The 117,484-nt window shown below is 40.4% G+C and overlaps 7 protein-coding genes across 9 annotated transcripts; 4 read left to right on the top strand and 3 right to left on the bottom strand.

Annotated features, from left to right (window-relative positions):
- The first annotated feature begins 8,532 nt into the window (after positions 1-8,532).
- On the top strand, positions 8,533-16,743 carry grtp1a (growth hormone regulated TBC protein 1a). Its single transcript, XM_063474106.1, has 8 exons — positions 8,533-9,068; positions 10,856-11,007; positions 11,092-11,250; positions 13,108-13,232; positions 13,834-13,930; positions 14,530-14,702; positions 16,005-16,190; positions 16,311-16,743. Exons 1-8 carry the CDS (start codon positions 8,998-9,000, stop codon positions 16,401-16,403), a joined length of 1,056 nt encoding a protein of 351 aa, XP_063330176.1. The 5' UTR covers positions 8,533-8,997; the 3' UTR covers positions 16,404-16,743.
- Positions 16,744-17,030: 287 nt separating this feature from the next.
- lamp1a (lysosomal associated membrane protein 1a) lies at positions 17,031-25,566 on the bottom strand. The gene is made up of 9 exons (XM_063474094.1): positions 25,219-25,566; positions 20,871-20,977; positions 20,565-20,784; positions 19,597-19,758; positions 19,314-19,507; positions 19,070-19,195; positions 18,928-18,991; positions 18,669-18,836; positions 17,031-18,026 (listed from the first exon to the last, which is right to left on the bottom strand). Exons 1-9 carry the CDS (start codon positions 25,268-25,270, stop codon positions 17,887-17,889), a joined length of 1,233 nt encoding a protein of 410 aa, XP_063330164.1. The 5' UTR covers positions 25,271-25,566; the 3' UTR covers positions 17,031-17,886.
- A 1,901-nt stretch (positions 25,567-27,467) lies between these two features.
- cul4a (cullin 4A) lies at positions 27,468-36,485 on the bottom strand. The gene is made up of 20 exons (XM_063474082.1): positions 35,853-36,485; positions 34,782-34,897; positions 34,217-34,320; positions 33,468-33,537; positions 33,303-33,376; positions 33,064-33,226; positions 32,895-32,984; positions 32,732-32,814; positions 31,571-31,638; positions 31,208-31,326; positions 30,898-31,090; positions 30,625-30,729; positions 30,402-30,512; positions 29,665-29,750; positions 29,355-29,462; positions 29,119-29,232; positions 28,908-29,013; positions 28,649-28,821; positions 28,396-28,548; positions 27,468-28,290 (listed from the first exon to the last, which is right to left on the bottom strand). The coding sequence occupies exons 1-20, from the start codon at positions 35,989-35,991 to the stop codon at positions 28,195-28,197; spliced, it is 2,271 nt and encodes a 756-aa protein (XP_063330152.1). The 5' UTR covers positions 35,992-36,485; the 3' UTR covers positions 27,468-28,194.
- An 807-nt stretch (positions 36,486-37,292) lies between these two features.
- tgfbrap1 (transforming growth factor, beta receptor associated protein 1) lies at positions 37,293-50,142 on the top strand. Its single transcript, XM_063474071.1, has 13 exons — positions 37,293-37,528; positions 38,902-39,612; positions 41,293-41,487; positions 42,131-42,285; positions 42,466-42,548; positions 43,117-43,297; positions 43,384-43,544; positions 44,068-44,125; positions 44,232-44,375; positions 44,629-44,772; positions 45,665-45,824; positions 46,021-46,472; positions 46,664-50,142. Exons 2-13 carry the CDS (start codon positions 38,916-38,918, stop codon positions 46,850-46,852), a joined length of 2,619 nt encoding a protein of 872 aa, XP_063330141.1. The 5' UTR covers positions 37,293-37,528; positions 38,902-38,915; the 3' UTR covers positions 46,853-50,142.
- A 2,950-nt stretch (positions 50,143-53,092) lies between these two features.
- Positions 53,093-63,477, top strand: LOC134627709 (F-box/LRR-repeat protein 3-like). Of its 2 annotated transcripts, none has more exons than XM_063474054.1 (6): positions 53,093-53,383; positions 56,786-56,990; positions 58,965-59,129; positions 59,239-59,361; positions 59,944-60,115; positions 60,333-63,477. In XM_063474054.1, the coding sequence occupies exons 2-6, from the start codon at positions 56,787-56,789 to the stop codon at positions 60,971-60,973; spliced, it is 1,305 nt and encodes a 434-aa protein (XP_063330124.1). In that variant the 5' UTR covers positions 53,093-53,383; position 56,786; the 3' UTR covers positions 60,974-63,477. The 2 variants fall into 2 exon arrangements, with proteins under 2 accessions (XP_063330124.1, XP_063330130.1); XM_063474060.1 differs by having other exon boundaries at positions 53,093-53,419.
- A 2,289-nt stretch (positions 63,478-65,766) lies between these two features.
- On the top strand, positions 65,767-73,463 carry LOC134627698 (LIM and senescent cell antigen-like-containing domain protein 1). 2 transcript variants are annotated; one of them, XM_063474034.1, is made up of 11 exons: positions 65,767-65,926; positions 67,002-67,158; positions 67,306-67,372; positions 68,841-68,961; positions 69,155-69,304; positions 69,458-69,608; positions 71,015-71,107; positions 71,304-71,352; positions 71,492-71,567; positions 71,765-71,940; positions 72,287-72,397. In XM_063474034.1, exons 1-10 carry the CDS (start codon positions 65,898-65,900, stop codon positions 71,901-71,903), a joined length of 1,032 nt encoding a protein of 343 aa, XP_063330104.1. In that variant the 5' UTR covers positions 65,767-65,897; the 3' UTR covers positions 71,904-71,940; positions 72,287-72,397. The 2 variants fall into 2 exon arrangements, with proteins under 2 accessions (XP_063330104.1, XP_063330113.1); XM_063474043.1 differs by lacking the exon at positions 71,765-71,940 and having other exon boundaries at positions 72,287-73,463.
- A 3,920-nt stretch (positions 73,464-77,383) lies between these two features.
- Positions 77,384-87,601, bottom strand: nkpd1 (NTPase, KAP family P-loop domain containing 1). Its single transcript, XM_065471554.1, has 5 exons — positions 87,556-87,601; positions 85,496-85,612; positions 81,848-82,176; positions 78,639-80,096; positions 77,384-77,671 (listed from the first exon to the last, which is right to left on the bottom strand). The coding sequence occupies exons 1-5, from the start codon at positions 87,599-87,601 to the stop codon at positions 77,384-77,386; spliced, it is 2,238 nt and encodes a 745-aa protein (XP_065327626.1).
- Between the last annotated feature and the right edge of the window lie 29,883 nt (positions 87,602-117,484).

The following is a 117,484-nucleotide window of genomic DNA, read 5'->3' as shown; positions in this document are numbered from 1 at the left end:
CGTCTTGTTGAGATGCAACTGGATAAGGGACACTTAACAAAATATTAGTGGGGGTGTATTTATATATATTTGACCCTGTGTAGATTGAATTTATTTTGGTTTTTGTCCAAACTTGTGCACCCAGTTTTGTTTTTTGTTTTTTTAAGTTAGCAAACATGCTGTACAATCATTTGACCTTGGACAAAGAACAGTTCAAAGAAATCCTTAAAAGCCTCAAAGTACCATGACATTCATACCCATGATGAGCTTATGTACGTAAACTTCTGACCACAGTGGTTGATACAGTACAGAAACGTGTATCTGGATACATGTCTCCATGTTCAGGGTCTGGGTTCGGTGCAGCTTCCAAGGCCATGTGTGTGGGTATGAGATACTGGCAACCAGAGAGATTAGATAGCTTGGTGGAGGTCAGCATTGAAGCTGGAAGAATGACTCACAACCACCCTACAGGTGACGATGTTAACAGCTTCTAACCCTAAGAAATCTGTCACAGGCAGATAATTAAGCTGCTGTTTGACTGTGTAGTATTTCTATTTTAGCAGCAAGAACACAAATTTATTATGGATGTAACTGGTGAGTCTGAGCTATCAGCAGACTGATCAGGCGAAGTGTCTTGTGATCTCATTTGTGGCTTCAGGCTTTCTAGGTTCCCTGACAACGGCACTGTTTGCATCCTATGCCATCCAGGGGAAGCCTCTTGTGACATGGGGCTGTGAGCTCTTGAAGGTCATCCCACGAGCTGCGGAGTACTGCAGGAAAACCATACGGCACATGGCAGGTTAGGCCGGGCCTGTCTGTGGTATGAAAGAAAAAGCATTTAATATGTGCACAAATGTCTGTGAAAGTTGATGTGTGAATGTGTATTCTTATGCAGAGTATCAGGAAAACTGGTTCTACTTTGAGGCCAAGTGGCAGTTTTACCTTGAAGAGCGAGAGATTGATAAGGAGGGACAGAACAAAGCTTTGTTCCCTGATCGCTATGATGCTGAGGAAACAGACAAAGTAAGGCTTTTCTTTCAGAATTTCATGCCAACAGATGATAGTTCCTAACAGGCATGTTGCATGCCCGTTAACTCTGTTTTTCTGTCACTACAGATGTACAAGCGTTGGAGTTCAGAGGGCCGCGCAGGCCGGAGAGGTCACGATGCCCCCATGATTGCCTACGACGCTCTTCTGGCCGCAGGAAGTGACTGGGCTGAGCTGTGCAAACGAGCCATGTTCCACGGAGGTGTGAGCTACACCTCTGAGGTCCTTCACAGTGCTTTGAAAGTGATATTTAGTGTAACTCATACTCTTTGTAACTTAATTATAGGTGAGAGCGAAGCCACGGGCCTGATTGCGGGATGTCTTTATGGCCTCCTGCACGGCCCGAGCCAGGTTCCCCCAGGTCTGCACCAGAATGTGGACAAAAGAGAACGCCTGGAGGAGCTGGGAGAGGCACTGTTCAAGGCATCATCTGCAGAGAAATGCATAGACAAGTAATCCTGATCTTCACTGGCCTGAACTCTGCTGGCTAGCAGCGACTCTGCACATCACTCTAGTAGTTTTAAGTTGTGGCCTGCTTCCTCCTTACTACTTTTGTCGTGCTATCCTTGGTTTTCCCTGGATCAGCATGTACAGATCTAGTTACAGATCTGTCATGAATAACCTTTTATTATGGGTCACACTATCCAGCGTACAAAGCTGAGAGGAATGCTCTGTGTGGGATTGTCTGTTATCTGTTAGTCTAATATTCAGTTGATGGTAATGCAACACCTTAAGTGCCATGGAAAGTATTTGACGCTTCCCCTGTGTGAAAAGTAATTGGGCCCCTTGTTGAATCGTAATTAACCACAGGCATGATTACTGGCAGACCTGTTAAAGAATGACTTAAATGGAACCTGTCTGAGAAAGTGAAGTAGGCTAAAAGATCTCAGAAAGCAATACTAAAGAAACAGCTGAGAGACTTCTATCAGTCTGAAAAGGGTTACAAAGCCTAAAGCTTTAGGATTTTGAGCCATTATCCACAAATGGACAAAACTTGGAACAGTGGTGAACCTTCCCAGAAATGGCCGGCCTACCAAAATTACTCCAAGAGCGCATCAACGAGTCATCCAGGAGGTCACAAGGGAGCAAATATTCTTTTCACAGCACTCTAGGACCTGACATACTAACGACTAATGACATGCCTCAATTATACTGAAATGACAGAGCAGTGGGGAAAAAAAAGTTTATTTTATAACCTGCTTTAACCTCCTAAGACCCGAACTCTTCCACGGCATGCATTTTTAATTTCTCTTTGATATTTGGACATATTGGGGCCTGATGAATGTAAAAACAAAGAACTGCCAGAATTTTTTTTTTTACCTTATTTTTGTTTTTAAGAAAAATAAGAGCCACATATGAGGATATTCGTTTAAAATTTTGATAGAACAGTAGCAGTATAATGTCCTTGTAAGTGGATATCAGGCCCTTGTAGAGCAAAATTGAGTATTTTGGTCTGAATAACCCAAAATGTGATGTCCACATATGTGGACGCCAGGTCCTAGGAGGTTAACATAAACTATGTACTTTTTAGTCCAGATTAAATGTATTTTTAGCGCATGTGAGATGTGGTTGGGATGATTTTAACGTTTTTAAGTCGTAGAATATTAATTTTGTGTTCTAATACCGTGATTATTATTGATGCTCTTGTCAGCAGCACATTGTCAAAGCACCTCCACACAGTTAATATTAAAATGACGTGACAATTAAAGTGTAGTTATATCACACATAAAGTGCCCAGCTCTCCTTGTCGCCTTAATTTGATGCACAGCTTCATAAGTTACACAAATCGCCCTCACAATTTCCTGAACTAATTATCTAATTCATGCTGCTTTGCTACCAGCCTGGACATTTTGCTACGGGGTTAAAATGACTGCTGGAATTCCCATTTACAGCAAAAGTATTGGGTTTTTTTGTTGTTCTTTTTGCTTGCTGGTGAAATAAAACGTGAAATCAAAGACATGCAGTTCTAAAGCACTTATTCTGACGATTACTCCCTTAAAGCTAACTCTAATGTCCCCCCGTCTCTGCTGTAACGACTGCGCTTAAGCAATAGTGGTGGTTTTACATGTCCTCTATTCTCTGTAGACAAAACTCTCAGAAAACCGCTAACATCACAGATGCCAGTATGTTGAAGAAGTTGATTAGAGATCCAAAATGTCGTCCGGTGCTCCGTGGGATTCTCGAGAGTCTCCTGCAATACCTGACACAGGATCTGCCCAAGTGGATCACCAGAAACAGAAACTCAGAAAAGCCAGATGTAGATAATATATCACAAAGAAATGCAAGAAACAAACATCGTTCTGATCCAAGAAATGAGTCTTCAGTGAAAATGGCTCAACTTCAGAGAAACTGTGAAATGGTTCACCTGCCTGAAGCGAAAAAAATAACCAGAGGGAAAACTGCTGAGACAAGTTCAAACCTCTCGGAAAAGCGCTGGGTGGAGACGCAAAGAAACAAAGGAAATCATACAGCAGGAGACTTAATACCCCGACGCCTTACCACATTCCAGCTGCTCCAATCCAAATTCATAAGATCCACACCCAAACCTCCCATCACCCATCAGAGGGAGGTGGGAACTCTGCCCTGCGGTAGAGGATTGCTGGGTAACATGAACCGAGACAGCGAGAATGGCATGCAGAAGAGGGAACGAGCCAAAAGACAACGGAAGAAAGAAGGCGGCGTGAAGGATATGGTGGCCAAGTTTGCCATGGCTGAGCAAAAAGAGCAGAAAGTGCTGAATAAACAGCCGGTCAAACCAAGGCTCATTGGAAGAGGGATCCTCTTATCTTCCATTATGGAGAAGTTCGAGACCATGGCCACTGTGTGTCAGGGTAGTGATGTAAAGTTTTCTCATGAAAGGAGTTCTCAAGGAGTCAAAGTGACAGTTAATGTAAAAGAGACTGTAACTTCTCTTGAAAGACAACAGGAGCGCGTCCAAAGTGTCCACAAACCAAACACAGAGAATCAAATTCTTCTCGGGCAGGAGCCGAAAGGAGATCAAATTAGAAATGTGCAGGATGACAGGAAAGATTGGGCACACTCTCACTCAGGTGACAGAAATGATTTGACGGCAGAGCAAATGGGAGAGAAGAACTTAGATAATGAGGTTTGCTGCTCATTAAAACATGTAAAGGCTCAAGCTTGTGATTTCAGCGTCCAACGGCAAGAATCTGGTGAAAATCAGGCAGCAGTTGATGAAGAACATTGTAGCAACAACAGACTAAAATATGCACATGTAGAGCTGCTCTGTTCAGCTCCTTTGACAGAGTGGTTGTTCCCAGAACCTTACAGGCTCTTGCCTCAGGTAGAGTTTCCACTCAAGTGGCATGTAGTGACAATCAGGACCTGCTCTCCTGTGTGGTCCATGTGTGTAGATTCCTCTTTCGAGCAGTTAGAGCAGGAAATCAGTCCAAATAGTTCAGAATGCCCAAAACAGGACAAGACAGCGAGGATAACAACAGATAGTCCTGGTGGAGATGTGCCACAGTTTCTCAGTGAATCAGCTGCAGGTGAATCCTCCACTGCTATAACCAAAGGCAATGCAAAACCCAGTATGAAGGAATTTTCTACACATGCGCACATCGACACCACTGACAACCGAGAATCAAATCCCCGAAGACCTATGGCAGTTCAAAGCAGGTTGCCCAGGTATGTCATCCCACGTGTTTACAGTTTTGGTTATCAACAAGGTCCCGATCAGAATAATCCCTCCTCTCAATTAGCCCTGCCCCCACAAATCATAAATCCTATCGATCCACTTCCACCAACGCAATCTGATACATCTTTGGCTGCTCTTAGCACTGGGCTAAAGACGCTGGAGAATTTTCAAGACACTAACCCATGCCTGCATAATGGCATCAGCCTCCCTACACACAGAAGAGGAACAGCAGCAGAGCGTGAACCACAAGAAAGAGACGGGGAGGCCGAAGAGGAAACAAAAGCAGCAAAACCAGTGGACAGTAAAGGCACAAGTACGATGCAGAGTGTTCGACTTTCAGAAGATGCTGCCTGTAAGGAAACGTTTGAAGACAGTCAGGTCTCTGCTGTAACTTTACCTGCGATTCAACACAAGAGAGAGGATGCAAAGCAGAGACCGAAGTACACGACAATCAACTACGGGGATCCATCAGTCAAGCAAACATATAAACCCAAAGTCATACGATTTACTGACACCTTCACTTTCTAGACTGATAAATTCATATTTTCAGTTTGCCCTGACAATACTGACTTGCAAATGAACCAACAGGTAACTAGTATTATTCAATTAATATTATAAACAGCAAATTAGCTGCAATCCACAGGCTCATACAAACTAGGAAAAAGTCAAAGTTTAGTGCCGTTGGATATCTTCTGTCATATTTATGGTATATTACAACATACAATATCACTCCCAAGATTACTAACATTTTTACTGATAGACCAAATGTGTGTCATGGTTGAGTTGTTGCCATTTAAATCTGTGCACAGACAAACAACACTGATGTTAGACTCATTTGACTGCATTTCTTTCTGAAGCTGTGGTCTGACTGAATTTACTGTAAATGTGCTCAATGAAGTATTCAGGAACTGTACAGTACACACTGCTGTTCAAGTTTAACTGTATCCTGTCTACATATTTTACATGCAATACCCCTTTAATGCAATATCCCTTCTATTTGTCCATGAATAAAATGAAACAACACAGTATTATATGTTAGTGAATCTAGGTTGTTCATTTCTTTTTTCTACATAAATGCAAAACAGGACAGGAGCAGAACTCTAAATGCTGCATCTTCCATATAAATATATCGGCACCCAGAAGCACCCACTTCCACTCCTACTTGTCAATGTTATAGATGATATGTTGGGTGTGTGTGTTGGTGTATGTGAATGTATGAGGTGAAAAGACTGTGTATGATTGTTTGAAAACTACAGAGCTATTCAAACTGAGGAAACAGATGTGGCATGAGCACTCAACTGCTGGTCAATATTGCTCTACAGCCACATCTTTTCCCTTATGACCTACACCCAACTGCATGGCAGGTAAAAGCGGATCCAGAGCCCACAATGACAAGAACATGGGGCACCACTTAACCCAAAGTCGGCACCCATCCTTCCCACTACAAAGAGTAGTCTAGAGTGGGCAGATGGACACAAAGTCTGGGGGTCCTGAATGACTGAGAAGAAAAAGAATAAATAAATTACAATGCCCCAGTCAAAGTTCAGACCTCAAGCTAAGAGAGCTATGCATAAATGAATTCCCACAAACCTGAATGAACTGATGCGATGCTTTAAAAAAGAGTGGGCCAACATTCCTACACGGCAGTGTGAGAAATTTCTGCCAAAGGTGCGTCTACAAGCTGCTGAATCATGGGGTGATTCAACAGTTCCAGTACACATGCGAAAATGGAAAAAGTAGATTTTCCATTTTCATATGTGTGTCATTCAGGTCACTGACAGTCCACATCTGTTAGCCAAGTAGGTGACGTGTTTGCAAAGTTTTGTATTTATATTATTTTAGAAAAATGGGCAAAGTGTTCTTTAAATACAATTTCAAAATTATTAAAAACTGAAATGTTAAAAATGTCAAAAAGTACTTTCTTTCGTGCATTTTAGCTAAGCGGTAAAAATCATGTGCTCCATCACTGAAGGACATGTGCAAACTCAAATTGTTCTTTATTGTTATTTTTAAGCTGTGTGGTCGTCAAAGGCCCTTTGACATAGACTAATATGGTTTACCTATTTAATTTACCAAGGGCACAAACACATGCCCTCATATGAACGTTTCAAGGTCTGTTCTGAAAATGTGGTGGTTTAATCTTGTTCAGTTCATTCTTCCTGTTCCCATGTGAAGACGCTGTTACAAGAACTGAACTGCTGAAAATGCACTCTATATGGCTAACCATAGAGTAGCCTGTATTTTTATTTAGGTCTACCTTTAAAAAGTATTTGCTTTTGGTTGTTCAGAAAAGAAAGAAAAAACCAAAGTGTGGTAACTTTGAAGCACTAAGAGTAAGTAGTATATACAGAGATGTGAACAGTCAAACAGGGCCTGGTAGGTCTGGATAGCTTTTTTCACCTTAATAAATGAAATCATCATTTAAAAGCTACATTTTATATTTACTCGGGTTGTCTTTTTCTAATATTAAAAATGTGCTTGATTGGAAACATTTAAATTTGACAAATACACAAATAATAAAAATAATAATAAAAATAATGGGGGCAAATACTTTATCACAGCACTAGACAGGTTGTTGTAGAAAAGATAGAGGCTTACCTGTCCCATTTCCTGTACATCTCAAGGCTTACCCTCAGAGTTACTGGTGATAAAGAGCGTAGCTTCATTGTTAATGTGTTGAGAATAGTTAAAACTACAAATTTGGTGTGTTTTTTAATGTAGATCCATTAAATGTCTAATATTAAGACTCAGTCATGCAACACAAACACATACTGATACTTCTGGCTGCTGTTTTGGTTATGAATTTCTGTCATCATCAGCCTGGGTCAAATTATTATGACTGCTGCTTGTTTGTCGTTGCATTTGCTGTCCACAGATACAAAAATAGTCATGACTCAGCGCCTGTTCCTGTGACATGACATAACAAAAATCCAGGTAGAAGAGCTATATTAAACTGGCACAACAACATTATTGTTGTTTTGAAAGGCCTTCCTGGAAATCAATTTTTATCAAGGTTACCACAGCCATAGGAAGGAAGAGTGGTTTGATGACATCACAGAGATATATGTGGCACTAGCTTGATGTTTATGCTGTTTTTATTTTTCAAGAGATTTCAAACTAGTGAATGTGAATGTTATTTTAACCACTCATAGTACTTTTTGAACATGAATCTAAAACTCTCTAAAACTCAGGTAAACCGATTAATTTGATATACTTTGACACATATTTACTTTGAGCTTGGCCTTTAATGTTTATTTATAGTTATTTTCGTAGTCCCGAGTCACCAAAACAGCATATATTAATTTAATTTCAGGCATATTTTGTACGACAGAGCGGCCCAACACGTGGCTACGTTCACCTGTGTGACGTGGCCTTGCAGGGAGAGCTACTTACAATTCATGATGCTTTTACTTGCAGTAGGACACATTGGTACTTTTAAGACACACTTGTTCCAGTGCAAGAGTTCAAACAGTGGTTGGCTTATTATTTTTTTATAAGTAAGTTTTAATTTGCTTATACGTTTTTTATAAGCAAAAATGTAGGGCGTATAGTGGAAAAATAGTAGCATTTTTAACTTTACAGAAGAAAGAGTGTTTTACTTTTAAAGCAGTTATTATTGTGTGTTTCTATACCTGATGAGCAAAGCCTAACCTGATTTATTTCAAACCTTAGAACAATGCTTACATCTTCTCCTTTTCTTTTTCTACTTCTCTACAGCTCTGCATCTTATTCCCCCAAAGCCTCCTGAATGCAACATAGCTGATAGTTCGTCCCGTGAGAGCTTTGAAACGGGATGTTACGGAATCCCTCGAAAGCAGCATTACGGATTGATTGAAGCGCGTGTCCCGGGACATACGTCACATGTACGAGATCCTCCATGACAACGGGAGTGGAAGTTACCGAGCACCCGAGTGGCTTTTAGAGCGGGGATAGAAAAAAGGGAAACCGCAGTGTTTGCTTGTTAGCTACACTCTATCGCGCCTGGGACCCGCAGCAACAGGTGCATGTGGATGGCGATAAAACTCGAGAAAAACTCTACTTTTTTACCAAACACGGTCTGACGGATGGGACGAGGCAAAACAACTTGTTAGTTACCGCGGAAAACAAGAATGAGTCTCTCCCCAATTCCGGGGAAAAGCAGCTGTGTCTCAGCAGGTTTCCCACCGCTCGCACACATGGGGAAAAAAAGTCAGGCTTGGGGCTAACTTACCCTAACTTTGATTTTCTTGTTTACTGTGAGCTTTTTTTCTTTGGAGCAAACAACACGGCGGATACATACAAGGGATATCACCGGAGCAGGACAAGAGGCGGTAATGGAGAAGATCAAGCCGAGCAACGGGAGCCGCTCCGCCGCCGACCGTGGAGCTAAAGACAGGGTGGACAGGTAACGTTGAAAAATGGTTAATAATCACAGAAAGCTTAAAACAAACAAACAAATAAATAAATAAATACGACATGTTATTATTTTTCTGCTCTCAAAGTTAGTTGAGTTTCGTAAATCACGAAGCAGATATCACTTTATTGTTTATTTGAGCTGTTAAGTATTTCTGACCGTTACTGTAATAGTAGCTTAAACCTGACTAAAGCTAACGTCTATAAACAGGAGTCAGGTTATTAGTCAGTGTTAGCATCACAAAGATTTTGTTTTCAGGCCGCTAATCCTGATGTTGACTGTATTTAGTATTTTTATTTAGTATTTTCCCCACCATGTTCACATATATAAAAAAGTGTCTACTGTGAGTACTGTAGTATTACAGAGTATTGTACGTGTGTAAAAAGCTTTGGATTCAATTACAATTACTTGATGTTTACTCCACTGAATAACTGCCACTTTACTGAATTCACCCAAACTAATGCAGACCTATAATAAATGCCACCTTCATAATGTTAATGCTTTGTTAACACTCTTCTACAGGGCTTTGTTAGCTTTGACTTAACTGTAGTGGTCATTTGGAGGCTGTAATTTGTGATTTTACTTCATTCTGTATTACTCAAAAGCTACATATCGTACTGATTAATGGCTCCACGTTTTTATATTTGGACTCTACAAGAGTAGTTCTGAATAATTTACAGTAAAAAATAACCCTTACTTATCTTTTGCGCTGCCCTGGTGTCTGATTGGCTACTCCTTACAAACAGATGGTTTGAATAGCGGCTGGGTGGGGTTTCTTTGCTCATAACCAGAGCAAGGTGCCTTATGTGACCATATAAGTGATATGCACTCTTACTGTCATCATAAAGACCCAAGAGTAGAAAAAAAATGTCTTAAACTGAGGCTCTGAGCTTTCACAGACTCACTCCATGTTTACTATGAGCATGCACCATTGTAAGCATATATGTTTATGACAAAATAAGAAGCAGCATAAAGAGTTTACTCTCTAATGGAGAGTAAATTTCGAGCCATCACACTGATCATGAATCAACACCTTTTTACAAAATGTTGCTAACTCCCTATGAGAGGGATTTTTGTCAGAGCTGTTATTTACAGTGAATAAGCTTCGTTTCGATGTACAGGTGGTGGTACTGATTGGAAACGCTCTTGAATTTACCAATGTTTATATCTATACTCCATACTGCACATACAGTTGTTTACTGTATGCAAACTGAAGCTGTGAACACAAACCAGCACGACAAATCAGGTGACACATTGGTAACATCAACACTGATACATCCAGTGTCTGTGCTTGCTATTGCTTTGGCAATAAGGACACTCTCAGAGGAGAAACTTAACCTTTGCATAAAGATAATTTTAAAGTTTGTGTGTTTATTTTTCACTGTAAAGTACTTTCTGCAAATCCAGACTCTTGTGTGACGGTGGAGTAGGGGCATTTCTTCTTCAAGGGACGACTTTGCTCTTGGGTTAATCAGATTATTGTGTTACCTAATTCGTAAGGTTGAGCCACCTACAGCCACAACTTCTTCACGTACTGTAGGACCAGATTACAAATGGTATTTCTAAAACACAACATTAATAAAACAAAGCAATTTTTTGATATCTACTCAGCTTGTCTTGGCTCACGCTCAAAGAATCACAACACAAAGGTACACTTCCTGTTTAAATAAATCTTTTCCAGTTTGTCTGTTTTTTAAGCTTTGATGATGACGAGCCTGAAAACTGTTTCAATAGCTTGTTTCTTTGAAGTAGTTTGTAACTTTGTCCACTTTTCTCAGAGTGGATCCGTATGGCTTTGAGCGGTCAGAGGACTTTGATTATGAGTCATATGAGGAGCTCATGTCTGAGTATCTAGTTGTGCTCACCCGACGAGCCATCAAGTGGTCCAAACTACTGAAGGGCAAAAGCAAGGTGCAGAAGAATATGAAATGTGAGTATGAAAACAAAACACACTCACACAGTTCACATAGTCCATAAATGTGAACTCAACATAAATACTCCCCTCTGATTCCAGTAAAGCGTTACGTACGCAAAGGAATTCCCAATGAGCACCGGGCTCTGATCTGGATGGCAGCCAGTGGGGCTCAAGATCAGTTGGAGAGGAACCCAGGGCACTACCAGTCCCTGCTGGGAGCCGAGCACGACCCCAAACTTGTGGAGACCATCAAGACAGGTCAGCCTGTTCAGTTTCTCACTCAGAATATTTCACATCTTCAGCAATAAGCTGTACCCTTATCACCATTTAAATTATGATTGGCCAAAATTAATATTAGATTAACTTTTTGACACACAAACTTTAAGTATTTGCAATTAAAAGCTCTGTAAAATTTAGCTTTGTTGTGTCTTTGTCATCATTTTTATATCTTTATTTATTTGTGAAATAAAAAACGTATACGAAATAAACCTCTACAGGCTTTGCACACCTGGATTTCAGTGTTTTGGTTCTTTATTCCTTCAGGTTCTCCTAAACTCACAAAGCAACTCCTTAACGCTCTATTTCACTAGTACCTACTCAGCTCGACTCTACTCTGTAGGGCTGGGCGATATGACCCAAAATTCATATCTCGATATTTTTTAGCTGGATGGCGATATACGATATATATCTCGATATTTTTTTTTAAAGCCATAAGGTAAGAACAAAAAGAGAGTTCTTAGTCAAAGCTGTGTCCCAGATGTCACACAGGCACTTTTATTAACATACAGCGTAGATGTACATGAAGAAATTACTCAAAAATAAATTATCAGCATTTATTAAATAATAATGCTCCATAAATAAAAGAAAACAATGTTGTTTTTGTGCATAACAAAAAGCTCACAATTGTGCAGTCAAAATGTAAACTAAAAGACGATAACAGGTGCCATTTATGGCCCTTATACACACACAATACGGTAATATTATGTTAAAGCACAGTACGTATCACTCCGCGAGGCTCCGGACTACGGTAGCCGTAATGCTCCGACAATCCATCAAGCGGTGCAGCTCCGTAGCTTACCAAAGTCGTACTAAAACATCTTTTGACAGATTGCTGAGCGCCGTGTACCACATAAAATCGGTTCGCGGTCAGTAAGCACAACCAGAATTCATACATAAGGCGCACTGTCGATTTTTGAGAAAATGAAAGGATTTTAGGTCATGCAGCCCACAGGGGCTGCATGTCGTTAGCGCGGTTAGCTAACACGTTGACGCTGTCCAGCCCCACGCACGGGGCGATCCGCGGTAACTCGTTAATAGAGATTTGCCGTGTTCATCTTGTCGTTGCCTGCAGGTGAAGCTATGGGGGAGGGGGAGTTGTGTTCAGTGAAGGAGAGGCGAGGCCGAGTAACGTTGCGTAGAGACAAAAGTGGACGAAAGAGAGGCAAACTTGCGGCTCCACAAGTATGATTATAATGTAACATTACTATATCGATATAAACGATATTGTCACATCTTATATCTCGTATGAAAATATATCGATATTTTTTAAAAAAAACAACTCGATATATTGCCTAGCCCTACTACTCTGTTTCAGTGGTTTTTCATTACAATTGAGTACCACCACCTCAAAGTGCCTGGGGTTGTTATAGCAACGGGTGTGAAAGTCACTCAAATAATTTGCATGCAACACAGACTCAACACAATGGACCACATTGAGCGACTGTGGCTCAGGTGGTAGAGTGAATCGTCTACCAGTCGGTGAATCAATCCCCGACTTTGAGTTCTCAGTTGAGAGGCGCTGTAAGAGTGCCGCTCCATTTACTATAATAATACCACCTCCATGTTTCACCTTAGGGGTGTTTGTAGCCAAGTGGTGAGCAGTGCCTGGAAGAAATGCTTGGATTTCTGGTCATCAGAATGGAGAAATTTTTCCATGTTTTCCGAGCCCCTTTGAGAGTAAAAGACACAAAGTCCAAATATTCAAGTTAATGTTTAGACTGACACAGTCTCACTGCAAAAGCATGGTTTCAGTTTCCTGCTCCTTATCTGTTACAGCGTGTATACAAAGACTCCGCACACAGTGTGATCGGTGTCCTTGTGGTCTCTCGTTTTCAGACTTGAACAGAACATTCCCAGAAAACATCTACTTCCGCAAGACGTCAAACCCATGTATGCAGAAAGCTCTATACAATGTGCTGCTGGCCTATGGACACCACAATCCAGCTGTGGGCTACTGTCAGGTACGGCTCAGCGCCACAGAGTCTACCCTGATGTGGATTTTGAATAATATTTAAGGAATAATAATGTAATGAGGTAAAGCAAAAAATCTAGTAGTATTATTCTGTGATATTAGTTTGGATTTCAGCAAAGCCACTTTGCGTTGGTCCGTCATTTAAGAGTTGTGCTGCGGGGTTAAAATGTACAGTAATGTAAACTGTAAATAAAAACATCAGTTTTTATCCTTAATGAAGTTACTTTATCATCAACACTTACCAGTAATTTGCCTCTGTGTCCAGAAAGAGGCTTTATGTGTCTATGCCAACTGTCTGTGGTTATTATTAGCATTTGAAAGCCAAATTCCATTCACCAGATCATATGCAACTTGGTTTGCAATTTAAACAAGGGTGTGTTGATGTTACATCTGTTGCATAAATAGAATCCATTTATCTTTAATTATACTCAGTGGTTGTTGTTTTTTTTTTCTTAATTCCCATTCAGTCAGTGTACACTTACTGCTCTGTGCCCTAGATGCTTTATTAAAGAGCTCTTCTGTCTGATACAGTGTGCTCAGGCAGGATTACAGGACTCATGTGAAACCTAACTGTGTGTCTTTGGCTTCAGGGGATGAACTTCATCGCTGGGTATCTACTCATCGTCACAAAAGATGAAGAGAAATCCTTCTGGCTGATGGAGGCACTGCTCGGCAGAATTTTACCAGGTGAGTGTTTCTGTGCGTTCACTTACTGTCACTCTGAGCCCTGTGCTATGAAGCGAGTTCAACATAACCAGTGTGTCTCAATTTAGTATCTAGTACTACATGTGTGCCCTTTAAGAGCTTTAGTCAGTAAGACTGTAAAATATGTGCTGTAAAAACGTTTTTTACAGCACATATTTTTAAGCCTGTAAAGAAAGCTGAAGCAATAAAATTGCACCTATGAAACTATATTTACTGATGCTCATCAGGGAAACAGTATAAGTTACCTTGGCAGCATAGCATAGTATAAAGTGAACCAGCTTCAAAGTACAGAAAACCCAGGGTTAACCCGGAAGTTATGCGGATAAGTTGAAATCCTGCTTTGTAGTACAGACCTGATCTTGTGACAGGTGTGTATGCGTGCAGGTCCTTTGTGTACCAGTGCTGTAGGCTAAGAATAATCCTATCACGTGGCCTCTGTGTGTGGCTTCAGAGTTGCACTCTTTTCATTTGGATCTTGTAGTCAAACAAGAAAGGTTTATTAAATTTACATTTAAGCTCTTCATTCAGGTGTTGTATTGCTTTGTTCATATCAACAATGTGTGTCTGCGTTGTGGTTACAGACTACTACAGTCCAGCCATGCTGGGTCTGAAGACAGATCAGGAGGTGTTAGGGGAGCTGGTGAAGGTAAAAATCCCGCCAGTATGGCAGATCATGGTGGACCATAACGTCATGTGGACCCTAGTGGTCTCCCGGTGGTTCATCTGTCTCTACATAGACATCTTGCCTGTAGAGGTGAGTGTGTCTGCGATCAGCGTTTCATACTCATGATCCAACTCCTATCAGTACTGCCACAAACCTTTTTTTATTGACATGTAGTTGTAATATCTCAAAAATATTCAGATTATTAACTAAATACTCGTGCTTCATCACAGCCCAGTTTTTAGTGGGTTTTAATAAAAACGACAACAACTTTTGTTTTATTCCTTGTGTTTAATCCAGTGCAGCTAACTCACTTTATACAGCGGTCTTTATTGTTTCTGTCTCCCTCTGTTGACCTTCAGGAGGGTGTGAGCTGCTATGTTTGTTCCCCAGATACAACTGCTGTAGGAGGGTGTAACGCTTGCAGAGGCAGTGGAAAATAACAAGTTGGATGTGAAAAATGAAAGGAAAAAAAAAAATTCTCCCCACTATTTTGCACCTCTCTACATTAAAAAAAGACACTAGAAATACAGAAAATAGTCAAATTTGTATTTGCATTTTTAGCAGCAGTGCTGAGGAAACTACAAAATTATTACAAGTAACTGCTTGTTTTTGTAAATACATAAATATGTAAAAGCACCACAATTTATGGCAAAGTTACTGTGAGCTTTGTCCAGGTGGGTCAAATCTGCATGCACCAACTTCTCTGAACAAACAGCAGTGGTGAGATGGCCGCTGTGTGAGCACTGCCGCTGTACACGTGCTCTGAGCACATGTGTGTGGAGGTGACCTCACAACACATTACAGAGCAGGGAAGAAATGGTAAAGGTAAAATAGTTTGAAAAAAAAAATAAATAAAAGACGTCCTTTTTAAGCCAATGCTGTTTGTAGTTTCTGTAGTTAATTATACACAAATGGCAAAAGAAGTAATTAAACAGCTTTTGAACCACTATGCAAGTCTGAATGTAGCTGAACTGCCAGCAGAGTCAAACACACCTCCTTTTCTCTAGTGTCAGAAATGATACCAGGATAACAGGAAGAGTTTGGGGGTGATGTGAAGTTTTCCTTCATCCAATGTTACAAACATCTATGAAAAATACTTAAAAATAAAAGTTAAGAAAAGAGCTTAAAAACACTGGAAAAATATTTTAAGGTAAATTGAAAAGGAGGTGAAAATTGTACTTGCCTTCATTACATCTACTAAACTTAATAAAGACAGCTGATTCTAATTGAGCAGGAGGCCTGTTTGACCCTGCAAACTACTGCAAAAATGCTGTTAAACTACATTAATACTTCCCAAGCTCTGTTCAGTAGAACCTTTTACATGTGGTTTACTCTTCATGTTGTGCACTACTTTGTTGTTGGGATTCAGTGCTTTGCTGCTGCTTTTCCCAGACTGTTCTGCGGATCTGGGATTGCTTGTTCTACGAGGGCTCGAAAATCCTGTTCCGCGTAGCTCTGACTCTGATCCATCACAACCAGGATCTGATTCAACAGTCCCAGTCACTGCCGGACGTCTGCCAGAGCTTCAAGCAGATCACACACGGACCATTTGTAGAGGAGTGCCACACATTCATGCAGGTAAAAACCCCTACAACTCTGAAAAATCATCACGAGTCATTTTACGGGATGAAAGATTAGAGTTATTATTACTTTTCCTTTTAGTAATCCTTTAATCCCCGTTTCTCTTGCCTTTCCTAGAAAATCTTCACTGAACCAGGAAGTCTCTCCATGGCAACCTTGACTAAGCTCCGGGCGACCTGTCGCTCTCGAATCACTGCTGAAGAATCCTGACCTCTCCCTGTTAAATTCAGCACTCATTCCAGCAGAAGTTTGCACCTTTTTTTTTTTTAAACTGAGTCACTGTGACTGCTGTACATACTGTGAGTGTGAAACAAACACACAGCAGTGTAAATATGTGATTAATATTCTTAGGTCTGTGCTGTATGAAATGATTGTGTAGTTTGGTAAATATTCCCTTTTGTTTAAACATGGAATTCTGCACTTTAGTCTAGAAAATGAGTCACGGCGAAGAAAATGCTTAGCAGTAAATGTTCAGGTGTGATGAGTTGTACACTACGCATAGCTGGAAGAACCTGTCTACTGTATTTCACATTAAAATCCATCAAGATTATATACAGTGATTGTTTGATTAAATAGAAAGTTAAAGGGCTGGATTTTTCCCCCCTTCTTACAATTATGTGTTCAGGGGTCTCTTTAACACAGTTAAACAGTTTTTAGTTCTAGGTTGACTGATTAGAGTTGGTTCAATATGTTCTCTGAGTAAAATTATGTGGATAATGAAAAGAATCATCAGCATCATAATGAACCAGTCTGTAATACAGCAAAAATCTCTCAGCTGAATATTTAACATACACCTGAGTTTAAAAAAAAAAATGTAAAAAGGGCAGCACATCACTCCACAGTAGGAATCGAATTTATTATCCAATACAAAAGATCAAAACCAGTACTCCATTAAAAAGAAGAAATTAAATTTTTACATTTCTTTTGGGGAGGGGGGTGAAAAGCAAGAATGGAAATCAGCCATGCAGCTGTTAACAAGTCTATTAAATACATTCTGATTTTGTTGACCAAGTCTATGTACGGCTTCAGGGGGCACATCATTTACATTAAAGTAGGAATCCACACTTTATTGCCACAACTATCAGACTGCATTTGATTAGCTGCATTAAGTGTGCAGTGCACTGATGGGATAGGCTTAGTTTCATCTGAGGAGGAATATTACTATAGGTGGCGGGGGAGAAAAGAGGGGGAAAAAAACAAAACAACACACGCAAGCACACAGAGCCTTCTCCTAAGAGTTGCCAGGATTATCTTATGCTCAGGAAGGAGAAAATACACCTGTGAGCATGTTTAGGTAGTTGATGTGATTCCCTCTGCCTCTTCAACTGGAAGATTCTTTATAAATAATTACACAGCTAAAAAGACAAACAGTTCAAGCAAATACAATCAAGCTCCTAGAACACGAAACAAGAGCAGACCATTAATGGTTAACATGCTGCAGCAAATTCAAACTCTCTCAAACTTTGAGTCACCTCAGGTTTCGTCAAGATGCATCTAAAGTTAGCAGTTTAATCATAATCCACAGAAAAAGTGAAAAATATTCCGCAGATATGCACGCACGCACGCGCGCGCGCACACATGCGCTTCCATTCACTCAGGTTCATGCCCACAGAGTCATCCATCACCGAGTAACACCCTTTGGTTCATCCCTTCACCAATCAGCCTGTATGGTTCAAGTCTAATGAAGGGTTGCTCAGATGGCCTGGTAACCAGCATGGCTCCTCCTCTTGCCTATTAGATAGGCAACAAGGGTGATCAGCACCAGACCAGCCAGAGCTGCTCCAACAATGATGGGGATAATCATCTGGTTTTGGTCCATCTGACACTCCTCAGCTATAGACACACAAGAGGTAGAGCAGAAGGTTAAGCTGTGCAAAAAGAATGACAGTTTTTCCTTTAACACCACTGGGCTAATATGGATGTAGCGCGTGAATGTTCCAGCTGGTCTGGTAAACTGCATTTCAGACTTATCATTTTAGTACAGGGTAAGGCTTCATTTCATCTCATCTTCATCTCTTATTATTCATTCTGAAACAAGTTATGGATATGTTCAACTGTCACCAGCAGCATCAGATTTTTCTTTTTGAATGCAAACCAATTCAAAAACTTTTTGCATGTAAAGAATATGGCAAAGTTCACCTTTTTGAATCAAGTTACAAAAACAAACTTGTCTCAAGGGGGGTTTTTTTGTATTTTTTTTTTTTTTTTTTAAATTTGCAGGGTTGTTCATGGTCATAATAAACAGTTGCTGACCACTATCAGGCTACACAAATGCTCCAGCTGCTGGAAACAAAGGCTTCAGATATCCAATCTCAAAATGTTTGATCCAACTATTAAGTGTGCATCTACTCTCCACACATCTTCAGCCAGTGTGGAGAATCTCGTTCAGCACAATTTTCACAATCAAAATGGGTAAAAACTTGGAGGAATGACGTGTAATGTCAGAGACGAACAACATGTTTAATTCATTCATACCTGTAGCAAACCGGCCACTCTTGACACCAAAGGGCTGGACTTGGAGATTGAATGTGTTGAGAGAAAAGCTCGGTGTCACAAACAGAGTCTGCTCTGCACTGCACATGTAGGAGTAGCCCAGCGTACTGCGCAGGTAGTTCAGACTGTTGTTACTCACGGAAAAGTTAGCTGAGTAGAGAAAGTTAATTTTATTCAGCTTCAAAACGTCAAGGGAAAAACAGCAAAAACTAAATGCATGTTGTTCATAAGAGGTACTTACCACTGTCAGACCAATTTGCAAGCAGTGTTACCCCACTCAGATGGTACTTGTTGGTTGTGGAGTTCTGTGGACCAAAGGAAGAGCTGAGCAGTTTTGTAAAAAATAACTAATGTAACATTAACAAAAATAGGGTTAAATTTACCAGAGTGAAGTTGAAGGTGAGAATAGTAGATTGCGTCTGTGTCAAAACCAGTGTAGCACTGCTGGCTCCACATAATCCCGTTGAGTTTGTCACATTAGGATTGAGGTTTAATACATCCTGGACAGTCTGGCCAAAAAAACCCCCCAAGATACACTTTGTTTCAAGTTTCTTTTATTTCTATTGACAACTGGTTAAATATTTGCTGTTTCTGGGGAGAATGGCTGCTCTTGAAGCTGTAGTTTACCTTATTCTGAGATGTGTAGGAAACACTGAGCTGCAGTCCCATTTTAGCCAGGAGACATATGGTGTCATTGGTGTCCTTCACAGTGTAATTGCCCTGCTGAGGTGCTCCTGGAGGGGTTGAAGTTGGAACTGCTGTTGTACTGACAGTGGTAGGTGAAGGTGTTGTGCTGGTTTGATCTGCAAAACATAGGGTCTCTGCGAACAGAGAAATAACACTGTGAACATGAAAGAAACAGTTCAAACTTAAAACCACTCAAAAGTAAAAACCTTTAACATCCACCTACCGTTTTGACTCAGCTCATTCCCTGGCATGTATGCCTCCAGCCTCATGTCAGTGAAATTAACATTTGCAGTGGCGACTGCAATAACTGTAGGGCTCGCACATTTGTAGGTGGTGTTGACTTTTGCTTCAATCCCAACAGAGGCAGACACCAGAGTGACCACACCTACAACAGAGTAGGTAGAAATCACCACAACAGTACCTTGAATACCATCCTGTTGTTTACACTGACATTTCAGTCCAAGTCCTCCTTCAGATTTCCAAACAATCTCGAGGCACTGCTAAAAGTTACAAAGCGCTCAAATTTAAAATAATCAGTGTGGCCGTCCTCACAACTGTTATAAAAAAGCTCATCCAGGCACTCATAAGAGAAGAGCTACAAGTTAGCTAGCTGACATCTAAAGACAATCCCTCTAAACCCTGACTTTGCAGTGAAGATCACACATTCAAACACGTTTTTAGTAGATGCACTTAGTGTCATTTTGAAGCACCTATGTCACTTCGTTCTCACATTCAAACTTTGCAGTCCAAGTTGCCCACCTACCTGGGTCACGCATCAGCCTTTTATTGCTGATTAGGAATAAAAATTAGATACCTCAGACCTGTACACTATGAAGAAGGACCTAACCAAGTGTCAGTCATCCAGGACATTGTCATTTTAAGAACTTGAAAATAAGCATAATTTTTAAGATTTCCCACCTTGCAAACTTCTTGAAATGTCCCCCCCCCTCCAAAAAAGAAAAAAAAACCAAAAAACCACAACAACAAAAAACCTCCAGATTTTTCATTCATCATCAGCAACCAAATAAATTCCTAAATGAAATTCATGTGTAACACTGAAATGTCTAGTTATACATGTAGCATCCCGTCTTTACGCTACACTATTCAGAACAGAATTCTGACAATTTTTTAAAAACCACAAAATAATATATTCAGATCTATCACATGATTCAGGACAATGCATGGTCTCACCGGAGGTGGTCGCATTGGGGAAGACTGAAGTGTCGCTTAGGTTGTACTGCAGAGTCAGGCTAGAAACCTGATACAGGGTTCCATTGGTTGAGAAGTTCAGCCCAAGAGTGTAGCCAGATCCAAATACTGCCACCAGCCTGGGGGAGCTGCCATCTTTGCCACATGTGCTGTTTGCTGTATCCACTGTGGTAGAGTTGGGCAGAAAGACCTGCACTGTTCTCTGAGGACACAACAAGTGATACAACAAATAAATAACCGGACACACAGAAATGAAGCGGTAGTAGGTGAGCAAACATCTGTACATACGTTGGCATGGGTAGTGTTGTATATAATGGAGAATGACGCAGACAGATCAGCTTTAATGCAGGTGGTGTTGCTCTCCTTCACCTCAAGAGTAACTGCATCGATACAACCTGGATATGATAGACAATAAGAAAAACTAAGTAATAAACTGTAATAAAAAGTAATAAAAATAATTAAATAATAATGGTTATTTTAATAATGGTTGAATAATAAAAATCATTCAACCATTTAAAACTGCATCTTTAGGCAGAAAAAGGGAGAAAGAAAAAAGTGGCAACAGGTCTCATCGAGTGATAAATCCAAGTCTGAAATGTTTCGGTTTCAGAGACTTTCAGGGGTGTTACAGTCAGTGTCTACATGTTTGCAGGCTTCAATAAGATCCCAGAACCCCATTTTAAAGAAAGGCGTGGCTTTAGATATTTACATAGTAATTAGATTACATGCTGAATTGTGCATTGTCGTTTACAACACACAAAACCCACAGTCAAACTGTAAGCACTGATATACTCATTAGCTCAGAATATGATTCCAGATATGATCCAGTTTAGAGTCTGACCCCTAGGTTTGCTATGATACCAAAATAAACGGATGTATTTAAAACCCACACTTACACCATGTGCATATTCTTTATCTCAGTCTTTAACTTGACCTTGTTAGATAAAGGGTAATTAACAGTGATAATCGTACAGCGCAGCCTCTGTTACAAGACGGCATGGCCTACATTTACCTTGTTAAACAAAAAAACAAAACAAAAAAACAAACAAAAAAGTTAACAGAAACCACCACTAGAGGTCTGCAGACTGCTAAAGCCAAGCGCCCATGACCACAAACCCAGAAGCATTTCAAGAGACAGCACTCAGTGAATACCGTGCAGAAGGCTTTTTGTGACCGAGGTCCACTTAACAATAATCCTAAAGGCTGGTAATAAACTTTAATAACTAGCACAAAATCAAATCACATAAAGTGTAAATCTACTGTAGATTAATCATTAGAACAGCAACTGGTCAACATCTATTCCTTTTGGAGCAGCACCTCGATAAACTGATTTTATGACAGCCGTATAATGATCAGAGTCCACCTATGGGATTAACAGCCTGTTGAAAATTCAAAACATCTGTGGGTAATGATATAAAAAGGGAAGACACACAACATTTATATGACCTGTGTCACTTGTCAGCCATGTTGACCTTAGTGACCGTTGTCTGGTGCGTTGCTATGAACTGTTGGGCTAAATTATCTCCTTTGCCTTCATAACAGATGGTCCCATGTAGCCTTTGCTAAAGTAATGAAGCACGCACTATCTGTAGGTTCTCAGTAATCCAGGTTGCTGTAGTTTTCCGTGTTTGTGTTGAAGGCAAGCAGACTCCTTTCAGTTGCTTTAAGACCTCTAGAGGGTAAACACCTAGAACTCATCAGCTTTTATAATTGATGCTTTCAGATTAGAGGTGAAATCTCTTCAGAACCTAAAAAAAAAAAAAAGAAAAAAAAAGAAAAAAAAAAAAAGAAAAGGAAAAGGTCTGCAGCTACCTTCAACATTAACATTAAGAGAATTCAAACAACTTATTATGCCTGTCAGACACACCCAGGTCACTTAGTTAGCAACCTTCCCAAACAAAATCTGACTCATGCACTTGTCAATGTTAACTACTAAAATTAACAGTTCAACTAAATGCCCAAATAGTTGCCAAAAGATGTTTGAGGTGGCTACAGAGACCTGATTTTTGAAACAATTAACTCAGCATTAACTCAGACAAAACCCATCTGACCTAATGTTGCCAATCCAGTTATACAGAAAACTCAGCCTACTTTCACACTGGCAAAACACACGTGGGCTATTAATACCTTCATCCTCTGGAACCTTCTACCCCACTGCTACATGTTTCACTGTGTGTCAGATGGTGGCTATAAATCTCAAACACATTGTTATCTACAGTAAACACTTGTATTCAATCCAACAAATCATATCCTTTAAAAATAATGCAATACCAGGGTTCTCCCACTTGCGTCACACTTCCCTTTAAGTCAACAGAGAAGCTGATGTGCTCTGGGTTGAGTTTGACTGCTTTATATATATTCAAAGAGGAACAGTTGGACTTTATCAAGTTCTGTCTGGCATTCTCAGAATATGTGGGAACAATAAAATGGGAAATGCCATCAACAGAATAAACATGCTGGTGAGTTAGCAGAAAAAGGTAAAAAAAAAAAAAAAAAAAAAAAAAGATCGTGCCACACTGAAAAGGTTCTGTGCATTTCAGGAATTTATTTGCTAGGGGGCAGATTTATCCTATCTTTGGCCTCATCCCATTGCAAATTTCATCATTCATCATTTCATCAGTGCACTGACTGCTCTTCCTTCCTCCATTTGATCTGAACATAAAGACCACTGTGCGTCAGCCCTGTTGGTGGTCTCCGTCAATCACACCCACTCCTTTCTTGCTGAAACTTAACCCCATGTCACCCCTTTGTTGACCCTGCAAACACACTGCAGACCATTTACACAACACTGCAATCCAGTGAGCTGCAGACACTGTGTGCACAGACAGGATGAAGCATATCAAAAAAAGTATAAAACACTGACCCTGTTTTGTAATACAGATTCAAAACTGAACCCCCAGTGAGGTTTTACTCTAAAGCAATGTCAGTAATGTCGTTTTATATTACAGAGTGAGGATGGCAACAACTCGAGCTATAACTGTGCTGGCCTGTTTCCCTGTGTCAGCAGCAGCCAGGTGCCTGTGTATGCAACACAAAGCAAGCATGGCAGTCATGTGAAGCTCTCAAATGACACAACAATGAGGCCGATCTGCAGCTCATCAACATTTATTTAAAAAAAAAAAAAAAAAAAAAAAAAAGGGATCATTACTAAATCTACAGACTTTTCAGGCAACTGTGGTTTGGTTTCACAAATGACTCAGTGTGAAACTTTGAAGTGCTGTGGCTCCAACAGTACTGAAGCACTGATCCTTGTTTTTTTACTCACAATCATAAAAGCCCTTTAAATACATTTAGTAAATCATTTCTGCATCCTAATGAGTTCCTTCAAATTTCCTTCTTAACCCAAACATATATACATATTCATACAAATAGAGAACTTTGCAGAAAAACTATCAATTACCAAAAAAAATTGGTATTGCTCATGGCTGGATTAACCTTCTGTGGGGAACTGGAACTTAAAAAAAAATGCTGTTGGGTACCTACTAACCCAATTTTACACTAATAAAAAGAATTAATCAGAAAGCTGTAATCGCACTGAATTATAGAGACATTCTACCTTTATGTTACAAAAGACTTCAGGCAGTTATTGGAAACGAAGGCCATTTTGTACTTAAAACTCAAAGTTAGATTTTTTGGTTTCAGTCTTGTCTTTTTTGTGGGGGGGGGGGGGGAGAGGAGACAGACAAACTAACAAACACCACACCAAGACTGATCTGCGTGCATCAAGACTTGATAGTCACCAATTAACTGACAATAGGAAAAATCCATAAGTCTTTGTTAAATGAAAGAAAAGGTAATATTTTTGCCACATTAAGCATAAAAATTGTGCTCCCGTTTGCAGTCACGCCCATAAAAGCCTGTTTTTTGTTGTTTTTTTTAAGCCAGGAAAAACCTTGGTATGCACTATTCCATTTACATTATGTAAATGTAGCCCGGATAAAAGAGAAGTAGAAGGCTCTGCTGCACAACTGAGCAAGAGGACAAGTCTCTAGCTTGATAAGCTGGCAAATAACACCCATAAAACACCATCCTCAGCCACCCAGCTGGAGGTGTAGTGACTAAAATTTACTCGCTTTGTTTAAATGCTTGACAGTCTTAAAGTTTTGTTTTTCCCTTTTAAAACCACCTGAGGTCAAAGAAACAAGTAAAGGCTGATGTTCTAGAAACTCAGTAATCCATACTTACAGCTTCTTTAATCACTACAGTAACTAACAGCTGTCCCATCACCCACAGGAGGCTGTTTTTATAATTTTCAGCCTTTTAACAAAGCAGGTGTGCACACAGGAACACCATGCCATGAGGAAAACTGTTTAAAAAATAGTCGTATGTAAATTATCCTCCCTGAATTGTTAATAATTTAATAAAGTTATGAGTTTGACATTTATGGACAATAAATACAATGCAATTTATAGTCCACACGAAGGCAACGGCAAGCACTAACGAGCTGAACGAGGGGGGGGGGGGAGAGACCTTAAACCTTTTTGGCTAGTTTTAGCTAAAATGGTTAAACGGCCCGGGCCGGTAACGCACCGACAGTTTTTGCACCTGACAACTAAACCTACCTACCGCAGGTTGCTCGCGCTTACACCGTTTGGTCCAACAGTAGCTTCTCAAGAGGGGGGAAAAACGAACTCACCTAGGACCACAAACCAGATGACGAGTCCGGCCGTAGCGTGAGACACTTTCATTTTCAAGCAGAGCAAGAAGCACTTTTTCACCCTTGCGGAAAGCACGAACAAGCCCGGGGAGAGAAGTGGTGCTGAGCCGCGGCGGCTGCTGCTGTTAGCGCAGGTGGGTCTACACGGCCACACTTGACTCCACAGTTGCTCCCGTTTACGTATGTCTGCTGTGTGAAGGAGGGTAGTCGAAGCTTTTTGTTGTCCCTAAACTGCGTCTAGCTGGTGCTAAAGGACCAGTAAACAGAGTCGAGCGTCTGTCACAGGCGTACAGTCTGATTGCGCCTCATCTCATCATGTGAACTGGTAGCCTTTAGAACCCGAGTCACGTGAGACCGCCCCTCCCGCTTCCTCTGTGAACTCGGCTCGGCCATCTCCGCCAAACAACCAAGGCTGCACATTTGCGCTGCTATCCAAGTGACAACAGCATTTCATTCTGTATACCTGCATGACAAAATATGATTGTTCTAGCCCCACATTTACTGCCAGGTAGGATATGTCAGCAGGATGTTAATAGACGCCTAATGAGAAAACTAGGGCGCAATAAAAATGACTTCTCACAGCACTGTCATACGCAGGGCTCATTAATTAAAATGCTACTGGCCGGGCAATAAAATGCTGGGATATTTTGACTTCCGGGTTCTCCTTTTCTGTTCCAATCCATTAAAGAACATTTTAAACCACTTATGGAATTTTAGATTTTCGTTATACCATGTGTGCGAACTACAGCACAGTGAACTCTGTATATTTTTTTTATATGAGGGTGTAGCACGTGAAAGGCGCCTCCACTCTATGCCGTACACTCTGCTAAGTGCGTGTTGTGGGCAGTCAGCTGACACCTTCAATTCACGAGGGCATGCCAAACCCTAGAAGGAACTCAGAGGGCCCTGCTACATTTTAGTGTACAGTTCAGCCTTTTTAACAAGGGACCCACCTTTTTTTTTTTTTGCCTTAAATGAGATTATAGTATCAGTCAGCCAGCCATTAACCCCTATATTTCTTTGAAAAAAAAAACAATATCAAGGGAATGGTGAAAGGGCAACGTTTTTAGTACAACCTACAAATCGTCTTTAGTTACCCACACTGTCCCCATTTCACAGTCACTTGTTTGTTTGATGTTTTACACTGTTTTTTTAAACATCGATCTATAAAATCAGAGTGCAGACATTTTTAGTATCGATCTGATACCAGTGCCGATATTTTGAACTTTGGCATCATGATTAATGACATAAATAATCATCAGTTTGCCCTAATGACCACTAGAACGCTGATTTTCACTTTCCAGAATAATTCATTAGCACAATAAGACACCTTTCAGCTATCTTGTACTTTGAAGCTGGGTTTTTTTTTTTGGAGAACCAGAATGTATATTTGGCTCTTTTTAACGCACTTCAGGTCAAATTCTGTTGTTTAAATGTGCTATATAAATTAAATAGACATTACTTTTCCCACAATATGTGCTACCTGTTTATTCTTTGCCTCTCTGAAAGAACTGTGACAGTGGGCTCTCTCTCTGTGCTGAGGGTTTACATCATACTGTCAGTTTCATGTCTCTGTCACTCTCCACTGGCTTTCGGTTTGGTGTAGATACTGGTTTAAAATCTGGTTTCTTACTTTTATGGCCTTATGAGGTGAGCCCCCCACTTATATCGCAAATCTACTCCCTGTTCTCCAAACTGGATCCTTAGGTCCACAGACAGAGGTCTTCCGGTGATTCCACATACCCATCTGAAAACTAAGGAAGGCTGTGCATTCTAAACCTTAGCGCCAAAACTGTGGAACCACTTACCTCTCTCTCTTTCCACCCATGACTCTACAGCATCCTTTAAAAAAAGAGAAAACAAAAAAGAAAAATAATGGTTTTGTGTTGTTTCACTTGATTTAGCTATGTTCACTTTGTCCTTGTTTTTAATGCCTCTCTAAAGCATTTTGTGACTGTTTTTTGCCTTAAAAAGTGCTGTGTAAATAATCTTTACTTACTATGTCTCAAACGATGTGGAAATCTGAAGTGTACGGTAAAAGGAGTTTCCAGTTTCGCTGAAGTTAGGACGTAGAATTCCCACAGAAGTCTAAACCAAGCTTCAACAGGAGTATTGATCCTATCTTGCTAGCTTCAGTTCAATACCAGCACCAGCGTTGGTATCTTTACTATCGATATTTGGATCCGCCCACCCCTACACATCACCACATGCACACATCACCAACTGAATCATTAAATACCCATTTATTCAGCTTCACTTTCCGCACTCCTACACAGAATACAATCTGGTCTACGAAAACATCAGCACATGACAGTGAACATTTGGACATTTTGGTCAAAACAAATAACAAAGATGCCAAACGTAATACCCGAGCAGCTTGCCTGCATATGTTTTAGCATCTGTGCTCTTTACTCGTCTCATCCTCAACAGCTGTGTCAAGTAACCAGCCAGTCAGGCTTATACTCAGCAGTTTATGCAGCCGTTCATAAGGAAAATATCTAAAACAACAACCAAAAAAAACAGAACTCTTAGAACTCAAGACAAACCACCTATAGTAGAAAATAAGTGACATTAGAATGACATGGAGAAAAATAATCCAATCTGAGGGGAAAACAAAACTAAACAAAAACAGAGGAAAGTGCTAGTTATTTTCTGTTGTGTGTTGCATTAGCAGATTTGCAAGTCACATAAATCAACCATCAACAACAACCTGGGCCACTCCTCCAGCCCAATCTTAGAGTCCCACTAAGGATATTGCAGAATGGGAGCAGCACAGCCAAGTGTCTCTCGTCTCTCTGAAGCTCTGTGTCATCTGGACCTTGTGTCCAGGAGAGTGGACGGAGGGAAAGATGGGCACCAGAGGAGAGTCGGGTGGCTGAGGGGCTGTAGTCCTGTGCTACGGGGCCAGCTGCACGCTTGCTGTGAAAAAAGCATGACGGTGACAGCGGTACCCCTTCAGGCAACATAGTGGTACTGGTTAGGAGTCTCCTTGTCACGTTCCATGTAGTCTCTATCTATGAGCGACTCGATCCGCTTCTTCAGATCACCCGGCTGTGGAGAGTAAGGAGAGTCAGATGAGCTTTAGGTGCATGGGGAAATAAAATTAATTAATTAATTAATTTTAAAAAGCCCCAAAACAGGCTTAATCTCAATCACCTTGACAGGGAACTTCAGCTGGTTGTAGAGCTCCGATACCAGCAAGTTGTGACTGAGGGTCTTCCTCATCTTCATGATGCGCACCACTGCTGCATCGATCTGATACTGTCTGTCCTGAAACACGCGCTCTGTGGTGCTCACCTGCTCCTCTACCTGTAGGGAAAACAAATAAGTGTGATGAGCAAAAACAGAACAAAAAAAACAACAACTAGTGAACGAAAAAAACAACCAAAGACCAAGACGTTATTTTTACCGTTTCCTTCATTTGGATCTGGTTGATCTTGATGCGGAACAGTTTATGTTTAAAATCATTGTTGAAGTTGAAACGGTCTCCGTCCTCCACGTCTTTCCCTCGAGGGTTCTTGTTGAGGACGCGTGCCTTTCCGCAGGCCAGAGACTGCAGCGTGCGCCTGAGCTCTCCCTCCTCTGTGAGGGATAAGAGAGCAGCCATGTGATACAGCAGGTACCCCTCCCCAAACAGAACAGTTAAACTGTATAAAGACACACGTTACCTATGCCAGTGGCAGCCCGAATCTCCTCCATGCTGAACTCTTCTCCCTCATTAAACATGAGCAGTACCAGCGTCTGGAACAAGGAGACCTGCAGTTCCTTCTTACCCTGCAGTACAAAGTAGTCATTTTAAATCCAGGTGCAGTCCAGATGTTTTCTTAGCCCAGTGTATCCACCTTCTCCATGCTTCATTATCTCTTACAAGGCTCTTACCTCTTTAAACTCTGCCTTCAGTACAGCATGGCCCAGTGTGGGCTGCCACTGCAGCTTCCTCCCACTGTGCTTACCCAGATAGAACAGCTTGAACACCTCCTGGAGTTTTACCATCTACCAGAACATAAAAATATTATTTGTATCAACACTGTCTTGGATCGGATCAGCTGATTTGTTTTGTTTCATGCAGTGGTCAAGTGTATTGGTGTGCCAGACCTAAATGCAGAGCTGCTTACCTCTGTGGGAAGGTGCACCTCCATGGGTGTGTATGAAGGCCAGTAGCCCATAGTGAGGATGTTCACAGTAAGTTCTATGTTGCTTGGCTCACTCTGGTTCTGCATATACTGAGTTAAAAAAGAACAATTGTTTTACAATGATGCATTAAAAAAAAAGCATTTAGAGACACAAATAAAGTAGAGTGTGTCTACAAAGCTCAACAATATCTATTTTTCAGGAGCTTGGGGGAAAAAAAAGTGACTGGACTTCTCATACGAGAAGCTTCTTCATATATCTAGTTTTGTTTATGTGCATGAAAACTTCAGGTACCTGTTTGAACTGGATCATGATGTCTTTGGACAGCTCCATGTCTTTAAACATCCCCTCAAGTTTACTGGTAAACGCCGCACCGCATTCTGCAGGAAGTCAAGACCATGAATATTACAGATGGCTGCTTCTCACACTACCACATTACCACAGACACCCATGAGAGTCTATATTAGGATTAATAACTTCATATTAGAACTTCATTTAGAGCTGCTGCTGCTATATTACTGCAACATAAAGATCCTCTCTGCGGTTAAAGCAGCACCAATCAAATTTCAGAATATACTACATGCACAGGATAAGGTCAACCAAAAGGCCAGTTTCCTCATCTAACTGCTCTAAAACATCAAGCATATATCTATAAGTGAGGCATGCATGTTGATTAACAGCAACATGCTGACTGTGAGGTGTGAAACATTTCCCATCTGCCTTAAAAAACAGCTACTCTGCTGACTCAGCATACAAGAGCAACAGACAATTGTTCAGGGTTTCCAGTATAAACAGGATATCTGGATCACGGAAATCCAGTTCAAGATTTCCTTTTCTGTAGGACAGTCATTGTTTTTAAAATCTAATCAAAAGTTAAACTGTCATCAGACAATCACTGATGTTGTCATTTTTATTTTTTTTAACTGCATTCTGCTAAAGCCTGCTGGAGTCTGACTGGTTAACAGAACTTGGACTACAAGTGGACTCTCATCTGTTTATAGACTATATAAGATATCGGACTAGAGACTTACCGTGTTTGAGCTTGGACAGCATGGACTTCTCAGCATCAACAGAGGCACTCTTGCCAACCAGCAGGCGTTTGGCCAAGTCCTTCTTATAAAAAGCTTCAAACACATCTTTTCCTGGATGTACAAAACAGATCAAGAGGCGTCAGACGGAAACAAACTTCCTATTCACTAGTAAGACTAACTGGGTGAAAAGCAAACAGTGACATATTCATTAAATATAACTAACCGTGTATGAAGCGGAAGATTATCATTATCTTATCCAGTATTCTCTCCAGCTCCTCCTCCGTAGCCTCCTTGTTCCCAGCTCTTAACTTAGAATCCACATATTTAGCTGCATGGAAAGCACAAAAGCGGTTATCACATGCTGGAACTAATGAAAACCGCATTAAAATGAGCTGTGTAAATTCATTTAAGTGCACAAAGGTAGTGTTTTATACTTCTAAAACTCTTAAAAATCTAAATTACTGAAACAAATTGATCATTACATGACCTGGCCTACCGATAAGCTCTGCAGGCTTGTTGGGCCTCTTGTTGATGAAAGTTTCAAAAGCCTCCTTCATGGCATTGATGAAGCTCTCATTGCGTGCAAAGCAGCTCTGTGCCACGTTGTCCATCTTGTCTTTGAAGTCCAGCAGGTCTTGTACCATGTCTTTGTCTTTCTCTGGAGTGCATACAATCTCTCCTCCAAAGGACTGAAACCAAATACAGTGTACATACACACGTCTTAGACACAAAAAGACCAGGACACATTTATTTTGACAGTAATGATTTGTGTTGATGTTTACAAATGTGTTGGGTCTTGTGTGTACCTTGATGTAATCCCTCCAGAACTGCAGCAGTGTGGGAAGTCCTCCCTTCACTTTGCTGAAGAGCTGGTAGAGGAGGGTGAGTTCAGTCACACGATTCTCATCCAGCAGAGTGCTTAGACCTGGCACAAACATGCTACACATGAGTGCATTTTACATACTGAAAATGTTTAATTACGTGCATAAAAACAGGATACAGCTCTACAAGCAGTACAGCTCAAATAAAAAAGAAAAAGCACTAAAAAAGTTGCTAAAGGAAAAAAAAAGAAAAAAAGAAAAGAATACTCATGTGTACCAGTTTAACAGAAACCCAACACTACGTCTGTTTGTTTGTGGTTGTTTGCAAAACCTTTCACACTGACATACCCTTTTGCAGTATTGCAGTCATATGTTCTCCTAACAGCTGTTTCTCAACACAGCTAATGAGAGGTTTCCTGTGAAACAAAGAAAACAATATAAGACAAACAAATTGTACACAAAGTTCTGTGGTTGCAAAGCAAAGTTGCTGTTCTTCAGAACATCTGTTACCACACCTATAACAAGCAAAAACTATATAATAAATAAATATTTTGCCAATTATTCCTTCAGGATCGTCTCCTTGTGAATCCATTCACCACTTCCAGCATGACTGCTGTTTTTTTAAATGGCTCTGTGGGAATCCAGTTCGGTCCATATGCAGATGCACTTTTGTGATGCACACTGGATTCCCTCCCCCATAGCGTCAAAAGATCCTTCAGCTTAAATTGCAATTTGAAGAGGAGGATGAAGTCAAAAGGAAACAAATTTAGCTGGTGCTCAGTAGTGGTGTGTTCGTGGGGCTAAAAAAATTCAAGTTATGTGCACCAAATATAATCAGTAAGTCCTGCACAACCCTGTGGACAATGGAAAAATAAGGAGCAAGCACCTCATACGGGCTTGCAGACTGTGGACTGTTTTACTGAAACATGCTGTTTGATGTCTGAGTTGTGGTCAGAGTTCTCATCCACAGTGATGATCCTTTACATCAATTTGCATTTTGTGCAAGTTAGAGCTGCACAGTTAAACTGCAAATGCATAGCTGCACGTGGTCAGAAGGGAACTTCCAGGGTGCAATTGAGACGATCATAAAAAAGTAAACCAACCAAAACATGTAGATTTTTTTTATTTAAATAGAATCAAAAGAAGAACTTTCTGATTGCATGGGTAGTTGTGGAAGAAAAAATAGTGTAGTAGTGTCAAAGTTTGTGATGGCAATCTTCTATAACAGTGCTTGTTGACACTTTAAGGCACCACTGGCCTTCTGACTCAAAACTAAACCCCCATTTAGCAGTTTCTATATCACTATATGGTAATGAATCGTTTTTAAATGTTCTTTCTGAATGTTGCATGAGAGCTGTTTTAAATGGTGAGTAGGCAATTTTACCTTCCTTAAGCTCCAGCAACCCTTGAAAATGATAAGCTGGTATAGCTGATGGTTGGATGTCTCAGTGATATGCCATAATATAATAAAAATCCAAATAAATAAATAAGTAAATAAATAAACATTACTGAGTGCTCTGATCGAGGTAGCTCATGATTCGATCATTTTCCTCCTCCAACCGACGAGCCACGTGGTGCAGGTACTCAGGTACCTGAACACACACAAACACACACACTCAGCACTACTGATGACAATCACATGACACACACACCCACTGGTGGTCTCACTCACGTCTCTCTCCTGCATCAGACGCTGTCCCTCTGCTGCATACAGACGATTGGTCTCAGTCAAAAATCTCTCCTCAAAGGAGTCTTTGTAAACCTAACAAGAGTTGAGAGTCATGATGGAGAAATACTGGCATGCACTCTAAGCACCCACGTGACAAGGGGCGATTGTGTACCTGCAGGTCTGACAGCATGCCAAGAAGACTCCTAAGCAGACTCCGGTCCACGGTCTCTCCATTCCGCTCCAGTTCAATCTGCTCCAAAATGCCTTCCACTGCTCGCTTTTGAACAGCACTGTCGCTCACGATGTGGGTGCGAAACAGCTCCAAACCGGTGTCCCTGCAGCGAATACATAACATCAGCTTTCTGGGAACACCTTTACAGACACAGTGACTTGAATTAACTATAATTTTACCAGATGGAAGGGAGTAGAGAGTTCTGCAGCACATAGGTACGATCCAGGAAGAGAAAGATGCTCCGGATCATTATCTACAGAGAATCATTAGATTAGCATTCTTACAGTCCACTAAGGTTTGAGCAGAGCAGATTAAAATGCATATCTATCAAACATCACACTCACAGTTTGCCTACAGTGGTCCTGCCAGCAGCGATTCATTCGCTTCAGGAAGGAAAGGTTGTCCAAAGACTCTGTGAGGTCCAAGTTAAAGAAAATCTTTTACTGAGGCATCAAACCCCAGCTCTGAATTATATTACAGTACCTCTAATGAGATAGATAAACATGCTTTGTCATTATAACTTCCTCTTAATACTTAAAAGAACAAACTTCAAAAAGCTGCCCAACCGTTGTTAATAAATGTGATTATTAAATTCAATCAAATCTGTAAATGCAAAGACCTACAGTGTAGGTGCCAAACCACACATTTACATATTTAGCATCGCTTGACGTCTGCCAGCAGACTCCAGATATCATTGAAAGAGTAAAGCTACCAATAAATTCCAAGCAAAATCCACCTTGAGGTCCCAACTGCAGATTTATAAACAAGGTGGAGCACTGCTTATCTTATCTGTGTGCAGCAGATCTCAAACAAATTGCTACTCACTATATAAGCAATACCCAACTCTTGTCTGCACGCAGATGAACAACATCTGGAAACTAGTGTCCAGTTACAGATTTTCCCCTCATCGAACTGAATTAATTTAGATGTTTATCTCTTATAGTGGATATAACATATACTGACAGGATTTCACTCCACAGTTAGCTGAGAATTATTTTGGTTTCTAGTAAAGAAGATATCAGACAGATCCTACCTGCTTCAATATTTCAGCACATAGCTTGCCTGACATGCCTGTGCACATAAAAAAGGATATTCTCTAAACTGGTGGATCTGGGCCTGCACGTGATCTTCACAGACTTGCCGAAGCTGCTTGTACAGAGTCGGTGAGACTTTATACGAGCACAGGTTCTCCACCGCCTTCAAGTGCAGCAGAAACAAAGAAAACACAGGAGACAATCGTTTTTATGTGACAGGACAGACAGGTGATTTGGAGAATAATAACAGTGACTTTAACACTATTAGTGAAACACAAACATGGATTTATGTGAAAATGTGGTGAAAGCCTTTGAGATGCATAACAGTTTAAAAGCAAACAAACACATCAGCAGACGTCCTGTACGTGATGCAACATGCACAAAACAAATGACAAGTCTTCACAAGTTTATTTTAATCCTCGGCTGTTTTTCAACTTCAGACTCATTTAATATTCCGTGGCTTTATGGTGTTAGAAATGTCGAGACTGCAAAGCATTTGAGCTTGACATGCTCAGTTGTTCTGTACCAACATGTTTTTAAGGCACGGCAGTGCAACACATTACTCAGGGTGTGAAGAAAATAAGTCTAACTCTAGTTTGGTAATTAAAAAGACAAACAGCAAACCTGATAGAGCTCCTCCAGGTTATACTTGATGGAGGTGCTGTTCTGGATTGCACCCACCGCATCTCGCAGCTTCAGCCACGTGTCCTCGGTGTAGTTCTCTGCTAGTTTTGGCCTATCTGTTTACAAAAACACAACAAGACTCACTTATAGGACTAAAATATGACCATATTAGGATGTGGGCAGCACATCCTAGTATCATTTCCACTTGTAGAGCATTTGTTTATTACAAATGCTCTACAAGTGGAAATGATAAAACCTGATGAATAAATCTTCAATGACATTTTCAAAGTTTTCTGTCATATGTTGAAGGTAAGGAAAGCAAGTTTTGATACAGCTCCACAATAGCTTTACTGTATTTACGAAGCCATCAACACTGGGATGACTGACAATAACCTACAGAGGGAGTACCTCCACACACTTTGGACTCTCAGCTATGTTGGCAAATAAACATTCATCCAGCTGGAAATCAAACAAAGCCAATTTACTGGTCTCTCTGACTCAATCGTTTATTGACATTTATTTATTTGCCGATCTTTTTCCACACACGAAAAATTTTTCATTTCTAAAAAGTCCAAAGTAAATGGTTAATTGTAAAGTGAAGTGTTGTAACTTCTCAATATTAACATCAACCTTGATTTAAAACAAGTAAACCTCTTATTTAAGTTTTTTTCCCCCCTTTGTGGTGTGAATTAATGGACTGACAGAACAGCAGTATCTTTCAGACGATCAGTTCGTTCAATGATTAGTTATGTCAGATATAAAACCTCGTGCTTTTACTTTATACAACAGGTGCTGGGATTTAGGAGTGGCCCAAAACTCCATGGCTGGTGGATTTGGCACAAACAGATATGCAGCATAATGGAAAATGCATATCAGTCTATCAGGAGCAAGCCCTGGGTAAAGGTGACATGTGAGTGCTTGAGCAGGGAAGGAAGGGCAGCAACTTTTTTTGTTTGTTTATCTTTTTACAGGCATTATCTGAAAGCAACATCCTCTGTTGTGCTAGGGTATCTCTGTGTAACTGCTGCTGTTAGGTTAGGTAACGCATTAGAAGAGGCTCAGTGACAGTACCTTTGAAATTTTTGATCACTAGTTTCTTTGACGTGCCGGTTTTGCCTGAGGCCACAGCGGAGGTCCTGGCCATCCCGTTGGCACTGTGCTCCGTTATAGAGAAGCTGGCCCTCTTGTCCTGTCGGGTGTCCTCTGCCATTATCAGATTAGCGCTTTGGCTTATCGCTGTATGGTTCAAGTGTTTTGCTAACTTACTGACGGGCTGTTTACTCGCTGTCAGCGGGGCAGCCTCTATATTAAGCTACTTGTCTTTGGTTGACAGCACAGGCACTCGCAGCCTATTTAAAACACATTCACGGGAAAAAAATGACTTAACGCGAGGTTAACTAATCCGAAAACATAACTACCTCCTGCTAAGTAAACACACTGCTAGCTAACAGTATGTTATCTGAACCTGCAGCACACTTTAGCAAACACTTTTCGTCTTCTCCTCAGCGCTGTAGCTTCACAAGCTAGTCCATATCCCCATCGGCTACTTACAAGCCTCCACGAGTTTAACTGTTGTATTTTGCGACAGTACACTAACACATAAACGCGACATCGTTAGCGCTGACATAAAAATCCCAAATTACTGCTGGCTTTCTTTAACATGAAGCTAGCTAGCACAACAAAATGGCTTTTCTCAGACGGTTCAGTTGGACAGGTGCATCTTGGGTGAAAACCGGTCGGGTTGCGTTCAGGAACATATGGTGCATTTTAATGTCAGAATAAATTGGTCAAATATTTTGGTCTGAGATACTGTGTAGTTAACTTAAAAATCAGTAACAATAAATCAGTTTGCCATCAAAAGGAAAACAACTTTTTTTTTTGCATTAGTCATTAAATTAAGAAGCTTTAGTCATAATAAGAACTCTACGGAGGTAAAATTGAGGCGTTCTCTGGAGAGAAGAGGAATGAAAGTCAGTGGAAGCATGACAGAATGAATGAGAAGGAGATAGGTGTAACAGTGAGGAGCAGACGTAGTGAATCTGGATGAGTTTAAATGCAACAGCAGCTCTTACTAATGCTACTGAGTACACGTTTACTGTTATGGCATGCATTTTCTTGCACACATGCTGCTAGGACCAGTTTAGAGACACTTAATCACCTCTGATATTTGTTTGGCTCTTGTCATTGTAACGCACTTGTCAGCTATGAGCATCACCAGAGATAAAGATCAATATTACTTGTTAATTACTGAAATATACTGAAATATTTGTGTTTAGTTTAAATGTCTGTGAAGGTTCTCAGTCACCCAGGTCATAGTAGTCTAAGGAGCTTGGAAGTCCAGACGCTTTTCTTTCCAAGCTCCTTAGACTGTTTAGTTTAAATATTTTATATGTAAAGAGGTAAACAATGAATAGTGCTGATGCACCTGCCTCACAATAACGCTGCTCCAGGTGGTTTCTTAGCAGTGGCTACTGTTGAAAAACTCGTAACAACGGTGAACGCACCACTATATCACCTGCAGCCAGCAGGGGTTCAATGCAAATGGGCGGCGTTTCATATTGGGTAAGCAGGAACTCTCTGGCTGCCATTCAGCTTGTATTATCCGGCTGTCGGTGCGGCAACGACCCCCAGCAGCATGGCATTGTTGACGTTTAGGTGTGAGTTCATGTCCTGGTTTTCGGAGTACTGAGGCTTTTCTGCTTGTAGTGACTCCGGCCTGCCGTCCCGAGCGCCGCCTGCATTGATAGGTAGGTCTGCTGGCTACGCCAACTGCTCCGGGAGGAACTGGGCAGGGTGTGGGCGCACAGAGCATCATGTCAGTGAAGGGGAGATTGACTGAAAAATAGGTTGATTTTCCTTGGGCGGACACTCCGTGAGGGTTGTAGCCTTGCAGCTTTAACCACACTGGAAATGTAGCCTAGCTTTAAATTAGCTTGATAGCGTTAGCATAGCAAGAGAACAGTGTGTAGAAGCTAACTTTAGCCGAAAGAGCTCAGCTACGTGGTACTGAAACAACCTATCCGATTTAAAACTGGCCACGACTTCCTGACATGACTCATATCCTAATGATGAATCTCTCACCTTCACACAGTCACTGTCAACAGTGATTTTTTTTTTCGCTGCTGCCTCTGGGTTTGGGAAGCTAGCTAGTGCTAACACCATTAGCTCCTACTGTTTGAGCGTGAGGGTGTGAGGAAAGCAATCTCTAATGGGTCAAATATAAATGGGTAAACTATACGATAAAGTGTTACTATAGTAGTGTAACAGGACACTCAATAAAACTGAGCTGTTGATATAAAGACGCATATCTGCTTTGTTAATCTTTTTGTGTCAGAGCACATAACCTTTCATGCAACCCAAGTCCTAAGTCTCATGCCTTTAAATGTAAACACCAGCAATCCTCAGCTGTACTGTCAAGGAGAGATTTTCAAGAAATGTCAATCTCCTTATCTTAAAGAGAAAACGTCTTAAACAGTATCTTACTTCTGCTCTTTATCAGGCTCTCGGTTGTAGGAACAACAGGTAGGCATAGAAGCCCAAACCTTCCTTTTCTTTACCTCCTTCAGCTCACCTGGCAGGGAGGCATTAAAGTGTTGAGATGTAAACCCTCCAGTGTATCCTGGGTCTGCCCTGGGGTCTCCTCCTTGTAGGACATGCCTACAAAGCCTCATCTAGAAGATTTTTAGGAGGCATCCTAATTAGATGTCCAGCACATTAACTGACTTCTTTCTATAAGGAGGAGTGGCTCTACTTCCAGCATTCCTCCTAAACGACCAAGCTCCTCACCCTCTAAGGGAAAGCGCAACCACCCATCAAAGGAAGCTTGTTTCTACCACTTGTATCCAATATCGTTCTTTTAATCACTACCCAGAGCTTATGGATGTGGGAGGGCGTGGGAATCGACCTTTCAAATCGACAGCTTTAAAGTGCCTTACACTCACAGCCTCACACATGTAAAACTTCACATACATGTATAGTTTTATGAATAAATGATATGCTGAGTATATCCAGAGACTTAATGATTCATCACAGGGAAATGTTGTACAGTCTGCTTTCCACATTGATTATTTGAATTTGTCTGCAGCTTTGCTGATGCAAACTTATTTTGTACCTCCTGTAGATGCCTTGGCCAAGATGAGCGTGAAGGCTTTTGAGCTAGTCCCCGCTGTGGAGCGAGATCTCCTCATGGGCGACAAAGCTCGCATCAACATTGAGTGCATTGAATGCTGTGGAAAGCACTTGTACGTGGGCACCAATGACTGCTTCATCCACCACTTTCTGCTGGCTGAGGTCGCCTCCTCTAAAGGGAAGCCCGGTTACTTGGCTCAGAAGTTGCTGCACAAATACCTTGGCCTCAAGAAACCTGTTGCTGAGCTGCGGGCTGCTTCTGCTCTGGAGCGTCTCATAGTGCTCTGTGAAGGGATAGTGTTCCTCATTGACATGGTGACGCTGGAAACGGTGCCCTTGGCAGGTGGAGGTGGAGCCAAGATCAGGGGTGTGGCATCATTTTGTGTTAATGAGAACCCGGTGAACGCCGATCCGTTCTGTGTCGAAATGGGCGTGCTATCCTCCAAACGGCGGTTGGTCCAGATTTACATGGTGTACGAGGACAGAGTGCAGCTGGTGAAAGAGTTGACCACGCCCGAGCAGCCCTGTGCTGTCAGTCTCGACGGTTACTTCTTGTGCCTGGCTCTTACCACACAGTATATGATCCTGAACTACAACACGGGAGCCTCCCAAGACCTCTTCCCTTACAACAGCGAGGAGAGGACACCCATTGTGAAGAGAATTGGCAGGGAGGAGTTTCTCTTAGCAGCACCTGGTGGTCTGGGTAAGTCAGAACAAAAACAGAGTCCCTGCAGTGAATACTTGGAATTTTAAGATGATATCTCAATGGGTGACAAATTAAAAGAAATTCCAACACAAGGGGCCTTAGTAAGACCAGATCAGCTGTTCGAGTGTGTTTTTTCTGAGAAGAAATACATTGTGCAGGATGTATTGTATTAAATGTTTAAATAAAGTCTGTTTGAAGCTGCAAAAGTTGTGACTCTGTAGTTTAACAGACTTATTATTTCACATCCAGATGCAAATTTAGTCTTCATGCAAATTTGATATGAGGTCAAAAAGCACAAATAGTTGCTGTGTTTTGGATTAATGATTGTAAAACAGAATTTTTCTGAATCAAGATTACGGATCCTTTTTTGGATGAAAGAAAGACTAAAGCTTAAAAAAGCATAAGCATAATCTACTCTAGAGCAGATTTGTCCTGCAGCACAAGTTTCCATAGTAATCTGTTTCTTTTAATTGAACCTTCTTGAATTAAAGGTGAATTTACCAGGATAAATCCAAATCCTGCTTTGTAGTACAGAGGATTGTACATTAAACATTCTCATCTTCATGAAATAGTTTGAGAAGGACAGTGAGAGGCATTGTCATGTTTGAGGGGTCCACTCCCATTGGCATAGAAATGTTTCATCACAGGACGAAGTTCATCAGCTTTGTGTTGCTTTTAATTTCTCTCTCTAAACCATGTAAAGCACTTTGCTCCCCACAGCGTAACGCAGCCACCAGCTCCCTTCACTGCAGAGCTCCGGGTTCAGCCTTTCTTTTATTTGTCACACATCTGTGTAAAAATACATTTCAGGCATTTTTTTGCAGGCTAACATCTCAAAATAAAGAGCTTATTGTTTTGCTCACTATCTCTTAAATGTTGTGATTCTCCAAACTTATTTTTGGGGCTGTTTAAGGGAACATATGCATTTCCTTTTTAAAATTAAAGTACTGTTTTAATTGGTGGTGTCTGAAGGATCAAATTGTGTTCTGTAACTTTGACAGCATGTGTGCATCTGCTTGTTTATTAATAAGAATCACCTTGGGTTTTTTATTATTGGTCAGCTCTAAAAAGCTGAGGGGGAATGGTTGTCACCCTGCTGGGAAGGCAGGCAGGCAACTTGGACACTTAAGTTTGCGAATGTGATAACTCGAGAATGAAGCGATGTAGGAGTTTAAAACATAGGTGTCTACTAGGAGGCTTAAAGGGGTATACTGTAAAGATTGGTATCGATCTAATACCAAGTAAACACAGCACCATTGTTGCCCATAACGATATGTTTAATCAATACAGGGGAGAGCAATATGTTATGATTTGTGAGATGAATCACTGTTCATTTCAAATTCTGAAAAAAATTTCATGACTACTAAATCACTGCGAGTTACTTTACATAATTAGTTAATAGAACAAAACGCACACACTTCAGCTTTTTGTGTATTTTAAAAACTGTTTTTTTTTTTTTTTTTTATGGAGACCTGGAATGTAAAGGTGCCACTCTAAAAGCACTTTGGGTCACTTTCTGTTTGTTAAATGTGCTACAGACAAAATTAAATTCTATTGCATTAATATTGATCCAATACCGATACCAATGCTCGTATCGATATCTGGATCGGCTCACCCACGTATACTTCACATGTCCATGTTGATCATTAAAACTGCTTTTCCACATCCCATCTCCAGGAATGTTTGCCAATGCAGAGGGGGTATCTCAGCGAGCTCCAGTCAGGTGGTCAGAGAGCGTGATTGGTGCCGCTGTGTGTTTTCCATACGTGGTGGCGTTGGACGAGAGCTTCATCACCATCCACAGCATGTTGGACCAACAACTTAAACAGACCCTTTCATTCAGGGATGGCCATATTTTGCAAAATTTTGAAGGTATGTTCGCATAATGCTTGTTTCTAATGTCTACCAAAAGGTATCACAAATGGGAATTACTATTTAAGTAAATAGCATTTTAATTTCCTTAAGGATTAGGTTTAACTAACAGGTACTTTTTTGATGCAAAGAGCTCCTGAAAAGTGCGTTTGAAAAACAGGAAAGGATTAATAAATGGTATGGGGATGGAAATAGTTATTGCTTTGGCTGACTGGACTGTGTAACCAAAACTGTTCATCAGAAAGCGTCTGGATGGCGCTGTGCACTCAGGTCTCAACTCTTAATGGGATCTGAAGCACTATCGACCATTTCTTGCTACAGAGGATTTTACAGTTCTGTGTTAAAATGAAACTTTTATTCTGCTTGGCTTTAGAATAAAAGCATTGAAGTAATATGAAGTCATTTTTGAGCTTCAAGTGCAAAACGACACTCATATGTGCTTGAAAGTGAACTTGAAGCTCTGAGCTAAAGCTCTCTGAAGCTTTCTGTGCGGTATATATTATCCCTGGTTTGGCTGCAATCATCAGGTGCATGCAAAGCTTTCGATTTATGGAGCTGTTGTGAGGAAAAATCAGTCTGACCACTCAGTGCTCTGTGTTTGGGTTTTTTTTTTTTTTTGTTTTTTTTTTTTGTGTGTGTGTAGGGAAGGTCATTCTGGCTTCTACTAAGGCCGTATACGTCTTAGTACCTCTGCCGCTAGAAAGACAGATTCAAGACTTGCTGGCCAATCACAGAGTGGAGGAGGCGCTCATTCTCACAGAGGGAGCGCAGAGAAATATTCCCAAAGACAAGTTCCAGGTAACAACATGTTTAAGAAGATGATATGTTGGCCACACAGTGCACCTGTTGTCACTATTAGAAAATCTTAATATGATAATTCTGCTTCCTAAACTAATCTTGCTGAGTTACATTAAAGACAATATTTTTCACAACTACAAACTCGATTCACTTCTAAATTGTCACTTTCTACTTCTGCAGAATTTGCACAAACGAATCCTCCAGCAGGCCGGATTCATACAGTTTGGCCAGCTTCAGTTTCTGGAAGCGAAAGAACACTTCCGGTAAGAGTCTGGGTCAGTGCTGGTTAACCCTCAAGTCATCAGGCAGTTTTATTGACATTTATGAGAATGTCTGGAATATATTTTATAAAAGAATCATTCTTAATGGCTCCAGTTTTTGTTTTTTCTTTTTTTAATGCGATCAGGTCCATAAGATGGATATAATTTTTTGGAGGGGACACGTGCTTTCCACTTTTGTCTCTGAATACATCTGCAGTGGACTTTAGATCATAGAATGGAGATGTGATTTTAAGTGTAGAATTTCAGCTTTAATTGAAAGACTTTAATATTGTAATATCACTTACGAACATACAGCGGGGTTACTCAGTTCCTTGAATGTTAAAGTGCTGTGATTAGTCTAGCAAGAAGTACATGACTTACCATAACTTAGTTTATCTCTAATCCTCAAAATCTTCTACAGCACAGCCACATTTTGTACATTTTATCGGACTCTTTTGTTGTCTGTGTCTGCAGTGAGCTCATCTTTTCAGTCTACTTTGAAAGTTCTGACAAATGCCAGTTAGAGATGTTGAGTTTTTATGACCTTACTCTAATTTATTTGATCTTTCAGGAAGGGTCAGCTGGATGTGCGGGAGCTGATATCTCTCTGCCCGTTACTGCTACCAGCTTCCTCTTCATTCACGCGGTGCCACCCTCCTCTCCACGAATTTGCAGATCTCAATCATCTGGCACAGGGTGACCAGGAGAAAGTGTTGCGATGCAAGAAGTTCCTCATAAGTTATTTAGGAGAGGTAACTGGATTCAGACCTTAAAAAAAAATTGTACACAGTTTTGTCACTTGTCTTGTGTTAATGGTTTTCATTATCTGTACGTGCAGGTACGAAGCACAGAGGTGGTGAACGGCTGTAGAGAGGATGTGGACACTGCACTGTTAAAGCTGTATGCCGAACAGGACCACGAGAGCCTTTTAGACCTCCTGGCTTCAGACAATGCCTGCGTGCTAGCAGACAGTGTCCCATGGCTGGAGAAATATCACAAGTTTGTATACTCTTACGATCTAATCTTTTATGTTAACATGATTAAAAACTCAGAAACTGGTCCAACACAGAGAGACTTTATGATCTCCAAAATGTTGTTAATTGTAGCTTCATTGATAAACATGCACAATGACCTAAAAGCTTTGGTTTCTAGTGTGTGTGTGTGCGTGCCCGTGTGAGCGCATGGTTTGACTGTTGTATACATGGTGATTAAAGTAAATTAGTCCGACTTCCTTCATATGAAATCAGGCTTAAAATTCTGTAATTGGCAGCAAAAATAACACTTGGGAATGACTGGGAAACATTAGAACTTTAATTATTACAGCTACAAAATTCACTAGAGGGACGGACTGAGATGGGTCTTCATTGGGTAAATGCTCTTCCTTCCTCCCACACTGTTAATTAACACCCTGGTAAAGCTTTAATACTATGTCCAGTTTAGGAAGGCAATTTAATTGCTTTATACAGAAAATGTAATCCTCCAGGGCGGCTTTGGCTTCATTCAGCTCTTTTCTGTCTTTAAGATATTTTGCGCTGGGACTGCTCTATCATTATAATGGTCAGGATTCAGCAGCACTTCAGGTATGTTTGCCAATTTTTATTTTTATTTTTTTCTCTTAGTGATTTATGACTGAAGAATCTGCACTAATACGATGTTTATGAATTGAACCCTTCATCTTTCTGATAGTTGTGGATTCGTGTGGCAGATGGGGAGCTGCAAGACCCTACTAGATCTGATCTTTTTGAGTACATTGTGGACTTTCTCTGCACCTCCTCTAATGTGGACCTTGTATGGAAGTATGCAGACTGGGCCCTACGGAAGGATCCCATCGTAGGTTACCAAAAATGTAACGCTGCCGCAGAATTATTAATACCGGTCTCACTTGGAAGTTTTTGAGTTGACTTTCTGTCACTAGCCAATGCTTGCACAGTATTTCCTAGTCCTAGTGTTTGAGTGTACTTATTCTGTTGCAGTACAATGTCTTAAAGAGCTTAGAGCTTTGCTTCTCTGCAGACAGTGTGCATCACTTCCAGTCATTTTGCAAAAGCTAAAGTAGTAACCTAATCTCTTTTCTTGCCAATAGATAGGTGTCCACATCTTCACTAAGAGGCATACCAGTAAAGACCAGCCGGAATTGAACTCTGATGATGTCATAACTTACCTGGGAAAGCACAGCCAGGCGCTTCTGCTCTACTTGGAGAACCTGGTGCTGGAGAAAAGGGTGCAGGTACAAAAACATAAGCTGTGATAGCTTATAGACAGTGTTCAGGTCTCAGGCTGCACTCCCACAGAATGTTTAAGTATGAGGAGACGTGAAGGCGTGATATTCAGCTGTAGGTTGTTCATATTTTGGCAGCACAAATGCACAGCCTCTGCAGTTGCATGAGCGGGGGATTCAGAAAAATAGGAAGTGTAAACATTGCTTTCTGTCACATTTAAGGTTAAATAAAACCCAACCTTTCCTGCAAGGTGGCAAAGGCATCACCAGAAATTGTCCCTCCAGTATAAATGTTCCCTGAATCTGACATGAAAATGTGAACACTTGACTAAATGTGAAAGCATTTTAGTGAAGCGGCTCACATGAGACATGGTAGCTTCGGTGGTTAGCTCTGTCTCCCCGACTTCCCCTTCTAGTCCTGAGCTGTCAGAATTAAGTTGCTTCTAAAGGGTGTGCACATCCTTAATTTGGAGCTTAAGTATAAGTACTTTTATAAATGCTTGGATGAATATTTTCATGAGTTCTTGAAGCCTGAAGTCTATAAATGTTTTCACATCTGCGAACTGCTGCACATGCACACAACTGAACACTTGCTGCTGCTCAGTGAAACCACAGTCTGACCTGTGGGCTGCAGACATGCTTCACTCTTGTAGTTTGGGAATAAGATCCTTAAAGTGATCCTGAAAGTAGGTCCCACGATGCCCCTTTTTCATTTTTCTAGCTAACATTAGATTCTAGAAACTTGCTTACCTATAGTATTGAATCACAGTGCAGTTTGGAATCATTGTAAATGGTTATTTTGGACAACTCTCATCGTGGATTTATTTTTAGGTTTCCATCTACAGACGTGCATCTTTAAAAGCTTATTTAATTTGAACTGTTTTCATGTTTGTGGATGCAGAAGGAGAAGTTCCACACACATCTGGCTGTGTTGTACTTGGAGAGAGTGTTATCTTTGATGTCACAGTCTCCAAAAGATGAGGAACAGCTGACCAAAGCTAGGGAAAGGCTTCAAGCCCTGCTCAGGGAGTCCGACCTATACCGTGTACAGTTTCTTTTAGGTGAGAAAAATATCTGTTTGTTTGTCTCTAACAGGCGTTTCTTTTTTCTTGTGGAATTACATTGTAACGTCTCTTTAAAGATTTTGAACAAGATTTAATTGATGCGCTCTAACGAGGTCTTGCTTTTCATTTAATTGTGCATCTGGAGATCATTTTGGAGATTTCATAATGTTTTGTGTTCTTGTGCTCTGTTCAGCTAAAATGGAGAACCGTGAAGAACTGCTGCTAGAGCGTGCAACACTACATGGAAAACTAGAGGAGCATGACAAAGCACTGCACATTCTGGTGCACCAGCTCAGAGACTTCCCGTCCGCCGAGGCCTTCTGCTTATGGGCCTCTTCTAGTAGAGATTCGGCGTACCGACAGCAGCTCTTTCACCTGCTGCTGGGGGTGTATTTGGATGGGAGCCCTCCTGGGCAATCGGGAGACAGCGGAGAGCTGGAGATGGCGGCAGTGGACCTCCTAAATCGGCACGGGGAGGTGTTTGACGCGGTCCGTGTCCTGCGAATGCTGCCAGAAGGCTGGTCACTTCAGCTGCTGCGTCCCTTTCTGGGTCGAGCCATCAGGGCCAGCATGCACACCTGCCGCACGTCCAGGATCGCTTTAGGGCTCGCACACTCTGAAAACCTTCAACTGCTGCACGATAGGGTAAGAAACGCATTATAGTATTAAGCTAGATAAGTATATAAATAACTGCTCTAGTCTTATGCTTAACGAAACACTTTCATTTTTAATTTTCTGGTTTCACGATCAAATAAACGGGTAAACAGCCATGAAAACAGTTATTAACAAAACACCTTAAAACTCCTTTCCCTGTTATTTTTTTTTTTCTCGTCCAGTTGAAAGAGTGTAAGAAACCCGTCTTTGTGTCTGAAAAGAAGGGATGCCACCTGTGCCACAATACCTTCAGCGAGCCCAGCGTGGTGTGTCTGCCCGGTGGAGTGCCTGTCCACACCCACTGTGTCGCCCAGAGAGTAAGAGACTCTCCCACAAAGAGACAGTTGACTAATAGCAGTAAACACACGTGAGACTTAACCCTTTTTAAGAAACCTCATGGTTTGTGATGAGAGGCACCAAACTACAGCAGGATGCGCTGAGATTTTCAATGGCTGAGGGGGGATGACAAAAGGCACAGAGCCTCAGTTCCCCTAGTGGGCTCTGCAGCTGTGGAGTTAAGACACACAAAGAAGGCTGGGCGACTGTGTGGGGGACTCGAGCGCCGCAGTTGTACTGCACTTTCAGACTTACAGTTTGATTTCTGTTCCATTCTGTGGCCGTCCTGTCTTTGTTTTTTCTTTCTTTTTCTTTTTTTTAATCCTAAATTCAAGAAACTGCTTGAACTACAGAACATAATATTTGAATCTCATTGCATATATTTCTGAAGCATGAACAGTCTTACACTTTTGGGTCTAATCGGCTCCATATGGGTATTGTATTAATACTGTTCTAACCTGTCTTAACTCGCACATTACAGAGTTGGGTTGTAATGTGAATACTACAAAGGCTCATCAGTACTGATGGAAAAAGTCTGTTTGTTTTTTTTGTTGTTTTTTTGTACGTCTTTGACTCTTTGTTCTGGTCTCAAAGCTGCTTTCCCTCCACCCACAGTGATGTTGTATTAGTTGGTAACTGACAGGCAACAATTTGATCCAAACCCACTAAATGATTGTCATACCAAGGTTTAAACAAATAAACACCAACCTTCTGTGGAGCAGCAACAACATAAAATGTCAAAATAACAATGCTTCACGTATGAATAAGTGTAATTGGACATTTATTATACTATACACATCACATTGACCTTCTACAAGTTGCACAAATGAGATGAATCCTTAATGATGTGACAGTTAATCTTACAGCGTAACTGAAATGAACCTGCATACATTTTGTCTGGTTTCAAGGAACAAATAAATAAAATTTCCATTGCCCCAAGCATGCATGCATACATTTTGTTTGTTTTAACAGGCCACTCATACTGTTAGATATCCTAATGTATGCATGTATGCAATACTGAGCAAAACATTTAAGTTGAAGTATAGGCTATTTGTTTAAAATTTGTGTACAGGATCAATCATGTAGAACAACAGGCCACAAACTACAACTCTCTCCATTGAAAGTGCAAAGTGCACCCTCCTCATTTCTGTGATTCAAAGAGCCTGTAAAATTCTCAGCTTTCTCAGTTTTGGATTTGTATTTAATGCAACAAGTGTTAAAGAAAACTGCCCGCAGTGAACGTGATAACAAAGATTGTGAGACTTCATAAAAATGGCAGTGTGTCCAAGAGCATCAGTAGTATGCAATGACATTTAAGGTGAAACACTTAAAGCGTTAGACTGAGGAAAAAAATGAACCGTGCACAAAATAAACTGATGGGTAAGTGGGTGAAAGATCCTGCATGAAGTCAACTAACAGTGTCTTTTCTTCACACACCTGTGACATCGTAACAGGAAAAGTAGTCAAGTTAGTTATGGCATCATAGTCTTTGGTCTATGAGAATGAGGTGGATATGCAAAGTATTTGAAAATATAACAAGAAAAGAATATTACACTTATGTTTGGAGCCTGTCTTTGCAAGTTGCCTAACCTGTTTGAATTTTTTAAAGATCAGATACCCCACACTAATACGTTCTTTTTAAAAAGATCATTATTTCACTGAGGTTTTGTTGTGTATTCATTTGAATCCTTTCAGCAAAACACATTTCAGAGGAAAATGTGTGTGCGGGATGTGTATAAAGATGTTTTCATCAGAAATTAAATTAGGTTTGACTCTCCAGAAATTAATTGTTCCAAACAGATAAAGTAAATTAAAAATTTCAATTTCAGAAAGAATCTGGCAAGAATGCAGTGTGATAACTGTAATTTGTCTCTATTAATATGCAGGGGTAAATTACTTTTGGCAGCCTTTTCATATTTCAACACAAGAGCTTCATCTCCCTGTGACTGTTTCTAAAGACACCAGAAGATGGCAGTAATGTGTCTGAAACCAGAACGCCAGCTGACACCACAACCTCTACAGTTCAATGTTCTTGGCACATGCTCCAGTTTCGAGTTTCAATAAATTCAGCCTGGTTGTTTTTGCATAATTAGGTTCACAGGCAAACAAATAAAGAGCATCACTCATGTCTTTATGTTGAAAAATAAAAGAACCACACATTCGTGAAAATCACTTTAAGGTCCTTTACCACGGCTCCACTTACTACCCTGGGTATGCTTTAAATAACAGGTGGGGTAGCTGTGGAATAAAGTAACTGTGTTTTAAATGTGTTTAATCTCACTTTCAAATTATACAACCTCAGTCTGACAGTCACTATAACTGCATGATTCAAAGATTTTTGGGAAAACAAAAACTTGTACTTACAGCTGCTGTATCAGACTCGCTGCCACAGTGTGCAGGTTCAGTGAGGAACAATGATTTTTTTTCCTGCATTCATAATGAAACGACCAACTAACTAATGCATGATGCTGCACTGCGCTTGTTCCCCTAAAACATCTTTCTCCTCTAAACGTTTCACAAGTGTGACAAAACAAAGTGTTTAATCATCGGGCGCTGTCACACCTCAGATCATATGCTGTTGCTTAACACATCTTCATAACTCATAGCAGGTGGATGTCATGTTTGTGAAGAGAAGAATCGGGCATGTTCATAAATATCTTTAGAAGGTGAGGCTTCTAAACAGAGGAATGAAGGAAACCCCAAAGTAAACATGACTGTGTCCGTGTGCTGCCCACAGAATATACTCAGTTTAAATCATTGTTGATCTCCATGTTTTTTAGGGGAAAACTTTCATGAATTCAAAGTTGTCCAATCTACTAAAACCTGTGTCTCTGAATGCTGTGGTGGTATTGATGTTAGCTACCTGCTGCCTATTTCTACATGTAAAGAACTTTGTGCATTCATGGGCTAACTCGGAAGGCTGAGCTTTGTGGATGCATTGGGTTTCACTCCACAGCTTCTTCTGTCTGACGAATTTAGTCATAGCTTGCTTAAAACTCCTCGCCATGACTTCAAAGAATGATGATAAAAGTATTCAGGAGAGCTGTGTGAAAGCATCCTGTCGTATTTTACATAAATATATATCTATACCTCTGTATATACTGCATTTGTATCCCTTTGCTGCTTCCTCCATCAGTGCCAGTGTGGATGGAAAAAGGGCCAACCTGGTTTAATAAACATGAAACTGCATCAGCTCACAAGTAATTCCAACATGCATTTTAGCATGATTAGCAGGATTACTGTTTTTTTCTTTTTTCCCCCTCACTTCTTGGGAATTAAAGTTTTTCTGTGGATTAAAGAGTAATAAAAATGATTTTTTTAAGCAGCTGTTTTGTTGGATGTCAGTTAACCTCTTGAGTGTGAAGTTAAAGCATACATTTTAGCAGCAAAAACTCATTGTCTTACACTCTAACTCAGGGGTGTCAAACTCAAATACACAGTGGGCCAAAATTCAAAACTGGATCAAAGTCGTGGGCTAACATTAATATTCATTGAAAAAAATCTTCCTCCAAATATAACAAGGAATCTTTTCTTATGGACTCAAACAAGTTTTGCTGAAAAACTGAATATGGAACAAGCAAAGCTTAATACTAAACAATATATATAACTTATATAAACGTATATACAACTTAATATTGCACACATGCAAAATCAAAATTCCAATTAAATAACACATCAGTAGAATTCATTTCTTAAATAAAAATTGTATTTGCAGCCTTCTGAATTAAATTTTATCATTTTATCATTTATCAAATTTTCATCATATTCTCCCACCTATCCAGAAAGCTCCTGTTTTCTGCCTTTCTTTTTGCTATTTTGGTATAGGTAGCATGGCAGTATTTGCATGGTTGCTATGACTATGGTCAACAGAGGAGAGGGTGCTGTCGTGACTGACGCGCCAAAACACCAACAGAGCATTCTGGGAATTGTAGTATTAGCAGTACATGCACTGTATAATACCGGCAGGCTAGCTCTAATAGTAATTTTGTATGGCTTCACGGGCCAAATGTAATTAGGCTGCAGGCCAAATTTGACACCTATGCTCTAACTGCTAACTGTGGTGGCAGCAGGCTTATGGTAGTGTTGATGCGACGAGACTGACTCCTTACCTGTCTCTGCGCACAAATCCCCAATCCCACCAAAAAACACAGAATTTTTTTTTTTCAAACATGCAAATGGTGCCAATAATAATGTCTTCATGTCAATCCTGACAATTCTGGAGATGAGAACTAAGATTAAAAGAAGCTGATTATAATAAAGACGCATGGATTTTGAGAGCATTTATGATTCAAACTGATAACTTTTCTCATGTCTTCTTTTTTTCTTTTGTAGTTTTGTTGAAGACACGGTAACAAATATTTCAGACGTTCAAGATGAAATTGGCAGATAAGAGACTCCTCGCTGCGTGAAGAGACGGCGATGCAGTTGGAAGCCTGTTGTGACTGCAGTTTTGATGATCCTGATCACTGACTGTTTTCACTCAGATCAATAAACAGCTGAGTCTGAGTGCACAACTGCAGTGTATGGCAGAGGAGACATTCACTGTGCAGAGCAACACGAAGCAATTGGAACTGGAAAACAACCAACCAAAGGAAAACTGTGTTTCCATCTTGTTCTCCAGCAAACCCATCCTACCTCTGGAGATCCTGACGCACTAATCCCGACTTGCTCGTGCTGCCTTACTTGCTGGCAGCATTCTTCACGCTGCTTCTTTCTGTACTCAGAATTAATGAAGTGGCAGATGTTATAAGGAGTGCCCAGCCAAGGTCAGGCATTAAATTTAAGAAATTGAATTTGATTTTAGCAATATTAGGCAAATGAAAGATAATGTTTAGTATGCACATCGAAAGATATATTCTGGTCAGAAATTACTCCCAGGTGTTACTGGAGACCAAGGTAATGCCATTCAGAGTATGTTTGTGATTAGACACCATATTTCTAAGATTTTTAGGGCTGAGCACAATGACCTCAGTTTTATTATCGGAATTTAGAAGTAGGGAATTACAGTTCATCCATGCTTTTGTCTTTAAGGCATGGCTGTAATTTAATTAATTTATTTGATTAAGCTGGCTTCATGGATAAATAAAGCTGGGTATCATCTGCATAGCATTGTAAGTTTATGGTGTATCTGTATTAATATGACCTTATCACTGACCAGTCTTCACTGTGCAGGGCATGGTGAAGGAGAGTACACACTTACGAGCCAGAGGCAACAGAGTCACCATTGGATGCCTGTTGAGCTGAATAATGCCATTGCCACTGGGACAGTGACATGCCAGGACAGGACTGTGTTCCCAGTTTGAAGCAAAGGATTAGTTAAATTCCTGTGGTAAGACTGTTTGAACATGACACTACCTGTGCACAACCAGTATTTTATCCTGACTGAGAGAGAGTAACAGTCTATATTTACTTCCTAGCACGGTGGGCTTCTCTCTTAAATATAGTGGCAATTGTTCTCCTCCTGTGTAACATCAACCCTCTGCATGTCCACCACTACACCATCACTACACCCACCATTTTCTCTCTGGTCTTGCTCTTTTCCTCCTGCTTGGTAGCCTTATCTTCAACAAGCTTTGTCCCATATATCCACTAACCCTGCTCTGCACATGTCCAAACAACCTGAGCTGTCTGTCTGATATTCTCATTTCTTATCCTATCCATCCTGGTCACTCCCAACAAAAAGCATCTTCAACTCTGCCACCTCCAGCTCAGACTTCTTTTTGCATGTACTACTCTCTCCAAACCACATGTCATAGCAATCAATCCTTTGCTTTTATTCTTACTCCTTTCTTTCTGTCACAAATCACCCGTGACACTCGTCTCCACCCCCTCCACCCTGTCCCCACCTCTCTTGTGCTGCACTATCTTTGGATGGTTGACCGCAGGTATTTAAACTTCACTCCACTCCTTGCAGCTTCCCTATTACACCTGCCTCACTCATTCACACACATACATTCTGCCTTGATTTTACATAGTTTCATTGCTCTTCTCTCCAACACCTCAATTTTTCAGGTGGTATATAAATGAAGTTTATTACTATTATTAGTATCATTATTATTGGAAGATTAAATGTTTTAATTTTTAATGGGGATATTTAAATGACATAGCATAAATGTCACTCTTTGGATTCAATTTCATATTATTGTTTAAAAATGTAATTTCTTCTTTTTTCATTTGAAAACCGCCATATCTCTGCATGAAAACATCTTGGGGTGAAACTGCTCCCCCTACCGACCGTTCACGGTAACCGCGGAACGGCTGTAATAAGCCCACTGGCTGCTCCGCACAACAACACAAACGCCATCTTTAGCTGACAAGCAAAGTAGCGAAGCTGAGAGTTTAGAAGCGAAACTAGGTCAGGCGCTCGGAAAGCCAGCACACTTTTGAAAACCTCATTTCACCAGCTTCCCGGCAGTTTTCGCTAACCTCCCGACACACCGTGCTGTCGTATGGTCCAATGTGTTTGATCGGTCGGCCAGCTCGGACGCAGTTTTCTTGTGTCGGTCCCGGTTGACGTTGAGTGATCGTCTTTGAATAAACAGCCCCACGGAGTAGGTGATAACCAGGTGAGGAGGGTGAAGATAAATAACTGCCGTAGCCCTGTAAGTGTCTGATGGAGCTGTTTTTAGTCACTGTTTTATGTTAAGTGGGTAGACTTTGCTAAGTAGTTGCCAAGATGTATAGTTGGGCTGAGCTAAGCTAACTCCTGACGGGTGTGTTGTTGCTGTAAACTGCGGTGGCATTAAGCGACGTCCACAGCGTGGCATTTATTCGTGGAAAAAGGCGCTTTTATTGAAAGACAGCATCAGCGAAGGGAAGCTAACTTTGAGGCAGTCTGACCACACGGTGCTGGTGGTTGAAGCAGAGGGAGGCGTGTCCTCCATTTGTACTGTTTTCATTTTCAGGTGGGCAGAAGAAACGCTGAAGGAAACACGTAGGCTGTTCTTGCAGTTAATCACCAGCGTGTGTGAGGCAAAACACGCGGAATGGCCCAGTGCACACAGTAGTCAGGACAGACTTCCAGGATAGACGGAAATAAACACGTTGCTTTCTAACTTGGTGCTCGCGTACCTGTGAGAATCGACCGATACTCGGGAAACGGGAAAGCCGATAGAGGCAGTAAGCTGTTTTAAATTGTTAATGATAAAAGAAACTCGTCACGAGTGTTTTTGTTTGGAAAACAAGTTAACTAGTTAACCAGTATCCATGCAGCCACAGGTTAAAACTAAAGAGGTATTATTAAAAAACAGAGTACATACATACACACACACACACACCTTGGTGGACAGCAGAGTAAATATGCTTTTGTGATGTTCTTTGAAGTTTTTTTTTAAATTCTTTTCGATTTAGTTTTGGTTTGCTTTTTTTCGTGTCCCTTTTATTCTTTAAACATGTTCAGCATTAGTTTTCATTGATTTAGCTGTTAGTTTTATTTTTTTTGGAATTAAGATAACTCTTTATTGTCATTGCGCAGTCATACATAGTATATTAGTACTATGAAATTAGAAAACTGTTATGTGTTTTGACAAGAATGACAGCTAAATATACTTCCTTTTTATATTCCGTGATATAAAAATGCAATATTATTTCTGTTTTCATGTTTTTTTTTTCTAAAGGCCAGTTTTTCATTTTTTGCATCTGCAGCAGTATGCAAACGTTTTGATTATTTAGATTTTATATGTATTTATATATAACTTTGCATTTTGTATGTAAACATGTGCATTGCAAACATACATGGAAATACAGTATAAAACACAAAATAGTTTGTACAGTTCTAACAAGCTTGAAAATCGATATTTAGTGTGACCACCTTTGTTATTCAACACAGCCTGAACAGCTTTCGTGTAATATCTTTAAGTGGGTTTCAGGAATAGTTTTTCAGAGTTCTGTACTATGAGGCGAGGTTTTTTTTTTTGTTGTTTGTTTGTTTTTTGGTCTGGGTACCTAACCCTAACCCTATATCGCCATGGTAATCTATGCCGTAGACCTAAGGTTCCAGATTAGAGTTCAACAGGTATGAAATCATTGCCTATTGACCATTCCTGGAAGATCCCTCAGACCTCTGTGGGGAGAGCATGAGGATCTATTTATTAAACAGCGCTGGGTGTGGAGCCGAGAGGATATAAGCTAAAGCTGTTGAGAACAGGTTATGTTCAGTTTGCGTTTACTGCGTTGGCTGTGTGTTTTGGATCATTGACAAACTAAAAAGAAAAAAAATGCAGCTGTTGCCAATCAGGTGCTTTTCAGATGGTATTACATGGTAGATCAGACTTTGACAGCACTTCTCTCTGAATGCATTTCCTTCATTTTTGTGCAGATTCCTCACACCACTGGCTGAAATGCAGCCCCAAAGCATAATATAGTGTTTTACAGATGGCTTTAGATGCTCACTAGCAACAATTTAAATCAGAAATTTCAAATGTGGATTTGTCACTCCATCGGACTTGTTGCTGCTGATTTACAGACCAGTTCTTGTATAATTTGGGACACCTCAGCCTTTTCTCCCTGTTTCCCTTCCTTAACAATGGCTTCTTGTCAGCCACCCCTTCCTATGAGACCATTTATGAGCTTTAGTGAACGTTAGAGAAAAAAAAAAGAAAGATCAATCTTTCTTAAGGTCATCACGTTCAGATGCTGTTCATCTGCTGTTCATCTGCTAAAGTTAGTTTTTAAGGCCCATCACATTTTTTTGTCCAGTTTTCTCAAACGTTTTGAGGACACTCTGCACACCATACTGAGATATTAGAAGTTGTTGGCTAATAGTACTTTGGAAGTCACCTTGTTGGTACAAAAATACAATTTTTATGGTTAGCAGATGATGCTATCTTAAGCATTTTTCACAGATTGAGCTAAATACATTGGAAACAAACTGTGTCTTTCTTACAGGCTACTAGAAATGAAGTGCCCAAGATACAATGTAAAACTGGTTCTTTGCTAAGTTGTCTGTTATGTGTTGACACAACACTGTTAATTTAGGTGCACTTTTATGCTTGAATGATTCCTAGGTCAGTGTTAAAAGTCTAAACAAACAAACAAGCAAAAACATTCCTCTGAAAATGGTCAGCTAGAAGGAATAGAATAGAATAGAACAGAATAGCTCTTTATTATCATTGTGCATGTGCAACAAGATTATGGGTGCTCCCCACCAACTGTGCAGGAATTAAAATATAAATAGTAAACAGCATGAATAAATGGCAACCAAGAGAGATGTATACAGTCAGGGGGATATATACAAAACAAGAGAAATGTATACAAAAATAATAGAAAGGCACATTAAAGAACAATGGACTGAAAATGAATGAATGAAAAAGCAACCAATGTTGAGAGAAAAACTGCAAAAGGCCTTCTTAAAGCCTGGATAACTATTATTCAAACGCACTTAAGAAAATACAAGAAAGTCGAGCTCATTTTAAGCAAAATATAAAGAAACAAGGGGTGACTCAAGAGTTTTGCACAATGCTGTAGTTTTAGTTAACTGTAAAAACCTTTGTACTCATATGTTCTAGATAGTCTTGTTTAATCAACTGCTGATTTTTGACTAGCTGAATTCAGTCAAATACACCAAGTTATTGACCTAACCATGGGGTCATGTGATCCTGCTTGGAGTCTACATTTAGAAAGGAGAAGCACTCCTCCTGGTTTTCATTGATAATCTATAGGCACTGGTAGTTTTGTTATCTGTTCATTTTTCAAATGGGAACATAAGATTCACATCTTTATCACAACAGCTGTATATGTTGCTGTGAAATGATTTTTGTTTTTGTTTTTACTAGTTCATGACCCAAAATAAGCAAATTTATATATAACTAACCAGATTACCCAATAAAAATATTTGTGGCTTTAGGGTCATGTGTCGGGCTTCCATATATGGGCTGCAAAAATAAAAACAACTGGGATAACATGCACAACGCCGAGCAGAAAAACTCAGCCCATCTGTCTGGATTTTAAACCCTCATCTGTTCACCCAGGATGAAACGAGGTCTCCAAGGGAACGAGCAGGAGGATGGAGGTGGAACCAGCGGTGGGTGTCAGAAGACTCTTAAACGGTCCCGCAAGCAGAGGAGGGAGAAAGATTTGGAGGACAAGGAAGCCCGCTGGGAGTGTCTGCCACAGGAGATCCTGCTCCACATCTTCCAGTACCTGCCTCTACTGGATAGGGCTTTTGCCTCCCAGGTACCCATATAATAGTAATAAAGCAGCATTTATAGCTGCTCTTAGTTTACAATATGTAGCAGGGGGCAGTATTTATTAGTTGTAAGAACTAGAACAGCACAGTCACATTTTTTTCCCTCTCATACTAATGTGTAAGCCTCGTTTGTATTGCTTTACTTACACGCTACATTGGCATTATTATACCTAATGGTTGCTGAGTTTATCTGATGGAGGATTATGAGCCTTAAAGGCCATAAGTGGGTGCTTCAGCTTGACTTTGATTGTGATACATGCTGTATTTGTTCATATAATGAGAGAGGTCTTCATTCGGCTAAACTAAGAAGGTAAAGCAGGGTTCTGTTAGTTTGTGGGTATGGGATCATGTTTCAAAGCTCTGCCTCAATTCGAACTGCTGCCAGTTTATCTCTTTTTTTAAAGTTGCAGCATTTTGCTGTTAACACTTTAATGGAAGGTTACTCATTCATGAGGGAGATCAACAAGATGTTTTCAGTTTTTCTGCACAAATAAAATGCAGCATGAGCATCTAAGTGGTAAACATAATGGAAAATGCAAAAGCATATAATATTTGAATGTTTGACAGCTTTGCTGTTGCAGACAAAGAACTTCCCCAATTCACTTGCTTGTTAAGCTACAGTACGGCTGTTTCAGTGGACTGAGACCAAATGCATTGGAGTATTATAAAGTCATACTGTTCATGAGCACAATTTAATTTATGTACAAAATTTAAAAAAAGCAGTATAAAGTAATCAGCTGTCTCACCAGTAGATCTCACATCAGGATAGTCTGACTTCATCGTGCTGCAGTTCAGTTCAATTTTTATATCAAATCACAAGAACAGGTCTTTAAAATTATTCAAGACCTCGTATGTAAGGAAAAGGATTTTAAATTTGATTGTGAATTTAACAGGGAGCCAATGAAGAGAAGCCAGTCAGTTTTCTGGTGCTTCAAGGTCTGATTAGAGTCATTTTCCAGCTCAAACCATTTTAATAGAGCAGAACAAGGAACCAGCTGCACACGTTTGAGTTGGATCCTACAACTTCGAGGTGGGAGATTCAGGAGATATTGAAGGTTGCCACAACAGTGACTGGTCAGTCTGCTGGGGCTTGTGCTCTACTGTGTCTTTATGTAGCAAACGGCTGTGCAAAGCTAGTTAGTTACCAAGTTTGGATAGATGGTATAAACAAAGCGTGCAGCCAGACTCCAAGAGCTAAGGCTAAGGCTTTGCAGTTAAAAAGAAAAGTGGTTAGACACCAAAATTGAGTGATCTCCTTTGGCCACACTTCACCTGTCCACTGTCTCATGACTTTAAGCTTGGTAGTTTTTCTACCCCCCCCCCAAAAAAAAAAAAAAAAAAATTCGTCACTATCCTGCAGAGGGCACCCAGCAGCAGAAACGCATAAGAAATGTTTTATTTATGTGTTATGTATATATTTACACCCACGAAACAGGCAGTGAGGATTTTGACACTTCTTAATTTCCTTTCACACCCAGTTGGCTAAAGAAGCTGATGCGATGCAGCATGTTTGAAGGTTCTTACGGCTTCGCACATGCTTTATTAATACCGCTGACTCAGAGCCAGGTATTTTTTAAAAAGGAGCCAGTGGCTCCTTTTTAAAAAATCATTATTAATATTAAATACTTATTTACCAGTTTACTGTGCCATGACAAACAGATGCTACCTACTGCTACAAAATATTAGTGGCATTTATTTTCCAAATAACTTCTGAGCATTATGATTACGTAACTCAGCAGGAGTTTAAACTGTAAGCAAGCAGATGTACAGTGTTGCTGTTTTCCTGTTTCAACAAGTCATATCCTCGACATTTGTGCCAGGGTGACACCTCTAAGATTAATTATTGGTTTCTCTTCTCTGAGTCACATTTTGTCCTCTTGCCTGAGGATGGAAAAAAAAAAGAAAAAGAAGTATTTTTGTCCTCAGCATGAAAAATTGAAAAGTTTGTGTTGTTGCTGCAGGTATGCCGGGGCTGGAACGAGGCCTTTCACATGCCAGAACTGTGGCGATGCTTTGAGTTTGAGTTGAACCAGCCAGCCAGCTCCTACCTGAAGGCCACACACCCAGACCTCATAAAACAGATCATCAAGAGGCACTCGGACCACCTGCAGTATGTCAGCTTCAAGGTACGAAAGAGAGGGGGGCAGTTTGATGTTACAGCAGTTCAGTGATGAAGCGAAGTGGATTTTTATGTGCTGCCCAACTCACAGTGCCATTTTCTCTGTGTGCTGCCAGGTGGACAGCAGCAGAGAGTCTGCAGAAGCAGCATGTGACATCCTCTCTCAGCTGGTGAATTGTTCTTTGAAAACTCTGGGGCTCATCTCCACAGCCAGGCCCAGCTTCATGGAGATGCCTAAGGTCAGCCTCAGCAAGAGGGTTACATCGTGTGCATTTTCAAGTAAAAGCAAACTTAGACGTGACACCACAAGGTGGGGCGTGAGCTTTTGCAGAGCCTTAGAAATGAGGCATGACTGAGAAGATTTGAGAACCACTGAAGCACTCAGACATGAGCGTCTGTGAATTGTAACGCACCGCAGAGATCTGAAAATCCACCGCTTTAGAGCTCCTTTGATTAATGCCTGAAAGGAAGCTGGTCTGATTAAAGTCAAGTGCCTGTGGGAAGGTCTACAAGTTGATATCTCCAAAATCTTGTACTCTGCCCGTGTTTTCTTTGACACTTTATGTCAGAAGACAGATCCCACAGATGCATATAATGTAAAAGAAACTCTGTGTAATTATGGTAATTTGCTGTGCCGCGGTTTTGTTTTGTTTGCAGCTTTTATTTTACAACTACCTGCACAAATATGCATCTGCTCCTAGACAAACCTGAAAATTTCAATGTGTATGTGTAGTTGAATTAGATGCTTGTTACTAGATCTGTCTGCAGATTTCTTAAATAAAATGTTTGCTTATTGTTTCTCTCTCTTCTCTGTTCAACAGTCCCACTTCATCTCAGCACTGACTGTGGTTTTCGTCAACTCTAAATCCCTGTCCTCCCTGAAGATTGATGACACGCCCGTGGATGACCCGTCTCTTAAAGTCCTGGTGGCCAATAACAGCGACACGCTCAAACTGCTCAAAATGAGCAGCTGCCCTCACGTTTCACCTGCAGGTACTGACAAATGGAACAAATGAGAGAAATTAGGGGCCTTAATGATTAGTAATGACTAATGAGTCATTGTGTAGAATTTGATTGATTGATTGAGAACTGTTATTGCTGAAATTGTAAGGTTTCTCCCTTGTTTCTCAGGGGCTTGGGTGCGATTTATAGACGTGCTGTACAGGTTGTCAGTAAACACTGCATTTATTTTTTGGGCGTGTATTTCCAGGCATCCTGTGTGTGGCTGATCAGTGCCATGGCCTGAGAGAACTGGCTCTCAACTACCATTTGCTGAGCGATGAACTTCTCATCGCCCTCTCCTCGGAGAAGCACGTGCATCTCGAGCACCTCCGCATTGACGTGGTCAGTGAAAATCCCGGCCAACAGTTTCACACCATCAAAAAGAGCAGCTGGGACGCCATGATGCGTCACTCGCCTAAATTTAATCTGGTCATGTACTTCTTCCTCTACGAGGATGAGTTTGGCCCTTTCTTCCGCGACGAAATCCCTGTTACGCATCTGTACTTCGGCCGCTCCGTCAGCAAAGATGTGCTGGGGCGCGTCGGCCTCAACTGCCCGCGTCTGGTCGAGCTGGTGGTGTGCGCCAATGGGCTGCGACCGCTGGACGAGGAGCTGATCCGCATCGCCCAGCGCTGCACGCAGCTGTCTGCCATCGGCTTGGGAGAGTGCGAAGTGTCCTGCAGCGCCTTCGTGGAGTTTGTCAAGATGTGTGGAGACAGACTGACACAGCTATCCATCATGGAGGAAGTACTGGTTCCAGATCATCACTATGGGTTGGATGATATCCACTGGGAGGTATCAAAGCATTTGGGTCGCGTCTGGTTCCCAGACATGATGCCTACGTGGTAGAGCTCTGGTAGAAGGCTCATCTTTCTCATCTTTCTTTCTTTTTTTTTTTTTTCTGAAAACATGAAGAAAACTGATTTTATTTTATTAACATGTATTGATTTCAGCTACAAATTTCTGTATATAACTTTTGTATTTAGGTGTATATTTATAGATTATAATTTACGTAATTTGTAACATTTAGTATCTTGTTTTCTTCAGCCCTTGAATACTGGATAAATATAGTGTTTGAGGAGGGTTTGGGAGTGTCACTTTTCCAGGGGGATTAACAAATATGTCTGGCAACTAATGGCCCGTTTATGCTCGCTGTTTTTGCTCTCACGAACGGTGATGTACGACGAAAGTGACATCACATCTGCTGGGGCAATCCGCGCCTTTTATTCGTCATTCTGGTCAATCGTACCAGAAACTTTTGTAGCTTCACACAGGTGTCCGTGCCATTGCTGCAGCAGCTGGTTTGGGAGTGCACTCGTGTCAGAATTAAGTCTCTTGTTTAAGTCTATCATTGCAATTGTTTTGCTTCTGGTTTTGACTTTTTCTCCTGTGCCACAGCTAATGTGGATGTTTTATGTCAGTGGTGACACCTATCATTCAGGAAAATCCTGCTTTAAATGATACTGCGCTATTGCGACGTCACAGTTGGCGTGCAGAACCACCGGTCCGGCGAGCATAAATGCACCTAATTTGTTTCATACACACAAGATGCATGTAACAAATATTCCTTTTTGCCTTGTAATTATAATCCTTTTAATATAAATCAGAAACTTTAAAGCACTGAGCTTAATTTCACTTAAACGAGTTAACATGCAGATGTTAAAGAGATTATCATCACCACACTGAACCCAGTGTCTTTGAAGCCAGGCAGTTTAGTCTTTGTGAGGTAGAGAAATACTTGCAGTAGAAGGGGATGATCACCATTATAAGCTAATGTATTTTAGTACTCATTCAAAGTCACCCAAATTAATGTTATAGAAGGTTTTCTGATATATTTTTGTTTGTTTCTTTACAGCTGCAGTAATAAGTTGTGACTGTACAAGAATGAGTGATTTTTTTCACAGTGAGGCGACAGCTTGTTATAGATTGTGGTTGCTGATCATGTGACTACAAGGAGGGAGGCAGCAGCACAGACAGTACTTACTTGTTTTGTCTGCTCCTGCCATCCATCACTGTGTCACAACTTCAGTTTTATTTGAATGTGCTTTTGAACCTCATGTTTCTGCCCTGTGTTTGATTTTGGACAGCAAATTGTGGAGGCAGTTTTCTTTGGTCACTTTGGCCATGATCGTGTTTGTCTTCATATACTGTATAAATATGTGTATATATAAACATATATGTGCGTGCGTGTGTAATGTACGATAGTTTATTTTCTGCATTGCCTGCGCCCACGTTCCTGTAATTGTAAATATAAAATCTGTTATATTTAAAAACAAATGTAAGAGAGAAATTCTAATCATATATCTGTACATTTAATGATTCCTTTCGATGCACTTTTACCCTAATGAAGGTCCCGAGAGTAGCATTAGGGAGGGAAATGGAGCAATTTTGGAGCTAAATGGTCACAGGATTTAGCAGCGGAGCCACCTTTTGTAGTTAACTTGATTTTACAAGGTTAGTTTCTTACAAACATTGAGATTATAAGATCCTAAAGTGGATTTTTTTTTTGTTTTTTGTTAACTGACACACAGAAATCATCCTGGGAAACCAAAACCCTCTATACAGCACAGTCACTGATTATGCTTCTATTTCTAACTTGAAGAAATATTAGTGTGATTCAGGAAAATTGTAACTAATTGGGAATCAAATTCAGAATTTCGAAGGTTATTTGATTGATGTGCGCACAGTTGTAACGTTAGGGCTGTGTTCTTCAGCCTGTCACAGACACAGTGGGCTTTCACAAATGAAGCGAGTGGTTGTAGATGATATTTGTAATCGTGCAGCCCTGCAGACGGGACAGTATGGCAGCTGAATGTTGATGTAGCCAAGTGTTTTCATGAATGTGTAAGCATGAAATATTTGTCTTTCTCTATTGTTTTTGTTGCAGTGGGCTGAAAGCTGATTTAAGTTGGACACCTTTTAGTCTGTCAGTCATTATGTTCCGAGTTTACGAGGTTTATATTTCACCTTGTCTGATTTTTTTGTTTTTGTTTTTTTTTTTTTACTTTTTTTTTTTTGGGCAAATGTTAATAGAAGAGCCACTCCTTTATATTGATATTGTACCCTGTAACAGGCCCTGTAACGTCTTACTTGTAAGTTTTCTGTTTCTGCGAAGCTGCCACGCCTGACAGTGGACTTTATCCTTTACTGGCGCACAGTACAGTTTATGGTGTATCTATACAAATACAAATGCAAATATGCCGTCTGTTGGTTAATATTAACCACATTTGTGTTGTGCTTGCACATGATTATCGTAGTATCAGAAAACTGGCCGAGTAAGGGCTGCAGTTGTATAGAGAACAACATGTTGTTTATATTTAATCTAAATAAAGCTGCATTGTATTGAGAAGATTTTTTGGAGAGTAACGTCTCGTTCTTTTCCCAAAGAGATGAAGCATTCCAGTAAAAATTGTTTAAAAAAAAAAAAAAAATGTTGTACTATAAAGACAATGATGTGCTTCAGTTCACATGGATTTAAGTTCTTTGAACTGTTTCAAGATCATATTCAGAGTTCAGTGAGGTATTTAGATAGATATAGACTTTATTAATCCCCATACTGGAGAAATTCACAAGTTACAGCAGCACAAGGCTCAGTAAGAAAAAAGGCATTAGAGATATATGAGAACAAATGAGGAAAATTAAGGAAGGAAAAAGACAGTGTACAAATAAAACAAGCAAAAATAATATGAAAAAGTCAATTTTTATGATGTGCAAATGGTTGCTATGTACAGTAAAATATACTAGAAGACATTTCACTAAGCTATTTGTTTATGTGTATAAAAAATGCATTGGGAGAGATAATACATGCACACATATCCGAGCAGGTATCTATTCTATACGCCTATTTTAAAGTCTGACTGCTAGCTCTGTACTGCTCCAGGAAGTTAGAAAAAATGTTGCTGTTGTGCTACAAAATCAGAGAGAAATGTGAATATAGATATCATAAGATGCTATCATAACTCTCTGAGAGTAATGAAATGCAGTGTTGTTAAGGATACCCCGAGTGTAATGTATTAATTAGGAGCAGACTGTTACTGGATTCTCTTTAATCCATATTTAGCCCTCTTTAAGTCTTTTCTCTCTATCCTTTGTCCTCCATTTGACAGTCTGTGCAAAATATCTTATTTAGAAAGGCTAAAGGTTTATTAAGAAGAACAGGCTAATCACTCATATCACTAGCTTTAAAAATAAGCTACCACCACAAACAGGCCCACGCTAATGCATATGCTGCGAGTCACCTCGTTTTAATTTTGCTATGCAAGATGCTGAAAAAGGTTAAATTACACTTCAAACATCCCTGCGAGGAAACTGGAGAGAAAAGGAATAAAGTGTATTACCAAGCGAGCAAAACTTTATTTATGCAGCAATTACCTCCAAGCCAAGTGCTTTTCAAGCAGCTTTATAAACAGCAGTAAACATGAAGACATAAAAATAGACACGAGCAAGAGAGGACACAATCTAGTAAGAGTTCCATTAAGTGAAATCAGATAAAAGACGTAACCTGCGGTGCTGTCTCGTGTTTCAGCCACAGCTAATTAAATTTTTAGGTCTCAGGATTTAAAAGGACAATAAGTGATATTTCTTAAACAGGAAATGCTCTGAGCTCCTGAGCTGTGGACTAAGAGCCGATGAAGTCAGATTATTGGTTCAAGATCCACAGTTTGGGAAGATTAAACTTTCTTTAAAGTTCTTTAAATTACTCACTTCATGTGCAAATATGTGCTTAAGTACATTTCTGAGCATTAACACATGTATAATTATAAACTTTACCCATGTAATTGGTGTTTTTATCTATTTAAATAGTGCCAGTTCACAATATCAGTTGCCCATGGCGCCTCCAGCATTTTTTCATAGGGGTGGCGATATGAGGGCCACTAAAAACACTGGGGCACACTACTGGGGCAGCAAATTTTGGGGGTGCCCCCATGGTGGCGCCCCTGCAGTTGCCTCAAACACTTCATATTGTAAGGTAAAGACTCAATATTAAAGATAACCTCTAACGAATGGGAGAAAACAAAAATACAATCTTAATTCTAAATTGGAATTGCGATTTTGGCAGCTGTGACAATGACAATGAATGAACTCATGTGTACACTGTGGTCATGAATTGATGGGCATGGCCAGCAATAATCCAACGAAAGAGTTTAAAGTACACCAGGAAAATATCCTCCACACCAACACCAAAATGAGCCAGAACTATTGATCCAAAATGGGATGGATCTATGCTTTTTTCTTTTTTACACAATTTTGACCCTACCATCTGAATTTTGCAGCAGGAACTGAGATAAATCAGACCAGGGAATCTGCTATAGAAAAATTTTTGATGAGCCCATGCGAGCTGTAGCTTCAGTGTCCTGTTCTTTTGTGAATTCATTGTGAGTTCATTTTGCAAGTGAAATTCATTTTACTAAATTCGTTTCTTGTATTAATTATTAAACCACACACTTCAAGAAAGTAATTTAACAACACCGCCTGTATTTTTTAATCCTAAATGAACATTTATTTTCTAAATATGGTTTTATGTACCCATATATGAGGAGCATGCACGGAACTCTGCAGTAACTTAATACGTCGTGTCTCTATAAACTCAGTCGAGGTTAGGCGGATGCTGCTCTCCGGTCACTCCCACCGTGGGAGGACGGAGTCACTGCCGCCGGATAGTCCCCCTCAGCTGGGAGGGGCAGCAGAGCTCTTTGAAGTTGCTTTACTTGGGGAAACGATCGAGCACGTTAGCTTTATAACAGTTTTTTTTCAAGGTGTTGTACTCTCAAGGATGTTGGGTGTGGCTGGAATGCCTGGCAGGTACGTTTTTTTGTGTGTGTAGCGTAAACATAAACTCGAGTAGAGGTTAAATAGCCCGTTAGCTTTGGAAGCCAGCAGGCTAACACTAACAGCTTGCCAGCGTAGCCAACCTCTGGGGAGAAGTTAGCTCATCGCTTCTTCTAGATAGGACGCTTTTCAAAACAGTATAATTATCGCTACACAAGTATAATTATCACTACACCCCACATTTTGGTACAAGGCAAACAAAGTGTAGAGATTACTCTGCGGAGTTTGCGGATTTCATTACACATACTTAGCTTAGTTTTTTCTATGCTACACGGTCGCCAACGGCTAGCATGCTAAGTTAGTTGTATTCGCTATTTGTATAGCTCCTTTTTCAAAACTCACATAATTTTTATCATTCAATCATTCACAGCACTTTAATGGTATTTACAAAATAAATAAATGTATCTTATGTGTCCTGGATTAATGTCAGAAAGTTGTTATACTGTAATAATTAAGAAAATTGTTGAGCTTATTTATTTGCAGTTGTAGAACTATTGACCAAAGGGCTAAAAATAGCTTTTTCCTAAAACAGTAAAACAAACAAACAACAACTATAAAATAGAAATGTATAAACAACAGGAGGGTATACAAACAACCATATATATCTAGACATTTCTTTGATTGATATGGCAGCAGATATAGTGCATAGATAAGTGACTCATTTTAGTTATTTACATGTACATAGTACTGTAAAGGATAATGTTAGAAATTGTGAGGTAATTTAGTTGTCACATGTATCAGTAATTATATATACATATCTATGTAGAGTGGGTGTGTGTTTGGGAAGTTGCAGCCAGAGAAACCCCTGACTGTTCTGTGCTGTTACCAAATTAGGTGATGACTTTGCAGTGAGTAATAGTGTTAGTGAGTTCAAATATTATTTCCATTCTCCATGGTGACAGCTGCATGAAGGAAGCTCGGGAGATGATATAGGAGTTATATGAGAAATGATAAACACTAGTCTAGACTTGCACTGCAGTTATTTGTCAGCCCTGCACGTCAGGAGATGTTGCAGACCTAATGTATGTGTTATTGTTTCGTACAACAGCATTGCCAATGCCCTGGCCAGTGCAGCCTGCGAGCGATGCAAGAGCGGCTTCGCTCCGACTGAGAAGATTGTCAACAGTAATGGAGAGCTTTACCATGAGCAGTGCTTCGTGTGTGCCCAGTGTTTCCAGCAGTTTCCAGAGGGGCTGTTCTACGAGGTAGACATCCACTAGTAGTCACTGCTCATTTTACACATCAGTACAAAGCTCAGTGTGTATAGCTCATAAACATGTGTGGAAATATTTGTCCCCCTTTCTTTTCGTTATATAACAACTTTTTTTCTTTAAATTATTATTTGTCTACAGTTTGAAGGGAGGAAATATTGTGAACATGACTTCCAGATGCTCTTTGCTCCCTGTTGTCACCAGTGTGGTGAGTGTTACATGGCTTCAAGTTGGTATTTTATTAGACTTTTGTTCTATGGTGACAACTGGACTAAATCATGGTGAAAATCAGTCAATCAAACAAACAAACAAAAACATTTGCACTCAGTGCAACAACAGTAGGAGTGGTTTGTTTTGGCGTTTTGGTACTCTGTGCGGATTTTAATTCATTGTTTCTGGCTTGGTGGCTAACACTAATACTGTGTGGCACAAACTGCTACTTCATTTACTGCTGATGGGAGAAGAGCGAGAGACCACGGGGAAGTAACATAGGTTTAACCAGCGGGAGAGCACCATATAACTGTTAACCTTTTTCACACATACCAATGAATGATTCAGCCCACCGTAGTTAATGCACACAAGCGGATTAATGTCAGCTGGACTCCTGAAGGTCAAACGTTATTGCGTTATAACATTTGCATGGCTCATTTTTATTTCCTGATAGTTGTAGGGTTTCCACCAGTGCGTTACAAGCCTGTTGCCTTGCCAGGCCTAAGTTGAGCCATCCCTCCAGGGTATGTGAGAATAGCTTCAGCTGTTAAGTTCGCTTAAGGGTGTTACTGGAATGCAGTCCCCATTATCTGTTGTCACACAAAAGAAAAAAAACCTCTAAGAAAACTGTTCTGTCTTTTCAACTGATATCCTTGCACAGAAGTGTATTAATCAATTCAGGCTAAATCATTCATCTCTATGTAAACGGTGCCCTCCTGCAGGAGTATATACATATTCATCTTCATGTTGGAAGTGGGGAATAAATAAAATCCCCCGTGTCTTGCTTTGTCTCTTAGGCTCGCAGTCCAGTGGTGAAAACCCTACTGTTGTTTAGCTTTTCTCAAATAAACTCTGTCTGTGTGGTTGATTAAGCATTCATTCATTTATTGCTGTCACAGATGTGCTCATGCTGCACTTTTTTTTTTTTGCACATAACAACCCCTGTGGATAATTTTCTGCTCAGATTTCATGCAACAGACCTTTCACAAGTCTATCCATGATGTGTAGCATCTCCTAAAGCGTTCACTGTTTACTGTGCCTCGCTTTCTGTATTGCTCCTTGTTTAGATCAGATCCCAGTGTGTCCACATTGGGCTTTAGGGCTATTTATACTTTTATTTAGAGCTTCCCGCTTGTATTTAGGTCATCCAAGATGCCTTTTAGTGCATCTTGGATGTATCCCATAAGCTTAACTCAAGTGCTTCTCATCCATGTCAAGGGAAACACAGTCTGCTTTAATTTAATTATGCAGAAAATTAAAAGGCATTTAACAGTAGTCTTATTTTAAGTGTCACTAAGAGAACAATATAGAAAATATTGTAGTGTGTTGTTGCAAAACTGTATAATTGTGTTCCTGTACACCAACCAAAAACAATATCATGCAAAATAACATCTAGGCCCAACAAATATTGGAAAGTCAATCTTAGGATTGATTCAGGCTGATCTCTCACTTATGGTTTCCCTCAGGAGAGTTCATCATTGGTCGTGTCATCAAGGCCATGAACTATAGTTGGCACCCCGACTGTTTCTGCTGTGACATTTGCCAGGCTGTGCTTGCAGATGTGGGCTTTGTCAAAAATGCTGGCAGGTAAGCATCCCATCTGATTACACTCATAAGACAGTGACAGCCTGTAAAACAGGTGGTTACACACGTCAAGCTGCTGACTTGATTGCTTTTGCATCCTAACAAATGGCATATTGAGCAGTTATGATGGAGGGTGTCAAAACAGTTATTGAGGCTGCAGCGATCTCTCTTCACATCCCTTCTCCATTTACCTCAGGCACCTGTGTCGGCCGTGCCATAACCGCGAGAAAGCCAGAGGCCTGGGCAAGTACATCTGCCAGAAGTGCCATGCCATCATCGAAGAGCAGCCACTGATCTTTCAGAACGACCCCTATCACCCGGACCACTTCAACTGCACCAACTGCGGGTCAGTCTTCTCACTCTGCACCAGGGTTTTAGTGCAGAAAACCGCCCACACGCTTCAGAATACATTCAAGGTTCACAGAAAGACGGTCTTCATTAGTGTGTTCAGCCTGTGTTCGGCAGCTCATCATGCATTTCATTGTTTCCCTTTGCTCAGGAGGGAGCTGACAGCAGATGCCAGGGAGCTGAAAGGAGAGCTCTACTGTTTGCCCTGCCACGATAAGATGGGTGTACCCATCTGCGGTGCCTGCAGGAGACCTATCGAGGGGCGTGTTGTCAATGCCATGGGCAAGCAGTGGCATGTGGAGGTTCGTGAACAAGAACGGGCCTGTTTATCCGTACACTGTACACAAAGTTACAGTCATGCAAATGAAATCTGGGGTAACATGGCTTTGATTAAGCAGCTTGCTCCTTTGAAGAAAAGCCAAAGATTTTAGGAGTTTGCTGCAGGAATCATGTTAATGTGAGCCTGATTTGATATTTATTTAAAAGAAATGGTGATAGATGATTTTTTTTTTCCTCCTTGCAGAGTAGGAGCTTTACAAAAGAGGCCATTAAACACAAAGTAATGACAAAACCATTCATCCGTCCATCCATCTTCCTAACTGCTTATTATATGAAAAAAAAATCATATTAAAGTAATTCAGGCAGAACTTATGTGAGTGTCACAAGTGCTTCTATAAAATTAACATCACAAGTCGGACTACAGGAAAGTCTCAAAGACTAATGATAGGTTCATAATAGTGTCTGACGTCATGCTGGCCGCCTTCTCTTTGCTCGCAATACACTGCTCAGCCACCGCATTAAAACCACTGACAGCTGTAGTGAATAACATCAATCATCTCATTACAAGCATTACAACAGCATTCCTGAACAGCTGCAGTCTGTCCAGCACGATGTCATCCTGTGCCATACATCACAAACGGATCAGGAACGAATAAAGTCTTCCCCTATTATCGAAACTCCTCAGATCCCAGTCTAGTCAAGCGTAAGGGAGAAGCCCGACCAGAGGTCAGGCGTCCATGACCAGAGTCATTCAAAGGTGTTTTCGAGGCGTTTTTAATGTTGTGGCTGTTAAGTTTATGTGCAACACAGTCTTTCCTCAAAAGCATAATAAAAATCTATAATGACTCTCATATTTAGTTACTCTTACTTATGCATAAGAAAATTAAGTTAATTAAATATCCAATTTGGAAGCAAAATGCTGTAAGTGAGCTAATTTGGGAGATGTGAGCACTTTTAAAAAGCTTATTTCTCCGGAGGCAGAGCGCGGCAGATCGAATTGTGTGTTTATCTGTATGGAGACTGCTGAGCTTTGTACTGTTCAAAAAGCTATCAACGGCGTATAGCACTCAATTTAATGCTAAAGATGGTAATTAGCCGAAATTAATTTAGATTCTACCCACTTCAGGAGTTTAGCTGGCAAGTGCCAGGAAAAGTAGAAGCATTTTAAAAACACTCCGTGCACACCACCAGCAGTTTCTCCACAACAGTGAGAAATAACCGCATCTTAAAAACAAACGGCGTAAAATTGCGGTAGCGCTCTTCCAGTAAACATTTCTCCTGTGGTCTCTGTATATGGTAGTAAACATATCCGTACTCTGCTCATGTAATATTCATGTTTCTGACCATTAGAGAAGTCTGCATGCTTTCTGGGTTTTTTATTTTTTAAGAGGTCTTCTTAACCCTCAGCAGTATTTGCTCTTGTTTGCAGCATTTTGTGTGTGCCAAGTGTGAAAAGCCTTTCCTCGGTCATCGCCATTATGAGAGAAAAGGGCTGGCATACTGCGAGACTCATTATAACCAGGTAAGAAAGAAAAACACAGCTCTGCAAGTACAATATTGGCTTTGGAGAACACGACAGTGAAGTCTGAAAAAACAAGAAAAAAAAAAAAGAGGAAAAAAACCCCAAACAGCAGCGCTAACCTCTTACTCCAGCAGCACATAAAAGAATTTGTGTTTGCTGGATAAACGCCTAATCTCCTTGTTTCTCTGTTATCAAGCTCTTCGGTGATGTGTGTTATCACTGCAACCGTGTGATTGAAGGCGATGGTGAGTATCAGGGTGATAAAGCTTGTAATCAGTGCAGTGTTTTTTTTATTTTTTAAGAAGTGCTGCTTGAAGATAGAGGAGCTCCATGTTTAAGATTTGTTCACATTTTTTATTTTATTTTACGTCTTTATCCCTCCAGTTGTGTCCGCTCTCAACAAGGCCTGGTGTGTCAGCTGTTTCTCATGCTCCACCTGCAACACCAAACTCACTCTCAAGTAAGTTGAAGTGCTCATTTACAGCCAGCTGATTGTCGCCATCCTCTCAGTTTTCTCCAACACCTCTGCATCGAGTCCTAACACTTGTCCGCGCGTATTATTCACTTCTCCGACAACTCTTCCCTCTTTTGGCTCTTTTCCTTCTCTTCCAATTTCTTCTCTTACATGCTTCACTTGCTGCGTCTGTGGTAACTCAGAGATAAGTTTGTTGAAATTGACCTGAGGCCAGTGTGCAAGCACTGCTATGACCGCATGCCCGAGGAGCTGAAACGCCGCCTGGCCCGACGTGAGCGCGATGCCAAAGAGCGCAAGAAAAAGTCTGCTGTTTGTCAGTAGAAATCTTATTCTTTACAACTCACCACTCCATCGATTGGTTGGTGCTATCTCTTACTTACTACTTTTATCTGTGCTGTGCTCGTTGTTTACCCCCCCCCCCCCCGACAGTGTGGCATGTTATTATTTCTTATTTATTTTGCAAAGCCAGTTATTTTGTGTGAGTGGTGTTTGTGCAAAACCTCTAAAGTGTACATGTTTATGTATGAGTTTGGTTCAGCTGATGCTTTAGTAGGACTGCAGTACTTATTCTGTATTAACTGCTGCTTATTTTCACTACAGCCGATGGGTTTGTAAGGGGGGGGAAGCAAGGTTCAGATGTTTTGTTGTATCTGGTCAGCAGTGATTTTATATATTTATTTATTTTTAATCCTTTCTCTTTGCAGGAACAAGTTTGTTGAGTTTGACATGAAGCCTGTTTGTAAAAAGTGCTATGAGAAGTTTCCTCTGGAGCTCAAGAAAAGGCTCAAGAAGCTGGCAGAGTCCAAATGAGCTGCCTCAGGCCAAACAACCTGGACGTTTTTGTCTGTGATGTGTGTGGTAGTAAAATATCCAGGGGAACTACTGCTTAACAACACAAGAGCCTGGCATTTAATCGGTACATAAATATTAAAAACTTAAATCTGGGATCCATTTAAAAAATGTATACCATTGTGGTCGTTTCATCAATGTGCTTCATTAATGTGCTTTTTAGCTTTTTTTTTTTTTTTTTTTTTTCTTTTTTTTTTAATATGCAACTGCTATTTTTTTTAAACTACATTCCTAAATTAGCCAAAGTGATCATTTTCTTGTAAGCGAGAAAAATACAAGGAACAAAATTTGATCTTCTTTACACTTGTGCCTTTAATATTTGAACATGTAATATGACTATAATGTGCAGTTATGCCTTCCTATGTCTGTTTTAATGAGTGTGAGTCATTAGAAAGGGACCACTGTGTTCCTCAGAGTATTGTAACAGTGCCTCTTTTTTGGGGGGAAAAACAAAATCTTAAATGAGCTGTTATTTTTGGGAGCTAGTAGCAATTTTCATCATTATGTGTTAATGAAACTGCATTGGGACAAACAGCTGTATAGTTTCTGGCACCACCTCTGTACCAGCCCAGCAGGCTTTTCAGAGAATTATTACATGACTAAAACTGGGCCTTTGGGAGAAATGGGAACAGCAGAGGGTGCTGCTACTACAGAATCCGAGCCTTATCTTTTAAAGTGTTGTCAGCATGCCTTCATGCCTGACTATGCCTTCATTGTGTGTGGCTGTGTAAGGTTGTTCCAACGGTAAATGTTCATCGGATATATTTTTTCTATAGACAAATTAACATTTTGCGTCTTCCTGTGAAAAACTCTTCAAAGGATTTCAGATGAAATGACCCTTCAGCTAAATATTTAACCTGCTTTGTTTAAAATATTGCCGTGTCAGCATTTTGCTGGCACCAGCAAATCTGTTTAGAAAAATTAAGTGCCACACAACAAACTGCATTTGTTCGAATGATGAAATACTTTGGGGAAAAAAAAAAAAAGAGTTTACAGTTTACGGCAGCATATATTCAGTGTTTACCATCAGGATGAATGATCAATAAAGTATTTCTGAATACATCATCATGACTTTTATTTCAAAAACACTCACTGTCCACTTTTTTAGGCACACTTGTTCAGCTGATAATTAACGCAAATATCTAATGGGTCAATCACATGACAACAAATCAAAGCATTTAGGCATGTAGACATGATCAAAGGACCTGCTGGTTTTCAAACCGATCATCAGAATGGGGAAGAAAGGTGATTTAAGTGACACTGAACATGGCATGGTTGTTGGTGCCAGATGGGCTGATCTGAGTATTTCAGAAACAAGGTTTACAGTAAATGGTCAGAAGATTGGAAAATTTTTCTTGGTCTGGGTAGGGTTAGAAGTGAAAAAAAAAAAACCGAAAGAAAAGAAAGCATGGATCAAAACGCTCGTATCAAAGTTGCAGTCTGCTGGTGGCAGTGTGCTGTTGTGTAATATTCTGTTTGCACACTTTGGGCCCCTTAGTACCAACTTCACATCTCTTAAATGCCACTGTCTACCTGAATACTGTTGCTGGCCATGTCGGTCCCTTTATGACCACAGTGCGCCCATCTGATGGCTGCTTCCAGCAGGATAACACACCCTGTCGCAAAGCTCAAATCACATCAGACTAGTGTCTTGAAAATGAAAACGTTATATGTACTCCACAGTCACCAGATCTCATCAATAGAGGAGGTTTAGGATGTGGTGAAACAGGAGATTAACATCATGGATGTGCAGCCGAAAAATCTGCATCAACTGTGTTATGCTATCATGTCAATATGGACTGGTGAGTGTATGTACGCCAGACATGTTCATGTCTTTTCAGACGGTGTAAAATTAAAATCCAACTGTCTAACTGTGTTTGGCACCACCATGCATTCAGTTCGCAATTCTGATTGCAAAGCTCCCGGACAGGACGTGTTATAAACAAACAAACAAACACAAAACAGCATCAAACTTTGATTAGTAGATGAGCTGAGTATAAGAGTAAATCACAAGTTACAATGAAATTGGGATGAAGACTAATGTTACTCCCATTCACAAACATTTTGTTACTGATTAAGTTATTCTACAGTATTAAATGTTCTTGTAATGATGGCAATACATGAAAAATTCACCGCGAGACCCCAGTGAGTATTCATCCTGATGTTGATGTTAATATCACAAACCTTCAAATGATCCAATAACATTTGAGATATTTCTTACACCACCAAAGTGAACCTGAATGTGACAATGAATGAAAAGCAATAGAATTACTAAAATCATTTGAATACATTGCCCTGGGACTAGAAATGCTCTGAAGTCTGGTGGCAGTTCCTGTAGGACATGGAATATAATTTTAGATGTCAAAGCAAAAACCCTCTGGTGGTGCCAGAGTTGATGGGGTCCACCAACAGCAATAGGATTCATCCTTTGGTAAGAACAGAAAGAAAGAAAGAAAAGAAGTCCAACCAATCCTCTCTTTTAACATTTCTGATATTCAGTTTATAAAATAGCACAAGTTTCTAAAACTTGTGGCATAGGCACTTTAAACAGATCATTTTCAACATTCACAGATTTCCATATGTAGAATAAATGTTATAATACACAATTAAAAGGGCAATCCAACAAGATAGTAACAATACAAATATGTAAAGGTTTAACTTACGTTACAATAAAGTAGATAAATACAGGATAATGATTAGTTAAATCTCTAAGTAGACTGTATGTTTCACAGCTTTCATTATGTTACTTTTACATTTGCCACCTGACACTGGGGCAGATGACATTGAAATGGTATCTAGGCAACACTACAGTTAGCTTTGCTCAAATCATCTTCCTCAAATTGACATTACGAGCGTAATTATTCATTTCGGTTACACTAAATTAAATAGTTTAATTTCTAGGTAAGGTCTGACAAGGAATTTACAAAAAGAGTTCATGTTTAACAGACTGCTCAATTATTATTTAACGAATGTGGTCCTTATTATGGAATAAGGCATGCCTGAATAACCGCAGTGTGGATGCTTTAGACTGAAATGAAGTCTTTCATGAATGTTAACTCATACATTACTTAAAATGTTATAAGGCGTAAACAAGCTAGGATGATATATTCACACCTGACTGTTGTATGATTGTTGTAATGCTACAGTCACACTTTAGCACGACTGGGATTATTGTGATGGTGTGCAATGACTTTCCGATCTTGTCTTTGAAATCATTGCTTTGACCACTTGCAGTCAGTCGCTGTCCTCAGAGTGACTTTGGTGCATCAAGTCAGTTTACTCTCAGTCTGCATCAGTTTGTGACTGATTGCTGTCAAGTTGGCAAATACATGCATGCAATCTGTGATAAATGGGAGAAAATTGCAGTTCTGTTGCCCTCTGCATACACAGAAAGGCACATTCACTTCTTCTATTCAGAGTCCAACCAGATCCTTGTAAATAGAAATACAATTTCATCCACAAACAGTGACGTAGTTGCTCCAAGACAGCAATTTAACTGCAAAATGACAACCTATTTTTTATACAGGACCATAACTAGAATACAACCAGTTGGCAAGCAGCTGAGTTAAATCCCTTATTGCAAAAAGATCCAATGCAGATGACTTGTCCTCATCAGCTCTGATAATGAATGTGTTGGCAATCATCTCAATCTCTCTGCATTTATATAACAATTATTTGTAAACCTCAACCAGTCTGTCTGAGAGTGATTGCATTCAATCTGAGTCAGTCATTGTTTGGAGACAGGTTGCCTCCCATCAGGTGACTTGAGCAACTGCCTTGTGGACAAATGCAGTCCTCCACAGGTTGAGCATATTGCAACACTGAGCATCTGGTTGCAGCAGCTACTTGCTATCGGTCATCAAACGCAAAAAAAAAAAAAGAGTCCAATGACCAAAACCACTGACTTTTCCTCGTTGCTGTTTTTAATCTATTGTGTCTGAGCTACAAGTCAGTGGTTGGTTTCCATAAGCTACTTCGTCCTAAACCTAATGAACTGTATGTATTAAAAAAAAAGAAAAAGTTTAGGATAAAGTGATACACTCAAACTATCCAGCTCAGATAGACTACTCATTACAAATAAAGCACAACCGAACGGAAGGCAATTCATTGTGATTAAAGATTAATGGCTCAGCCCGGCACCGAGCAGCAGGTGAAAGTACAGGGCGTGAAGAGTTAAAATCCCTCGAGAGCACTGTGGAGAACAGGTCGAACATGTTTGAGGAGAGAGCAAATGAGATCTCGCAGAGAACTGAAGAGGAGTTTAGAAGTCACAGCGTTGAGTGACACGGCCATTAACTCAGATTGAGATGTTAAACACAGTGGTGCTGTTCAGCTTACTGTAATGGAAAAGCCACAAATAGCCTGCTCAAGAAGAGGTCTGTGGGGGACAGTTAACTGGTTTACAGATGATTTCCTGACAAACTGTAGTAAATAATCTAACCTCTAAACAAAGCAGAGTTCATCAATAAAATCAGAAGAAATCAGATAAGCTAATGGGGACATAAAGGGCTTGTTTGTCATTTGGGGAAACACTTATCTTCTTTCTGGCCAGAATCTATAGCAAACCCATGTCTGGGTGCAAAAAATAAGGCACTGGAGCCAGAAAGGTGATTAAGCTGGCATAGGAAACAGACCAGGAGCAACTAAGGGAAAACGGCTAGCTCTGCTAAAAAAAATGTAAGGCTCTCAAAGTAACTAATAAACATGAAGCATACTGCTTGTTTAATCTATGCAAAATTGGGAATATGAAAAAGTCAATTTGTGGGTTTTATTAGTTCTGTGACAAACAAGTGTTTAGCCTTTATGCTATAACCTGCTAATTACCTGCTAGCTAGCTTCACATAGCATATAGATTTGAAAGTCCTTATCTGGCTTTTTAATTAATTCAGCAGTATAAATATGTTATAATTATATGTGCACAATGAAATTCCTGGAGACAGATTGAATCCATGTTACATGTTAACCAGATTGGGATTAGACAGATAATGATGAGAAGCCTGAGGGTGGAATTTCGATAACTGGTTCTTAGAGTGAGAAGGTATTGTTGTCATGTTTTTGTACTGTGGTCGCAGATGTGATGGAAACCCCAAGAAGTGCAGTCTGAATGTTGCCCATTCACCAAAAGTCATTTGTAGGAGGTCTTTAAGGTCTTCCACATCGCCGAAGACCAGCGCTGACCCGTTGAGGTCATTGCTTTTCACAATGTCGATGTACTTACTGGGGTATCGCATCCTCTCCAGCTAGGAAAAAAAAAAGGGAAAATGTGAAACTGAGCAATATTATCCTTCCTGAAATAACTTAATTGATTTGTAACATCACGCTGCTTGTTTGCAGCAAAAGCCCTTCAGTGTAATTAGCCTACGTTTTAGCATTTCCCTCTATATAGCAATGTTAAATGTTTACAGTCAACCTAAGCAGGAAGGATAGTAAATGGTGCATGCAATTAAATACTCATTACAGTTGGTAATTTTATCACACCAGTGTCATTGCTGTTCATTCTCTCTACATCATATCTGTGCCTTATAAAGTTCTTTCTAATGAAAATACTGCGTGCTGCAGTCAGGATTTTCAGTGTATTTATCACATGGGGTAAAGTGGTAAAAGCAAGCCTTCATAGAAATGCTTCTGCAAAATGAGACATGTTTATTTACTGTGCTTTTTTTTTGACAGCATCTGAGTAATGGTACAATAAAGTGAGCTATTAGGGGAAGAGCTGCAGGCAGGCAACACAACTCTAATCTTTTAGGTAAAACCTTTTACCCTAGCCCAGTGTTGCACCATGTGAAAAACTGAGGTTATATATGACTTGATTAAAAAAAAAAGAAAAGGGGTATTTACTGACTGATTCTTCATTATTATCAAACCACAAGTTTGACTGGACTATATAGGAACCAGAAAACTGTCCCAGTCCCAGGCCATATAATACTGCCATTTTGGGGAAGTTGCTGGCATCTCATGGATTTGCACAAGATGTTCTTTGGCATGGAAAGATGGGTCTGTCACTCTAAACTCGTCACAGATGGATGCTAGGATGCAGATAATCTAACAGAATGGCTTCACGTGATGCCCTGAGATGACAAAGCATTGAACCAGTTGTCTGAACAGGTGTGTTTTCTTATGTATTACTGAAAATCAGCTGCTCAAGATGTCACGAGAGGTCAGCCAAGACTGAAATCTTACAGAACATAGCTTTAAGGAATTTCTTACCTCTTTACATACATCCTCGGTGTTCATATTAATGATCTTTGTGATTGGCAGTGGAGCTAGGTTCCTCATCCAACCAGAATCTTTCAGCCTGGATGTCCCTCTGATGTGAGCCAGCTCATTCTTAATTGAATGATCTAGGTTCACTGTCGCTGCTTCAAATGTCTTCAAGTCTTTTACCTTGAACTGGAAATCTACTTTGAGAAGATTTTCGAACAGCTCAGCATCTCCATCCTGCTCCAGGAAGTCCTCAATCTGTCCACTCATTACATACAGCTCTGCTCGGGACACACTGAAGACTTGCCATAAGGTCTTTGAATCATAATCGCTGGGCCCAGCCTCACCATCAATATCTGCCCTTTGTTGAGCATCTTCCACACACTGGAGGATCCAGCTGAGTCGGCAGGGCCAGTGATTGGCTAGGATCACCCATGCTGCAATGTATTCTGGTTGAGGAAGCTCTAGGTTTAAGGCCTTCATGATTATCACAGTTACTCGAATAGAGTTGATCACTCTTCTCATTGACATGACATCATCTAGCATGTACTTGCTTAGATTCCTTTCATTGCTGCTTAGGATGCTCCTGATTAAGTTATCTAGTTCATCTTTTATATCCAAAATTGCTGCTTTTGTATTGATCAGAGGGTACATCTCCTTTGCTTCAGATGTAACCTTCTCTAGAGATGAATTGGAGGAATCGTAGGAATAAGTAATTTCTCTGTGTTTGATTTCAACCGTGGGAGAATCTTCTTGAATTTTTGACTTGCTACTAAGTCTGTAAAGTAAACTGCGCTTTGAATCATTGGACAGTGGTGGGACTGTAAAGGGCAGAGTCACTATGCTGTTCAGCAATGCATATGCTTTGTCCTCTTTGCTCAAGCATCCATCTACAAAGTTTACTTTCTCTACAACGACTTCTGGATTTACAGCAAGAATGGAAATAAATGGGCTCTCCTCATCTGAAAGCAAAATGTTCATAGCATCCAGGACTGCAACAATTTTCTTAGGAGAGCAGTGGTCCAGATTAGTGATATTCAGCACGATTCGGATCCTTCTCCTCTCGAACACCTCCATAAACTGGATGAAGCGGGACAAACACCACATTTCCATCCTGACTTCGTTCATGAAGCCCAACTGACCGCTGAGCCGCTCATTGTCCATCCCTCTCTTAATGTTCAGTGTCTGGCTGAAGATGAAGTTCTTCCCCATCAGAATGATAAACTTCAGTATGCTCACTGCAGGGACCCCTAATGTGGCAATTGCCAGGCCTTCCAGCACACCCACCTTTCCATTGCTGTCATCCACCTCCTCATCTGGTTTCAGTCCAAATTTGGGAAAGCCAACCGTTAACAGGATAATCAGGATGATAAGTGGTACCACCAGAAGGGAAAGGAGAAAAAGCCAAAGTGGGCAGCAGCAAATCTTCTTGGAACTCCAGTGGTTAGGACCATCCTCCACAATCTGAGTTTTTTTTTTTTTTTTTTTTTTTAACAAAAACAAAGCAAAATAGAGAAAAACATACATATATACATACATAATTATCATGGTTTTAAACATGGATTCAGAGTTGCCAAATGAGGTTCATGTTCTTACATTTTCTGTACCATTAGGTCTTATATTTTGGTTCTGGGTAATACCTCCAGAACTACTGGCTAGATTGATGGAATTTGGTAAAGATATTTAAATGCCTCTATGGATCAGGTCAAAACATAAATTTTTTGTGATTACTTTCATGAGACTCGACAGTTTACAGAACCAGTTACCTGGTCTCAAAAACCAACACACCTTCTGGTTAATATTTTTTCTTGGGAATTCTTTCTACCAATGTTAAAAACAGACAGCATAGAAAAACCTGGTTTATAGTTAACAGACTTAACTAAGATATGACTATGTTGAACATTATCTTTATCACATCAGAATAAAAAAAATTGTTGTTATAAACCTCCAGAATTATTGTCAAGCGGATTTTATTGGCATGTTTGTCATTATCGAGATTTATAATGGTTGAAAAAGCAAAATTAAAAAAGTAAAATAGATGCGCAAAGCACCCTTCACTAATGTAGTGAGTGTTGACATTGCATAGTTTGCCCAGTAGAGGACACTCTGGAACTTGACAACACATTTTGGAATGCCACAGATACACTAAGCCAGTGTTTCCCAACCTTTTGGAGCCACGGCACATATTTCACATTAGAAAAATCACACGGCATGAATTGGCTTGGTTTTTCTGCAGTATACCATTTTTGCTTTCTTCTGACCACCACTCATGCTAGGGCCTCCATTTGGGTCAGAATTTTCTCCTGGACCCAGGTCAGATTGTCTACTTTCTCTTTTCAAATATTTATCTATTGCTATTGCACACTGCATTGTCTCACTCAGAGCATGACTATTATGTAATTTCTTCTTCGTCTTCTTCTGTTTTACTGGCAGTTGACAACCCATTTAATTAGAGCAGGAAGTTGTACTGCCCTCTAGTGGAAGAGAATGTAATTGTTCTGCCCGTTACTCATGGCGGTCACTTAGAGCAGCGGTCCCCAACCCCCGGGCCTCGGTCCGGTACCGGTCCGTGAGTCGTTTGGTACCGGGCCGCGAGAGTTGAGGCACAGGTGTGAAATGTATGGTTTTCAGGGTTTTTATCGGTTTTCAGCGTTATTTTGTTATCGTTTTTATCATTAACTCGGTTTTCCTGGGTCTTTTCACGTGTGTTATGAATAAATCTTCTTTTTTTCAGTACCGGTACTAGTTTTATTTTGTTCTATTTATCCGCAACACCTTAAAGACCGGTCCGTGAAAATATTGTTGGGCATAAACCGGTCCGTGGCGCAAAAAAGGTTGGGGACCGCTGACTTAGAGTACTAATCAGGTGGAACCAGATAATCTTCCAAGGCACACCTGATCATTTGTCGTGGCACATACAGTGGTTGGGAAACACTGTACTAAGCAGATAATATGAGCAGAGTCGGGTGGAGTGTATATAAAAAAATAGCTACACATTATTTTATTATATTAGTGAAATCTATATTCTGTGTTTCTGAATGAAAAAAAAATATTGGCCAATATATAGGAATATCAGATTTTTAAATCACCAAATATTGGTATCTGTATCAGATCTAATTGTCAGTAGGACCATGTTAGGAGGTTGATGTTAGCGTTTTGCAAATGATCTCCCGCTCTTAACAATTAAACAAAAATGTAGCTCTATTGAGACAAACCTTGTTCTTGACTTCCTCTTTTTCATCATGTTGAGCTACACGGTAGAGTAAAAGTTGTAATTTTCCAAAGTTTATCTGCATGGCCTCAATCAGCCGTATAGCTATCCCGGCCCAAAGCAGGTCACTACCGGCAAAATGCCAAGCACTAAAATGCACATAAATGAATCTGACGTTTCGTTCCTGCTGGTTCTCCTTTGTCCAGATTGGCCTGTAGAAGAGCAGTCGTCCAATAAGTGCAAAAAAGCCGGTAAATGAAGGCTTAACCGAACGAGGCCTGGATTCTTTTGCATATTCCTGCTCAATCCTTGAAGCCTCCGCATTCATGTATACTGAAAATACACAAAACAAATAGAATACTGACACAGGTATCTGATGGTTGAGTTACATTTAAGAATAATATTAATAAAGGCAGAAATATGGTTATTTAGCAGAGAGTTGTGGTCACAGGTTAATGCTTATCACAGGAATGAATGTCATGGTAATTTTAGGCTTTTAATAGTTTCTCTGAACTGTTATTTTTCCAGGGTGGAACAAGCACAGCATTTAATGATTTTAAAAACAAAAACTGGGTGCACAAGTTTGAATTTATTTAGGATTTTCTCTCATCCACACAAGTATGCATACAGGCTCTGTATATACAATCACTTAAATCTTTTAATAAGTGTTCAGCATTGTTTTAACTTGATAAGGACAAGGCCTATTAAGTTCTCACTAGTGATCATGAATGATTACAACTGGCAGTTTCTCTTTGCAGCATAAGAATGATTTGTTTGAGAGCACTCATTAGACTGACCAATACTAAAAACAATGAGAAAAGTCCAAAGAACTCAGTCAAGATCTAAGAAGGAGAATTTTAAATCTGTTGGGAAGGTCTCTTGGAGCCATTACTAAAGAACTGCAGAATCTTGGATCATCGGTTCAAGCAACTGTATATAAGTACAAGTTATTCAGATGTGTCACCACTTTGCCAATGACTGGAAGAAGACCCAAACTGTCAGCCTCAGGTGAGTGGAAATTGTTTAAGATGTTCAGGAACCAGCAAGGTTCAAGCCTCCCGTGAACTGGAAACTCCTGGAACACCAGTGTCACTGTCCCTAGTGAAGCCAGTTTGACATTGCAATGGACTGAGAGGGTGAACACAGAAGCCCCTGTTCCAAGATCAATCAGTGGATGCGTTACCAAGATGGAGAACTACCTACAAATTCTTCAACTTCACCTCAAACCAACAGCTACACAAAACATTATTGGCAGTGTATATACCTGAGCCTGTATGTATACTTGTGCGGATCGGAGAAAATCAAAAATGAATTCAAACTTGCGCACACAGTTCCATCCATCCATCCATCTATCTATCTTCTTCCATTTATCCAGGGCCGGGTCACGGGTGCAGCAGCCTAAGCAGAGAAGTCCAGACCACTCTCTCCCCGGCCACCTCCTCCAGCTTGTCCAGGGGAAAACCAAGGTGTTCCCAGACCAGCCGAGAGATATAATCTCTCTAGCATGTCCTGGGTCTGCCCGGGGCCTCCTTCCGGTGGGACATGCCCAGAACACCTCACCCAGGGGGCGGCCAGGAGGCATCCTTATCAGATGCCTGATCCAATTCAGCTGACTCCTTTTGATGTGGAAGAGCAGCGGCTCTACTCTGAGCCCCAGATGGCCGAACCTCTCATCCTATCTCTAAGGGAGAGGCCAGCCACCCTTCGGAGAAAGCTCATTTCTACCGCTTGTATCCGCGATCTCATTCTTTTGGTCACTACCCACAGCTACCATAGGTGAGGGTAGGGATGTAGATTGACCAGTAAATTGAGACCTTTGCTTTTACACTCAGCTCTCTCTTTACCACGACAGACCAGTACAGCATCCACATCACTGCAGCTGCTGCACCAATCCATCTGTGCTGCAATCCGTCGGTGAACAATCCAGGTTGGTGAACAAGACCATGAGATACTTAAACCTAAGTATCTCATGGTCTTGTTCTCAGGGACCTGCCCACTCTAGGTCCCTGACCTGGAGTGAGCACTCCATCCTTTTCCAGCTAAGGTCCATGGCCTCAAATCTGGAGGTGCTGATTCTCATTCCCACCGCTTCACACTTGGCTGTGAACCATTCCAGAGCAATCTGGAGGCCATCACCTGATAAAGCCAACACAACCACATCATCTGCAAAAAGCAGAGATGAAATTCTGAGACCATCCAAGTGAAAGCCTCCCACCACTTGGCTATGCCTAAAAATTCTGTCCATAAAAATTACGAACAGAATCTGTGACAAAGGGCAGCCCTGGCAGAATCCACCACCCGCTGGGAATGAGTCCGACTTATTGCTGGCTATGTGGACCAAGCTCTTGCAATGGTTGTATAAGGATCGAATCAGCCATAGCAATGGGCCAGACACCCCATACTCCTGAAGCACCTCCCACAGGACACTCCAAGGGACAAGGTCGAATGCCTACTCCAAGTCCACAAAACACATATCTACTGGTTGGGCAAACTCCCACGCACCCTCAAGTATCCTTGAGAGGTTAAAGAGCTGGCCCAGTGTTCAACGACCAGGATAAAAACCGTATTTTTCCTACTGTGTCTGAGGTTCGTCTAACAGATGGACTCTCCTTTCCAGCACCCTGGCATAGACTTTTCCAGGGAGGCTAAAGAGTGTGATCCCCCCTATAGTTGGAACACACCCTCTGGTCCCCATCATTAAAGATGTTCACTGTACAATCAATCACAAGAACATTTCAAAGAAGTCATTAAAAGCCCCCAAATACTATCCCTATGATGAGTGTTATTAATGATATTAACTTCTGACCATATGTGTTGATGTAAAAAAATAGTTTTTAGACTGAATATTATAGCAATAACTGTTTGAATTTAATGTATTTGTCTCTCAACAGCTGATAAAATACCCTGAAGCATGGGACTACACCCAAAACCTTTGCCAAGAAAAGCAATCAGCCTGGCTCTTTTAGAAAAATTAATTTGGTTACACGTAGAGTATATTATTACAAGAAAATATAATATACACAATAATCCATCATATACAGAGTTAATGAGTAACACTGTATATCATCTGTCTGCAACATTTTGAAGCTTCATTATTCTACGAATATTTTATGTTAGTATCAAATCCTTAAAACACCTAAGTTTTTAAAAATGCTACTCTAATAAACCTGCTTCATTAAGTCTGCTCAGTGTTATTTGTTTACATGTTAAAATGCCTGCATATACAAACTATACTGTCACTCAACAGGATTATGTCCTCATTTGTGGAATGTTTGATGTCATGTAATCTCTTTTACAACTTCAGTTGTAAAAAAGCTCAGTCAGTCTGTAAAGTGAGGAAAAGTTTACCTACAGTCAGTTCACATACGAGGAAGCAAGAGCTCTATTTTTGGACTCATTACAAAAACAAAACATCACGTTTAGCAAATGTCATATTGTTATACACCACAGCGTTATTGCGAAAGCTGCAGTTTTTAGAGTCACCATGCCATAGTTCTACACACTGCAATCATGTTCACAGCCAACTGTTGGCATATAAAGAAACAGGTTCAAAACTGTATTTACATGCAAAACACGGAGAATTTAGTTGTGTTTGTCTTCAAAATAAGCGTCCTGTTGTTAGCGCCTGATAGGCTGGGCCAGACAAACCTACCTTGCATTTGTTTGAGGATCATGTTGATTCGATTCTCACATGAAGCGTAGAGTCCCACAGTTAAAGGTGATGAGACTTTTGTAAGTGTCTTGGACAGTGCGTATGCATATATGTCATCTAAAAAATTAAAAAGAAATAGCATCATGGTTTTCTTATTTTACATCCTCATGCATTTTAAACGTAAAGTCTTATTCAGAGAGTCCCCACAATTCCTAACAAGTAATCCAAAGCTGCTGGACTGTTTGACATACTACAGAACATCAGTGCACAGTAACACTGAAACCGAGGAAACAAGTTCTCCAGTCGGAAGTGAATTTCAGAAAATGGGAAGGAAAAATTGAGCAGCAGTGGACAGGCTGCTATTTGTCAACCACTGTAATTTTTAATATGACAAATCTAGGAACAAACCAACCATTTCAAGTTAATTCGACTGGATGAAGGCATGCACATAAGTAACTGTGCCTTTCTCTAATAGAAAATATATTTAATTATTAACTTAGTAAAACACAAGAATGGATTGTTGGTCAAGAAAAGATGCTGAGATAAGCTACGGATAGGAAAAAGGATTACTTATGAGTCTGTGGTCTCTAGGTGAAAACAATAATGATGACTTTATTGGCCAGTAAAACTATGAGCTCCCAATGCCATGTAATTAAATTAATAATAAACTATTTGCAATTACAATGGAGAGAATTACCTATAAAGCAAAGTGCAGAAACACTGAAACAGTTGTTCATATCAAACAGATTCAATGCCATGTATGCACATTAAACCAAACACAAATACAAAACAACACCATCAACAACAACAAAAATAAATGGAAAAAATAAATTAAATATCCCATTAAAAAAAAAGCCCAGAGGGCCTTTATATGAGCTGGGCGGAGGGAACGAACTGAGGATGGAGGCACTTTGCCCGTGGTAAATCGCTGCATTAATAAAAATGCATGAAGAGGACGTCTCATTTGTAAAGTGAAACTGAAAATGAACCCCTGCTGAGGGGGTGTGGCTTCAAATATGTTATTATTAAACTATAAATCACCTTCTGTTGTGTTCTTCATGATGATTGTTTGGTGAGACCAGCTTTCACAGACTGTCACTGTTCAGCCTGTGAAGAAAAGAAACAGCAGAGATCTCAGTGCAGCGGTGTTTCTTTCTGCTGCCCCATGAACAATGTGGCCCTTATCCACTGTGGCATCTTTTTGGAGAGATGTATGGTCAGGTCCTTAAATATATTGGAAAACAGCTCATGTTCTGTCATTGTGCCTCAATACAAGTGAACAAGATATGACGTAAAGTGTAAAAATTCAGCTTTAAGAAATTTGGGGAAAAAAATCTGAAACAAAACAAACAGAAAAACAATTAACCAACCAAAAACTGCGTAACAACGAAATGCCCCAAAATGCCTCAAAGCAGACCCCTGCCCATCCCTCACTAGTGAATGAGCACGGGTGTGTCCTTCTTCTTTTTTTAAGATGGGCTTTTTGGACCTTTTAGCCCTTATTGGGTAGAGAATGTGTAGATAGACAGGGAAGCGGAGAGAGAGTGGAAGACATGCAGCAAAGGTCTGCGGGTTGGAGTCAAACCCAGGCCTACTGCTTTGTGGCCATACAGCATATGGTCACCTGCTCACCCACTGAGCCAAACCGGCGCCATGGCCACATCCTTCTTTCAGGTTAAAAATTAGTCAGTGTTTACTTTACGAAGGCTGGAAACAGAGCCAAGAAAAAGTGCACTGGTCTAGTTCCCTCTCAGACCACTTGAATTACACCATGTGTTTGAGTCATCTCCAAATACAGTAAAATGGCGTTGCCTACTGAGCTCATTAAAATGGCTGCAGTTTAAAAAAAAAAACTGATGGCTGTCGGGATTCCCCCTCAGCCTCCTATTACATGGACGTACGGTATCAATTTAAAAGTCCAAGGTGACATCATTATCAATTTTGTTTGCAAGATGTTCAGAAAACTTGACGTCTGATTTATACTATAGATGCACCTATGAATGATGTATCAATTTCAAAATCCTATGTCGGCTCCTTCTCGAGTTATAATATTCACAAACTTGGGTGTCCATGCCGCCCTCCACCTGCCCGCCCGTCCAGTTCCATGGCAGGGTGACATCAATACCCCATCAGCTTTTTACAGCTGAGGGGTAAAAAAAAGAGCAAATGTTACATTTTCTGGAATTAAAGCAGAAAGTGTGCACTTGAATCACATCGTCATTGCTTCACTTCAGATCCTCTTCAGATCTTCAAAAGTACTTATTTGCTATGACTGCATAGATTAGTTATAAATCATTATTAAGACATTGATAGAAAATCCTTGCATTGCTTTTCTCTTTGATAATTTATGAGAAAGACTTTGTTGAATTTTTGTTTAAAATCATTGTTGAAGTTGAAACGGTCTCCGTCCTCCACGTCTTTCCCTCGAGGGTTCTTGTTGAAGAACATCTGCACCACCATTCACTAAAAGTTTCTGAAAATTGACCCCGCCCAACCATAAATATAAACTAATAAAAATAAACTCACAGTTCCCTTTGATACCACATAATCTTATATTTACTACATAAAATCTTATAAGATGTACCTGCACTCCCTGGCCAGTTTGGTTCAACTGCTCTCAATGCAAATATCAGTCACACAATTCAATTTAATTCAATTAAAGGATCTGAGCTGCAATACAGCAATTCAGTGAATCTTTTCTTCTTTTCTAAGTGTTGGTCGAAAGGCATTTAAAGAGATGGTCTTTGGATAATGACACTAATGTAACGCACTTACACGAGACCTCAGGCCATTCTCTTTTACGTCCACAGGAATGTCAGCAGCTTACCTGAGTCATTAATTATCATTGCTATTATGTTGTCGCTTTCCCAGCTAGCAACATATTTTCAGCTTGTGCTCTTGTCTGCGCACGTCTAACAGAATTAGACCGACTGTGGAAAACAGAATGACAGTACTGACTTTGTTTTGTGTTGAAGTAATGTTTAACTTTCATGGTACGACCTCTGATCAGAGTATGTAAACTGCAGCCCTAAAACTTCTAAAATTATGCCTGAAGCTTCCATAAAAGAATGAATGGTATATTATTCTTGGCTACAAGTGTGGTACTAATCAAACAAGCTTACCTGTTCTTTGTTTTAAGTGGTCTTGAGTAAAACAGAAGAAGACTACCAGCAACAGCTTAAGTGTGGTGAACTGTATGTCACTAAGACCTCTGTGCTGTAAAATTTTACAACCCTAATAAGATTAGAAAAAAAGAACCTGGTAATGATAGGCCGTCTCTGTAGGCTAGGCACTTTCCAGGAAATGAGGTCACAAGCAAGATGAAATTATTTCTGAGAAATTAAGGTGTGCATTTCTTCCATTCTTCTTTACTTTGCACCTAACTCATGCTCCCAATCTCCTATCTATTCACAGAATGTGAGTGAAGTGGGTAGTTCCTGAAAGCATTACAAGGTAGAAAATATCCCTATTTTTGCAATTGCTCCTGGCATTAACTGTCCAACTTTTTCGTCTCGTGGAAAAAATGGAAAAAATGAGTGATTTTATGCTGGAGCCTTGGGTCTGCATGATTCATGAGCTGAATTCCTGGTATAGAGTCCCTCAGGTTGAGAATGACTGGATCGCTCTGCCCAGCCTGAACTGACATGCAAAGCAGTTGCGATGCCAAAACAGCAACACCAAAGCTTTTTGCCTGGAGTAGGATTTGTTGTGACATAACTGGTTAGTCAAGCTTTGAAAAACAAGCTAGAAGCTTAATTTCCCTTGGCATATTTCTTTATTTTTTATTTCTTTATTTTAATTTTAATTTTTTGCATTGGCCTCTTCATACCATCTGGTGTCGCAGTATACCTTGTGCTACAAGTCCTTCAACAAACTACAGCAAAAGCACTGGGCAGTAAGTCGTGTCAAGGTGGCTGCTTTCAGAATTCATTTCTGATATTGCATTTAAAGCATATAAAAAGACAGAAGATTGGAATGGAAAGATTTATCTTTAAGAGTCTCTTTATCTTCAGTAACATACAAATGGCTATAGAAGTTTGCAAGTCTATAGGCCTGTTATTCATTGGAGCGGAGAAGGAGATCAGAAAAGTCAATTTTACATTCTGTTGCTCATTATATGAAGATTAATGGGCACTTGGGCAATGGACAGACTTTAAAATATAATGTTAGGCCTGTATATATATATGATAGTTATATATATATATATATATATATATATATATATATATATATATATATATACATATATATGTATTGCTAAAAAATATTTTAAACCTATGATTAAATCCTTTTACTCTAACAGTGTACAGGGCTTCTATAGCCTTTGTATGAAAGAAGGACATTGCCACTAAGATTTCACCTTTTGGTTTGTGAACTTCTTTGCTGAGGCCTCAATCAGACTGAATTTGTAAGTAATCCACGTAGACTGGTTTGCATGGTAACTCCATAGAGTGTAAGGACACAAATGTTTGCTAATTAGTGCGAAGTAACATAGAAGTTCACTCACTAAACTGAAGCATATCCTGAACATGCTGCATGTACAATTGAACACACAGAAATTTTTTATTTTTTTTTGTCAGACATTTAGCACTAAAAATGCCAACAGTCGAATGGTCTGGCTCAGTGACTCGGATGAGCTGCCAAATAAATGAGTTTTAAAATAAATAAATAAATAAAATATAAAAAGGAACACACACACACACACACACACACACACACACACACACACACACACACACACACACACACACACACACACACAAATTACCACCTGTGGAGTTGTTTTGAAGGCGAGATCAAAACCTCTTTTTGTATCAGCAATAAACATGTTTATTTCTGCTATAAAGAGATCGTGTGAACTGACTCACATTGGGAGCCAATCCCAAGTGGTTATTAGAAGAATTGCAGTTTTTTTTGCACTTAAGCTTTGGGCTTTATTTTTCATCTCCACAGGCTGCTGCCAGGGTTGGAAAAAGTCATCTTTGCAGAAGCGCTTTAAAGAGCGATACCCATTAGGATCTCAGCGGGCTCCAACACACTCTCATTCCAAAAGTGTGAACTCCTCTCCCAGCCATCGTAGGGTGAGAGGTGGGGTATATACCCCCAGAAAGGTCAAGATCACAGATAGAAAGACAGCTACACACTCTCGCAGCCTACACCTATGGGCAATTCAGAATCGCTAATTAACCTAACATGCAGTTCTTTGGACTGTGAGAGGAAGGCTGTCTCCAAGAGTTTTTAAGTGGAGCAGGGCGGTGTGCACAGAGGAAATTCTAATTTTGAATCAGAAATAAATACAGTAAAGTAAAGTGGCGACATAAATATTTAGACCCTTTCCTGAAGTAAAAGTCATAATCCTGGTTAAGTAGCCTAACTTCACTAAAGGTAACTACAGCAAAGTACTCCTTATGCCAAATGGTCTTTTTCTGAAAAATTATATTACTGGATCATAATCTTACTCATTCAGTGTGTACCACATTTTTTAGCATATACTTTCATACTTTAATTACTTATATACAGAATCATAAATTAGTAGAAACTGATCTGCCTGTGTTAGGACACCTGTCAGTCAAAGTGTCTCTAGAGACCAAAACAATGCTGTAAATGCCTTTATGTAAAAGACAGGAAGTGGAGAAAGAAAGAGGGAGAAGACACACAGCAATGGACATCGGGTCTCAATTGGACCTCAACTGCCCAGCCTGTGGGCTAGACCAGCACCCACAAACATACTTTTTAATGATGCAAAGCTATTTTTTTAAACATGGGTTTCTATGGAGACAGACTCCCTTTTGGAGCCAATTGTAGATTTTGGTACTTCCCTCTGTCGGCTTCACTTTTTAGACTGAAAGTTGCTACTCTTACCAGGACTGAAGCCAGAAGCTTCTTGCTGTGCGTCGACACTGCTAACCATGACTTCCTGAGCTTCCATCCATCTCCCCTTCAGGGTTGCAGTAGTGTCGCAGCCTATCACGGCTGTCATAGAGCGAGAAGCGGGGCACGCTTTTGAAAGGTCACCAGTTGTACTGCTAACACAGAGAGATAGACAACCATTCACACCTACGGCCAACTTAGATTAACCAACTGACCTAACATGCATGCGTTTGGACTGCGGAGGATCTGAAGCAGGAACTTGTTGCTGTGACAATCGATACACCACCGTGCCACCCAGTATGAAACTTACAAAACTCAGGTCCATAAAAAGAACTGATGATGTCATGGTGAATATGTCCACTTTTAAAAATCAAACAAACAGTAGGGCCATATAACAGCATCACACACATGCATCTATCCAAGTTTTAGGCTATTTGCTGAAATGAGGTTTAATTAGCGTATGTCTGATTAAGATTTAAAGTGCTTTGCTCAAGGGTGACTAATTCTGTCTTTACTCCAAGTACCTGATTGTTCAACGACTTTAATTAACTTGATTGTCATAGATCGTTAGGCTGTGTGTCCCTGTATGTATATATGTATATATGTCTGTGTGTGTGTGACAGAGAGACAGTTCTCAGTTATTGCTTGGCTAGAAGTCTTTTGCAAATCAATACTGAATGAACTGGATATTACCTCCCACCCCCACCCCATGGCCTTTCACCACATAAACTTTGCAATTAAGGTTAATGAATTCACCTTCATGATTAATCAAAGATAGGCATCAGACACAGATAAATTATAGTTCAGGACTGCGAAGACTTGGAGTAATTTTCTGCTAAAGTCGAGGGGAAATTAAACTAATATTGTAATGGTTTGGGTTCAGGGGATGACAGTTGTTTTCTGGCAGGAGCTTGTTGAAAATTTGCACACTGAACACACTGATCATTTGCATCATTTGGGATGCATAAACAGATCGGGTGATGGGAGATTTCTCTTTCAATTTTTAAATTTTCCTTAAACCCTGTTGTGACCGAACATGCCGACAGAGGGTGCTAAAGTATTGTGTAAGAAAGCGGGACAATAATGTTTGATCAGTGGCCCTTCATCTCTCTGCTCTATTTGGTATGTAGGAGCAGACCTGACAGTAAAGGAGGCATTTACTGAGAACAGGGTGCGGTCAAGGGCTTAAAATGTGCTAGAACTTCTTACTGCTCGGGTGATGATCATTTAATGTAAATCAGGAACTGCAGTGCACAGGACACACACACTCTGTCTCTCATAAACACACACACACACACACACACACACACACACACACACACACACACACACACACACACACACACACACACACACACACACACACACACACAATAATATGTGTCTGCCTTTATTCCTTATCCATTCTTCCTAAGGGCAGACAAGCTTCAGTATTGACACACAGCCTGACACCAGCTTGGCCCCAGCCCATCTTGCCCAGCCTAATTGGCCTCAAGACCTCTTGTTGGTGTGATCTATTGATCAGTCTCACTGCAGATGCTGCTAAGTCACAGGGAGAGGACAGAGAAATAGGCAGATATACTGAAAGTAAGCGCTGCCAAATCTGGGCATGATGTCTTAAGCTTTGCCGTTCCCTCTGCAGAGCTGTGCAGCAAGCAAAGATGATAGGGTCTTCACCCTTAGGTGCAGGGGTCCAGATTCTTGCCACAAGCTGATTCACACACATTGATTGTCCTTTATTTTTTACCAAGGGGATGATGGCACGAACAAATGGAGGTTTCTGAATGCTGTGACCCCCCCCCCCCCCCCCCCAAAAGATCTATAGATACTGTCTGCTTTAACAATCCCACCAGAGACAGATGAAAACTCCTCCACACTTGCAAAATCCACTTTTTTCTTTGAAACCTCTGTGGCAAATATTAGGAGGAGAAGGAAAAAAAAAGAGAGGCAGCAATGAGATTGCCACTGAAGAGCCCTTCTGGGGTAGGGGTGAGTGAAATGGCATGCATACTGATCTTGTATCTATCAGCGCAAACGTCCTATACCTGATTATTTTTGTCTGCACCTTCAGCCTCATTTCTATTCACATTCAGATTCCCGATCACATCATCTCATTCCCATCTATTTCCATTCCCACTTCTCCTGCTCATCGTCTTCCTTCTCAAACAGTGGAGCCATTTCAATGTAAATAGTATCTGTGCTTATCCGCCTCTTAATCCGGCTCCGTCATTCTGTGCAGACTTCCTTCAAATCCCGGACAAACTCATAAGAGAAACATGCATATGTTTATGAGGCCCCTCCACACAATATGTCCTTCACTACCTCATAAAAGGCAATGCATTCTTCTTCATGTGGAGCACAGATTTCCTATTCTCTGCTGTGTGCGCGCGAGCTACATTCCCATATGGTATTACATTTATGATGCATGACAAGGCTCGCAATTCTCTCCCTCGCCTCTGCAGCACAGTGCGACTAACCAGAGCTGTCCAAAAGTCACGCCTGTGACAACGGGGATCATTATACATTTTTCTTTCAGTGCCGCTGCCTCTCTGTATTCTTCTCCATGCCTCCATGAAATCTGTCTTTATCCTGCCGAGTGAGAGTATAGCTACCAGGTGCACACTGAGCCCTTCTCTGAGTGGTGGTGCCTGGAATGAGTGTCCAATCTTTGGACCTTTTCACCATCACGCAAACTTACACGCATGTGTGCACACATTCACGCCAACCTGCTGATCCTGCCTCCTGTTTTATTGTCAATATCAGTCGGCTCAGGGGTTGTATGGGTTGACGGCTGTTGACAGGGGCTGGATTGTGGAGGTAAGGATGATGGCAGCTCTTGCGGAGATAGAATAGCTGTATCTTGAGACCTCTTGGAGGGTGTTATTAGGCTGTTATGAAATCTGCTCCCTATCAGACCTTCGGTGAAGCAAGGGGGGGAGGGTATAGCCAGATGCAGAGCAAAATACAAGTGTTGACTCTCTCTCACTTCCTCCTATAGCATCCTCTTATCTACCCCGCTACCCCCTTCTCTCATGCTGCCTTCTCTTTAGTATGGTGCCACCTGTGCCCTTGTTTTTCAGTCAACACAGCCTGCAGTCTCTCTGCACACTTTCCACAAAGGAATTGCTTCATCATAGAAGGAATGGCACTAATCTTGTTTGATATCTCATGAAAATATACATGTACACCTGAAGGCATGCAGCACGCACTGCATCATGATGCCAGGAACCTGCTGTCAGGTCGCACCAAAGCACCTGACGAGTTACTTGAGCACACAGATCATTCCAGGACATCAGCTGAAGAAATGCTGTATAAACATCAGAAAAACGTCAGTCATTAGTGCACATACGCAAAAATGCTAATCGGGGAACATGCACGTGACGCTAAACAGATACAACCATTTGTGCATCAAATAGGAGTTAAAACAAAACAATACTGGAAAAAAAAACATCTCTTTTGGGTGTATCCACAGCACTGAGGAGCAGAGGTGACATTTAGGTGATTACGCTTGCCTGTTTTTGTTGGTTCCTTAAATCACAGCAATAGTTTTCATAGTAAAACCTTTTGGCTTCTCTCATTATCGTGCCACTGCTGTTGTTTCCTTGCGGTGCTAATTGTGAGGGAGTCTCATTTACTCTATACAGAAAATGGCACAAAAAAGTGATGCTAACCCAGTAGTGCATTAAACCTCCATTTCTCTGTGATAAAACATTGGCTCCACGGTGGAGTGGTTAAGATAGCCGGTTTGAGATCTGTTTGAAACTCAGCCTCAGTGGGTTACAAGTCAGCGTACTCTCGGTGTTGGTCCCAGGCTTGGATTCATGTGAGGGTGGCATCTGGTGCAAAATCTGTGTGAATCCATCTGTTGTGACGACGCTTTGGGAAATAAAGGAGCAGACAAATGCATCTGGGGAGGCTGTGGCTCAGGAGGCAGAGCAGGTCGATTGCTATTTGGACGGTTGGTGGTTTTAAATGAAACAACTCAGATGCAGTTGAAGTGCAGACTTTCAGCTTTAATTCAGTGGGTTGGACAAAAAGACTGCATAAAAATTTGAGAAATTAAAGCATTTAAAAAAAAAAATGCAATCCCTTCATTTCAGGTGTTTAAAAGAAACTGAACAAATTAAATAACTGGAAAATAACTGACATTGCCAGATGCTGGGTTTCCACCTTTGCTCTGCCAGGCCTTTACTGCAGCGGCTTTCTTGCTGTTTATTTGTGGACCTTTTTGTCAATAAACACTAGTCTCCCAGTACCGCTGGCAGCCATGCACACCCAAGCCATCACACTGCCTCCACCATGTTGTGTGCTTTGGATCATGAGCTGTTCCATGCCTTCTCATCATTCTGGTAGAGGTAGATCTTGCTTTCATCTGTCCAAAGAATGTTTTTCCAGAACTGTGTTGGCTTTTTTTTTTTTTTAATGTTTTATTTAGCAAAGTCAAATCTAGACTTTCTATTCTTGAGGCTTATGAATAGCTTGCACCTTGCAGTGGACCCTCTGTATTTACTTTCATGCAGTCTTCTCTTTATGGTAGACTTGGATATTGATACGCCTACCTCCTGGAGAGCGTTGTCCACATGTTTGGCTGCTGTGAATGGGTTTCTCTTCACTCTGGAAATGATTTTGCGATCATCCACCACTGTCCACCAGTCCTTTTAGAATGCACCAAACTGTAGATTACGCCACTCCTACTATTACAGCAATTTCTCTGATGGGCGTTTTTCTGTTTTCACAGCTTAAGGATGGCTTGTTTCACCTGTATGGAGAGCTCCTTTGACCACATGTTGTCTGTTTACAGCAAAATCTTCCAAATCCAAGCACCACACCTCAGATCAACTCCAGGCCTTTTATCTGCTTAATTACTAATGACATAACAAAGGAATTGCTTACACCTGCTCTTGAAATAGCCTTTGAGTCCAATTATTTTTGTTCCCTTTAAAAAGAGGGTGGCACACGTTAAGGAGCTGAAACTCCTAAACCCTTCATCCAATTTAATTGTGGATACCCTGAAATGAAAGCTGAGAGTCTACACATTATGTCCATGTCGATTACATAACTATAACTGGAATGTGTTTCATTAAACAGGTATATAGCTTCTAACTTAACTGTATTTATGTAGAAAGCAACTCTTCTAATCACCTCATGTATCATCATCAGTTTCCTTTGTGGGTTTGTCATCTGAGTCAGCTGTTTAATATAACCTGATTTTCATTTTGTAAACTGTGGTCCTGTTTTGAGACTCTACCTTAAGGTGTGGGACACATGACTACCATATGTTTCCTTGGTTTCAGAGCGAGATCCACCACTTGTTTGTGATGTGAGGCTTCACAAACCAACAGGTGCTGTCACTGTGCATACTTCCATCTTTTATATACAGCCCATGATCAGCAACTTTTGCTCTCTTCTTCTTTTTTGCATAAAAGTGAAGTTAGAAAGAGAACGTTAACAGAAGAAACTACAGGAGGAGTTAACAAAAGCACAAAAACAAGACAGTGCCCTTCATTTTCCTCACTGACAGAAAGAGCAAGGCTGTTATGAGAAATAGGTCTTTATTTCCACTCACCCCTCCTTTTTTTGTTTTGCTATTGTCTTGATAAATCCAATATTTTCCTATTTTTTCCCTCCACTAATTTCATTAGAACAGCAAGAGTCACGTTAAGCGTTCCACTCTCTGAACACATCATTAAGCTCCTGTCAGTGTGATGGGAGATTGTCCATGTTGGTTTCATTTAACCATGACTGTTATTACACTTCAAAGTCTGTGTGAAGGAAATTCAGAGATTTGTTTCTGAAGACATTATGAATGGCAAAAAAATAATGACTGAAAACATTAAAAACAACATGAACTGTGCAGTGATGAATTAAAGAGTTATGTTGTTAAAGTGTTTTTTTCTTTTTGTCAGTCTCGTGTTCAGGATTCAGCAGAACTCGTGCCACAGTGACAACTGCTGCCAGATTTAGCACGACCCCCGCTACCTAACTTAATATTGATATAAAAGCTAGATAGCATTAGCGTCACTTGTTCCTCTGACTCGCCGTGATTTACTCCGTCTACCAGCAAACAGTTTGCTGGCCAGCAGCGCCTTCATCCCGCAAATGAATCTTCACTGCTGCTAGAATTTGCAAGAATCTGCTCTGTCTCCTTATTTAAATTGTAAATAATTCAGTCCACTCGCACTGATGTGAGAGCTGTCAATCAGTGCCCTCATAGAGGAGTACATTGCTCATTCTGATTCATACACTTGGTGCTTTTTTTAAATTTTTTTTTAATTATTCATACTTTGCTGGGAGTTTAATCTTAGAACACAGATATTTTTATGTTTACACAGATCTCAACCAAATAGATGTTTTCCATCCATCCATCCATCTCTAGAGGCCCTGCGGTGCCCCCAGACTGTATGATCTGCCAATAGGTTCTGGGTCTAGTCAGGGGTCTTCTCCAGCACACACCTGGAAATCCTCCAAAGAAAGGCGCCCATGAGGCTTCCTAATTAAACGCTCGACCCACCTCAGCTGGCTCCTTTCAAGCTAAAGGAGCAGCAGCTCCACTCCTCGCTCCCTCCAGATGTCTGAGCTCTCTTAGGCTTAGCTCAGACATCCCGTGCTAGAAAACTAATTTCAGCTGCTTACATCTACAATTTCCTTCACTACCCTAAGTTCATGACCATTATTGAGGGTTGGAATGTAAATGGACTGCTAAATTGAAAGCACTTCTGTCTGGCTCTGGCTTTTTTTGCGTGAAATGTCTCTGGGAAGCCCTGTGATAGAGTAGCCACCTGTCCAGGGTGTACCCTTCCTCTTGCCCTGTGACAACTGTGATAGCCTCCAGCCCCCAACCCCCTGCTCCACCCTGAATTGAATAAGATGTTAATAAAGTGGATGGATGGATGCCTCAAGGAATGCTATGAAATTTGTTGCAGACATCCATGCCTACTAAATCTAAAGCCCCATCCCATTAGCTCATCACACACCACTTTGAAGTTGGACTTCAGTGAACAGGCTCCAGCTGTGTAGGTAATCCACTTGTGTATTTCCCCCTTCCATCGTGTGTCAGTCATCAGAACTTTGGTAGTGGCTTCAGCTGGTTGCTTCAAAGTTGAGATTCATTTAACTCGGTAACCCTGCTTTGCAGTGGTAACGATTAGCCTGCCAATGCTACAGACTGCTGGAATTCAATGAAATTTAAGGTTTAATGGTCACCAAGTCACAGCTAGGTGAAAATATTTGTATTACCTGTACCTAATGTTTAGTTTTCATGATCAAAAAGTGACATCATTTCCATGCTTAGCGTACTTATGAGGCTAACTTTATGTTATACTAAGTATCAGCATGTTAGCAGTGCTTACTCAGGCAGAGCAACTAACTGTCAGAGTAAAGCCTCAGAGTGCAGCTAGCCTGGCCAGGTCTCAGTCTTGTTTAAATCTTTAATGAACTTCAGTACAAAATGCCAAAGTGTAAACATCTATGGTGTGCACATGGGATGTGTAAAGATCTACCTTCTCAAACCACCCCAAGAGGCAGTGAGAGATTCCTCGGAGAGGCAAAAGTGTAAATGCACAATCAATGTACACCCAAAAGCATCAACACAAGGCAAAAATAAATGCTCACACAGTAAAAAAAATTTGTTGTGAGGCTGCTGATGACTTTTGATCTCTTCTATTGTGCTTCTCCCTCTGTGTTTGCCCAGACTGCAACATAACACAACAGCGTCCATGCGCGATTAGTAACTTTATTGAAATTGGCCACCTGCGGCACGTTTCCTGACAAAGGCACGTTTTTAAAAAATAAAAGAAGCAGTGCTGGCATTGTTATGGATTCTGAAGAGGCCGCGATGTTCGTAACAAAGAGAAATCATTTTGCATTTGCTGTGCAAAATGCTGCCAGTTCAAACCATCCTATTTCTGTAAAATGCAACTCTAATGCGAGTTGTTAGGAAAATATGGATCATTGAAAGAATATTACCCAGGTGCTGCACGCAGAATAAGGTGGAAATGAGATGTGAAGTACATAAAGTGACGTGTGGAGGCAGGAGGTATGTCTGGTTTCTTTCTTCTGGGAACAAATAAGTTGGATGCACTCCTCTAATTCTAATTTGTCACAGCTCAGCACTCATGCACCAAGCGGGCAAATGCATAAACATGTATATGCTGGTTACTCGAGATGCTATAGTAATGTCTTCTTATTCAGTGCAAAGGTTCTGTCAGCATCTACTATAAAGAAAGTCAGATCTGCTTACATGGTGCACAGATACAGAAGCCATTCAAACATCCAGGCTGGAGAAAGGCAAAAGGTGGACACAGAAATGTTAGCGTGAATGTGAATCTGATTTGTGAGACAAGAATCATTTAAAGTGACTCTCAGAGCTCACTCTAAACCCCTTCTGTCAGCTGTGAGAGAGGCCGCTCTAATCCATTGTCACTGGGTGGATTAATTTGCATAATTCCACTATTGTGATGTCCCAGATCTTTTTCTATCTCCTCCTTCACACAAAATGAAGAAAAGGAAGAAAAAGAAAGGAGGCGACTCTCCTCTCAAACCTCGGCTACTTGTTGCTTTGGCAACGCGGGCGGAAAAGTGAGCAGAAGTAGAGCAGGGCAAGAACACGAGAACTGGCAGAACAGAAAGGACCCAGCGTTGCAAGGGTGTGGAGATGGAGATATGATGAACAGGGAGCAGAGAAAAGGCAGAAGGAAAAGGACAAGGTGGAGAAAGACCGAGAGGACACAGAGAGAGAGACGAGAGGAAACTACTGTTCAGTGAATGGAACACAGAGCAATTTTCTTTTGCTTAAAAAGTCATTTATCTATGTCGACAGTCTATTAGTCATGTATTCGAGTGTGAACCCCCCCCAACGCACACACACAGTGCGTCTATGCGTAAATATAACTGTGTGTTGAGGCTGTACTGTGGATGCAAGTTGGAGGGAAGAGAGGCAGTTCTAAATTGCACAGATAGGATCAATATGCAGTTAAGGGGTGGAGCTGCGCCTTACAGAGTGAACACTGTGTAATACTGCATTAGCCCCACGCGGCGTTAAATGCCTTATTAAAAAAATGGGATGTGAATAAGTTACCTGTCAAGAAAAAATGCATCAGGGCGGTCATTTACATTTGAGTAATTTTCACTGTGCCAAGGCCTGAGCTGAGGTGGAGGTAAGTTGAATGTTTCAGTGTCATTATCATTAAAGTTTGGTGCAATATTTTTAAGATTTTGGGGTTTGTCAGATTTATCTCCATGAGGTCCATGCTGCTCCAAAAATCCAGCCCGTAAAGGAATGATAATTTTGGTTTCCACTGACCCTTGTTACTTTATTTTGTTTTAAGAAAATGACAGTGTATGTCAGCAAAAACTTTAATATTTCATTCATTAAGATCTGATATATAGTTTACGGGCCCTTTAATTTTCTTTGACAATTAGTTTATTATTGTTTTACGAGTAAGCTTGCTGACATGTAACCAGATACCTTTCAATCTACACACACCCATGCTACAATTTCTACAAACAGTACAACTGACTGCCCAGGTTAATGTGTCAAATGATGTTGTTGATGCCTTTTTAATGTGTTGTACAGTTGTGGTCAGACGTTTACATACACTCATAATCAGCATTATGTCATGGTAATTTGGGGCTTTGAATGATTTCTTTGAAATGCTCTTTGTTTAGTGTGATTTTTTTAACAGCATACATCTCTATGGACTTTAACAAGAATCAGGTGTACAAGTTTGAATTTATTTTGGATTTTGTCTAATCCACATAATGTCAAAAGTCATTCCAGAACACGTCTCCACTTCTCTAGAGACCAGTGGTGGCGTACTTTACACCACTGGATCCGATATTTTGCATTCTGCTTGGTGATGTAAGGCTTGGATGCAGCGTCTTGGCCATGGAAACAAATTCCATGAAGTTCTCTACACACTGTTCTTGAGCTAATCTGAAGGCCACATGTGGTTTGAAGGTCTGTAGTGACTGACTGTGCAGAAAGTTGGAGACCTCTGTGTATTATGCACCTCAGCATCCACTCACTCTGCTCTGTGATTTTATGTGACCTACAACTTCATGACTGCATTGCTGTCGTTCTCAATCGCTTTCACTTTAACTGTGGAATATTTAGTAAGGGGAAAATTTCATGACTGGGTTTGTTGCACAGGTGGCATCCTATCACGATATAAAATATAAAAAATTATGTAAATGTTCATGTCTTTTTTTCAAATAGGCTGCCATACTAATTTGGCAGTTAAAAATATCTTTATAAACCAAATAAATATGAGTTATAAATTACATAATGGGACTTTTCTGTTGCCTGCTTACTAAGTGCTTTTTAGTATGCATGGGTGGGATCACACACATCTTTGATCTGTCCTTCATTTTGATGTCAACAACACATCTGTGAAGTTTTGTGACTGGATCCTGCACAGTTGACTAAATCAGTGCCGTTGCAAGCTGTCGCAGCTGTCTCAGTTGTGATGGCTGTCCCGACTAGTGCAAAGAAAACACGGGCTAAGCCTACACCTGACATATGTCAGCACAAGCTGCAAGAGTGTAGAGTGAGGTGCAGCCCTGCCAGATGATATGAACCCAACATTTGCCCAAAACTCCAGAATGATCATAAAGTGTCGCTCACAAGCCGCAGCACTTATAAGAGTCTGAAGGTCTGTGCCGTGGTCCACTGCACAGGTTAATAAAGTTGCCTTTGGCGACTTCCTGACTCCAGGGCACATTATGCATGAGTAGTTGTGGTCAGAAGTTTACTTTCACTCACCATGAGCATGGTTATTTTATGATTTCATTTCAGAATTTTAGCTTTCTTTACAAAGCATAAAGTATTTCTGTTTGCACACAATAACAGAATTATTCCAGAAACACAAAAATTAGCAGGATCAATATTATTAGGCGCTGAAGAACTGACATATTTGTTGACCCATAGCAAAAACTACTGCTGCGCAATGATCTGCTTTAACTTTGTAATGCTCAAAGCTTCTAAAATCAAGTTAAATGTGAAGGTTGTGTTCAACGGGAGTTTGAACAGTCACTTGAGAAAGCATCATGCCAAAAACAAAAGAAATCAGCTTACTTGAGAAAAAGAATTGTTGCTGCTCACAAAGCAGAAGATGGATATACAAAGTTATCACAACGTTTTCAAGTGTCAAGAACTAGAGTGAGAAGTATCATCACGAAAAGAGAGCCACACAGTACAGAACAATGCTGGCAGAGGTAGGAAGCCACACATTTCAAAGACTCTGGAAAGAAAACTAGTGAGAGATGTGCCTAAAGACCCCAGAGCAACTGCCAGGACACGAGTGAACGACTTAGCCAAGCCAGGAATTATAGTCTCAAAGAAGATAATCACTAGAACCCTGCACAGGAATGGACTGCAAAGTATCAGACGAAGAAAAACTCAACTTCTGCACAAGACACACCTTCAAACCTTCAAGTGTGAGACTTGAAAACTACAGATAACTGCAGCAAAAGCGATACAGAATTAGTTATTAGCATCAGGTGGGCTAATGTGAAATTATTTATTTTCCTTATGTAAAGTAAAAATAGTGCAAACATTCAAAATAAATATAGGATGTTTGGAAAATCCGTGTTAAAAACTTCCTTACTCTTGCACTTAGGAAATGTTCAAAATTACTTCTTCATAGGTGGTATAATGATTCTGTCCTCATCTGCAAGATGTACAAGATGCAAGGTGCAAAAATTAGCAGCTGTCAAGCAAGATGGTGGTAGCATCCACATGATGAAGAAGGACATAATTATGTCATCTTCATGAAGATGAAGAAGGACTACTTCCAAATTCTTCATCTTCATCTCATATCAACAGCTATGATCCTAAACACACATCAAACAGTTTGGAGTTGAAAAAGCAGGCTAGCATTAAGCTTCTGGACTGGTCTTACAAAGTCCCGACCTCAAGCCTACTGAAAGGAAACTAACCAATTTAAATGAACTCTACCAAAGAGTGACCAGAATTACACCGGAAGTTGATGGCTACCAAAGGCGTCTGGGCGAGGTGCAACTTGCTAAAGGACATTCAACCAAATATTAATTGGGTTTATGTATATATTTGAGCCTGCATTTAAACGTTTGACTTTGTGTTGAATATAGAACATCCAGAATAAAATCAAGCTTGTGTACCCAGTTCTTGTTTTTTAAAGTCATTAAAGACGCGTGCTGTACAATCATCTCACCCTGAAAAAAGTTCAAAGACACCATTAAAAGCTCAAAATTATAATGACAGCCACGCCCATGATGTGTGGCTGTAGACCACAACTCTAAGCATTACTACTATTATGCTGTTTAGGAAGCAAAAGACTATTCCTCTGAACTCAGCATGATATAGTTAGATATCCTCCTACCAGCTCCCTGCCACAGAAAAACAGTACCCAAACAAACAAAGGAATTAATGAGACTGAATAAATAATATGAATGTAACTGCCTTAATTCTTCATGCTATAGATTCAACAAGGTGCTGGAAACATTTCTCAGAGATTTTAGCCCACATCAACATGATATCATCACACAGCTCGGCTGGACATCCACGAAAACCTAAAGGTGCTTTACTGGGTTGAGATCTGGTGACTGTGGAGGCCATATTTGAGTATAGTGAATGTATTGTCATGTTCAAGAAAATACATGCCTTAGTTGTAACAAGTGGTTCTTTGAGTTACTGCTGCCTTCCTGTCAGCTCAAAGCAGTGTGGTCATTCTCCTCTGACCTCTGACATCAACAAAGCATTTTCACCCAGAGATCTCGCCCTCATGGATATTTCCGCTTTTTCAGAGCATTCTCCGTAAACCCTAGACATTGTTGAGTAGATCAGCAGCTTCTGAGACCAGCCAGTTTGGCACCAACAACCATGCACCGTTTAAAGTCACTTACATCACCTTTCTGCTTTCTACACTGAGTTGCTATCATGTGATTGGTTATTAGACATTTGCGTTACAAGCAGTGCAATAGCTGTAGCTCATGAATTGGCTGCTGACCTTATGTGTGTATTTAACTCTTTCAGAGCTGAACGGTTCTGAATGTGAGATTTGAAACAATAATTTACACTACTCTGCATTTAATAATTAGTTATTACTAATCGGTGGCTTTCTTTTACAGCATGTCTTTTGTCTTGTCCCCCCCCCATGTCCTTCCCTGAGCCTGAGTCTGAGGAGGTTTCTTCCTGCTAAGTCTCGCCAAGTGCTTGCACATTGTGGGCTGGTTGATTGTTGGGGTTTCTCTGTATTATTGTAGGGTTTGTACCTTACAATATAAATGCCTTGAGGCAACTGTTGTTGTGGTTTATTGCTATATAAATTATATTGGACTGAATTAAACTGAATTGAATTAGCGGTGTCCTCAGCAGACAGCTGAGGACACCGCTAGCTTCTCTGTACTACATTTTTGTAGCTAGTTTATCTGTGTATAAATGTAAGCCCTTCTCTTTAAAGCTGTTGCCCATTCCCACATTTATAAATAGATGAGAGTGACCCACAGGTACCACAAAAAAATATTATTTATTTATTCTTTTAGTTGATTTATCTGCACTTGTTTTCATTGCAGCTCAGTTTTGCCTCTTCTCTCCTGTCTGCATCCACTCTGTGTCTGTCACAGGTGAAACAGACAGCTACTTTATACAAAACAAATAGTCCCATATGGAAAAGGCTGACAGTTTATCAGAGTAGCAGGGATACTGTTTCTGGTTTATATTTTTGTGTTTTTTTCATCTCTGTCAGCATCCCTTCAGGGCTTTTGGGTTGGAGATAAAACTGGACAACAAAACCTACCTCTGTGTCCGATCCCTGTAGAGCTAAGTGAGAAAATGTTATTTATAATTCAGGTGCAGCAGCCTGAGATTAACCAGAATTAAGTGTGTCTTGACCTGCATGCCGTTAACCCTATTGGCACAGGGTGAAAACCCCACAGAGCCGTGTCCTCTGAGTCCCCTGGTGCCTCTCTCTCACTCTCTCAGCTGTCGTGCTGTCACAATCAGCAAAACATCATGTCCTACTATAATCAGCACGATATATTAAACATAATCAGGTGTGCTAATGAGGTTGTAATTAAAATAATTCATGCATTAATTAGCAAATAATTTGGTAGACGGATTTTTAAACAGTCCAGCCAACAATATGATCTGAAAGCGTGGTCACAGTAACATTAACACCTGCGTGATTAAACATGGTACAAAGCGCACTGCATTTGTGAAGCGTACAGCTTTGTTGTTACTGAGTCAGCGAGGTGTTTATTGGAATTTTGAGCGCTTTGTTTGCGCAATAGTTAAAACTGACTTTCAAAGTGTTCCCGTCATCACCTTGTAATCACCATTTTATCGCCCTTGCAAAAAGGATCAAAGTTTCAACACTGGGTTAACAGCTAAAACCTACTGAGTATTAGCTTCAGCTAAACTTGTACATTAGGAGCTCTCCACTGAGAGTGTTCATAGTATTATATAGTATTTGTTTTTTGTTCTACTCTGTAGAAAAAAGAAGGGAAAAGAGAACAAAGAAGAACTTCTAAATGAGTACAGGTATCCAGACTTTTGACTGGCACTTAGCGCTTGTTAGCTTACGAAATGTAGCTAAACTAACTCCAAATGAATGTGCAACTTGTTGCATGTTGCTCTCTATAGCTAAACAGGCAACTGACAAGTTTCTGTATCTCATTAAAGAAGTTCAAAGGTTTCAGTGTTGTGTTTATTGCTCCCATTTGACCAATAAATACCTTAAAGCTGGTTTCAAATTAAAATAGCAGTACATCAGAGAAAATAAATCAATAGTGTTAGTTGTGGAAATTTTTAGTATACCATACAAAAACAATCAATTACAATAGATTTAAAATGACAGAATCAATATTCAATTAAAGGGAAGCTTTAATTCAACAGATTGAAGCTGTTGCATGATGAAGTGTGTAGTGTGGACTCATTATTTCTTCATAAATTAAGCCGAGGATGATTCTGAGTGCAGGGTTTTCATCTGGAAGATGTTGCTGTGAACCTTCAACATGCAGTCAAAAGAATCCTCAGTGAAGAGACCAACTTCAATCTGCAAAACTGAGGCAAATCTTTTAGAGAGAGGGAGGAACATTACGAGTACCCGCATAAACATTTTGAGAAAATGCACTGCAGCAACACAAGACGTTCACAGAAGAAAACAATGGTGGAGGATCATAGGAGGCTTTCCATGGTGATGATAAGCCTTCCCGATATAACCAGTCATCTTTAAGTCTACATTAAAGAGAAAACCATGAGAAAAAAATACAGACGTTGCACCAAATGGTGGAAACCAGTGGCGCGCGATGACTTTTACAGAAAGGCAAGCAGAGACGTCCCATTTCCCTCATAAACACAAACAAAAACATCTTCATTCACTATTCACTACTTGGACATCTTCACATTTCTGCACTCCTTCCTGGATGAAGAATTGCCAAATATTATTACTCCTATAGTTAAATAAATATAAACAAATATCACCCACCAAAACTGATTTACTATTAGCTGACAATGGGAAGTGGTGGATGAATCTTTCAAACCATTCCTTTAGGAAAAGAAGTTATCAAACTGAAATGAAAACACCTTGGTACACATAAAACTGTATTACTGAAAAATTGTGCATAAAGTATCAAAAGTAAAATTAATTATTCTGCAGAAAAAATGTTCCCCATCAGTTTTAAATGGATTAATATTAGTGCTGCATATGTTTAAGGTTGAGCTCATTTTCAATACTTTAATGTGTTTAATTAATAATAAAAAATCAGCTGAATTAAAAGTCTTGGCTAGTGTTTGATATGGTCAACTGTCAATATCTACAGGATGGGATTAAAATATCAAAAACCGGTGAAGGTGGAGTGCTGGCAAAGAAACTGGTTAAATGTTAAATATTAAATTCAGAGATTCTTATAGATGCCAATGTGAAACTGCTGCTGAGCCTGCACCTGTTCAACTTGGCTGTTTTATTAGTCTGGACATCATCAGAGCTGCCATCCTCTCTCCATCATCATCACAACTTTCCTTGTTATTATACTAAAGCAGTTAGCAGTTAGAAACTCCATCTTCTCTCCATCACACCTGTTAGCCAAGGTGGTTAGCAAGAGGAAACTCTGTTTCAATGTTAAATCACTGAAGATCATTTACTTGCTAATGCTAACTGTGATTCCACAAAAAGTGCAGATTGTAACTGATCTCAGAACAGTGAAAGCAGACAAGCGGTAGCTAGTCTTACACTCTGTTCCCCCCTCAGTTTACCATAAAATACCAGGGGTTTATCCACAATGCGCTTGCACAAACTACCTTTTTAGCTTTCCCGGCTCCAATCATTGCTAACAGGAGACAGACATGTGGTATGTCAGTGAGAGCTACAGTCTCCAATGAGCACGAAATAAGCGCAGCTTTTGATGACAACAGCTGACTGCGGCCACAAGATGGCAGTAATGTAAAGGCTTGATGCAACATGCGAGGACTTTTATGACAGTGCTGTCTGAGATTAAAGAAACAAGATTGATTTACTTTGGTATGTTTTAATTTAATGCTATTTTAGATTTGACATGGTTTGTCCTGATAGAACGGCACTTGCGCAAACCATTTATTTGCCTTAAGATTAAGCTCAAGTTTTAACAAAACGACGAGAGAAAGGTAGCTCGGAGAAGCCTTTGAATGGCTCATAATCTGGATCATACAGTGTCAAATCTAAATCACAGCAGAAGCAGTGAGATGCACAGGCATGTGTGGTTTCTACAGAGATCACATGCTTATTCATGATGTGACAAAAGACAAGCAGGTGGAGGAAGCCTGACGTGCGTACAGCTACACTTCTTGCTCAGATTCATCCAAAGGGCAGCAAAATTGACTAGACAGTGCTTCACAGTACAGATGGACAGTGACTCAAAGCATACTGTGAAAACAACCCAGAGTTATTTGAAGATCTTGAACGTGATCCCACGTGCATTTCACTCACTGAAGACAAAACCAAATGCAGAAACACCCACCAACAAACAACTGACGATAGCTGCACTTAAAGGCCTTGCAAAACATCACATAGGAAGACACTCATTCTTTGGTGATATGTACTTTAGACTTTAAAGATTCATTGCCTGAAAAGAATCCTTGACAAAGTAATAAACACAGGCTTTTTACTTATTACTGTGTTAATTTGACCAATTACATCTGCGCTGCTGATAAAAGGGTAAGTGTGTAGATAATGTGTGTACAAATGGCTGTAATTTCGGTAGAGTTGAAGCATTTTTTTCAACCCCTTGAAGTAAACTTCTATTGCTTATTGAGTGTTACAATTAAAATCAACTGCTGCTGTGTCCTCTCTGTGCTCCTGCTGTAGCTCTCCCCACATTCTAGTCTCCCACCAGACAAGCACAGACTTCTCACTGCCAAAAATAAGTCAGTGCTGAATTTAGTTTTCACTGAGGATTCAAACCACATCTTCTCAGGTAAAATATTTCTACTTAACAATGTCACCACCACATTTTTTTTTTTACTTCTGTGTAGACTTTTTACTCTTTATATCTGAACTACTCTGAGAAGCTCAGTGATTGGCCAGTCTCCTGTCATTTTCTCCTGTCATTATTTTCTGCAGGTTGATACAGAACAGCAGGTTGGCACATGACGTGAGTTACATTGTATATTCTTATAATGCAATAATGCAATGCATGGTGTGCTAAATTAAATCAGTGCAATTACAATTGTGTTGTTACTTGCTTTACCTTTTTTTGAAAGATATCTGTGTGATGGTGGCTACTAAGAAAATAAATAACGACTCTTTTTTCTTCCTGTTCACTTGCAATAATCAGCTGATTTAAGTTTAAGTTGGAGAAGAAAAAACGGTGCAGTGTTCTCCAACTTAAGTTTATATATCCATCTCTGTGGGGATGTGTATGATGGGTTGTATATTTATTTAATCTATGTCTATTTTAATAACTAAGTGACTTTTTAAAAATGTATTATTAGTTTTTTTAAAAAAAAGATCTTTCCCTCAGCCTTTTAAACATTTTTATGCATTTTTGGTCAGTACAATTGATTTGCATTGAACCAACCAGGTTATCAGCTCTTGTCAGTATCTGCACGAACAGCATGCTAACACAGTCTTAACTGACGAATGTGATGTTAAAGCTGAGAGTCTCCTCAGACACCCGTTGGTGACCCCAGCCCAGGTAACAAAAGCAATGATGAGTAGTCAGGACTGTGGCCTCCATTTCTCTACCTGTAGATGTTTCTACAGTAGAAAATCATTAGGATGCCTCCTGGATTCCTCCTAGGTGAAGTATTTTAGTATTTTGGCTTTTCTACTCAAGCACTCAAAGCACTTAAACGACATGTCTCATTTGCCCATTCCCACAGATATTCATACACACACTTTTTTGTGCTTGTGCTTTCTATCTAACATTCACACTCCAATGAATGCCTCACGAGCGACTAGGGGTTCAGTATTTTGCCCAAGGATAGATTGAACTGGATTGAACCAACAACCTTCTGATTAGTAGATGACCTGCTCTACTTCCTGTAAACACAGCCACTCCTGAGGTTGAATGCCTCGGGATCCCACAAGAAGAGAAGGAGGAGATGGCAAGAGAGAAGGAGATCTGGGTGTCTTCTGCCCCGCACAGCTGAAGCTATGTGCATTCTATGGTCGGCACTGATCCTTAACTGATTTTTCACATGGCTCTGAAAAAAGGAACCATCTGGATGATCTGGACAGAGATCAATCTTGTTTCAGAGCACAGATGCGTCCAAAAATGTAAATGTTAATGTAAATTTTAAAAACAATCTGCAAGCACGAAGAGTCACGTATACCCCGTCGATATCATTCCTGTGGCGGTGCACAGTCATTTTTCACCAGTGTGCCACATTCAAATACTAATCCTTGCAAGCTGTCCAGTACGACGACAGCCTTGAACTGTCGGCCAATACTATAACAAGATTGAGTTTCAGTGTGGGCCTTGCCTGGGGGACATGCAGAGAAGCTACACCAGAAAATCCATTTTTCATAATTATGAAGGAAAATTAATGTCCATAATTCACTGAGCAGAGCGGTAAGACACTGCAAGGAGGTCGGAGAATCTTCTGCAGAGATGTTGATTGAAACTATCGATCAGGTGATTACATACATTTCGCACCTACTGTGTTTTCGGTAAGAGGCAAAACAAAAGTTTGAAAATAAAATCTCAGCGTAAAGTAAAGGAGTCAGGTGTAGTCACTTGAGGTGTTCAATTTTCATTTGGTTTTCATTTGGGAAAGGAAAAAAAATATCCACGGTTCAGAACTGTACCCTTCAAAACATCATCAGCAATTCAGCCATAACCCAATCTCCTTGGAGCAGTAACCATAATCAAATCACCTTTTTTTCCACTTACCCTTTTTTTTAATATCATCTCATTGCATAATCAAAGCTTTGTATTTGGAGTGTGCAGCAAAATGCAGCCTTATATGTTTATTCATGTGAGCTCTGAGCCAAACGGCGTGGACCATCCATCACCACACTCCAGACACAAGCGACTCTCTGCTTCCTCTTCTCTTCTCACACTGTTCAACACCTCCTCCCTCCACCAGAGAGCAGGGTGTTATTACTGATGCGTGAAGGCAGTAACCACGAAGGAGCCCCTCTCAGAAAACAAAGCTGTCCCTGGTCTGGTTGTCACTGTCATGGATCATCAAGAGGAGTTCATTGTTATTACTTCCACTGTTAGACTCAATGATGGAGCAGACGGGGGGGTTAGTATTGATTGGTAGTTAAGACATCACGCTAAGAACACCTGCTGGTCGGTAATTGTCACAATACAGCTAAGGGATACAATCAAGCGTTGTGATATGCTGCATGTGCACTGCAGTCAGTCGCTATTATGAAGTTACAGAGACATAGACATCAGCACACACACATTCAAGCACACCGTAATGGGCCAGTGTGTGGTTTAAATTCTCTTTGATGCTCTGGATGCTCCCCGCTGCTCACCATATTACTCTGTACACATCAAACAGGGTGTTCTGGGAAGAAAAAGGGACATGATGACAAGACCGTGGCTCACTATTCAGCTCATCCTGACACTGGGCTTTTTATTCAAATAAAAATATGTTCTTCTACTTTTTCCCCCCCCCTTCTCTCTCTTAGTCTGTCTTGCTTTTGCTGTAGCTCTGCCACGATTTCTCTTTTTTGTGCTTTTCCCTGGCAATATCAAACCTTTCCTCTTCCTCCTCCTCCTTCTTCCTGCCTTTTTTCTCATGTAATGCTTGCATCTGTTTTGCTCACCCTTCCTTGCAAAAAAAGCCCCCCCATCTTTCTGCAAATTTTCCTGTCTGTTCTCTGTCCGTGTCTGTCTTTTTCTCGCTTTTATTTTTCTTGTAAACTGACATCCCCTGCTATTCTCCTTTCGAGTCACCTAAAGCCTGTCGCAGCATGCCACCCCATCACAGCTGACCATCCCGACGATGTCAGCGTGAGTCACAGTTCATAGATGACAATGACCCAGCCCAGCTGCTCTGTAACCAGGGACACACTGGGTTCCTCTAACCTACAATCTCACCTGTTTGTGCCTATGCATGTCTAGTTCTGTGCATTTGTAAATTTGATCTGTAGAGAAAAGGAAGTCGGGAAAAAGAAACATTATCTCCTTGTGTTGAATTGTGTTACGCCTGCAGATGCATCCATGTGTGCACTGAACTGAACTGGAGATTTGAATGAACCCATTGGTATGGATGGCGCGGTACGATCTTGAGCGTGATCTGTGTTCGCCACCTCCTGATCGGCCCCTCCCGTCCCATAATTCTACCTCTGCCTCCAAAGCCCCTGTAACCTTTTTCCTGCACATCCATCTGTCAATCATGTTCTATGCTGCACAGCAACACAGGGACACTTGTTTCAGTGTTAATTGAACCCTCACAGTTTACACTGGAACTAACCAGCATCTCTTATCTGTTATTCCTGAGGTAACCCTTCACGGAGATATTATTAATCACTGCACACAGCTCAGAGAACATCTACTGGGTGATAAAAACGTTTGCAGGAAAGAAAAAAAAGAATAAGAAAAAGAAAAAATGGACCCAGCCACAGTTACTGAAGCACTTGCTGATATTTTGCCATAAATTTATTAAGCCACTTTTGTAAAATAAAATATGCTTTATTCTGAAATGACTCAGTGGAATGAGCCTCGATTAAAGACTGTGGAAGACCTTATGTAGAAACACATTTTCCTGTATTTAAAGGTCACACCTATTTAAGGCATAAATGCATGTGGGTTGCGGATTTTACGTCATGCCTCAAATTGCTTTGGTGTTTTACAAGGCTGGGACTGAGTGGCTCAGTCGGCACTCAGTGTGCACTTTTAAGCACAAAAGAAAATGCGGTTCAGACCAGAACACAGAGGATGTTTATGTCAAAACTGTATTCCATCGTGCCATCGTGTTCAGTGTGTTCTCCATCACTCGATGACATCCGTATCCTTATAAGAGATGCTTGCCAGGCCATCAAACAGGACTCTGAAAGCCCTTTTCTGCACTGGGAAATTTTGAGGGGAGCCTGAGGACATTTTGACCTCAACAATACAACAAGCATGGCTACTACACAAGCCTTGGCTTTTTGTGTGGAGATGACCAAGTCCTGAATCTGTTCCAGAAGCTCTTTTTTTTTCTCCTTGCAATTTTACACATTTGAGGTGTACAGCTGAGAGCAACACCACGAGTGCCTTTGAGTAGTCTGAGAGTCTGTACGCCATTATCTGATGATCCATTGTGCTGACAAATGACATACAAAAGGCAAGAAGGCAGTGGGAGGAAGCTCCAAGTGCAAGTGGCCATTCAAAAAAGTATAATAACACTTTGATGTGTTTTGACAGACAGTACAGCTAATTCCATCCATCCATCCATCCATCCATCCATTTTCTTAACTGCTCATCCAATTTATGGTCATGGAATGTCGGCTGCAGGCCGAGATGTGGGTATAGCCTGGGCAAGCTGCTAGCCTATAGCAGATACAACCTCTTTATTTCAAGACTTCAAATATGTCAGTGTAACAGGGCCTGATTTAGAGGCATTGCACAAGTCAATATGAAAGCGCCCGATCCCCGATGGGGGTTTCTGCATGAATTTATAAATGTGTAAAATTTCATTAAAATCAATTTTGCTCACATTAGTTTTTGATTTAATGCCTATTGGATCCATGCAGCCTAATGTTGATGGTGTAGGCTATGCCTCTCAAATTATTCTGACATCTTTATTTCTTCTCTTATCAAATATTTAGCCTTTTTGAAATTTGTAATTTTGAACAGTGCTTTTGCAAATGGAGTTTTTTTTCTTGCTTGATAGACGATGTTTTCTCTGTCAAACTGGATCAATGGACGGTGAACTCACATGGCTTTGCAGAACAGAGATTCTATTGAGTGGTCCAAATTTGTTGACGTAAAACTGGTGCATAATTGATGAAGACTAAGGTTTATTACTTTAAAGCAGAGCGTTGCTTGATCTTGCATCATGTATATTGCCATATGGAACTGGTAATGAATGCAAAACACAGGAATCTTGAAGAATATGTCTGGTTATTCAACACTGTGTGCTTTGGCACATTTCTACGTTTTAATACATGTTCTTTACATGAAACGACGGCGCGGCTGTGCAGCTCTGGTGACAAAATGCCAAAATGCCATATCAGTAATACTGCTTATCCGCTTCAGAGCCTGGATGGATTCAAATCAATTCACCTAGAGAAGGTTAAGTTCTTTTCTCACAAGCCCGCATTTCCATTTTGCAGGAGAGCCCTGGATAGAGATCAGACTGCAATCAATTAACTGTCTGTGTCATTACAGGATTAGCTCTACCCACAGCATGGTCACATATATCTGGAAGCTTGCCCAGTAATGGGCAGGTAATAGAGCAAGTGACTGCATGTCCCCTGGGGAAGATTAGTGCTCCATGTCCCATATTAAGTACAAGACAGGAGAATGACAAATGGGATGTAACAGATATAGAGTTCACAGAAAAATAAGCAACACACACACACACACACACACACACACACACACACGCACACACACACACACACACACACACACACACACACACACACACACACACACACACACACACGACTGTGTGTGTGTATATATATGCTGTGTAGTCATGTGATTTGTCACTGATGATTTCTGCAGTTTGACAATGACCATATATCTGCCACTCTTACAACATTCACATTAATAGGAATTGTACTGTTCGCAGACTCAAAGCATCGCTGTGCAGAAGTACAGCTTCACAAAGCTGCTTAGACTGTGTATTGTTACCATTCAGAAATCAGTGATAGACTGAATTGTGACGCCTACCTTCTCCACCTACAGTATAAGGGAAGCTGTCTTGAGAGAAATAGCTGACAAATGTTAAAAAATGCCAGAGTACACTGAATGGCTTTTAAGAAATGGACTTTAATTCAGATCACCAGGCATGAGTGCAGACACACAAAGACATGCAGACAAACATGCACCTTCATAATAACCACAATGCCACGTTCAAGGTAGTACAGTGCGAATGGTACTTTTCCTTTCCATTTCTGAACTTGAGTAGGCCTCATTCCTCTCAATAGTTTCTCATTATCCAGCCTGCTGGTGTTTGAGTTTGATTGATTGTTCATAAAACATGCATGACCCTCATGAATTATTGTGAGAGAACATCCAATAAATTGTTTTAGATGGCTTATTACAACAACGTTACTGGCCTGGCATATTAAATTATTTGCAATCCTGTAAATCACAGAAGCGATTTGAAAATAACCCATTAAAGGCATCACAGTGACATTTCTGCACTCTTCCTACAACATAACCATCTCTGTCAGAGCTCTTTTTAAATTAATCACAAAGAGTTTTGTCATCAATCACATTCCATTAAGCCTTTAATGAGATACAGAAAGAATATGAGGAGATGCATCTGGAGGAATCTGCAGGGATGGGATGGAGGTTTTATGAATATTATCAGGTTAATAGTGATTAATGTTACTCAGTTATGAAGATATGAGTGTGAACTTCTTAACTTTCAACTATCTCATTTCCAAATAAGGTAAAGGTAATAAAAGTAAGCAAAGTCAATGAAAATAACATAAAAATGCTATTAAATCCAGAAATACAATAAGATTTTTACACAGTATTGCATTTTGAAGTATCTGCACTGAGCTAAACAGAGTTATAAAAGATCCCCATGAAAATCAAGTTTTTAACCTTGTTAGCGTGTCCATATGTTTTAAGACATATTGTGAGCATGTCTGCCTGGAAACAGCAGTGTACTAGTGACAGTCTCACAAACACAGATTCAGCCAGGCAAAGTTTCACATATAACAAAACAAAGGAACTACTTGTACTATAAATCTACCCACATTTTTATTGAGCTTTTGTGGTCTTAGTAACTGCTCAAAGCACTTTAGACTACAGAACATTTTAACTAGTGGCATTCCAACAGGACAAGCAAGGCAAGCAGTGCTTGCCCAGTGAAATCTAAAAACAGACATTAATTAAAACCAAAGTGAAACCATTCCTCTCTGCATCTTATAGTGTGTTCTCTCTCACAAGTGGCTTTCATTACCTGTGTGCTTACTCCTTTAGATTACTGCATTTTGCAGGTGCAGTTAGAAGCATCCTTCTGCTTGCCTCCGAATCCAATGAAATGTCTAGCGTCTGTGTTTTGATGGTTGTTTCCTTGTGCCATTAACAAAAGCTTAAGCTTGTCAAACTGAGAGCCTAGCAGCTTTTCCTGGTTGTTTACACATGTATAGTGTGGCTAAACCTCTTGGAAGCTAAGGGGATAATAGTGTGCTAGACAAGTTTCAGCTGCTTTCAGTGGTCTGAGCTCAGTTATCATCTGCATGTTGCGTGGAAACAGATCTAACTTAGCAACTAAACAGTCTTTTGGAATTTATAATCATAACAGATACATTTGATCTTACTAACTAACTTGACCATTATCTGTCATATAAGAAACTTTTAATAACTCCTTTGGCACATTAGCAAGGAATGCTTTGGAATGCCTCTGCCATGTTTGGTTTAATAAAACAGGCAAGTTGAACAGGTGTAGGCTTCAGATTAGCATTTCAGAGAAATCATTTCTTTGGCTTAGCATTTACCCAGCATAACCAGATGCTTTCCCAACAATCCAACTGTTTTAACCCTGCCTTACTGTCTTTCTGTAAAGGTTACTACACGCCATTTTAACCATAGATTTATACAGCACTGTCCTCAGCCCTGGCAGGTTTTAAACCAGTGCCATGGTGTTAATAATGGTGTTAATAACAGTTAATTTGGTTAACTTGGAGGATGTAGTCTAATTTATCAATCTGTTTAATAATGCAGCCAGTTTGAAGGCTCTACACTAAAGACTACACTGCTTCATTGCACATCACTGTGAAAGTGTCTGCTGCTGCTCTGTTTCTTGCCTCTGTGTGTCATGATGAAAGAGACACACAGAGCAGAGAAAAGAGTGGCAGGTGAACTGATGATGTTACTTGAGTTAGCTTTTTTCATTACTGTGTGTGCAATAACAACATTCCCAACAACTGATAATCTGTGTGAATGCCTTGCCTGGAATAACGCAATGCTTTGTGCTCTGGAACCTCCTGATTTACAGATTTCTGCACTGTTTTTCCTGTTTAACAAAATGCACACTTTGAGAGCGTGGATTTTAACGCTCTGTCTTCCACCATGTAGTTGGGGAACTTGTGAATGAGTGGGCAGAGGAAGACATTGGGTAGGCCAATGGCTAATTTGCATATTCAAAGTTTCACACATACCAAATGAGACAAATGTGCTGAGTCACAGTCGCATCTAAGAATATTTTAATGTAAAAAGAACTTCTGGTTTTGATGAGCAGAGAACAGTTTTCATGGGGTGAGTCAACTGTATATGATTATTCAAAAAAACAAATCAAAATCAAAATTTAAATGTCACTTGTTAGAGCGTCATTTTCTCTTTTTACATAATTTTTTGTCCATCACTCAGCTCGTAGATACCTGTCTGCACCGAGAAGCTGAGTTCAGACTCAGTATAGATTTTGATATGAATGCACTGACATAGAGTTGGCCATGCGTTTAAGTTTCGCGACCCTCTTTCACCTTTCCTGTGTCCCAGGTGTGAAGTGATGAGACAGGAGGGGGAGAGGAGGAGGGG

This window comes from Pelmatolapia mariae, linkage group LG1 (genome assembly GCF_036321145.2).
Source record: "Pelmatolapia mariae isolate MD_Pm_ZW linkage group LG1, Pm_UMD_F_2, whole genome shotgun sequence".
Taxonomy (NCBI): domain Eukaryota; kingdom Metazoa; phylum Chordata; class Actinopteri; order Cichliformes; family Cichlidae; genus Pelmatolapia; species Pelmatolapia mariae.
Note: the sequence above shows the minus strand (reverse complement) of the source record. Positions and strands in the feature narration are given on the sequence as shown.

Excerpts from the sequence above, each read along its gene's own strand:
- lamp1a (XM_063474094.1), bottom strand. The coding sequence starts at position 25,270 with ATGAAAGTGTCTCACGCTACGGCCGGACTCGTCATCTGGTTTGTGGTC. Across the intron at positions 19,508-19,596 it reads GAATGAGCTGAGTCAAAACG|AGACCCTATGTTTTGCAGAT; the intron begins GTAGGTGGATGT and ends CTCTGTTCGCAG. Across the intron at positions 18,992-19,069 it reads TCACCTTCAACTTCACTCTG|AACTCCACAACCAACAAGTA; the intron begins GTAAATTTAACC and ends TTTGGTCCACAG.
- grtp1a (XM_063474106.1), top strand. The coding sequence starts at position 8,998 with ATGGAGAAGATCAAGCCGAGCAACGGGAGCCGCTCCGCCGCCGACCGT. Across the intron at positions 9,069-10,855 it reads GCTAAAGACAGGGTGGACAG|AGTGGATCCGTATGGCTTTG; the intron begins GTAACGTTGAAA and ends CACTTTTCTCAG. Across the intron at positions 13,233-13,833 it reads CAGCTGTGGGCTACTGTCAG|GGGATGAACTTCATCGCTGG; the intron begins GTACGGCTCAGC and ends CTTTGGCTTCAG.
- tgfbrap1 (XM_063474071.1), top strand. The coding sequence starts at position 38,916 with ATGAGCGTGAAGGCTTTTGAGCTAGTCCCCGCTGTGGAGCGAGATCTC. Across the intron at positions 39,613-41,292 it reads AGCAGCACCTGGTGGTCTGG|GAATGTTTGCCAATGCAGAG; the intron begins GTAAGTCAGAAC and ends TCCCATCTCCAG. Across the intron at positions 44,773-45,664 it reads TGCTGGAGAAAAGGGTGCAG|AAGGAGAAGTTCCACACACA; the intron begins GTACAAAAACAT and ends TTGTGGATGCAG.
- nkpd1 (XM_065471554.1), bottom strand. The coding sequence starts at position 87,601 with ATGGAACTGGACGGGCGGGCAGGTGGAGGGCGGCATGGACACCCAA. Across the intron at positions 85,613-87,555 it reads AGGGCGGCATGGACACCCAA|ATGACATATATGCATACGCA; the intron begins GTTTGTGAATAT and ends TTAATTTTTTAG. Across the intron at positions 80,097-81,847 it reads AAGAGGAAGTCAAGAACAAG|ATTGTGGAGGATGGTCCTAA; the intron begins GTTTGTCTCAAT and ends AAAAAAACTCAG.
- cul4a (XM_063474082.1), bottom strand. The coding sequence starts at position 35,991 with ATGGCAGAGGACACCCGACAGGACAAGAGGGCCAGCTTCTCTATAACG. Across the intron at positions 33,377-33,467 it reads AGGACCACTGTAGGCAAACT|ATAATGATCCGGAGCATCTT; the intron begins GTGAGTGTGATG and ends GATTCTCTGTAG. Across the intron at positions 31,639-32,731 it reads TACCTCGATCAGAGCACTCA|GAAACCTCTCATTAGCTGTG; the intron begins GTAATGTTTATT and ends TTTGTTTCACAG.
- LOC134627709 (XM_063474054.1), top strand. The coding sequence starts at position 56,787 with ATGAAACGAGGTCTCCAAGGGAACGAGCAGGAGGATGGAGGTGGAACC. Across the intron at positions 56,991-58,964 it reads ATAGGGCTTTTGCCTCCCAG|GTATGCCGGGGCTGGAACGA; the intron begins GTACCCATATAA and ends TTGTTGCTGCAG. Across the intron at positions 59,362-59,943 it reads GCTTCATGGAGATGCCTAAG|TCCCACTTCATCTCAGCACT; the intron begins GTCAGCCTCAGC and ends TCTGTTCAACAG.
- LOC134627698 (XM_063474034.1), top strand. The coding sequence starts at position 65,898 with ATGTTGGGTGTGGCTGGAATGCCTGGCAG. Across the intron at positions 68,962-69,154 it reads TTTGTCAAAAATGCTGGCAG|GCACCTGTGTCGGCCGTGCC; the intron begins GTAAGCATCCCA and ends CATTTACCTCAG. Across the intron at positions 69,305-69,457 it reads TTCAACTGCACCAACTGCGG|GAGGGAGCTGACAGCAGATG; the intron begins GTCAGTCTTCTC and ends CCCTTTGCTCAG.